At 41.1% G+C, this 143879-nt stretch overlaps 5 protein-coding genes across 26 annotated transcripts in view; 3 read left to right on the plus strand and 2 right to left on the minus strand.

The window, feature by feature from the left end:
- The first annotated feature begins 13672 nt into the window (after window positions 1-13672).
- Window positions 13673-22587, plus strand: LOC115593266 (alpha-synuclein-like). Its single transcript, XM_030436762.1, has 6 exons — window positions 13673-14049; window positions 14413-14573; window positions 14751-14780; window positions 16758-16900; window positions 21220-21291; window positions 21820-22587. Exons 2-6 carry the CDS (start codon window positions 14453-14455, stop codon window positions 21835-21837), a joined length of 384 nt encoding a protein of 127 aa, XP_030292622.1. The 5' UTR covers window positions 13673-14049; window positions 14413-14452; the 3' UTR covers window positions 21838-22587.
- A 3604-nt stretch (window positions 22588-26191) lies between these two features.
- On the minus strand, window positions 26192-36155 carry nop14 (NOP14 nucleolar protein homolog (yeast)). The gene is made up of 19 exons (XM_030436691.1): window positions 35967-36155; window positions 35233-35415; window positions 33872-34006; window positions 33625-33766; window positions 33263-33411; window positions 32937-33074; window positions 32735-32857; window positions 32512-32643; window positions 32097-32424; window positions 31839-31969; window positions 31101-31186; window positions 30857-30992; window positions 30519-30620; window positions 30012-30165; window positions 29532-29691; window positions 27147-27294; window positions 26942-27060; window positions 26689-26844; window positions 26192-26597 (listed from the first exon to the last, which is right to left on the minus strand). Exons 2-19 carry the CDS (start codon window positions 35413-35415, stop codon window positions 26501-26503), a joined length of 2619 nt encoding a protein of 872 aa, XP_030292551.1. The 5' UTR covers window positions 35967-36155; the 3' UTR covers window positions 26192-26500.
- A 1108-nt stretch (window positions 36156-37263) lies between these two features.
- On the minus strand, window positions 37264-66316 carry add1 (adducin 1 (alpha)). 15 transcript variants are annotated; one of them, XM_030436701.1, is made up of 19 exons: window positions 66156-66312; window positions 56710-56918; window positions 55442-55604; window positions 55011-55162; window positions 54150-54230; window positions 53873-54022; window positions 53639-53782; window positions 53434-53532; window positions 52926-53099; window positions 52298-52648; window positions 49102-49197; window positions 48927-49016; window positions 48535-48552; window positions 47318-47404; window positions 45281-45437; window positions 43292-43381; window positions 41690-41705; window positions 40201-40254; window positions 39381-39509 (listed from the first exon to the last, which is right to left on the minus strand). In XM_030436701.1, the coding sequence occupies exons 2-18, from the start codon at window positions 56902-56904 to the stop codon at window positions 40203-40205; spliced, it is 2115 nt and encodes a 704-aa protein (XP_030292561.1). In that variant the 5' UTR covers window positions 56905-56918; window positions 66156-66312; the 3' UTR covers window positions 39381-39509; window positions 40201-40202. The 15 variants fall into 15 exon arrangements, with proteins under 15 accessions (XP_030292557.1, XP_030292567.1, XP_030292560.1 ...); XM_030436705.1 differs by lacking the exon at window positions 40201-40254 and adding an exon at window positions 42384-42417 and having other exon boundaries at window positions 39410-39509; XM_030436702.1 differs by lacking the exon at window positions 40201-40254 and having other exon boundaries at window positions 39349-39509.
- A 5098-nt stretch (window positions 66317-71414) lies between these two features.
- On the plus strand, window positions 71415-119256 carry sema4d (sema domain, immunoglobulin domain (Ig), transmembrane domain (TM) and short cytoplasmic domain, (semaphorin) 4D). 7 transcript variants are annotated; one of them, XM_030436682.1, is made up of 21 exons: window positions 71415-71709; window positions 82893-83009; window positions 91228-91286; window positions 104175-104308; window positions 106885-107030; window positions 107148-107210; window positions 107329-107427; window positions 107542-107635; window positions 107793-107909; window positions 108026-108177; window positions 109332-109507; window positions 109614-109770; window positions 109898-110120; window positions 110444-110556; window positions 110993-111165; window positions 111361-111407; window positions 112726-113100; window positions 114828-115076; window positions 116916-117128; window positions 117245-117432; window positions 118439-119256. In XM_030436682.1, the coding sequence occupies exons 4-20, from the start codon at window positions 104212-104214 to the stop codon at window positions 117430-117432; spliced, it is 2682 nt and encodes an 893-aa protein (XP_030292542.1). In that variant the 5' UTR covers window positions 71415-71709; window positions 82893-83009; window positions 91228-91286; window positions 104175-104211; the 3' UTR covers window positions 118439-119256. The 7 variants fall into 7 exon arrangements, with proteins under 7 accessions (XP_030292542.1, XP_030292539.1, XP_030292538.1 ...); XM_030436680.1 differs by lacking the exon at window positions 71415-71709 and adding an exon at window positions 78412-78866; XM_030436679.1 differs by lacking the exon at window positions 91228-91286.
- Window positions 119257-124626: 5370 nt separating this feature from the next.
- The window catches only part of shc3 (SHC (Src homology 2 domain containing) transforming protein 3), a 20701-nt gene continuing 1448 nt past the window's right edge, over window positions 124627-143879 (plus strand). The window contains exons 1-15 of one of the 2 annotated variants that reach the window (XM_030436687.1): window positions 124627-124777; window positions 125066-125113; window positions 126258-126431; window positions 127599-129000; window positions 132887-132957; window positions 135565-135628; window positions 136687-136806; window positions 138038-138091; window positions 138694-138745; window positions 138836-138965; window positions 139423-139573; window positions 139747-139840; window positions 139944-140135; window positions 141238-141563; window positions 141656-143879. The exon at window positions 141656-143879 is cut by the window's right edge and continues 1448 nt beyond it. In XM_030436687.1, the coding sequence (XP_030292547.1) occupies window positions 128353-129000; window positions 132887-132957; window positions 135565-135628; window positions 136687-136806; window positions 138038-138091; window positions 138694-138745; window positions 138836-138965; window positions 139423-139573; window positions 139747-139840; window positions 139944-140135; window positions 141238-141563; window positions 141656-141784 (2031 nt within the window). In that variant the 5' untranslated portion in view covers window positions 124627-124777; window positions 125066-125113; window positions 126258-126431; window positions 127599-128352 and the 3' untranslated portion in view covers window positions 141785-143879. Of the gene's footprint in view, window positions 124778-125065; window positions 125114-126257; window positions 126432-126626; window positions 129001-132886; window positions 132958-135564; window positions 135629-136686; window positions 136807-138037; window positions 138092-138693; window positions 138746-138835; window positions 138966-139422; window positions 139574-139746; window positions 139841-139943; window positions 140136-141237; window positions 141564-141655 lie in introns of those variants that run through there. The other variant, XM_030436686.1, reaches the window with a different exon arrangement.

The raw sequence follows: 143879 nt of genomic DNA on the forward strand, positions 1-143879 counted from the left end.
AAGCATGTTGTTATGAAACAGTGACTGATGCTGTAGAGCAGCAGGCCAAAGTGAAAATGCCTCCTTCGCTGCCAGAAACTTGTATTGGAAACCACAAATCCGTGGCACAGAACCATGCAGGCCTTCCTCTAGCGCTGCACAGATCCAGTTCCACAGGAAAATGTGTGTATGTGTGCGTTTTCGTACGAGTGTGTGCGTGTGCGTGCTGATGGGTTTAAAAAGGTTTCATTTGGTTTCAATCTTAACTGTAGGCGAGTGTCTTGTCGATTTCACGGACAGAACTCAAAAGGAAGATTAACGACCTGCAACAGGTTAATGAACACCTGATGAATGTTGTGTAAAAGTTTGTGAGTGAGCGCTTGGCAGACAAACAAAACTCCAGGTGAAGGTAATTCAACTGGTCAACCCGAGAGAAAGTTGGACTCGTTCCCCCTCTTGCATACCTAAAGTAGATGAAATCCTCACATTTCACATTTCAAGATGTTTTCGAGGACTCATCCCCGGAACAGTAACTTGAACTTTTCTATCTCCTTTTTCTATCTGTTCTTTTTTTCTCCTGGTGTTCTCTCATCTCTAGTGGAAATGTTTTGAAGAAGACATACTTAACTAATTACGAGCCTTTCGAGGTTGTCCTCTTGATCCACGTTGCCGAGCTCCGCGCACCAAACAACTGCGCCGCGTTCCCAGCTGTATATACTGTACAGTCAACCATCCATCAAGCGGGGTCCCCTTTTACTCTGAAACGCCACGACTTCCCTTTGAACCTATCACTGCGGACGCAGAAAAGAAAAACATATTTGATAGTCTCAGTGTGCGAGGGAATTATCGTCATGACTCAAGACCGTCTGCTGTGTCCTATCAGACATGCAGACGGCTAATACACGTGGATTATTAGTCACCGAGCGTCCAGATTGTGCCGGAGCCTCTTGAGCTGCAGCACAGACTGTTATTTAGTGGAGGACTTTGTTTACCAGAGGCTTTAAGTCAGGCAAAGTTGTTATTTTCTTTTTAAATTTAAGCAAGTCAATGGACTAAAGGTGGTGTTTTGTTTTGTGACACTGAACCGATTGTTATTCTGAAGGGTTATTTGAGTGGTAATCATGTAATGTAGCCTAAATACTGTGGCTCTTTCTTTTTATCTTTAAAGCCTATAAAATTAAATCACAACAGATTTGGGGAACTTGATCGATATTATTCCTAAAATCTTTCAACACTTTTTTCTCTTGGAGCAGCGGAATAAGCTGTAAACTTAACACTGACAGGGCTAACATGTTAGCGAACACATCCAGCAGACACTGAGCACTATTAGCTTTTATTTGAAGCTGTGTATCCATCCACCTCGCTCTGATTTTGGTCTCAACCAACCCTTAAGGGAAATATTTGGTTGTTTAGCTGTTGCTTGCCACACTATCTTCACCAGCTAGTCGCTAAATTTGTCTTCCAGTTGTTTAGTGCTCAGCACGTAGCATGTAGAGCGCGGTTGGGAGGCTAAACCCAAAAGTTAGCATCTCCTGATTCCCTCAACAAAAAGCCGGTGGGATTTTTCCTTACATGCCTGTTCAAACTGTCATGGCAATCACGTCCATCACTTTGGCAAAAACCAAAGTGATGGACATCTGACTGACACTGTCATTCATGCTCCTAGCAAAACTAAAGATAGTAATTAGTGCAGCTTTAACGCAGAGGTGATATCTCCTCTGTGAGCGAGAGACTGGTATCACAAACCAGAAGGTATTTCATGCTTTCATGCTCAGAGTGAAACATCAGATTAAGATTAAGCTCGACTGTGAGTTCGTGCTATCGCCTCGATCTGACCTTCACTTCTGTTTTTCCAGGTGGGTATTCTGGTGAGTCACCCAGAGGTTTTGCAGGTTCTTCTAGTTTTGTGTTTGGATTTGAACAGATGCACTAAATTGCCACCAGCATGTACCGTACACCTGATACGACCTCTGGAGGAGTCTTATCTGATGCGCAATGTCAGTTGTTGATTAGGAAGAACTATACGTACTGAAGCTTTATCAAAAACCACAATCACCACCTCCCTGCTGATCAAGGAGTGCAAAGATGTTTTTAGTAATGGGCACGATACTGTGAATGCTTTCACTAAATGTAGTGTTACGTAAGAGCCATCATTTGGGGAAATTGGGTAATGCTCTCAATGGCAAAGAAGCACGTGTGAGATGATAATTATACAGGCAGTTTGCTTATTTGATTGTTTCTGCTCAGGTAACAGAATTCTGTAAATCTTGCTGACACCACGTCATGGCTCTCTGTAAAAAGGGTTAAAATCTCCACCTCTGTTTAACCATAAGATCCTGTTTGTTTTTCGAGCTGTCTGAATTCATGGAATAGCTTCTTTTCTCCTCACTGTGAGTCAGTTGCTCCTCTTTTCTCTTTACCAAATCTCTGATTCATATCATCGCATCTTATAAAATGGGCTAAACAAATCAATTATATTCTTAAGTTAGACGCCTTGCCACGTACAGCGGACTCAGTGACCGCACCACCTTGCACAGACTGCCAGCAATCTCGTGTTGATTGTGGACAACAATCTGTTGTGTCGGGTCGATATCACAGCTGCACAATTCCCTCATATCTCCCAAGATCTTTTAAAGAAATACCACACTTTAATCACACTACCTCCGGCTCGCATATCTGTATTTTCCCCCCTAAATAAACAAATAAACAAGTGATGTGAAGTGAACATGATTATTTCGTCCCCCTTGACTCTGAAATTTGAGATATGCTGCCCTTTCAATGTTTTGGGGGGATTTTCCTTCTTTGTCTTTTCAATACATTTTTCAAATGACTGATGTAAGCTCCATATACACAGGAATTCTGCAGTCAAAATGTGATGTTGCAGTTTGTCATCATTCACTCTGAACTGTCCGTTAAAATGACCAAATGTCAGTGCAAGACAAACAATAATCCCAGGCGTCTGACAGATCCCTGTTAAACACACGTGCGCTCCTCAGATATGTGACTGTGTCTGCCGTTTTAGCATCTTGTGGTGCCATCTAGTGACGGCTTCTCTGTGCAGGTAGGCTCAGGTCCTCCCATGTTGCTATGAAAGTGTAATGCATCGTGGTGTAAATGTCAGACTTTTGTGAGACAGAACTCAGTTTCCAGCTCAACAGGAAAAAGTGGGTCACAGCCATAAAAACACAGGCGTCCTGCACCTACAGTATCCAGAGCCAGAGAAGTCCGCACGGCTGTGAGAACATCCAGGTGGGAAACATCAGGGCTATTCCTGGGAATTGTTACAATAAAACAACTGGTAAAGCAATACCATCTGGATCAACAAATAACTGCACGAGATTTTCACTTGTGAAACCACAATGTGAGATGGCAGAGGAAAAACACAGGTTGGAAGGAAGTATTGCGTAAGGTGAGGGTTGATCTGTGAGATATCACCCCACCAGGGTAATTAACTTAGTCATCGTCACTGGGTTCACTCCCTGAAAACGTTCAGATAATGAGGGAAAGTTGTCAAGCCAACTAATTGTATCCTGTGTGATTCACTCCAGATATGTGAGGAAAGTATAGTCGGCGTCAGTGAACATCCAGTCATGGCAGTTTTATCGTTATGGATCAAGATCGGTAAAATAGCTCAAAGAGAGGCAAAGTGCTGCCCCTTCCTGTGTGCCCAGTTGACTACAGGGTGCTTTGCTCAGGTGTAAAGCCAGTGTCTTGTTGTTTGAAGGTCAATGGTTTGATTCCCCTGGTCTGCATGTCAAGGTGTCCTTGGGTAAGATACTGAACTCCAAACTGCTGTGCTGGCAGCCAACTCCATCAGCAGATGCTGATGCCAAAGCAACTTAATAATTCTTTCACATTCAGACATTGACGCATGTATAGTGCCAACTGCTCATCAGGAGCAATTTGGGCTTCAGTATCTTGCTCAAGGACACTTCGACATGCAACTAGGGGCAGCCAGGATTCGAACCTCACACCTTCCGCTGGACTAACGTGGGACCTTATTTCAGACAAAATAGGTATCATAGTGAATGGCAAAAGATAAGGGAGGCTGTAGGTCAGGAGTTAGAGCAGGTTGTTGGATCGAATCCCAGTTCCCGCCTCGCTGCGTGTGAAAATGTGTGTATGTATCAAGCCAAGTGAAAAAATCAATTTTTCCATGTGGCGAGCCAAGTGAAAAAATGTCTTTTGTTTCACCAAAGAATAAACATGTTTTCACTCGGCTCAACAAATGTAAAACATTTTTTTAACTTGGTACGATACATGAAAAAGAAAACAGTTTCAACCAAGAATAAATGTGTTCACTCAGCTGCACACATGAAAATATTTTTTTTTCCACTCAGCTCAATACATATACACACTTTGACATGTCGGTAAGGGGAGATGGGATTTGAGCCAGCAACCCTTCAATTACTAGACAACCAACTCTACCTCCTGAGCCACAGCTGCCCTTAGCTCCTGCCATTCACAGTGATACATATTTTGTCTGAAATAGATAGATAGATAGATAGATAGATAGATAGATAGATAGATAGATAGATAGATAGATAGATAGATAGAATTACTTTAATGATCCCAGACTGGGAAATTATTTATAAATAAATATAAATATAAATAAGGTCCCATGTTAGTCCAGCAGAAGTTGTGTGACTTCACCTCTCTGTATGCTGCGATTTACAGTTTAATTTGGTTGTATGAGTCAGCTACCAAGACAATATTTCCTAGTTCCTATTGGTGTATTGCTAATTTGAAGGAAAGGAGAAATTAATTACACTTTTTTTTTTTAAATACTGGATGGAGGCTACAGTGCTGGAAAACAGATGTATGTGAGTATGGGGTTATACGGTAATTCTAAAAAAATGTTTAATGTTTGAAACAAAGTGACAAAATATGTTTTCACTTGGGTCAACAAATGAAAAAAGAATTTTTTTAACTCAGCTTTATATGTAAAAATATTTTTTTCGAAATATGCGAAAAAAAGTTTGACCAATGAAATTTTTTTTCACTCTGTTCGATACATGAGAAAGAAAAAAAGTTTCAACCTTGAAAAAAAATGTTTTCATTCGACTCGATTCACCCATGGCAACATTTTTTTCACTTGGCTTAACAAATAGAAAACGCAATTTTTTCCCTGGGCTCAATTCATGGAAAAGTACAGTTTTTTCTGGTCTCGATACATGAAAATAAAAGTTTCACCGATGAAAAAAAGGTTTTAACTTGGATCAACAAATGTAAAACAACATTTTTTTCCCTTGGCTCGATTCATGAAGAAATATTTTTTTTACTGGTAATGATCCATGAAAAAAAAAAGTTCACCCATGAAAACATTTTTTAACTCGGTTGAATACATGAAAAAGAAAAAAGTTTCAACCTTAAAAAACGTTTTCACTCGGCTCGATACACGAAAAAATACTTTTTTTACTGGTCTTGAAACATGAATAAAAAAGCTTCACCCATAAAAACATTTTTTTCACTCCACTCAACAAATGTAAAACGACATTTTTCAGCTCGATACATAAAAACAATAATTCTAATTCGGCTTGACACATGAAAAAGAACATTTTAAAACTTGAGCATCAAATGTGCATCAGAAAAAATATTCTTCCTCGCCCTCAGCGGTTCTGTAGTGAAAGGGTGTTATGGTTAGATGGTTAATTCAAAGTGTAAAAATATTTGTTGTGTAAAGCAAAAAAAACGTACTTAAATGCAAAAGAGGGCTTCAAAAACGTGGCAGAATTTGTCAAAACCTGAAATCATCGCTCATCCCTTACATGATTATCGCAATTACACTCTGTGGCTTGTATTAAGTCACCTTTGATCTAAACAAACAGACAAAAAGCACAGAGGAAATCCAGATGATCACCTTTTCACCTCTTGCTGCTGCACCCACTTTCAAATTGGAACATCTACCAACGCCCAACGAGTGACTAACTAACCAGTCATCTCTCCTCCGTGGTCTGCCAAGTGTCTTATGATTCAAACCGTGGACAATGTCCAGACAAGTGCAGTGAGAGTGAGCCTCTGTGAGCAAGAAAACCCTACATGTTGTTGAGCTGAAAAGCCTAAAATGTTTCACGTTAAACCTGCCAACAGAATCTAAATTGTACAGGAAAATGCACATTTAGTCATGTGTGTTTATGTTTTCAAAGTTAAATCTGATGATACGACTGAAATTTCGATGTTATGTTTGATTTTGACCCCAAAGCTCCAAATGTGAGGCTGCAGAAAATATTTCCCGAGCAGCTGTTGATGTTTTTCTCTCTTGGCAGTCACAAATCCTTGAGATTTCATCATTAAAAAAAAAACAAAAAAAACCTCTAAGCATCTGAAGAATTCACCACCCTGATGATCTGAGTGTTCATCCTTCCACAGAGCTTGTGGACTCAGAGAAAAACCAGAGCGATACAGGAATCGATTTTCTAGACGTCCTGAGGAAACTAGACGTGTTTTATGTTTACTCTCAAGCCTCCATTCACGTCTCTGAAAGCGTCATGAGTGTCACTTCTCAGGCAAATTTGAATGCAGCGACATCTCTCTGTATCTGATTGATCGATGGCTTTTCATCTCTCTCTGTTTTTTTCCCTCCTGTCCAGGTCAACAGGTTCATACTAGCCATAGCACACATCCCACACTGGGTGGCACTGCACCACAGTGAAATGAATTCAAATCATCTTTTCAGCAAGATGCATTAAATGATTATGGTAGTCTGGTGCTGAAATTGCGTCATTATTGTATCGGCATCTCATATTCAGCCAGTGCCTTTTTTAAATTTAGATCTCCGTTAAGTCCATGTTTACAAGGCCAGACTGAAAAATGAATAATCATAGTTTCCCTGTGAAGTCCTATATTATCAATTCATCAGCACTGATCTTTACATCTGTTTTAAAACACCCACACACACGCAGCCACATGCCTGGAAAAAGGAAAGAGGAGAGAAGATAGATAGAGTCGCACCAATTACCGGGTGACCACTGGTGACAGCAGGGCAGAGCTGCACGGTCACACCAAGGTATCGACGTGGCTTTATCTGTGTGAGCCTCTTCATACGTCGCTGGTTCCTCCTCCTACGACCCGACAGCACTGTGTTCAGTTATCACAGATGAAGGAGAAGATTTGGAAAAAAAAAACCTGAGTCTGTGTTAAAGATTTATAAAGTACACTGAGGCATTTCTTTAATGCAACTCCTATCAAATCAGTCTGCCTCAGTGATGATTCATGAGGGTGGTGATGGTGTGGAAAATGACAAAGAGAGGAACAAAATGAATAAATTAGTAATTTTCTGCTGTTTCTAATCATTAATGTCTTTTGATTGAAGCCGAGGAACAACAAATACACTTTAAATTGATTTTTTTCAAGTGTGCTGGTTGTGACGAGAACAAACAGTGTGTTATTTTGAATTGCTCATTATTGATTGACATCACTGATGAAAGAAACCGCATCTACATGCGCACACATCTCTCTCTCTCATCATGTACCGCTTTCATCCGTCTTCCACCACTGTTTAATGATTCCAGTGAAACAAACAATCATTTTTCATCATCAAAATGATGTATGGCGTAAGAGCACGTTGGAGAGAATTAGCCGACCCTAATGATCTGCAGTCGAGTCCAGCTGACAGTGAGCTATTGCTACACTGGCACCGCTGCCTTTTCTGACCTAGAAGTGGAAAAACAAAACGGCATCTGTGAAGAAATTCCAATGATTAATGCAAAATGGAAAAAACAATATGTACAAATATGTACAATATGTACAACTGCTATCAGAAAATATTTGCATTCCTTATTTTCCACATAAAGTATCGATCAGTGAAAGAGAAAAACTCACTCATACTAAGTCATTACTCTGAGTGAGAACCAGATTTTTTTTTTTATAGGTGTGTAGTTCCATGACAGCAAATATGCATGAAGAGAATCCAAAGCTAAAATTTGGCTGCCTGGTTGAATAGTTTAGATCAATGACACCAAGTCCAAGGAGAGACTGTGTGGTTGGTTGATTAAATCAAAAATAAACAGAACATACAATTTGATTTTTAAAAATGGTGCATACATATTGAGTAAGTGCGGAATGCATTGTACGAAGCGTATGTGAAAAATAGATTGCGAGCAGAAAAAGAAGCAAAGAGAAATGGTTAGCTAAATGGTTAAAATGGTAAGATAGCCAGCTAGGCTAAATGTAATGGATATATTGTTGTAATCATTAGCTAAAGGGAAAATGTATCATTAAAATCCTTAAGTAAAAGTAGGCTAATGAATAACTGTTTAAAATTGTAAGCTGAGTAAGCTAATGGCTGCATGGTTAGGCCTACTAGTTTGCTAAAAGTATAGGCTAACAGATTAATGGTTAAAAATGTGTTAGCTAAAAAGCTAACTTTTATTTAATTTGGTGATCATTTTGGCTGTGTTACAGCTTGTGGCATGAATTTTTGCAAGAACTTTTCTTTTTTGTCAAGTTTTTGAAATCCAATGTCTTTTTACTCTTACATGTCTTTTATACAACTTCTAACTTGCTCAAACAGGAGTTTAACCCTTCAAATGCCAGTTTAATTATTTGAATTATTTAATTAAAAAAACATAAAAAAGAGTCTTGGATATGTCAAAGATTAGCAACAAAATAGATTTGATCGCATCAGTATTTTTAATGTAGTGTCAAATACTCCTTCTGGACACCTTTGTGACCCAAATTGCCTCATTGACTTCCATTAAAACCAACATTTTTATCTCACTGCCACTATGATCACTTTGTTAAATATGGCTCCATGTCTTTTGTTGTCTCGAGAAAAACACTCGAGAAAAACGAAATTATAGGGTTAGTCCAACTATGATCGGATTTGTAAGATGCATGTATACACCTTAGTCTGACTAAAATCGGACCGGATCGGATTTCTCATTGTCAGATTAAAACACCTAGATTATTCGATTGATATTCGCATTACTCATGCATGTATGTGTTCTATCAGATCGGATTGGGATTTTGCGTTCTGCGCAGGCTCGAGATTTTTTTTCCGGGGCTGTGAGCCAGAAGTAGAAGGACGATGGCAGCGGCGTCTTCCCTCCGAAATAACCGCAAGCAAGAGAGCCATTGTGCATCTAGTTTGTGTAATTATCATGAAATAAAATGGCAAAAACAGGCTATTGCATAAATGGTTACAATTGTTAGCTAAGTAGTCTCATCAACAAATGGTTAAAAATGTTTACTAAAGTTAAAGGATAAGTTACAATTGTTAAAATCAATTAACATGCTCATTGTAAAAAAGTGTAAATAAAGAGTTTAAATCCTTACCAAGCAATGGATTGATGGTCGAATGGTTCAAATAAATACAAACAGTTGAAGCGTCAGTGTCACCAATGTGTGTGTGTGTGTGTGTGTGTGTGTGTGAGTATCATGTGTGATTTATGGCCATTTAAGATCTATATCCTACAACATTCACTACAATGCTGTAGCAGAACTCTATATCGACCTTAAAGACGTTTGACCTTATTGAAGCCATTTCCCAAATGCTATTTGTCTGTATATTTGTCTCTTTCTGTCTCCTCTCTTTTCTCTTGTGGTCAAATTAAAGGATGGAGCCGAAGGAGTTTATTTCTAATCCTGCCTCAAAGACATGTGATCAATAGCAGCATAAACAAGAGTAAACCATCCGCCCAGTACGACCAGTAATGACGATGTAAACACAAAAAGCCAGCGTAAAATATATTGTGTGTGTGATCTGAACCCTCATCCAATACGAGGGAGGAATACATTGTTTTTACAGACGTTAATGTGAAGAAAATTGGATGTTGCGTTGCTGTTAGTGTGGAATCCATCAGGTCCTTTAATTGAGCTTGTGGGCTGCTGTGCCGCTGGTGCATCGCACTGAGCCTGGAGCTCAGCAGCACCGACAGTAATGAGCCTGGCTTGTCCCCTGTAGCTCGTGATAAATGACACGGGGCCATAATGGCTCTGCTTTCTAGCAAGTGATTGACAGCACGGTGAAGAAGCAGGACGGTGATACTGTGAGCCATTAAATACAAAACATGTGTCTTTATGGAAATCACAATTACTGTTTAAACAACACTGGTTTTCCTTCTCAGGCTCCTTCCCTCCATTTACAATTTTGACCCCTACCCTTAATTTCAAGTGCCCCTCAAATGTTTCAAGGAGTAGTGGTTGAACTCTCCCCCGATAAGATGGGACAACCCTTCAAGACCCTCATACGCCATCAATTGTCGTAGATGGTATGGAAACAACCAGAAAATGAGTCTGCAACAGTGTGTGATCATGTACACCAGTGACACACACTGTCTTCTTTCCTGAGCCACTTACACTCCAGCCACCAGATGATTGATGCATCATGTGGCCAATGAGATTTCAAATCCAGAAATATATAGTTTAGTATAGTTTTTAAAGCCCTATCCTTGGAAATTATGCAAGTTTATGTAGTTTCATGCATTTGTCTCTTGTGTTTTTGAGCATTTGATATGCGTAAAGTTACAACAAAGACAGCATTTCTGGATCAATCACAATAAAAATGACTTTATGCATTGTCTCACATAGATTACATACCTAGTCACTCGCCTTTCTATTACTTTTATATTCTCCTTGTCATTCCTTGATTGATTTCTCTGCCCAGCTTTGGATCCGATAGATAATGATGTCACTCGGTCAGTCAAGGCTCACCTGTTTGTCCAGCCGACTCCTTCCCAGGTTGCCATGAAGTATTTCTACGGATATTCATGGCAGATGAGGATTCACAGTCAGAAAACATAGCAACAGACTTTGGCAGGGAGAGGGGCTCTGAGTGGAGAGACAACATTACTAGAAACTTACAGGACGGTAGTGGAGAGAAGGTGTCGAGGCCATCTGGTTTCTCAGGAAGGAGATGCCAGCTCCGGCACTTGCTCCGTGGATAGCATTCAGAAAACCGTTATAGTTCTGTAACTTAAAGACTCGCCACTAAATTCTCATATCATTCTTGTCCTCACAGATAAAGGCAACATATTTTTTTTTTCATTCAGTTCTCAGCAGGTAGTATTTCGTTTTGATTTCATACTTGATTTCATTCATTTTCTGGCGTGTGTGATATATCACTTTGAGTTTGAGGCTTTACAGGAATTATGTTTGTTGCGACAGTGCAGCGCCTGGATATAATGACACTATAGCAAGCCGTAACCACTTAGCGTTAACCAGGAGAGTGGCTGCGAACAATTTCCTGTCACAATGCTACGGAGCAGTGCACCGTTGGCCTGACACGTTCCTGCAACATGTCCTGTTCGACCAGTTTTCTCTGTTGCATGCCGCACACCTCTCGCCCTCCACCTGTATCTGTTCTTCTTTCAACTACAATCCGTCCAAAAAAGGAAGAAATGCAAAAATCAGAGCCACTGTTGAATCGAAAATATGATGTTACGTATAAATCACACACTTACCAGAACATGGACGCTGTTATTTATTCTATAAAATGGATGTAAACTGCATGTTAGTTCTTTAATAGAGGCCATTATAGAGCCATTTAAAAAGGGAAGTCTAATGTTTCATGGTAGAGTTGCAAGAAGAGGATGAATGCTACTAATTTGTATATTGGTTGTTGTGCGTATATTAAACAAATGCTGAACATTAGACTGATTTGTTTTGAGAACAAATTGAAAAACACTGTACTGCATCATTGTTTGCATGTCCCCGATGCATTATGCAAAGCACTAAGTGAGGATGCGAGGATGTATATGTTTTGCGGTAAACATTTGCTATACAAACGAACTTGCGTCACCCATTTTCCGTCCACCATTGTTGATGTATTTAAATAACACTCTACTTTGTTTCTTTTCTTCCATTTACATACACAGTGGATGGTTAAAGCCGTGTTACACATCACTGACAACCAAATTAGCACAAATGTATGGACTCATGTTTCGTCCCATCAGAGAACGTATACAGAAGTATTCATAGCCGAGTTAGAGCACAAAGATAAAACTGATCTGTGTGTTTCTAGGTTGTGAAAAAGGTTACTTAAAGGAAAGGAACTTGTACTGGTGGTCTTGTTTGCCATATGGAGGCATCAGTGTTAAACAGAGACTGTTCCACAACAACCTTTAAAAGCTGAGTAATGCTCAATGTTAGATACCGATATGGACGGATGTCTCTGTTCATTTTGTCTGTATTTGTGCACGTTTTTAGAGAGTTTACGCATGTAAATGAAACTGAGCAGTGCCATCGGAAACCATTGGGGGCAGATCAGCGAGGTGAACATGCCAGAAGACAAAAGGACAAAAATCGATGAAAACAATAGATGAAGAGAATTCTCTGTCCACTTGTTGCGATGTATTTATTGGCCTCACAGTCCACCGACGTCTAACAACACTGCCTCCACTATTTCCTCCTTCTTTAAAGAGACCTATTATGTGTTTTCAGCTGTTTCCTTTTGTTCAGTGAGGTGTTTAGGTTGTTGTGCATGTCAAAGCCCAAAGTCTGATCAAAGGGGAGCTCCTCTCTCCCATGGAAAACAGCAACCCTGAACGCCTCTCGCCAGTAATCCTGCCTTTATTGACATGATTTAATGACGTCACACTGTGTCACCATGTCACTCATTTGTATTATTTAGGCCTATATTTATGGTAGAATTGAAGCTAACAGGAAGCTGAATGTTGTTGAGCCGTGCTGGCTCAGGCGTGTGTGAGCCGACCAATCAGAGCACACTCGGTTACCAGGAGGGTTGTCTTACATTTGGGCTGTATTAGTGGCCTGTCGGTGGTGTTCTCGTGCTTGTGTGTGTTTCAGAGGTGCTGTGGAGCTGTCACACAGCTGGTATCCTCTCCGCTCGTTGCCAGATTATTTCGTCAACCAGACGCGGTACATGGTCTCCTCACGCAAACTCGCTTTTCTAGAGCTTCTAGAGTTGTTTTCGCTGCAGTGATCTAATTCTGCTTTTCTTCGTCTCCGCCAGTTAATCGCTCAAGTCCTCTCAGACACTCTCTGGCCTCACCGCGACCCAGCCTCCAGCCCGCGTCACCCGGGGATCTTCGGTGTTACGCTTCAGCCCGCTCCAGCGTGAGTCACTTCACCTCCCCGGCGGAGCCACCAGTCCCCTCATCAGCCCTCCTCTACCGCCAGCTGCTCATCGTGCTCAATAAATACCTTTCTATGCTTTAAAGAGACAGGAGACGGACAGTATGAGGACAAACTGCAAGTCTTTTGAGCATTAAAGCATGTAAACCTAGCCTCTTGGCTCCGAGCTGCCCTCTGGTGGATGTCCTGCTTTCCATTTACGCAAACCTAAAAGAGGCATGGAAGCATGTGGGCTGTCATGTTTATATCACTTGAGATATCTAATTTTTGCATAAATGAACCCAACCTGGCAACCTAACATTGTTTTATAACTGATCTTTAAAGCACGCCTGGGTGATTTATCTGCAATGAATTTATTTTATTTTTATTTTTTTAATTACAACTGTCTTCAGAAAACGTGCCTTAGTATAAAAGATGTAATCAGAAAGTATAGTTTATCAGACGCTCATGTAAAAGTTCCAACGTGGCCTTTGGATTACTGGGTTTACTACGATCTTCACAGACCTGCTGGGCTGTAGTCAAACATCTGAGTCACATGTGGGCACAATGAACAGTCCCGTGGTGTTGCCTTGAATAATTACACTAATTGGCAGTTCGGGCCGCAGATGCATTCAAGCCGACGGGTTTTAAAGAGCGTGCTGCACCTACACGCTGTGGACAACCCACGTACAGAGAAGGAGCTACGTAATCTGTGCGCGTGTGAGCGTGCGTGTGTGCGTGTGTGTGTGTTGGAGACAGACAGACAGACAGACAGACAGCCAGCGGAGCATCTCCTCTCTCGCATCAGCATCACGCGCTCCGGTCTCCTCTTCTCCTTCTTCTTCTTCTCCTCCATCACCGAGGAGGCGCGTGTCCAACCTGTGGAGCGTCTGTCTGTCTCTCTCTCTCTCTGTCTGTGTCCGTCTGTCCTGTTTCGGAAGACACACCTCGTCTTTTTTGGAGAAGTTGTAGTTTGCGAGAACAGATAGAACCGGTTTCACTCCGCTGTCATCCCGGAAGACTCGCCACATTCTCGGTTTGAAGGAAGTTGAACAGGTGCGTAAAGCTTTCTCTCTCCACTCCTCTTTAAAACATAATCAATCTTTTATTTTTTCACGCTATCACCTGCTTCATTGTTGTATTCCCCGATCACATATCCACATCACAGGTCTGTTTCCTCTCTCTTTTTTTGATAAATTCGGATTCATAGTAAAATCCATTCATGCTTTTTCGGTCGGGCTGTAACCGATTCCTACAGGTGGGAATTTTTTTATTTTTTTCCAGCACGTATTCCAGACGCTGATATCTGGGAGACAAGTAGGGCGGTGGCATCAGGGTTGTCTGTGTGTGTCTGTGTGTGTACGTGTGTTTTAATATCGTGCCTTTTCTCATTGCGCCTGTTTTTTGACATCCGCACAGCTGCGTTGTGCGCGTAATTTGGGAGCCAATCAAGCCAGCCATGGAATCGATAATGAAGGGTTTCTCTAAAGCCAAGGAGGGGGTCGTGGCCGCGGCGGAGAAAACCAAGCAGGGAGTGACTGGAGCCGCTGAGATGACGAAAGATGGGGTTATGTTTGTCGGTGGGTGCTGGGAATTAATTTCACTGGTAACAATGTTGGTAGAAAAAAAAAAAAATGTGATAGATGTTATAATTGTTATTATTGTCGTTATTTTACGCACCGACAGGCACGTGAGCCTGAATGGAACAGAGCTCAGTGTGTGTCACTAATTGAGCTTCACCTGCTTTTTCCTTTCAGGTACCAAAACAAAGGATGGAGTCACAACAGGTAATTAAAGCTCAAAGGCACCTTTTCAGCTCCAAAAAGATCAACAGTGTGTACATTTTTAGACCTCCTAATAACGTCATAGGCTCTTTTTTTATATACAATCTGACATATGAGTATGTATAAAAAAAATAGGATCACTGGATCCTCAGGTGGTTTATAAGAGAGAGCAAGTATCATATTTCACCGCCTTACTCAACACAACCTGTCTAACTCCCCATGGGCCAGGCCGTGCTATTTGTCATACATAACAAGCCACAGGCCTGCAGGGACTTGGCTTTATTGTTGTAGAGGGAAGTCGGCGTGTTGGAAGCCGGGATTGTAAGAGAAATATATGATGGCAGAACACCTCATTAAAGAAACTAAATGATCGAGCAGGGGAGGATATCTTTTTCTCTCTGAGTTGATGTCCAACGGTGATGCGACTTCAGGCTCGACACTCGAGAAGACTAATGTGAAAGAGACGCGGCCATATCGTTGGTCGTGGCTCCAAAGCGACAGTTCATAGTACTGTGAGGGAGTTTCAAAGAGGGCTGTAGTCACCGTCTTAGAGACAAAGATAATTTGAGATGCAACTCTGACACCATCAAATTTCGGAAGACCATCTCACAATGTGACTTCTAGCTATATTGTTTACAGCTATAGTGGCACAGATTAATGGCGTTTGCTAATTATGTTTATTCTTGACTTACGCTGCAGCCAAGATTCAGTCAACCCGTCCTAATCAGAAAAACAACCAGATAGGTCAACTAAGAAAGCAGTTTATCACGACCCATTTTGAGTTATTGCTAGCCAGCGACCTCTAGTGGCTGTAGTCATTATTATGGCTGCAAAGGAGGAAGTCGGGTACTCAAGTAAGGTTTGAAACTGAAGTTACAGAATTAACTGAGAAGAAATTTTCACTCAGAATTTTATGTTTACAATATGAATGAGGTAATAATACAAACAATCATAAATATTTATTTTTTCCATAACTGAAACTGAACATGTCGTTCAGTGTGGTTTGCAATAAACGTATAATATTTCCTAAATCTCAGGCGACATTAGTTTCTATTAATAACTACATGAAACACTTGTGGATCCATGACTCCTTTAAGGTGTGTTAAACAAACAATTATTCACTTTGTTCGTTAATATATTGATTATTTTAATGATTCATAATGTCTATTTTGTCTATCAATGTAAAAAACAAACAAACAGGATAATCAGTGACGATCAGTGTTTGACATCCTCAGATGTCTTGTTTAGAGGAAAGAAAACCAGAAGCTGGAATTAGACCTTTTTTTCTTTTAACAAATCACTCAAACTGATAAATTTCTGTTAATTTAACAGATGATGACCGAACAATTAATAATTGCAACTCTAGTGGAGAGGAAGCCAAAACAAGACCTCCAAATGCAGTTAGCATTTAGCACCGAATGAATCTAACACGTAGTATTAGCTACATACCAAAGATGTCTGTATTGATCGATATGGAATTTAAAACTCTCTTACAGCATGCCTCACTAAAAACATTTAAACAAGTGTACATAAAAGGAAACTGAATTCATGTGATGCTAAATCACAAATTACACAACAATGCATTGCTCAGACAATAGAAGGCGGGATGAAACTCAGTGGAGGCTATGGAACGGCTTCAATAGAAAATACCTGCAGGCTGGTTCCAAGGTTTTCCAGTAAAACGAGTTACACTACAGGTGATGTTCCCATTTAAATAATAAGGGAGGGTAGTCCCGGGAGAAGAAACTCCTTTACCCAACAATGCAGACAGGAGCTGCAAGGAAAACTAACTAAAGGGCAGAACCACTCAAATAACACTTCCTCCCCAATCGCTGGAGAAGCTTTGAAATCCAGTATTGTGAGATCTGTGTCATGTTAATGCATCTTTCCACACGCTAATCCCAACAGGTAATGTGGCTCTGTAAAGACCTACACCCTCCTCAAATATCCACTTCCTCTCTTCTTCTTTTGTCCCTACAGTTGCAGGAAAAACTGTGTCTGGAGTGTCTCAAGTGAGCGGGGCTGTGGTCACCGGAGTCACTGCTGTGGCCCATAAAACTGTGGAGGGGGCAGGCAATATTGTCGCTGCCACCGGATTGGTTAAAAAGGATCAAGCCAAACAGGTAAGATACTTCTTATGTAAAGTTAAACTGAAACCCAAACCTGTTTGTCTTTTACTTAAGTCAAGCTCTAAAACCGGGATAAGTTTTCTTTTAGCACCCTCCACAGTAGTTTTCTTCAGTCGGGGTGAATATTTTCGTCTGACTGTAAATGTCAAGTCTTCTAATTTGATCATGCTCGATAATTTGGTACAATTTCTTTGTTAGGTATTTAAAAAAAGGTTCATATTATCACTTCAGTCAGCTAACCAGCTAGCAGGCTAAACTTGTTAGCCATTGCTTGTTAGATGTGAGGACTTCAGGTTACTTAAAGATGTAATATGTGACATTTCCACAATAAATGTCTGAAAATGCCTCGACCTCATATTTTGTTGGGTTATTAAAGAGAAAGTCTGTCATTTAAATGGTGTGTGCTATTCTGCCGCCTGCCGCTAGGCTATAACTTTTTGGGAAAAACTTAGGAATTTTGCACATGTAAATAGCTGCCTGTAGATTATTAGTCTAAAGAATTCACTATCTGTTCCTCACTGCAATCAGCAAATGGCGACTTTTAGCGACTACTGAAGCTAGCGCTAACTACTTTAATTGAGAAAACATTGGTAACACTGCTGAGGTTGGGTTAACGAGACAGCCTACTCTTTTGTTAAATATCAACAAAAAGATTTAGCAGGTGCCGAAATTATTTGGAATGAATATTGAAATCAAATGCTAAATGGTGTTAATGTTAGCAAGCAAGTGCCTCATCTCAGTGGCTCTCTCAGCTCAGCTAACAGAGAGCAACAATAGCGTATGTTAAGAAATGGAGTCCGCTAACATAAACGAGTGGCTTTCAGCACAACATAAAAGTTACACAGAGGCTGCGAGTTTAGACAGTTTCCAAAAGATGGTCTGCTCTAACTTAAAAATGTAAAATACGCACAATAACTTGAAGACCAGCATCTTATATTTCCTTCCAGAAAAAGAAAAATTCAAATTTCCGTGCTTTAATTTGTCTGAGGCTGCTCTGCTGAACGCTTCTCTGCAGACATTAAGTGATCTCATGTTAAACACACCTGTAGGAGCGATGGCAGCGCTGCACATCCCTCCATTTCATGACTGGCTGCCAGCTATAACTCTTCACCGTGTCAAAATGGCCTCCTGACCTTGAGTCATTTGTCATCACTTCTCATGTCTGCCGTGTGTCTTTTCTCTCTGAAATGAAAAGCCGTTACATATTGTTGGCTTTTCCAGCATCATCCATCAGCCAGTCTGGCCGTCGTTTGTGCAAACAAGGCGGAGGAGGTTGTGTTTCTTTTTTTTTTCCGTTTTATGTTTCACCTTGTTGTCCTTTTCTCAAGCGAGGATTTTAACAGCTGTCCACGTTAGATTTTGCAGATACAGTCAGGGCCGTGTTTGGAGGTCATGTCTTATGTGTCTTTTGAGGGGTTAAACAATGAAGAGAGACTTAGATTCTACATTTAAAAAAACGTAATGGTTACAGATTAGGATGTATTTTTAGACTTAGTTTTGTATATAGCCTCTAATTTATGGCTATATGTGGTTTGGGACTTTAATTCATGAATTTTGTTTATGTTCTTTTGGGTAAATGTATCTACATTTTAACCAACAGAAGCAAATAAACAAAAAATAAAGGATTAAAAAAAAAATAGGATATAAAACATTTAAATACAAAAAAATCTATGTAAACACATTCAACATCCTATGTGACTTTACAGTTTTCAACTGTATCCACTGTTATCTGATATAATCAGGATGAACTTTAAAGCTACTCTGTGGTGTTTGTTTTACCACTAGTGGTGCTATTGAGCAAAGTGGGTCCCTGTTTTACCTGTGATACACACTCCTGCCGATCATTTCACGATAACTCACTGACGATAAACACGTGTTGCCCAGCAATGAACAAACGCCATATTAAAGTAACATTATGTAGAAACTGGCATTCTGTGTGATTTGATGCCCCCGACAGTTTTCTGAGTGCAACACCACTTTTGTGAATACAAATCCCAATTTGTCAGAACTACAATTAAAACTCAATAAGTCATAGCAAAGACAGAGACACCATTCGCCCTATTAAAAGACACAGTATCATCAAATTTACTTTGAAGCTGTTATTTTAGAACAAGTTCCATAATTTTGTTTTAATTCACCAAAAAGAATGACATTCATCAAAGGTACAGTCTAAAAACTTGCATGGATTTAAAAATATCTTATCTTTTTATCTTGTTTGTTTACAAGAAAACTCCACATGGCAGATTTAATCCCCAACATTAATCGCTACAGTTCTTCTTGACACCATCTACTATCGGCACAGAAACTCATTCCTCAAACAAGACAAACTCTACAAGAACAGATGGCCCTCATGTTCACACTCGAAAAAACAATCCTATCACTGTTCTTCTTCCGTTGTCAACAAAGCAGTTACGCTTCCCCGTGATTTATATCTGGATTAATAAAGTGTAAGAATTGAATACAAATCTGAAGGGAAGACTAAATTCGCCTGTAATTACCCTCCTCACTCAGAGCATCACTGCGAGTACCAGGAAATGATAAGCCAATCAAATATTTCCCTGGGCAACGCTTTGTTGATTGTTTGTTGTGATGCTCCATCTCCCGTCCCCCTAATTAGCGCTGAAACACGGGGGAATCCATAACAAGGGCAGAGACACCGGGAGACAAGAGCGCACACACACACACACACACACACACACACACACACCTGTAGCTCTGCTTTAATTGGCTGCGATCACTGAAAAGTACCCTGTAAAAAAGAGAAGATAGAAAAAAAACAAGATGTAAGTTATTTTCTTTCTGACTGATACCTGAGCAGAAGGAAAATTCAGAACTGCTCAGCTTTCATCTCATTCTGTGCGTTTGATCACTCCATCGAAAAGATGCCTCCCCCCAAACATCCAATCGACTCCCTTCATCTTCGTTAGCGGTCGTGTTATCAAGGCTGCTAGAGAGCTAATCGCCGTATTCGGCCTCCGAGGGGATAAAACACTGATGGAGCTCCACCTGGAATGTGATCAGCGTCATTAAGAGGAGCCCTGACGAGCCAAACTGGCAGGCAGAGCAGACAAAACAGATGGACAGACAGACGCAGAGTGGACGGACTGACGGAGGGAATACACACATGAATATAATATATAAAATAACTCGCGGTATTCCCGGCGAGGGATTGACGCGCAGACAGCAGCCGATTGTTCTCATTTAAAACTGTCATTCCCAGGCGGCACGGCCATTAAACGTCATTAATATTGATTCGGCTTTTTAAAAAATTGATGCCAGGTTAAGAGAGAGCCCATCAAAGATCGTCTCCTGCGTCTGACACACACACGCAGACACTCGCCAGGATGCTGGTGGGATGCTGAGTCTGATTAATCTCCTCATCTGGCTGTTGAACCAATTCATCAGCTCGATGGTGACTCATATCAGGAGATGCACAAAAGGCAGGGAAAATGACAACGAGACAGAGGAGAGAGGCAACGTGGTAGGTAGACGAGGAAGGAAATAGAAAACTGGTCTCGACAAACACGTCTCATTGCTCAGATATTTGCAATAATAGAAGCTGCTGAATTTCACGTCCCTGGGAAGGGATCTCGGCGCAGACTGTTGGTGAGGTTACAGCTTTGAGAAAAAAGTGAACAAAGCTTCAACTTGTGGGCCAAAGTTAAGTCTGGCCAGAGTAAGAGGAGGTGTTTGTCGGCACACCGAAGTCCAAGTGTGTGTTTGTGCATGTGTGCGTACAGTGCGTCTGTCTGGCTCTGCCGGGTGAACAGATGGAGGCTTGATGGGTGGTGTTAAATGCAACAGCAGGAGGAGAAGGTGCGGTAACTGGTTTAAGGTTATGTCAGGCGCACACACACACACACATACACACACACACACACACACACACATAAGTCTGCACGCTGTGACCACTTCCCATTAAGGGAAGGTCAACTCAATGGCACGGCGCAATCAAGGCACAATTCAGCTGGACAGAGGAGACGTCAGCCCTCCCTTCTTCATTAGTGCTTCACGCCTTGTTTGGAAAGACAAAACGCATCCTTTGCAAGAACCTTTCAGGGTGACACGTGGGTGTTTCGGTACAGTGTCATCTGTCAGAGCCTTCCGAAAGAGTCACACATCACATCTACAAAAAGTGAAACCGTTTTCTGGGATGAAAAGGCTGTTTAAAGCTAAAGTATAGTAAACACAGGGTCAGAGAATGAACGCTTGCCTTCGGAAGATAACGGAGGGACGGATATTCTGACTCATCATAGCAGGAAAAGCACAGGTGGATCTATTACAACAAAATATGTTTGTCTTCTTCTTTCCAGGGTGACGACGCCTCACCAGTACAGAACATGCCAGAGTCCCCGATCGACACCGACCCTGCTGATGCCACAGAGGTGAGACTCCACTCAAATACAACACAAAATCTACAGTGAATGAGACCACTTGGTTAGGGTTGGGAAAACATCATGTTGTGGCTTAAAATACCAGTTTTGGTCGTCACAAACACCTGGAAAGAGTTCGCCATCAGCCATCAGCCCTCGTCAGAAATTTCCAGTAATTTCTAACTTACAAATGTTGAAACACAGACTTGAGCTGCGGTCACCCGTCCGGCAGCACTCTCACCTGTAACTCCACCTCCTAATGTGAAAGTTAGGTGATAAACGTGTAATGCAGAAGTGATATGGGGCAAATTCAGAGTATCTGTGGTTTGCAGAAACAGACTGCTAACACTGTATCCTGCTAACTGGGTTGGACATTGCTGTTGGTTAAGATCTGGTTAGGCTTTGGCTCAAAAACACTTGGTGCTGGTTCGGGAAAGATCATGCGTTGGGTTAAAACGATCACTCTTGGCTCGGGTGTTTCATTGAGACACAAACTGTAAACTCACCGCCTCTCTTCTTCTTGTCCCTCTTCTCTTTCAGGAGGACACCGACGACTAAAAAACGATTGAGAGCCTCGCAATCAAAGATCAACGACCGAAAACATTCCATGTCGCTCTGCCAAGTCCCGTTGTGCCTCGTTTATGGTCCTTCTACGGAGTCTGTGCCCGACGTCTGTGTGTGTGTGTGTGTGTGTTTGTGTTGTTATGTATGTGTGTGCAGCGGCATATGTGTAAATGTTTTGGAGAAAGAGAGATGTTGTTTCACTGTGTGTGTGTGTGTGTGTGGGTGTGTGTTTCAGTCCTGAAAGAGGCCTCAGGTGTGTGTCGTCTGTGACCAGCTGTCATTTACAGTGAGTCCCTATCACTGAGGATGCCACCTAGTCAATGTGTGTGTGTGTGTGTGTGTGTGTGTGTGTGTGTGTCTGTGTGTGTGTGTTTATGTGTACATTTTCTGTGTGGCTATGTCAATGACTCAAACCTGGAAATATACCACCATTTACCACTTCAAGCACCTAAGTGTCTCTATATAAATGGACAACTGACAGTGATCTGTTTGAAATGGAAGCATAATGATATTCTCTATTTTTGTGTGTATACCGTCACTGTTTTTTCGCGGTGGACTATGAAGTGCTGAGCTATTTGTGCATTCATATTGTATTTTTTAAGTTATCTCTGCTATAACGGATATATATATATCTCATACTGAATGGACTTTTGAAAAACCAAGAGCATGTAAAACCCACTCAGCTCGAACGCTGTGATAGGAATTTATTTGGAATTAAGTGTTGAATAAAATATGCAAAAAGTATGCAGATGTTTTGTTCATTTATCTGTGTGTTAACATTTGGGCTAACATAATCGATGATTTAAGGGTCCACAGTTCCCTTATTACTGCAGGGCGGCCTCCAACATGTTTGACAATATTTCAAAAGTTGTTAGAATTGTTACGTTTACAGTGAAATTTGCCAAAGTTTTACTGTGAATATGTCTGAAAACACACATTAACATGAATCAAACATATAATTAGCAAATATTAGTTATTTAAAACTAAAACAGTTTAAGGTGTAACTGATAAATGTGACTTTCTAGTGGTTGCCATTTTGTTGCACTTGCTTAAGCGTTGCTTAAGCTAGCTAGCAAACGTTAAAATTGCAAACACTAGCTAGCAAAAGCAAAAATGTCTCTGGCAAAAGTTCAGGTTGCTAACGCTAGCTATCAAATCTTTATGTTGTGACTCTAGCTGATGAAGTGTTGCTCACGCTAGCTAATGGTAATGTTGCCAAAGCTAACTAGCTAATGTGGGGCAATACTGGCCACATCATGTAAAAATCAGCTATTTTTACTTTTTTCACAAACTGCCAACCAAGAAGTTCACTGATGAAACCAACAATGTTGTACTATTGGTCCACAAACCTGGTTACAAGTCATTTTGCACCGTACAACTTACAGTGGATTGTTTTGTGTCTCTGATGAACCCTCCACCTCAAAACCAAGAGAGAATTTGACAGTGACGCTAACGTTAGGCTAATATTAGCGATGCTGGAGTCTGACTTACCACATGAAGACTGTTGATATAAAGCCGACGCCCTCACTGCCTTCCGCTATCTGCATACTGTCAACCAAAAACCTATTCACTAACATCACATGAAACAACAACAACACACAAGTTAGCAACCTACAAACTGATAGCAGCGCCAGCTAACCTCCCTGCTGGGAAAACCAGCTATGCTGCTCTATTCTGGTTAGTGCTGGTTTGGTGCTGGTTTAGCTGGTGGACCAGCATGATGAAGCTGCACAGTCTTGCTGGTGAAGTTGCTGATGAAGCTGGTCACCAGCATCCAAATCCCTGCAGCTGTTCCCTGCCCAGCTGTGCCTGAATCCTGTTCAATCAGCATCTTGATTTGCCAAACCTGTCAGGTGGACGGCTAATCTTATTGGATTTTAACAAATGTGTGCTCAAAATCTGAAAGAAGTAATTATTTTGTGTACATAAAAAAGAAAACCTTTATAAAATAGTTTACTTCAACTTGTGAGAGAAATGGGACAAAGTGCATTTATATGTTTGTATATTTTGTGCAGTATTCACAGTTTGTTTCAGGTACCCTCAAATGACCCCAAAATCTTACAGGTTTGAAGCTTGTGTCCAATAAACTTGGTGTATTGTAACAACCTCACTGACTCTGAGTCCTGTACTGGTCTTTCACAGCCAATTTCACTTCTCCTCATACTCTGCAATATGAAATAAGTTGTAGACACATCCCATGCTGATGCTGGTGACCAGCATCCCATCACCAGCACACCAGCACCAAAACACAACATATGCTGATCTATGCTGGTTTTTCCAGCAGGGCTGTTCGCGAATGCTACAAACTTTAACAAGTTGCTACCTTTCCTTTTTCAGGGATTTATCCATATTAACGGGGTTTACCTCCCCATGTGCAAAACAATCCCAATTTTTGGGACAGCAGAGGACAAAGTGTGTCCATGCACCAATAACATGTTGCTGTTCGAAAGAATTTAGTGATGATGAGATTTTATTTTTCATCAGAAAATATGTCTTGAGGAATTTGATTCAGAGGGAACAATAATCCTGCCTGTAACAGCACTGGTTAGCACAATAAAGCATGTCGGCCTTGACAACACGCTGTAAACATCTGTTCAGCTGCAGACTCTGTTATGTGTGCTGAGGAAGAGAGAGAAGACAGACACACACTTACACAAGACATCCTTGTAGCCAGGATCATCCAGCATGTGTCCTCTGGGACACTTCTGCTTCATTCATACCAAGACCAGCGAATGCGACAACAGTTTTACACGTCCATCTACATTTTTTACTTATCGAATGACGCTACTCGAGATGTTTGCACAAAAAAGAAAGCGCATTAAGAAATAAAATGGTTTTCAAGGGTTTAAAGCCTATTTGAAAAGTCTGTTCAGGGTGTAAACATGGCCTTGCTGAAGCTTGAATCACAGTTTACACAAAGATTACTACTCTACAACGGAGTGAGTCATCCACCACTTTCCCATTCCCTTTTCTCGGTAATGAATCCAGCAGAGGAGCCTTGGACTTCCTCGCTTGTTATTATCCGTACGCCTGTCAGCGGCCGCTTCCTGAACGACCTCTGCAGACTCGAGGGAGGCGATGACTCCTCGTTGTTGTTGTTGTTCTTCATCACGGCTCCGTGCAGAGACAGGTGCTGAGACAACAACAAGATGTTCATGTTTGGTATCTTTGCTTGTTTCCCGATTCATAGTTTTCCCCCTCATCGTAGAGCGTAAAGGCGATAAATAGAAGATAATTCTCATGTTAAATTAGATGTAATCAAGAACACTGAGACGGCTTCAGGACTTAAAGGTGCAACTTGTAGTTTTTTCAGAAGAGAAAGATCTTCGCTGACAAACTAAATGAATAAACGCTCTTTGTTTTCACGACCGAATGAACTGAGTAAACAAACTGACCTTAAAGGCCAACACAATTTCATACTGTTTTATATGTTCGTTATATGTTTAAATCTGACGGACCCTGCCACCTTTCCAGCTTCATACAGTGTTCTGGGGGACCTTATTGTCCTCTGACAACAGCTTGTTTTATTCAGTTTGGGAAAACGACAGATGAGATGGTTTTAAAAGAAAAATGCTTAGTCGACTGACAGCGAGGCAGCCGCCATGTTATCTCGTGTTGAAGCAGCTGTCTTTACATCACTTCAGGCTGCAGAGACCTTTAAATCCAAATACTATTTTAGCGCTGTTTGACGCCTTGGGGATCAGTGTCATACAATAAGATATCAACAGAATGTATTGGCAGGTTTCTGTTTCAGCAGCCGCAGTGAACCACAGGTCAACCAAACACCAACCAGCTCTTCCTGACAGACTAGTTGAACGTGACCGTGACACCCTGGAAGCTTTGAATGTTTCCCTGTCGTGCGAGTGGAGCCTCTGACCTGAAATCTTTTATCCATTAAAATATGATACCGATTCATCTCTGCCAGTGCGATCACGACACACTACATCACTCCAACTCTAAAGCCTCGTCTCAGTTCACTGTCGCCTGCCTGACTACACCCACTCGGCTGCATTCCCTTGAAAATATGTGAATCTACAACCATCAGTCTTTGTTTCAGGCAGGTTTGAACAAAATGTTGAAGCTGTCCCTCACTATCTTCTCTGCTATCTTTCAACAAGATGTGCGTCCGTGGTTTCATTCTCATTTACTGGCTTCACTCCCTCTAAAGACTCCCACTCAACAGTACATATGTCATATGTCATACATACATGTAAAATTACTGTTTAATTAAACCTTATGGATGTACATTGTTCCCTCTTTACGCAAGTCACGGTAAGAAGAACTCTGACTTTATGTTCCTGACTTGAAAAAACATGTATTCATGATAGAAAACAAGAGAACAGACAGATACTTTTTCATCTTTTTTATATTAAAGTAGGTAATAGTGATGGTTTACGGTGGAAAAAAAAAAAAAGAGAATTCACCGATGTGTTGACTGACACCTCCAACAACAGATCTTGCCGTCACATCAGACGCCTACATCAGAATATTTGACAACTTGCATGTTTGTTCTCTAAAAAACGTGTGTTGAATCAAGAAATTTGAATTTATCCTCGTGATAAAAAAAAAAAAGTCTACGTTTGCAGTTCCACAAATTTCAACCTCGCGCCGGTTGTTATCTGACGTGTCCATTTGACGAAGACGGAGATTGCGCATCTCACTTCCTCTTCCTCCTCTTCAGGGCTTTCCACTCTCCCTCCTGAGTGGCCAAACTGCCAAAGAGCTCCCTCACTTTCCTCTTTCTCTCGGCGTCTCTGAAACACATGACAAGGACAACATTAGTGGATTCTCCCACAAACCTCTTCTCTCTTCTTATTTTGGTTTGATACGGAATGTTATCCCCACCTGTTCATGACCTCGTTGAGCTTCTCTCTGGCCAGGAAGCGCGAGTCCTTCCTGATCTCCCTCAGAGCGCCCTTGAACTCCTTCTTGTACTTGTGCTGCAGTCGCTCCTTCTCTCTCTCCTCTCTGGTGCTGCCACGCTTCTTTCCATAGTCCAACCTGACAAATATCACACAAGGAAATTAGAGAATTTTTTAACAGATGCCGTACCCGCACATTGGCATGCTTCATGTCACGTTTTCAATCTTTTGCTTACACTTCAACGATCTTGGGCGTGAGCAGCTTCAGAGGAATGGGTTTCTTCTTGTCCAACACCAGCCGGCTGTGAGCCACAGGAGCGCTGCTGATGGCCTCCAGGATCTCACCGTGAAGCTCCTGCGACAAAACAAACACCGTGAAGGAGAAAAACGAAAAAAATACGAGAAAGACCTTGCTGTATTCCGATCCTCTTTGGCACCCACCTGTAATAGCTCAGGTAATGTTTGGGCTGGGAGATGTTTGGAAAGCAGCGTTCTGATTGGGTGGAAGATGCAGGCGAAGGACACGAGGTCTTTGTAGAGCAGGCAGCATCTCTTCACCAGGTCCAGGCAGGTAGACAGACACGACAACCTGCAGAGAGACACATACACATGGATGAAAATCTACAATTTAGGGCTAAACTATAATACTTTGAAGCTTTGAACCGTTACCATGGTAATCAACATCCTGATCAGCATTCAGAGCAAGGAGATGTTGTGTTGACTGCACGCAGAAAGAGGCAACAAACTGATGAAGAGAGCGAAAAAATGAGACTTTGACTTGAGACTTTAAAGACGCGGACGGTGGCTGAAGTCTCCCCTCCTGTCCTCGTCTCTCGTTTGACTAATAACGACAATATGAGCCCAGTATGGAGGTAAATAACAATCAAACATAAAACAGTTTGCTGAACACTACTTAAAGATGTGGATATGTAAATGTGGACGTGTGTATAGTCTGTATATAACCACTCAGATGACTTATCTCTACAGCCATGCCAGCAGCTTTGAGCTAAATGCACAAGTCAGCATACTCAAAATGACAATGTTAACATCCAGACAAGAGGCATGAATGGTTTTGTTGTCCATGTTCACCATCCTAGTGCCAATTAGCCGACTATGGTGACCAGACATCATGTCGAGTTTTGACTAAATACTAATCGTTGTAGACCGACGCGACAAAACAACCATCACACAAAAGGTAACAGCGAGGTTACACGAGTGCGTCTTGTTCTACTGTTCCTCACAATAACGCCATGAGGTCCGTTCGGTGTGCACTGCAGAGTAGGTTCACTTGTTTTCTGATTTTGATGACATCATGTGATTATGCCTCTTTCTGTCGTCCTTGTCTTTGTTCAGACCTCGGGGACTCGATCACGTTACGGGAAAAATAGAGGTCATCTTTATGTACGCAAATGCATGTTCTCTCTACACATTTGGACCTGCTTTGCATACACTCACTCTATCCTCGACCAATAAGCCGCATCATCCTGACAGTAATTACCAGAGCGACTGCACTCTTCACACACAGCTGCTGGTGTCCATGTGTCACTGTGAGGCCTGAAGGGGTGCAGAAATTAGAATACGACCAGGCGCCGGGGTATGATGAGCAGGAGTCAGCGCTGCTGTTCTTGGCGATGGAGGAGACGGGGCTGGATCCGACCTCCAGGCAAGGCGTTATAAAGATTATTTACTGATCGGGGTTACAGCGAGCGCCAGTCTAAGTCACGATGAATTATAATACTGTATAACAGCTGCTGCTTTAAATGAATACACTGCATAAATACATTTTGGTCACTTTGCCTCGATATTAGATACGTAAGCGATCAAGTGGAGTTAACTTCATTTTCTTTAACAAATATCGCCAAAAAAAATTCAATCAAATTCTCTCCAACATCACAGAGTCTGAGTCAGAGTCTTTCATGGTGTGTCGAGAATATCAATTTTAGTTGAGCGCAAATAGAAATGTATACTCTCACAAACTGTGCACAATCATGGTCCGTCGCAGCCTGTTTGCAAGCTTTGCTGCGTGCCCACACACCAGCTGCTGTGTGAAACCACGCTGGCGACGCATCAGAATCACACGAGTGGATGTATCAGCTCCGAGCCTCACAGTCCGCACAGGTAAACACGGTTGGATGTCTTATCTTTCATATCTATTACTAATTCATTATTAATTCACACATTCAGCTTTGTTCGTTTAAATAAAATGCTGTGAAGCAGCTGGTTAGAGGAGAGATCTCTATGAGTGCGTGTTTGTGTGGTTCCGGTTTGTCTTCAGTTTTGTTTTCGGCTGAAGAACAAATGAGCTCATCGTTTTTTTCTATATAAAAAGGTCATTAATCAGCCTCACTTCAGCTCGTCCCTTGTTGCTGTTTCATTTTTTTTTTTTGGATGGTCCCGTTCTGGTCCAAACCGAACATGAGAAGCTGTGAGGAGACAAATGGTTCTCTCACACTTCCTCTCTTCCTACTAAGGCCCTATAATTTTCACCGGGCAAGTGTTCACTGCTGATAATACATGTTATTGTTACAGACTCCGCTCTGAACATCCAATTAAGGCGTTTTTTAATCTGTTATCTGTTGTTTCTGTAAGTTCTTGGAGGGCAGCTGAATATACAGAGGAGTAAACACGGTCTGATGTGGAGGGTTTTGGCTTAAATTTTTAAGTGATATTGGAACAGAAAATTGCCAAGTAAAAGACAGTACAGCGACGCTCGTCAACAAAATCAAGGTGAAGGTCGAATTAAACTGCTAAATGCATTTTAAGATAGACCTGCAACACTGTGCAGATATCCTGAGTGCATATCCTGCTCCTCCTCTCCCCTCCTACCTGTGGTGATCTCTGTCGAGGTCATTTTGGAGGTCCAGGTGTTGGGTAGACGACAACGGAAGGCTTTTCTTGCTCCAGTTCTTGCAGGATTCAGAGTTCGACAACACCAGCAGATCGCTGCACTTCCCTGACGGCCTGAAGGGCGGCACCACGGTGTAACCTGCAACACAAAGTCAACACTTTTGGGTTTGAACAGCTCAAAGCAGAAGACACAAAAAAAAATTGACAACGAGATTGTTTCATTTAAGTATCAAAAAATATTTGATTATGTGAATGATTGTGTGGATGAAACACCAGACAATGGTGAAAAATCGAGCATTTTTCGAGGAGTATGTTCCACATTCAGGTATATTCCTAACCATTAAAACAAAACAGATTGCCAAACTTTACAGGAACCCTGCAAGGTCTATCTGCTTGGTTTCACCTTCCAAATGCTGCCACCGGTAACATGCGTGACGGACGTGTGAAATGTGTACGTACCTAGCGACGTCTTGTCCTGCACGGCCAGATGCAGCGTTCCAGCCAGGAAGTTGACGAGCTCGGGCAGAAAGCGCTTTGAAAAGGAGACGTACTCCACTGCCAGACAGCACAGCACCAAACCTGATGTCACGTCCTGTAATGATCTCACTGGACACTGAGGACGCACAAATCAGAGAGAAACACACAGGTATGATGAAATGTTGAACAGAACTGCCAAGTACAATGAATGTCTCAGCGGCAGCTTGGGGAAGAAAACAGCGGTGTAACTTCATACGGTTGTTTTGATCTGGAAACTTTGAGGGAATAACTGAAAATGTTTGAGGCGCACAGATGAAAAGCTTCTTCTTATCCAGCGAAAATGCACAAGAAAAAAAACAGGATGACTAATGAGAGGACGAGTGCTGGATTCAAACAGAATGAGAGATGGTGAAATCCCGATAGAGGGCATGAACAGTCAAAAACAGCTCCGGCACAGGCAATAACAAACACACTGACGACTGCGTGTACCTTTGTGAGAGCCTGGCTGATGTAAAGCAGCGCTGGAGTGGTAACAGGGTGTCTGAAGTCGGAGGTGGGGAACAGCAGGGCCGTCACCTTCAGGTAGATGAGCTGGAAACACAAAAACAAACATACTGTGGCTGTACGTCATAAACAGAAAATAGAAAGAACGTTCTTATTTAATATCAAAAGCAAAGGTATATTTTCCACTGGGAGGCATATCTCCCTGACAATTCAAAATCCTACCTGTTGTGCCTTTTTGCGCTGGGTTTTGCCTCTCTACCTTTTAAACCTAAACCTAAAACCTCTAAAGCCTCTTATCAACCCTGTGAATAATAATCCCATACCATGTCTAGTGATGGGAAAGCAACGTGCCCTTTGACCTCGAGCACCTCCTCCATGCTATGACCAGCGTCTCCGAGGATGGTCTGCAGGGCCTTACAGCCTGCTTCTGGAAACATCTGGCACATGGTGTACACCTCTCTGCAGGAGAGGAAAAAAAGACAAATCAGAGCAGGACGTTTAGTTTTGAGGGTTAGATATTTGAATCAGGAGGTGAAATTGAGAATTGAAGCCACTTATTCAACTCACGGTATGAGCTTATCTATGGTGGTGAGTTCAGGTGGACTCCTGGTGGCCACTTCTCCGATGTACTCCAACAGAAAACCGAACATTTTCTGAGACAAACAGAGAAAATATTCTGGGTTTTGCCCTTATTCTACAAAAAGACAATATTCCTAAGTAACCGTTTATATGGCTAATGAAAAACCATTTTCCACTGATATTTCTGTAAACTCAACAAGCACAGCATCCCACTTTCATTCGCCAACCACTTTCTTGAAAAGGTCAGCGTTGCAATGTTTGTGCATATTTAAAAAAGAAACCTGTTGATATCCAAGTCTTTCGCAATGTTTAAAAGTAGTTGTGTTTCTTCTTTGGACTAGAAATGTGTTATTTCCCTTTGGGCACGCGTCTCCACCCAGCCTTCCAAACCGTTGGCGAGACCGCGCATCGCAACCTACAGCATCAACACAAACTGAATATGCTGCAAACATGTCCAGAGAAAGCTCCTAAAACTCCATTATTATCTGTATATACCCAATGTTTTAATTAGAAAATGCTCGGTGTGGAAAAAGGCCTAAAGCACTCAGACATCTGTCAACACCAAGAACTTTAACTACATCAATAAATTTCACGTTTGGAAAAGCAGTGGAAAATAAATTTGACTGTCAACGTGGTCATTCAGTTCATACAGCACTGGACACAACTTATAACCGTCTACAGCGACAGAAGTATCACACTTATTTACACAAATAAACTTAGTTGTACCTGCAGTTTGAGCTTATTGCCCGCAGCCAAACTGGGATGGTTGCATTTCTGAGTCCTGGCGACGATGAGGCGCTGGTTGTCTGGAGTGTGGCCATGGAGCAAACCCTTCAGGTCGCCGTAGCTTTCTGGAGCTACGAGAGCAGGAAACAAGGAGGAAAAGTGAAACTGATTAAATTAAAGCAGCTTTCTTTTTTTAAAATCAGGCTCGGATACAGATTAAGGTCTGATTTCAATGATGTGTCATGAGTTTGTCGTTACCAGCGAACGTGTACGGGAGCTCAGCTTTAGCCGCCTCCTGCTGAGCCTTCAACTCCTCGATGCTGAGAGTCTTGGTCGGTTCGGCACTGGCACCTTCATCCTCCTGTTTACTCTCCTCATCCTCGCTTTCTTGCTCTGATTCCAGGTCCGAATGCCCGTCTTCCTCCTCCTCTTCTTCTTCTTCCTCTTCTTCCTCCTCTCCCTCCTCTTCTTCATCTCCATCCTCTGCCTCGGATTCCTCGTCCTCACCACTCTCTCCCTCCTCTTCGTCCTCACCCTCATCTTCCTCCTCACCCTCATCTGCCTCTCCAATGTTCCATTTTCCATCCTCGAAAGATAAAAGAAACCTGAGTAAAACACTCTGTTCCACTTATTAAAGTGAGACTATTCCAGGAATAAACTAGCTCTCTCGTACCTGATAAGACAGGGTCTTCTTGTCCTCCTTATCCAGGATGAAGCCATCATTGAGGTCATCAGCAGACATGTGGACCTGACTCTGTGTGCTGTCCCCGACTTCATCTCCCATCATCCTCCTCAGACGGTCAGCCTGAAGAAAGCACAGAGCATTTCAATGTGTGAAGACAAAAACTTCATATGATAATGGTAATGAGACTAACTGCCCTGCATTATGAGCATACCTCCAGTTTCTGCAGCTTCTCCTTCAGCTCCCGTGCGAGCTCCTCCGGGGTTTTCATCTTCTCCGACGGCTGAGCCTTCATCTCAAAGCCGAGCTCTCTGACCATCATGTCATACTCTTCCAGCTGGAACGCACAGAGAAACATCAGGCTCTGCCACAGATCGATGAAATCAGACCGTACTGACAGATCAGTGCGACCCTACCTTGGGTTTCTCCTCCGGCTTGTCATCACTTTCAGCTTTGGGCGTCTTCTTCACCATCAGAGCCTGGATGCTCTTCCATTCTTTATCCAGCTGCTCCGTCAGCTCCTGCGCCTCCTCTTTCTGCACCTGTCGCTCCCGCTGAAATATCAGGAAAAAATTGAGGTGGTTAATCATCTGGACCGCGAGTCTCATCATCCCTAGAATATAATTACAGTCAGCACGTAAAACAAAAACACACAAAGATAATATATACCTATAGATAATAAGGTCTGCGTTGAACCTAATCAATCAACAGGATCGTGTATTGATTTGCTCAACTTGCTTACCTTCTCCTGCTTGGACTTCTGGATGAGCTCTTCGATAAGCTCCTGTCTGGACTTGGCTCTGTGGCTTCCCTCTTCCTCCTGCTGATCCCCAGATGTCTTCTTCTTCAGGAGGCCCCCTCCTCCTCCAAAGTGGGAGGCGGTCAGCTCGGCTGGATGCAGAAAGATAACTCTATAATATATCTGCTCAGACTTCTCAAATCAAGCTGTGGGTTTTGAATGATAAATGCCCAAATAAAAAAGTTCATGGCTTTTTGCATTCTGAGAAATCTGATTATAATTTTTCTTGTGATCTTTTGTTTTTTTCTTGTAATTATGAATTACTGGAACATACTTATGCAGAAAGCCAATACTGAAACACTCACCTGACAAAAGACCTTTCTCTTCTGATTCATCGTCGCTATTCATGAGGTCATTGAATTTCTCCATCTCAGCCAGCGACTGACCATAATGAGTCAGCTCCTCGTCCTCGTTCAGGTTGTACAGATCCTTCTTATCGTGGACACGCTGAGAGATAAAGCAAAGGCTGGCTGAGAATTTTGTTTCGAATACTTTCATAAGGGCTTATTTCCTTATTTTCTTACAGATAAAACAAATGATTACATCACTGACCTGTCTCTCCATCGCATACCTCTGCAGGATTTTGTCTTCTGGTGCCATCTTGGCGTCATACTCGCCAATACGCCTGTCTATTAATTTGTTGGACTTGTTCTTCTGTTTGTATTCCTTCAGGAGGGTTTCTTTCCTCTACAGATTAAAAGATATAATAAAATGAGAAAAGCATTTGATTTCTGTCCACCTCCCCTCATGCAAACAAACACCAACACACACACACACACACACACACAAAGCTAAGCTATACAAAAACACTGATTCTTTATTAGAATCACCGCAGAATCAATCCGCAGAATTAGTCTGCGGATTCAACTTTTATCCTCGCTTCAACTTTAGCTCTGTTCTCTTCAGGCACTATCCTGCAGAAATCCCCTCTGTTACTGTGAGGCTTCACAGCACAGACAGTGTTAAATGAGCTGTTATCAAGGGCTGCCAGATACAGTGCTACTGCAAGATTGTTGATCTTTTACTTTACTTTAATTTCATCCGACAGAAAAGTCTTTTGTCTTTTATTAAATGTGTGCCTTCCTTTTCTTTATTTTTCACCAGGTTTGTCTCACGCGGACATTTTACACTTCTTGTTGCAGCTGTAGCTTCCTGAATGTTCGGTCAGTCCGGTCAAAGAACCGAAGGCCATGTTTTAAAACATCCTAAGGCTGTTAGTATCTTCTTACTGGGCAGGTTTTGGAGTTCGCTTGAAAAAAATGGGCATCTCAGTTTTGAGTTTAGGACTCCGACAATTTTGATCTGAAAGTAATTCAAAGCATTTTAGCTCTAAAATTCCACCAGTCAGCTGCCTGAAATGCACTGCACCACTTTAGCCTTTTGTCAAATTATAATGATGATGATTTTTCAAAAGTACCTTTGAAGATAATCATATAATCAAAAGATGAAGATTCGTTAGGTCAACTGTTAATTGGCACGGTGCAACATGCAGATGTAGTTTGATGCTGAAAACAGCTACAATCTATAGACAAATCAATAATTTACACTAGAAAATATTTGTAAGTGAAATCTATTACTCTAATTTATTGTGCAATAATGAATCTTTTTCACATTTACCAATACATCAACAAATCACGGTGTACATAGCATCTATATCTATTCATAAAACATGATTTCATCCATAGAAACAGGGTCAATATGTGACGGGCCAGCTTCACTTTTCTGTCTAGAGTGAGGTCAAACACAAATCTAGAGTTGTGAATTTGCTTTATAGCACTGAACACCAGCTAATGTTTGAAACATTAATCATGGTCCTTTTAACACTACCTTAGAGTAGAGCATAAGGTAGCATGCAAGTCCAGTGCAGTTAGTATGGTGAAGGTGAGGGTTAACAACACGAGATGCTCTCTTACCTTGTTTATGGCTTTGGATCGAGACACGCCAGGCAGACCCACATCGTGCTTACTTTTCCTCCCAAGAATATCAAATTTCTTCCTGTTGATTTTCACCTCAAAGGGGTTGTTTTTGATCTCAGTAGAGGTCTTGGCTTTGCGGACCTTGTCAGCAATGCTCCTCTTCTTAGGCACCTTCCCCATCTAGATAGATAGATAGTTAGATAACTTTATTAATCCCTGAGGGGAAATTAGGTCATCATAGCAGCGGTACAAGTACAAATAAATCAAAATGTAAGGGCAAATATAGAAATAATAAAGTACTATGCACAATATGCAAAATATAATCTGAAGCTGAGAAGTGGACTGATAAACCAACACTGAGATCACAGAAAGACTTGCAAATAAGGCTGGATTTAGCAGATCAATGTGCACTGAAGACCATCTCTGTTCTTGTGATTGGTTTGGGTTTGACATGCTTTAAAAGAAAACTGGTCTTGAATACTGCTCCTCCTCTCAGGTGGCTAACATCAGCTAACAGGTAGCATTTAGCGCCGTTTTAAGTCGACATTCACATATATCCATGACTCCAGTGTAAATATCAACGCCAATATATCAAATGTAATAAAAGCGACGATTGCGAGAGTAATTGAGCTACTTATAGCTATGAATGCAAGAAGAGAAGCTAGCTAGCTTCTCTATGAGCCGTCAACAGTTTGTAAACAAACTAAAATTAGCACAGAAGAAGAGTTTACCTTTCAGCCGCGTTTGGGTGTCGAGTTATTAAATCCAGACGGAAGAAAACATGTGACACTAACTCTCTGCCAACCCCAAATTTAACGAATTATACTTTAATATTTTTCTTTCCACGTTGTTTCCATGTCCAGCATGCGCAGAGGGGACAGACGGAGGTCAAAGTTCACAACTTCCGGTTTGAGGTTCCCCCCACAGCGCCTCTAGTGACCGGAAGAGAAGCGCACAACAACATGGCTGCTCACATAAAGGGGTCAGCCACATAGACATGTATATATGTCTATGGTCAGCCATACTTTCTTTATTACTGGAGCATTTTTAAACTTATTTGCTGCTAAAATCATTTAAAATCCCATTAAGTGTTACAACAACAGATTGTTTTAAAATCCAGAATAAGTATATGAATAAATATAAATATGAAATAGTTTTCAAACTGCACCATGTACTTATGTCTGTGATCATTTTCAATGTACCCTTTTTTGGGTAATTTGATGCTGAAATCAGGGAATATAAACATATATTGCTATAGAAGCAGATTTTTAAAATTCCATAAAAAAAACATGAATCAAAATGTTTTAAAATAACTTCACATATTGGTTTTATTTCCCAGTTTTTGCTCTTCACTCACTTGATGTCCTGCTTTTTTTTTTTTTTTTATCTGCGTGTCCACATGTAGTACATCCAGCCCAAAACGTCAGTTCTGTTTCTCTGCATCTCCGATCAGTCATTTATCTGCCTGATTCACAATCACTCACCGGTAGTTTTAAATAGTTATATCAGTCATTATTTGCCAGGTTGCGGTTCATGAGCGGTCATCCCTGGGTCTGTCTGTAGCTTTTGTGGTTTTATTTTAAGTCTCTGATTCTGTACTTCGCCTGGCTTTCAGACAAGTTACTTCAAACTGTATTTTGATGTTTGACTTAATACTGCGTGTGTGTGTTTTGCTCATGTCTTTATTTTTGAAAGCAACATGTACAAAGATACTCCGCAGATACTTCCATCATGAATTTCATGTTGAATTACTGCCGATTTTTTTCTATAAATTTCAGCATTATTTTTGTAAACCTTTCCCCAGATATTCCACATAAACCTGCATGTTATTTCACTGCTGCAATATCCAATATGGCACGTTTTTCCTCACTCGAATCGGCCGTCTAAGGACAGTGGATGACTTTCACCGTACAGATTGTAAAGCCCAATGAGGCAATGTGATTCACCTCATGTGCGATCTAGTTTTATATCATAGTTGAACGTCATTTGCAGCGAGGCCCTGTTAGAATGAATACCATCACACAATACTGACTTTCATGGTAGTGTTTTTATTCATGGCTGTGAAAGAGGCAGAACCATGAGAAAAGATAGGTGGAAGTTTTAAGTCGGTAGATGGTTTAATGATGAGAAAATTCAAATTGGAAGTAGATCAGACAGAATACAAATCAGTATAGCTGTGAGATTTAAAATAAAAATAAAAAAATCTCTGGTTGACTCAAATGATAACATGGTTACAAGGACTCTAGTACTGTTAACGGCACGCTAAGCTAAAATAAAATATAATTCAAATAAAAGCGGTAGTTAGTCATTTAAAGGACAGTACGCACTCTAAGCACTCTTCACATGCAGTCCTTCAGGAGTTAGACATTCTGTGCTTGTATGTGAAGATTTGGATACACCAGCATCTCAGATTAGTTTCCTGTAAGTGTTGCCTTTCCAATCGCCACGAGACTAAAACTGGATGCATAAACACGAGTTAGGAAGCAACGCGATGAGATGGCCTTGGTATTAATGCCCTGCAACCTTAAGCACAGCTCATTCGCAATCAGCAACATGAGAGAGAAAATAATAGAATTGCTTCTCCAGTGTACATTGTGTCTTTACTGCAACTGGAAACACACAAAGTATTCAGTGGCAAAGTCAGTCTGCTCAGAGTGGAGTTTCACACAGGAAAAGTCCAAGATCGGAAATATAATTGATCATGCAGCTTTCATAACAGTGACATTGTCATTTACAACGGTAACAACTGTATTTATGATAAGACTACCTAAAAAGCAGTGTGTGGTATTAGATCCCAGACAGTGGTTTATAAAAGAGGAGGTTCACAGTGCTCTCTCACCGCAAGCAATCATGGCTCAATCTACTTTGCAAGAAAAAGCGCAATAAAAAAAAATTATTGAGAACAAAATGAAATATGTAAACTCAGAAAATATAGAGCATTCCTGCCTGTTTCTGACTTTCAGACACAGAGAGAAAACCAGGGGCAAAATGCAAAAACAAAGCTCATATAATTAGAATAAATGAAAAACATGAACTGAGAAATCGTTCATACATGTTCCTTCATACTCATTTCATCATCAACCCATCAAGGCGATGCTCGCCGACACTTTCTGGGATGACTCGATAGCGTTCATCTGCAGATTAATCCAGTTTGAGTAATAATAAACCAAACGTCCACGTCATTTAAAGATCCAAAGCACTATACAACATACCTGTAAGTTAAGGCTGTGACAAATGAAGATTTTGAGGTTAAAAAAAAGGGGGGGAGAAAAGTCAACCAACACCCAGATGTCATTTAGCTTCTTCTGGATGATTTAAGCAAAATATGGTATTATGGAAACATTAACATGGACTTTGTTTGACTGCATTCTCCTGGCCTGCTAACATGTAATCACATCAGTGCAGCTTCAGAGGTAAATTTAGCACTACGCGAATTTATAATTCTCATTGTCAAAATTTACCACCAGCCGAATGAGAGGTTAGCTTCTCTTTCTGCATTCACTGTTATTAAAAGACACTTGGACATATTTTTTTTATACAATCCCAATACATTCTAGTGGTTACAACAGTTTAGTAATACTATTTTTGCTTTAAAAAATGAGGGCGATAAAACCCTAAAACCTCACATTGAGCGCATGGGCCTGTAGTAATAGACATGCATTAAAGGCCAGATGGAGTGAACAAGACAGAATGCATCACTCACTCACAACTAAAAGCCTCTAATAATTAAAAACCTTTATGCAATCAATCATTTTTACACTGTATACAAAATTGGCACACGCTAACGAGGAAAAATAGGTTAATAAGCCAGCGACAAATGATATCAAAACAACGAAAAAGCATAACTGTGTGTAACTGTGGCTTGCTCGAGGGGTGCAATGACAGCAGACAAAAAGCATTAATGAAAAGAGGCAGAGGCTAGCCAGGAGGACCGATCCAACATTCTCCAATCTAGGAATCTGTCTTTTTTTTGTTTTTCTTCAGGAAGGAAGGAGTACGGAACTTCTTTTTCTTTTTGGAGGGCGATTTGCTGGGAGACCCGTCACCCTCCTGGTCACCAGCGTCAGCGGCTTCCTCCCCCTCAGCTGCGTCTGCGTCCGCGGTGGCGGCGGCAGCAGCAGGGGCAGGGGCAGGGGCAGGGGCAGGGGCAGGGACGGTGTCTTCGGCAGGAAGTGCCGGGGCGTCGGAGGGGTCATCGGGCGTTAAATCGGGAAGGGTCTGTCTCAGGGTGGCCGCGTCGCTCTCATCCTTATAGGTTTGTTCTGGTAAGGACTCTGATGGGAGGAGAAGGGAGAGAGTTATTGATCATAGACGACAGACTGATGGATTCGCGCAGCTCAGCTTCCACACCAGGAGACACCAAATCGACCACTGGATAAGCTGCTAAATCAACACGACTTTCTATTTAAAAAAAGCATCCACTCACCGCTTGAGTTCACACAACTAGGCTTCTGTAGTTAATGTCATCTACAAGATCTATGTATTTAAAATCAGACCAATATATATACACACACACACACACACACACACACACACACACACACACACACACACACACACACACACACACACACACACACACACACACACACACACACACACACACACACACACACACACACACACACACGACAAAACAAAGATAAATAGTTAAAGAACAGTTTAACAGCATTGAAGCACAAAAGTCTTTCCAAAACATTCCCACTGAAAACAGAAGAGCACTTCACAAATACTTCTAAAATAATTCACCTGAGAAAAATCCAAAACCCAAACCAAGATGCACCGTCTTGCTCACATTATATAACAGAATAGCGTCTAGATAGGACTCCATTTGTTTACTTATTACATTTGAAAATGACAATAAGCAACTTATAATAACACTTTGCTCTCATTAATTTCTCCGACTTCTTTCTTTTGATCTTATTTTGACATGCCCACGCTGGTTCCCAGCACTTCTCATTTTACCTTCATTTCAACAGGGAAATCTTAATGAGTGCAGTTCCCTGGCTCATTTGCACCCTGTGTACAAACAAAGAAAAAAATGATGTCTGCAACACATAAACGGTATTGTAATGTTTTCAAAGATTCCAACAACATATCCGCATAAGTGAGGTTACATAACGCGTCAAATCAAATCAAAACCGGCAAAGCTCTCAAGGATAATATGTTAAAATTAGGCCTTGAATTATTAACGAGAGTTAGAAAGTGTGAGTGTAGTATTATATCTGATATCCATTGAATCTGGTTGTTGGGAGTACAGACACAAGCAAGAGATGTTTCCTCCGGTCTTAATAATGACAGTTTGTATGTTTCAAAATCACAATAAAGAGCCTATGTATCAACTTGCAGACACAGAATTATTATTAGTTGTTTAGATGTTGTTCTATAAATAAACCACTTTCAATACGTCTTTCAAATTTTGTTTATCTGCTCTAGCTAGCTAGGTAAACTACAAACATTAGCATAACTGGCTAATTTACACACCAGATACAGTAGTAACCAGTTCCATGGCTAAAGTTAACATATCATTAGCTAACTAAAGCTAAAGCATTTTGTGGCTCTGCTCTTTACTGGATCGGGGGTACCGCCTAAAAACCGTTAGCTGGGTTTGTCAAACGCATATTCTCAAAGTCATTCGCTCTCAAAGTCTGTCCTAAAAGTGACACATCATTTTTGAAATTATAAACACTTAAGTATTAATCTAGCTGTTGTGTTTGTCCAAGTGTGTTGGAGTAAACATATGAAGAGAGGTTATGTCGTAATGAAAGTCTCATTAGATATTCCTTATCGCACTCTTTTGTAATTCCAAGGCTAAGTGGCGCTGTAACACCTGGAGCTTGTTAGCCTTAGCACAATTTTTATTGAGAGGACCTTCTTGCAGATTTTCTATCATTTTAATTGGAGTCAACGTCAGATATCAAAATGTCAGAGACAGTTGCAAGCTGATAACAAGACGCTGCTTTTGAATGATTCTGCTGGCTACTTCATTTCATTCAGTTGGGCTTTTCTTTTAACTATCTGACGATGTCATCCTTAGAAAATACTCCCAGCAAAAAGAGCGAAGACAAGTGCTGGTGCTGGATCCAGAGGGTGGATCAGTCCTTAACAGCATCCAAACAACTAGCCTTCAAGCTCAAGTAGAAGCTCACACAGTGCAGTCAGGTGCAAAACCACAGCTTTGCTCATTTTTAATATTGCCCACATGCTATAGAGACTTGCAGGAAAAAATCCTTTGCCAAGGTCCGAGAAACCAGTCTTCATTTCACATCTTTCAAGTCTGTCAGAACAGAGATGAGGCCGAACACACAGACAGATAAAATGGAGACCAACACCACCACACAGCCAAGCGCTGGACCTCAACCATGTTTCAAGTTAAACCATCAGTGAGTCTCAGCAAAGCCCAACAGCAGCAAGTTTGGTTCAAAAGCCACACTCAAATAAAGAACTGATGTACCTGGTAAAGAACTCGTCTGTAAGACAAACAACATTCAACACATTTTCAAAACATTACCTGATTTTTTTTCATGAAACATATACAGTGTCATCAACATTGATAGAATGTGCACATGTGCAAGAGACGTTTGGTTATTCTGATAGTGGATCATTGGCAGGAAGAAAAGAGAGATTATCTAACAGAAAGGTTTGGTGGGTTGTGAGGTTTACTTCAGGAGCATCCTCCACTTGTTGTTCAGACCAGTTCACTGTCAGCTTGGTAAACAGATTTTAATGAATATTACAGATCGAAGGATCACACCTGAAATACATCATTTCTCAACTCCTTGAATTCAAACCATTTTCTGATTCCCCAAAATATATACTTAAATAATAAACTTCATAAAATGTGTCCGAACAAGTTAATTAATGATTTCTTGGTCATTCAATCTTACAGTGAATCATGGCAAAGAACAAGAGAGGGAGGAGCTCTCTGAAATAACCCCCATCAACTCCAAGAAAGAGATTCAGAGGAGTTCAGAGAACCGCGTGAAAGCCGGCAGAACAGTCTCAAGCCCCAGATAATGGGTTAGTTCAAACCAAGAACAGCTCTGCTAGTGAAGCCATGCAAAGAAAAAGGGTATATGAACAAACAAGGCATGGAGGGTGGAGGGTAATTAGGAGAGTGTCGAGGAGGTGGAACAGTACGTACTTACTATGGCAACAGGTACTCTTTTGTATTTCCATCTCCTGATTGTAATCGCAGCCACAAAGAAGAAAAAGCACAAGTAGAAACAAATGTCTATGCAGATCAAACCACAGGCACCGTGTTAAATTAAAAAGGAAATTAAAAAGTGAAATAGATAAGAACAAAAAACACCAGAGGAAAAATTTAAAAAGAATGGTGGGAACCATTCTTAGTAACCCCCAAAAAGATGAGAATGGAAGTGAAGGGGTAAAGGAGATACTGTACATAGAGACATATGTTATATAACAACATTTCATTCTTATTAGATTACACCTGCGATCAAAGCTACTCATCCCTTCCTCCCTTACACTGACTACAACTAATGACTACAATAAGAAATGATTGGAATAATGCCAAATTAAAGTAACTAAGATTACAACTTCCTGGTATTTTTAGGGTCAGGTCTGGTATCATCATGGATGATACTGTTCATATAGGTGTAATCCAATAGTAATAAAGACCAAGAGGGAGGAAAAATAAAAATAAGAGAAACAAAAATAGACTGAGATGTCTGTACTGGGGTCCATAACTCAATGCTAAAAATACGTTTTTATTCAAATATAGAATGTTTCCTGATATTACATCTGGATACTGTGTATTGAAGCCTATTCCCCATCTTTCACAGTAGAAATTAGGTGATCAAAACCTCTTGGCCTCTTATTACGGAAAACACAACACAGCACCTGTAGTAGTAGTAGTAGTATTAAAGACCACAACATGAACAGACCCCAAGACAGACAGGCAGGTGGACGGGCAGGAGCCTCCGCATTCCCTCTGTAGACCCTAGAAAAGCCCCCAAAACTCAGCCAGAGGACTGAAGAAACCCATGCTGAGCCAGGCGAGCCGGGTATGTCAAGTACTTCAGGCGCAACCTACCTTCGTCTGCTCTGACCGGGGTGCTGGGTGGTGTGGAGGTGGGTTTCTGGCCTTTGGGCTCCTCCTCAGGCTCTACTAGCTCCACTGTGTCTGAATGAAAAATCAGCAGAAATTAAATGATTAGAAAGGGTTTAACATAAGGAATATACATCAAGAAATCACTGATGCAATAATTGTTGGCTAGAATTTGGATTGATTTGTTTCAAAGAATCTGAATAGATCAACACCAACAACATCGCCAAACAAACAAGGAGGTAAACACAAAGAATCAAACTGGGGAAGAAGCCTAAATAAGGAGAACACTGCAAAAGCTTTCAAACAAATCCCACAAAAATCCACCTTAGAATATCCCAAACGAACCTAAACTATTATTAGTTTTATTGGAAACCAGTCAGAGGTACAATCGGGAGAGTGGACACCAACAGAGATATATCCAGGACAGGTTAGAAGGGAAAGAAGGAGGACACCATTATTCATGTCCACACATGGGATGTTCTGATTGGATGACTGAGCTTAAACACAGCTCCCTCAAACGTTAGCACAGCACTCCACTGCAAAAAGCACTTTCAGACTTGAGGAGCGAGAACCCTAAAAGCAAGAGGGTGGTTTTAGAGATGAGCTTGTTCTCACTCCTCACATCCTCTCTGCTCAGCTCCTCGCCCATTAAAACTGCAGAGAGATCATGTGATCTGCCACAACTCTGATGCCTTTGCACAAGACATCAGAGAGAAGGGATGAGGGGGGGAAAATAATCAAGCAAAAGGCTTTGAAGATTGTGGGTAGGGAGGTAAAACAATGGCAGTGGACTCCGAACCCCCAGAGAAAGGAGAGGACACAGCAGGCAGGGGTTCCCCACAATTCCCAAGGCAGCGGTATGGAGTGAGACGGGCCAAGGCTGAGCGGGGTGGGGAGGGAAGCGGAAGGCCGGATTTTAGGCAGGACTCCGCTTCATCTGGTGTACCTGGAGCCTGGTCTGCCTTTGCCACCTCCGTCACTAACGGCTCCTTGCTGAGGGCTCGCAGCACGGCGCAGTGGAACTCCTTGTGAGGGGAATCTGGAGCTGAAAGAATCTCCTGCACGGTAGAAAAAACCTCATCTACAATCGCCTCTGCAGCTTCAACGAGGCTCTGAAGTGGTTCAGGCCCGCCGCTCGAGGGGCCGACGGAAGGAGAGCCCTGCTCAGACGCCGGTGTGGCTGGTGTGGCAGCTGGAGCTGGGGCTCTCTCTAAGCTGGGAGAGTCAGCTGTAGACTGTAGAGGTGTGGAGACCGAGGCCTGACCCCTCAGTAGCGTTTCAGGCTCAGGACAGGGTACGCTGGAGGCTGATCCCTCCCTACCATCATCTCGTTCCTGCACTGTGGATTCATGTGTGTGTGAGTGCGTGTAGAGAGTCCATTAGGTTTTAGCATAATCCTGCCGGAAGGTCTTATTTTTCCTAGTTTTATAGAGGTGTATGTTTAAAACAGCTACACATTACTTAACTAAAACACAATTTTTATGTTATACAATATGAGCTCAAGTGATCTCGGCTCAATATTAACCTGCATCTCTGCCAACTGTGTAGACTTATCTAAGTGCAATTATCAAGTGTAATTTTCTGTCTCACAGGAGGTCAAGGAGGGGTGATTACAGAAGGAGAGAGCTGTGAATCACACAACATAGTTCCCTGTCCTATATGCAAAGCAATTTTACCCTGAGAAGGACTCAAACATTTCAAGTGATTAAACTGTCATTTGCAATGATTTAAATGCTGCCTACGCTCATCGTTATGTAGACGTATCATTATCAAATCTGAGTGGAAAATAATCACATCCAATGGCCAAGAGAAACTAAGCTTTATCTGGCAATTTGATCAAAGCAGGATTGTGGTAAAAAAGACAAAAATGAAATAGAATGCTGTTACAAAGAATTAAACAGTGTGTGTAAACTATGTTTTTTCTTTTCACATCATAATGAGGTTAACATCATCTTCTCTTCTCCGCTCCTTTACCTTCAGGCCCTTTCTGTTTCTGCTCCACCTCCTTGCGGTATTCCTCCAGCTCCTGGTCAGTGAGTTTGGTGAAGGGGTTGGGACCTTGCTTGCTGACGATGACCTTGGGCTGGTACTCCTTCTCGATAATGGCCTTGGATGCGGTCACTAGCTCCCCCTTCAGGACACACAGAAGGAAAGCAGAAAGAGACGAGACGTCTCAGTAAAAAAAAGGTAAAAAGGTTACACATTGAAGGATTTAATATATTGAAAAATAGCAGCGGTGTCAGAAAATGCAGAAAATGTTGTACTGTTTTAAAACTTGAAAACTCTCAGCTCAAAGGCATTCTACACACAATTATTATGCAGCATCAGCAGAAGTTCAGTCATAGATGAATTATTATATATATTAAGCACAAGTTGTAGCTAACAGGCCATTTCAGAATCCAGGAAGCAATCGTTTCAAGAGCTAAAAGCAACTTTTCCTGTCTTTTTTAAAATTCCATACAATATTGCTACATTCAGCCAAGCACTGACAGATGTGAGAAAGCCAACAGTATATCACCAGGTGCACAGGATGTAGTCAAGCTGAACGAAGAAAAAGCAGACTAACATAAACAGCAATAGTTCTCTCACTAGTTAAACTTCATTTTTGACGACACTTGCAGCAAACACCCTCATCACTGATCTAATCACCAGCCCTTCTTTACTGCCCACTTCAACTTGAAACAATAATGAAAATCCCTCCTACAGACAAACTCATGATATCAATCTTTCACCTTTAGGATCAATTAAAAACATAAATTTAACTGTGAAATGTCACAAGGAGACCCTGCGTGCTCCAGCTGAGTTTGGGCTGTTTTGGGGATTGATCACTACAATAGCCTGCAGCTGCATGGAAGAGATGTTGTATTGTTCCAAGCAAGTACTATTCTGCTATCAATCATCTGATCCACTTCATCAATACATATATGTCATTCCATACCAACTCACCGCGGGCCTCCCAGTTCATGTCATGGATTTTCTTGACAAGATTCATGTTGAAACTTCAATTAAATTCATTAGATCTTGTTAAATCTTATAGCTGTGCTCTGAATACTTAGTTATGAATTTTCAGTCAGTTGCGGAGTGTTTACAGTAATCAAATCGATATCAGGAAGTCATTCTTTACCTGAATAAAGACTTTCATTTTTTGGTTAATTTGATAGTAGATTTTCCCAAAGAAGGATTATTTTAATTTCCTTGAAACATCTGTTAAACAGTTGATGTCCATTATCATATATCTAAAAAAATTCAAAGATGTTAATGAAATTAGTTTTTCACTAATGGTAATTTTACATTCAGTGGTTTAACTTCATTGGTAGATAATTTCACTGTGTTGACTTCAAGGTTTGATACCTATTGAGCCTGTTTTTCAACTGGTTCTGGAATTTTGCAAGTTTACATGGAATGACCCATATATGATTATTGTTGCTGCACAACTTCCCATGAAGTCTGATTCCATGATGAACATGATCTGCCTGTCTGAACCTTAGTTGGTAAACCTCTGGTTTTTGGCAATTTTATTTCACTTCAACCTGGCGCATAGCTGGTAACTAGCTTTTGACAGTCAACTCCGTTGCATCAATAGGGACATTTTCTTCTGTGGCACTGAACACAACACATAACGCGAATTATTATGTTGCAACCTCAGCTTATCTGGACACTTTATAGCTGACTACATAAATTGATCTATCCTAAACAGCATTACATTTTCTGTGGCTGTGACACCATCCTGGTTGCACACTGGGAGAGACTCTTTTCCTACAACAAACCCAGTAGACTACATCACACACAAATTACTTTATCTACAGCTGTAATACCAGTCTCAGACATTACCACTGTATGACCACAACACCTTAAAGAAGGGGAAAAAAGTCTGAACATGCCCCAAACAGAGAAAAAACTGCCCCATTCTAGCATTATTTACTTATCAGGCCCAGACGTAATGCCTATCTGCAGGCTTAGAGGATGATGTGAAGTAAGGGTGAATATATTTGTGACTGGAGCTGTAAGTACCTTTCTAATTGATTTAGCAGGACTATAGGACCCCTCGGACACATCAAGGCCATCAATAGTGTCTGTACAGTCAGACAGAGGGGCGTCCTGCAATAGTAAACCCAGTGAGGGGGGGAAGGGCACAACCCAGCTCTTAAAACACCAGCACATTCAAATCAGCATGAATGTGTTCAATCATTCAGGAGAAAACCACCTCTCACGCACACAAAGGTGGAAAGAATACTACGATCTGTCACACAGGTGCGAATGCTATTATCTATGGAATCCTCAAGTGGACGTGAGGCTGCTTTTGTTAAAAACTTCTTTAAAAAAATATTGCCTCTGGATCAACAGATAATTATGGTAACCTGACCAAAACCATTTCAATAAGACTATATAAACTTAGATTTTTAAGCTATTGCCTTTCAGAAAGGAGGTTTGAAGTGGGGAAAGTCCCCTTAATACAGGTAAACTACAGATTTCATCTGTAGTCTTGCCCTTCTTTCTTTTTAAAATAAGTAGTTTAAGTAGTAAAAATCTGTGTGAGATCCTGGTAAAAGCAGGGTTAAATGTGATTTTGTATCTCTGATTAGTTACTTTCCACCTCTGCATGCGCACGCATGCGCGCACACACACAGACACACAAACATTGGAAACGCATGCAAAGAGAGATGGTTCCAGAAAGAGATGCTGTGAAACGCTTAGCAGTGATGCAACATATGGCCAGGATCATGCTTTGTAGAGACAAACTGTCCACACAGGTGGGTGCTATACAGTACGAGCTGAGTCTTGACAATAATCCTCTGGGATTATTACACCATGCTGGGTCAAGTTATAGGCACTCCTAAACTTGGTTAACTCAGCTCTGTTCTGCTCCTCATCATGTTCGGGTTGAACGTCCAGGAATTAGTAAGACTGAGCCAAGCAAAAGGAGGGAAAACCATGCAAACTGCAGCGCCAATTTTCCTTTTTTGCTTTGAGCGCATGCACAAGATGTCAAGTATATGAGACTAGAATATATTGGGGATTTTGTTAAACCTTGCAAGAGACCAAAATGACCAGCCTGCAAGTGCTGAGACATTTCAAATCCTCAACTCTGAACGACCAATAAGAGAAGGCCAAATAAATAAAAACCACAAAGAAATGAATAAAAAAAGAACAATGTATGAATATGGACACGACCGGAGCTGGCAGGTTTGGAGAGCAGAGTGAGGTTACCTCTCCCAAACACTACTCACCTGCCAGATTGACAATCTCTGTGGTTAAAGAATAATGTAACAGTTACAAAGTCACTCCACTGCTCTGGGACACAACATGGAGGACAAGTTTAACTCGCTGTTACCATTAGTAGTGAGGTAACTACTTCTGTCAGATGTCAGATCAGATTATAATTAAAAGGTGTTGTCCAGGACAACTTGAGGAACAATATTAACACTTTGCAGCATTTTGGCTTAAGGGGATGACTCCAGACCTGGACAGAATATATTATGATTTTATACATTTTTGAAAGTTTTTAAACTGAATAAAAGACCAAACTCTCAAGTGTTTCATCAGCATGAGACACATATTCATCTCCAGGTCAGGATAGCTGAGGCAGCGAGGTTTTTATGTGCCAAGTTCACAGACTGACCTGGTTAAAGGAACGTTCCACGGTACTGGCACACAGAACCTGAGATTGTGGCCCTGCTGTCTTTATGTCCTGTAGGTTCTGCTCCCGGATCTACAAACAACAACATTTCAAGTCATAAAAGAACAATGAACAGCAGATCAGTCTTTGTAGGCAGGAAAAGGAGAAAATACGATACCTTATTCCTCATTTCCAGGACATCTTTCGGGTTGGTGTTCATTGGGATGAACTGATTGGCTACAGCAGCCTGGCGGAGTCCCTCTTCCTTTGTCCACTGTAAACACCACATGAAGTGTTAAAAAAACAACTAACGCCAGATATGGTGAATGACAAAATAACCCAAGCACAAAAATAGATTTAGACAAATGCAGGCTTCACAATACAAGAGTCATGCTGAACTGAAAAGGACAAAGTCAGATGGCTGTAAAAAGGTTTGAATGTAGAAAGTGAACCAATGATGATGAGGCACAACTAAGAAAATATGTGCAAGATTAATTTTTATACTTTATATAAATTTGGTTGAGGGCTGTTCTTTATCATTACCTACATTATTTCTCTGATGCTTACTCATCGACCCATGATATTAGATTTTCCCGGTAATGTTGGATGCTATCACCTAACTAAGTCCAGTGTGTTTAGTTTGGAGGAGTTCCCCTTAAAGAAATGGTTTAAAGTGCAACACCATACTGTGATGCATTTCATTTGATTATTTTCTTCTTTATTTAGAACTTCCATGCATCCTGCTTCACATGAAACACTGAAAATCAACAAAACACAGAATGGAAGCTCTATGAAAGCTTTAATGCCTCCTACCCAGTGTTTACAGTTTCGCTCTCCTCCTCCATGTTTTCTTATCTCCCTTCTGCTGCGGCTGGCAAACCAGTTTAGAGGTGCATTACCACCACCAAATGTCACTATATCAATATTATGTCATTATCATGATATGAGACAATACATCATCTTAGATTTTGGATACTGTTATATTGTGTAAAGGCAGAAGTGATGTCTTTAACTGGTAAAGTGGTGCTTTAACACTGCTTTATGCCCCGAATACATTGCAGAGACTACAAGGCATAGCTCTCACTCTAGACATGGTTTTTCTAAAGCTCTACTGAGGGGCACATTTTTACCGTTGCAAGGTATATACTTTCATATAGACCAACATAGGCTAAAACCCTAGAAGCTCCCATACAAACCTGCATGAGGTTGGTGGAAGTTAACCAGAAACAGACGTTTAAAATGTGTGATTTCTAATGCCATCTGGCATTTTTAGGATAATTTTTGTGCTAAGGAGCTGCAAAATGTTTCATGAGCATATCGGAAGAGGAGTTCATGATTTTTTAAGCTGCTTAGAAGTAAAGCTTGTATGACTGTTTTGGGAGCTCACAGAGAGGAAACACTGTGTTTTATAATCCTTCACGTGGTTTACATCCTTTTTGGCTTAATACTTCAGAGGTGATCGGTGTTGGTGATGCTCAGTCAGAAACGGATGAAAAGACCTCATCCATGACGACAACTAAATGCTAACAGTGTAGCTGTACTACTGAAATCCATTTGTCATCATCATTGATGTACTAGAAGAATACAAAAGAGACAGAAGGAGCACACTGGATATCAACTGAAAACATCACAGAATGAGAAAAAAGGTGACGGGGTAAAGGAGGGAGGGAGAAGTGAGGGGTGGGGTGGTGGCAGGAGGTGAGGGGGTTTGAGGGATGGCTGGGTGGGTGACTGAGATGATGAGTCTGGCTTACGAAGCGAGAGTGGCAGTGAGGGGTGAGCTGGCATCACCAAAGTCATTTCCCAGGCTGATACACGACAACAAGGACGACAGAGATAAGAGAGAAACACAACCGAAGACACTCGCCCGACGTTGGGACAAAAAGAGTCACAACGCAACAAACTACGACAAGAGTGTATCTTTCCTGCAGAGGATGAAACTTTTATTGTCTTGTTAGCTGCCATTTTCCTATTTTAAAAAAGTAGCCCATTTACTTTTCACTGTGTTTTTTTATAAACCTGGTAATGCTCAGCATGATTGGAGGAAAAAAATACCCATTTCTTGCACCAAACTGAATGAGCAGCGGGTGAATATACAAATCAAATCTTCAGCTTTTCATGCAAAATATTCTATTTGACTGTTTTAAACTAGGCATGTAATCCGCAGTGGAAAGCGTAAGCTCATGACTTCATTCCTGCGTTTACTTTAAGCTTGGCTGGTTAGCTGCCAATCTAGGAGGGCTAGCTCGATGAGGAAGGGTTTTTTTCTGGATGGAAGTAGCTGGGTTGGGTTGGTTGAGTATGAGATGAACATGTAAACACGATATACTCACTGAGAAAGAGTCTCACAACACAACATTTCCTACTTTCCCAACAGGAGATAATTGATTTTAAAAGTCAGATCAAATTCCATTCCTCTTTTTTTCTGTTTTTTGTTTCCAAACAAATCCACTCATGCAGGCTCTGAGGTGTTCAAAACCACTTTAAGAATAAAGTGAAACGAAACTAGAGAACATAAAATAATAGAGGAAACAGAAACATAGAAGTTGCGTTTTTAGAAAAGTAATAATTAGAAAAGCAGGCAGCATAACTTTTTTGCCAAGGAAATGCGCTTTGCTGTATAAAAATAGTTAATTTTATAATATATCTGGCATTATTCTGGACTCAGAGACATGCCACCTCCCTCATTTATGCAGGCAATCTTATAAATAGGCTTTAAGAGCAGCCCTTAAAGCAAACTCAGCCTTAGATTTTCATTGCTATAGCCTCAAAGCTAGCTTACTTTATCTTAATTACTTATCATTTTTGAGCAACTAAGCTAACTTCAAGATGCAAAAACAAAACTAAGAGCCTGTACAACTGGGCGGTGAGCAATAGGTGTGGTCACCGTGTCTCGTCACATTCTCCTGCCCACTCGAGGACTCATGCCACACCCCTGCTGCTCGCTCCTCTGGGAAAAACATCAACAATGCATTTCACTACTACTCATGCAGTGGGGCATGCTGGGGGCAGCTGGCCCGGCATCGTGAAGCGTTAGGAGACCAGAAGGGGAAAAACAGCAGAAGAGGGTCAAGGAATAATCACAGCTGTGCTACAAGGTAATTAACAGAGCAGAGGTAGCTGCATTTGAAAGGTGGGTTAATAGGACATCTGAAATTACAGTGTAACAGTGCAGTACAAAAAAGCCTCAAAAATAGTTAGAAGCAAGACTCAGGTTTTAAGGCTTGAAGTTACATGAAAAAGATGATCTGGCCCTTTGTGCTATACTTTTACTCCTAACTGACCCCAGAGCCTCAGGATGCCGACCACCTACCCGTTTCCACCAACAAGGTAGCTGTAAAATCTATACTATGAACAATAAGGTAGGCACAGACCAAGCAGTTGGTTATACAGCTTGGCACGCAGACACCAGACGAGAGAGACTGCAGCAAGGGTTTGACGTGATCGTGTGTTATGTTCGTCCACACCTTAGGCTTCGACTTGGGGCTGCTGCCGTCGGGCCCGTCCTCACAGGGCTCGTCGGGCCGGCCGCTGGCATTGACCCAGCGGGTCTTGTCGCGCTGGCCGCGCTGGAAGCTGTGTTTCAGCGGGGAGCGAGCACCTGAGTCACTGTCCTCGCCGTATGAATAACCACCATGGGCGGAGGAAGCGCTCTCCACATCACTGTACTTTTTAGCTTTGTCTCGCAATGACGGGCAGCGGTAAGGGTAGCCCGTCCTGTAGCCCTGGGACACAGGAAGACAAGCAACAGGGGTTAGTGAATTAAAGTCAGAGTACAAGTATGATGTGACCGTGTTTTGAAAGAGGACACATCAAATACAAGGACTTTTCAGGCCCAATTCCCTCAATTTCAAGGACCCAAGACAGCATAATTTACCCTAATAACCTTTGGATGTGTTGAATGAATTCAGCAGTTTGAAATTATTCGTGTTGTTAGATCCATTGCGTACACTCCCCCTCCCCTGCAAAACTTCAACTTCATCATCTTTCCTTACAACTCACCAAGTTGTCAAGCATTCTCATGAGAGCCTCAAACTCCTGCTCCCCGACTTGCCACTTGGGGTGTGTAGAAGACCCGTCACCGGCTGGCTCCGGGACCCGTGGGCGTGCCTTGTATTTCCCCGGGTCCAGCATCACCAGATTATCTGGCCCTCCAGCGCTGGCCAGTGTTCGCACCTGAAAGAAATCGGGTTGTGGTGTGGGGGGAACATAGAGACAGACAAACAAACCAAAGACAGGATCCAGAATAGAGAAGGAAAATAAAATGTGGACATGAGGACATACACGAAAACAAAGACATCAACATGAAGGAGGATATAAATGTAGAGAGACAAGGGACAAAGACAATTGTTATGAAAAATGCAGACAGAACACATGGTGCCAAATATAACAACCCAAATGAAAATACACGGTTCTGTAGATCATAGCACAACAATAGCAAGCTGATCATCCTTAAGATTATTTGACATGACATTAATGTCCTCTGTACAAGGCTCCGTGTGTGTCCTACCTGGATCTCACAGGCAGTGACCAGATTGTGGATGTAATAGAAAGCTTCCTCCACTGTTTCGCCAACAGTCACCAAGCCATGATTTCTCAGGATAAGAACCTGCGACAGGGGAAAAGAAAAAACTTTACCACATAAAAAAGGCGCAATTCTCCCCTGTGCTTTTGACATGAATTTAGCGGGATATATTATGAAACTCAGCTGTTACCTTGCTGTTAGGCCCGAGGTTCCTCTGTATGAGAGTACATTCTTCCTCGTCCACCAGAATGCCGTGGTAGTCATGATAGGCCACCTCACCCAGAGACAGTGCCTCAGGTGAGATGGGCAACAGGCCGCATTTCATTGCTGACACCTGCAACCATACAAACAACATATGACATAAGAATATAAATGGGTCATTGTCTGTGTTTAGTACGATTACTAAGCATACAGTGTCCCTTACCGCAGCACCTGCAGCTGTGTGTATATGTACAATACACTTGACGTCGGGCCGTGAAGCATAGATGGCAGAGTGGAGGGTGAAGCCGGCCTGGTTGACCCCGAGATTAGTGCTGCCCCGGTCCACCATCTCCCCCTGAAGGTTTATCTTCACCTGGAGAGCAGGACATATATCAAGAAGTAAGTTCAATGACTTTTTTTTAGCACATTTTAATGGATAAGAAGTGAACTTATTGTTTTATTCAGTGAAAACAAAAGAAAAGACATGCAGGTCTTCTCACCAGACTGGAGGCAGTGACTTCACTGTACAGCAGCCCAAAAGGGACAATCAGGAAGCGTTCATCGTCTGAGTTCACCCTGACCTAGAAAACAAGAGAACAGTCACATTAGATTATAGTGTATGCACTATATATACACACACACTGTACAAAGATTATAGTTAGCTCCAACTAAATTGAAGCAATTCATAAACAGACAATAGTTGTCTTCGCTGAACATCCCAAGTTTGGCACTGTGATCTTCATTTAAGACAAAATTTAGACAACTGCGACCTCGGCAAAAACCTTGCTTGCTCTGAGTGATGTAAGGAGGAATAATGTTGCCATGGAGTCACCTGAAGGCTACAACTTGTAGCATTACCAGTTCTTGCTTGCGGTGCACCCACAGATTTAAAGACAACTATCACTTTATTAGTTTGGTACTGAAGGAAATTTAAGAAAGTGATAATTCGCAGTCAAGTTCTGGAGTTATACAGCGCGCCTTTCTACTCTGATTTGTAACCAAATTCATTGTTGATTATTCTGAGTGGAAGTCATAATAAATCTGAAATTATGTGTGACACAAATTGTGGCCATCGGGCACAGCTCTTCAATGGGCTGTGTGTCACAGCAAATGCTACTGTTCTGGGAAATGACAATGTTGGCGAGCGGACCAAATCAGCGGGTCGGACTAAAATTAATAACTTCCTGTTGTTTTGAAACCTGCAAGCTCCAGTCCCTCTCAGCTCATGCAGTACGTCACTCCAGCTCCGCTATCAAGGGTTATACTAAAAGACTAATTGTGAATCATATCCTCACTGAACTGCTGGATGACAAAATTCAGTCAACAAGGCCTCTGTATATCAACAATGAAGCCAATCTTACTGTGAGGTGGTTGTAGATGAGCTCCGACCAGCCAAACAGGTCAGCAAGTCGATAAAAGGCAGCCAGCTTGCAGCGAAGCAGCTTCTCGCCTTTGTCATAGGAAATGGAGTCTGAGCCACGCAGATCATTTACGGGAGTCACCATACCCAAACCTGACAGGAAGAGAGAGGGTCAGACAGGCAGACTGGGTTTACTTAAATGAAAGAAGCTGAGAAATAATAGTGAGAAGAACGAGACACTAAAAGGGCAGAAATGGAAACATCCAGTGCTCTGTATGGAGTAAAATAAGACCCATCCACTCCAACAAGACTCTTTGTCCAGAAATTAACTTTGACGTGCGGTGCATTACTCATTATGAGCACAGACATCGTAAAGTTGAGGTCAAAAAGTCACACACAAACACACACACACTCTTTCTCCTCTCTGCTTACTCATGTTGAGCGCCGCCATGCCTCCTTGTGGTGCCGCAGGATACATGGAGGGCATGCTGGTGGTCATGAAGTCTGCGATCTGCTGCAGAGCCAACAGGCTCGTGGGCGTCTTGCCCTTCTTCAGCTGATCCTGGATCATTGTTTCCAGCTCATCGCAGAATGCCTGCCGGTCATCAACGCAGACAGAAACACAAAAAATCAGAAAATTATAAGGGCCAAAAAAGAAAAACATTTGAAGACAGAATGACTGAAAAACAAAGCAGAATGGGGCACAAACAGGCAAAAGACTCAAAAAAAAGATTGACAGGTATATTATTGGAAATTTAATACACTGACACCATGTTTAAACACCTTGTTTGCAACTCTGTTAAAAATACTGACATGGTGTTCATCCTAAATCAAGTTTCAAACATTTGGGAGATGATTTCTAGATCTAAATCTGAACAGAAGAGACCCTCCACCTCACTAGGCTTAAGTTACTTTAAGTTCCATGAACATTAAGTATGCAGCCAAACATACACTCAGCTGCTGTACATCTAGCTAAAACTAGATATAACAGTTGAAGAATAATTGCAATAACTTATATTATTGCAGTGTTATGTTTATAGGCCCTTTAAAAGTTTAGAATATTCCAACGTTGGATTTGTTATGTGAAAAAAATAACTGTACATTATATAAAACCACAAAACCAAAACAGTAATTAAAACTGTGAAATACAGTTAGGGTCTGCACCCAAGTTTAACCATAGTATTGGTAATACAGGTGTCATATTGGCTGAATTGTTGGTGACATTCTCAGCAAACGTAACACAACAGGCAATATCAAGGTCAGCCAAAAAAGTTCAGGTTCATGTACATATATTGATAAGCCAATAATGTTATTATCACGACAGGCTTGGACACAGTAACCCGCTTGATGTCTCTCAGCAGTGATCTGAACTCAAAAACATCATATAAACACCATTCTGGGCCTTTTTTTCCCCCAGGACCTGAATACATCAGTGCTTTTCATACATACATACATACAATAGGCCTTTAAAACAGTGCTGCTCTCTGGCATTCAGCTGCTCACAGACACACTGTTGATCAGGAATAAGCTGGATCCATCATGTGATGTTGGAAAGGCTGCTGCCCTTTCACTATAAGAGCCTATTCACAATTTAAAATGCTGGTTATGGCAGCGTTCATCAACTGTGACCCCAGTATTCTGTCAGTTAATGTATGAACTGAATCTGAATGTGAATGATTTAATGCGTCTGTTCCACTGACCGGGCTCTGCAGTATCATAGAGACCCTCTTCCTCTGCTCCATCATGTTAAAGTCCTGCCGCAGGTCGGGCGCCATGTTTCTCTCCCTCTGGTACTCCGGACTGCTTTCATCCACCCGGTCAAAGTACCGCTCCTTGTGGGGGGCTGTGGTGGGAGGTGGAGCCGTCACCACCCCGGCACCTGAATCGCCGTTCATCCTTGGCTGGCGTCCTGTAGAAATGGATAACAGACATTGCTTGGTCAGACACCTGTTTCCTAATTTGTCGCTAGATCTGCATGTGGTATCAAAGTTAAAGTCTATGGCACAGAATTTGTCACAATCACACTTTTCAACCATCTGTGCAAAATTAAAAATGATTAAGTCTAAGACAATAAGATGCTGACAGAGAGAAACAGAGGTGTATGAAATAAGGAACTGAGCTTTGCAAGTCATTAGACCAGAAAGCCAATCACACAGGCCAAACTGTCTTCTACTTCCTGTTAAAATCATGTGACCACTCTTGGGCTTTCAAATGGGCCCAAATGGGCTTTCATTGATTTCCACAATGTGTTTCCTGGAAACACAACACCACTCTGCTGTCAAGGCTGGGCAAAGGAAAGTAAAGCAAAAACTGGAAAAAGAGCCAAAAGGTTTCTGAAATTCAGCCTGAAAAATAGTAGAACTAAAAGACTTAATCATCACGCAGGAATTTCTAATATATGTTATGGTTATTGTAACATTAGGGATCAAAAGTCAACATTTAGCTCAAATCTTTATCATTTATCTCCTTCAACTGACAACAACAGGGAGGATTTAGAGACATGAAGAGGAGAGTGACAGATTTCCTATAGATCCATGTCCATCCAGCTGGCTGGGTGTATATGAGGATAAATGGGCTCTGCCTGTCTGTCACAGTACAGACAGCTCGAGCCCTGACTCTGAAGGACACGGACACATTTTTGAGCAGAGGGAAATGTGTGTGTGCAAGCATGTACGGGTAATAGAAGGGGTGCTCTGGCAGAAAGTGATGCAGCCCATTAGTCCACATCAATACAAATGTTCAGCCAAAACTGCCATGACAACTGCAGACCAAACCCAAAGCATCCAGTATCACACTGAGCGCTGACAGAGGCTCTTTCTGTTTCTGTCTGCTTTGATCGCTTTTCTGAGTTTTTCCACGAAATCAAACCCAAACATTTGCACAAAAATCACAGGTCACCTGCTCCAATCAAGGCTTTTTGTGTGTTTTAATGCTGTCTGTCTGAATCTAGCCAAACAATATTTTGTCCATTAAATTGAAAGTAAATGTTCAAAACATGAAAAGGCAGAAAGGACTCTAACGTTGAGAAGAAAATAACAGTTTACATTTTTTAGGCTGACTGGGCAAACAGCAACAGATGGACATGTAGTAACACAACCTCATCAACATGTTCACGTTCTCACCCATTAGCACTCAGTGGTCATAATTTCAGTATTTCACGAGTGCTCAAAACTCAAGGGTCGGACCGGACCCATCTTTGAACTCTGCCTTGATTTTATAAAACAAGACATATTAACAGCATCCCGTCTAGATTTTGCAAAACGTATTAAAAGGGTTATCCTGGACTAAATTCTCAACAACATAATTTATTGAGATAAATGTTAAAATAAAATACTGTATGAAGTCTTACGCCTTCCTCGTGTGAAGAAACTCCAAACACGGTCCACAGATGAGGTAGTGGTAGCTGGGGTTAAGACCCATGGCTTTGCAGCAACATCTGCCCCCGATGTCTGAAAACCAATTCCTCTCACATTTTTCTCTTTTGTATCTCCTCTCTGCCGTTTTATATTAATCATAAACACAGCCTTCATTTGCAGATACCAAATAAAGAATATGGGAAAGAAAACGTCTCTGCAAACGTTCAACAAGGAAAACTCTGTTGCTCTGTCTGACTGGTGTGATTAGGACATCAGTTATTAACAGAAGAATAAGGACATCAGCAATTAGCCCTGCTGCCAAATACTCTCATTAGGGAGAAAGCGTGTGTCTCTGGCCTGTTATTAATGCAAATGCATCTCAATGCACTGCAGAAAAAAAAGCAGACTGGTTTGCGGCTAGCAAAGCAACAACGGTGGGATGCACATGGAAACCTGCCTTATAAACACATCAAAATAACTTGCGAACAAATACATGGGTTTATTCTGATCGAGACAAACAGGGCTGGTATGTCTAACATTTTAAAGAAAGGTACATGACAACGCTGAAGTCTCTGCATCCCCTCCAAGACTGGCCTGTGTCAGCCCGGTTAACAGGAAGATGGTCTTAATGTTTCTAGACTGCCGGTCTGACCTCATTCCCTCTGGTCTGCTGTGTTTGCTGCCTGTTGTTCATGTTGATGTTTACTGCGAGTGGCAATGAGGAACATCTAACATGTCGGCTGCTGACAACGGGACAACTGAAAAAAATGACCAGAGCTAAGAGGATTAAACATTGATGATATTCTTCAGGGTGACCTTTTTGGTTCAGAGAGGAGAATATACTTGTTTGGAAATCCACTGGAGAGGCAAAAAACCAAGTCAGCACTTTGACTAATGTATCCACTCTTGTTTAAGCTATTGACGTTTCACATAAAATCTAATTTATTCCAATGCAGTTGCAGTAGCCTAAAATAAAAAATTCTGCCGTGATTAGTATTATAATCAATCAACTGAAATGTTAAAATTTGGTCACTATTATTTTAAATAAACTATATGACCTGTGGTTTATGCACACCAGAGCACAGAGAAATAGTTCCAAAATAACCTGAATTAAGAACTTGATATTAATGCTAAACTCGCTCACAACGACCCTCATCTCTATGCACTGAAGCACTGCAGGGATTGTGTAACAGGATCCTTTGTGTGTGTCAAGGCTGCCGTCAGTTCAGACAGAGTCCAACACTGCAGTGCACGCTACCAAAAAAAAATCTGCCAACATCTGCAAATACAGGTCGAATGGACCATGAGTATTTGTTAAATCTGCAGGAAGGAGAAAAATAAAAGAGGAGCAGCAGGAGTGAGGAGGACGATATCGGAAGATATGCAGAGAGTGGTGGTGCAGCATTTTCTGCTCTCTGTCAGTATAATCACCTCAGTATTAGAGTAAACAAAGCAAGGAGAGGTTAAAAGGGAATACATTATGCTGTATAGTCCATTAAGAAATGTTAGCAATGGAGTCAAATTAGGCCACCAACATTTCAAGGAGCATTTGCTTGAGTAAACTCATTTCCTGCTGCACTTTGTCTTGCCACAAATGTTAACTGCATCACTCCAGCTGTGCAAAATCCAGCACAAACGCCTGAAGAGCATGTTTTTAAAAATACGCTCAAACAAATGTCAACATCTCAAAGTTGTTTATTTCTTGTGGATAATGTAGCAACAAAACTGGCCATAGATGCAGGAACTGTCTTCCATCTGTGCTGAATGTTGTCATCACACAACCACAGGCGCCCCCGCCTCACCAGAGCCCCTACATCTCCTCTTTCCTCAGATGTGTAGGTGCAGGGGGCTCGGCTAGCCTCCGCTCCTGTTGAGAGTGCAATCGCTATGGAAACCAAATACATTACCATGGAAACACGGGACAGCCTTTAAAGATTACTGTTACGCAAGAACAGCTGTAGGACAACATCGCGCTGCATGCCAGTCTGTGTCACAAGGCGCACACATTCAAACTAATGTGTTACACGTGTTACATTTGACTCCAAGCTCAACAAGTTCAGAGGTTTGTGTGCACTCCTAGAAATTAAAATAAACCGAATTTAAAAAAAGCACATTTGTTTTAACCGGAAAATGTTCATCTCTTCAACCTGAACCTTCTTTAGTCGAGACACAATCAGACTGAGCATTAAAGACATGCAGTAATGGTAAAAATCGAACATCTTGTGATGACCTGTGTCCCCAAGGGCAGGTTCACCCTGGTTTCCATAACCGCACCCATTCAATAATGTGCATCGGAAAGTACCCTGCCCTTATTGAGTGGAACCAGGGGTGTGTCTAAAGCTGCAACTCGTGCACCACCCTGCAGATGTTGGGGACTTTATAGCAGCACTGAGTGACAGTATCTGGTCATGCTTCTATAGACTGTAGCATGGCCTGATGACCTCTAAGAGTTCAGCAGGTCTGGAAAAAACAGACACAACACTGACGGTTAGGCGTACAGGAAAACCAGTCAGACAAACATACTTTGGGCCAGCCCAGGCTGGAGGCAAGTGTCAAGACTATCTCTTATGTTCTGTTTAACATCGTATGCACACCAAAAGCTGCTACTTCTGCCTCCATTTTATTGTGGATGTTGAAAACCTCTTGACTGTACGCATCCAAGGGGGTTCTTGTATCTAAGCAACAGGAACATGTTGTGATGATGAATCAAGCATCACATTCATACAGTTGGGTATATGCCACCTGCTTTTGAAGGAGATCTGAAAGATGCTGTGATTTGTCAGTGCAACAATCAAGGTTTTTTTACTTTGATAGTGCAGAAGTTAGCAAAGGAAACAGCAGCCTATGGATAAAAGCACTGGACCCCTTCTATACATGCTCACTGTTCTTAACTTGGTGGTCACAGACAGCTTTTTAAATGTCTTTATTTAGACCAAAAAGTGCATTTCCAAGAAACTACTGGCTTCGAATAAATCGCTTTCACTGAGCTGAATTTGTGGATCTTTTTTTATCCTATCTATTAGTACTAAATGATCATTTGTATTTTCATTGTCTTTGTCATATGAACATGTGTTATAAACACATTGCAAAAGATGATCAAATTTGACCTGGATCAGATGGAGCCCTGGATACATGGTCCAAGCATTTACATTCTTTGGAAAATCCAATGAAACCTCAGCTAGCTGTCAGCTACCCTCAGATTTAATGGTTTAAATTTGGCGATGACTATGAGGCAAGCTAGCACAATGCCTGAGGAAGGAGAGAAGAGCTAATGTGGGCACTTTTAATATTTGTTTCTTTACCATAGGCCAAACTACCGTCAAACTATACTGGCTATCTGAAATAAAAGGTAATGATGCAATAATCATACAAATCCAAAGCAACCCGAATTCATTTCCATATCCACTGACCCGATAAGATCAGCATAACAATCTGTGTACAAGGAGACAACAACTACAAGAGGATTACTAAATGAAATGGATCGAGCACAAACTACGAAAAAACAGTGTCAACATCAGACAAGCTTTGACATGGGAAATGGAAAAAGAGGCAGGCCAAAGAACACCTGGCAACAGCATCAACAAGCAGATTTCAAGAGACGCATCTGGTATCAGATAAAAGGAAAAGCTAATGAACAAGAACTCTAGATGTCCCTTGTCTGCAGCCTATACTCCAGGAGGGTTGTTAGGCATAAATTAGTATTTTGCAGTATGTATCATCAATCTGCTCTGACAGCAAACAGCCCCTCTTGGTCATGTGCTTGGACAACATACATCTGCACACTCGAAGGGGAAATGAACAGGATGCCGTTGCGTTAAACATAAGATTGAATTTCCTTGGGATGAATAATGCAAACTGATGTTTTGAACTTGACACCACTCAATGCAGATGTTTCCACTCTCCATGGAGGCTGAAAAAACATGGCAAAGCTATATGAAAAGGAGCACCCTGCTGCCCACTCTCCCACGGTGGCTGTGTTGTTCTGAACGTTAAATCACTGGGCGTACATTGTACATGTTTCAATTTTTAGCATAACGCTCTTTTGAGAGGCGGAAGCTTGCACTAAAGACTTATTTTCAGCATGACTAAGCTCTCTGAGAAAGGAAAGCACTCTGAAAAGGATCCATTAAGTTTGTTCCAAAAATATGCCAATCATACAATCGGCAGTGAAAAGATCGTTATGGTGTTTTTTAAAAATGGCCTCAAACTCTCTCTATGTAACTGTTGTGTGTCTACTTGTGTGTGTGTGTGTGTATATGTGTATGTATATAGCTGGTGATTCAAGCAGTTTTCAGACACTTGAGAGAAGCACTCAGATGTGGCTCTTTATATCTCTGAGCTGGATGCCAGTCATTACTGGAGACAAAGAATCCACTAGCAACTGCTCTTTAGTGTGTGTGTGTGTGTGTGTGTGTGTGTGTGTGTGTGACAGACCCCTAACTACTATGACTGGTAGGAATGCATTAGGTGACATTTTAGCACTGCCGAGTGTACCAGACAGTGATTGACACACAGAAGTCGTGCTATTCTTCACAACATGAGCTAACAGCGCACAAACTTAAATATAGTGTTGAAGAAAATGAGCAGGCAGCAGCAAATATGCAATTACTGACCTCACTGTTCAAACTACAACAATTAAGGAAGAAAAAAGGCAAAGCAATCAGCTCTGGTTATCATCTCACACAGCATGCAAAAATATGTTGGTTTTTTTATATCTTCAGATCCATTTTAACAATAATTAATCATAATATGACACTATATCGTCTTAAATGTTGGATAACATTATCTTTGATTAACCAATATGTCTCGTTTATGGCCTAAACTCATTATTAATGATTAAGGAGACCGAAAACATGCATCTAAAACTGATGTACATTTAGATAACATTACATTTATATTAGATTTCAAAATATATGGATAAATATCATCTGGAACAATATGGAATAAGAATGTCTGGATATTGTTTGGAGTGAGGATTATTAAAAAGGTAAGGAAATCATTGTTTGAATGACTAAATATCAGAAAATATATTATATCTATACATTTCATTTGAGACAAGACAAATAGCTCTGCAGACACCGCCTACAACATGCATTTTTGAAATGTTCTGTATGTTAACCTCACCATCTGTGAGACAACCAGCATGGGAAAGGTATTATCTGTTACTGACTACCAAGGCCAGACCAGACGCTGTGTTGTGCTAGCATGTGAGTACAGTGGCTGGGGGTTTATCTGGCCGTTGCATGTCATATGGGACCGAGTGGTGGAAGATTGCTCTCTGGAACAACACACCCCTCCCTGGACAGTTTCCCTATAGTCTCACACTCAGGCCTCTACTATCATGTGTGCATCTGTGTAGCATTCTGCCGGATAAATATTTGACCCGAAAACAGCCACATAGATTGACAAACTCTTTAGTGACCTCTGTGGTGTCAATGAAAGTTCAAGAATGGTGGTTTTCACATCTCTATCTTAAACAAAGCCCTGCTAAGTGACCACATATGGGGAGGAAGGAAGGACAGAGTGAAATAGAGAGAACGAACCAGAAATGAAGAACACATTTTCAGCTGCACTGCAGTCAAGGGTGTGGGCGTGGGGAGTGGGAGTAAAACAAACACTTTATATCTAGAGTGAGTGTGTATTTAGGTGTGTAGTAGTGTTCTGTGTGTGTGTGTGTGGAGGGTGGCAACATGGAGCCAGACTGACAGAGCTAAGCTCCCTCCCTCCATTGGGAATTTCACTCATTCTAACAGAATTACCAAATCCAGGGAGTTACCGTCCCTTAACACACACACACTCACAGACAATTTATCTTGGCAGTTTGGCTCTGCTAATCCTCATACTGTACGAGGGGGAAGGGACTTCACAGTGGACTTCGTAATGAACTCAGACACAGCAACGACTTAGTGGTCATGTTTTGGGCCTAAAAAACAAACTATCAGATTATTATCACATCTCAATCCTCTGCCAAGGAGGTTGTGTTTTCACCAGTGTCCATTTGTTGGTTAGATGGATAAGGAGTATTTAGGTGGCTGGTATCTATGAGTGAATACAATTTGATGCGGATAAAAGGGACTGTTGGGCCTTGGCGGAGGTACGTACTCTACTGAGTGCCATTCTATTTATGTCTTAAATGACTTTGCTAACCTTTCGGCCTATAAAAGTGAGAAAATACTTCTCATGGCCCAACTTGACTTTGCGAATGCTTATTTAGCCAAGAACATGAAGACAATCAATTTACAACCATATAAACTTTAGATAAGCAGCAAATTATCACATCTGACAAGTTTGAAGTCACATCTGTGTGGTAAATTACTTGCTGAATGACAATGAATTACAATATAATAATATCATCATGATTAGATCAGCAACTAAATGGCTGATTTCATTGCCAATTAGTCTATCAATTATTTTCTTTATCAAGCAAGCAGTTGTTTGGTCTATAAATATCAGAAAATGGTAGAAAATAGCGGAAAATGTTGATCAGTGTTTCCAAAAGCCCCAGATGACATCCCCAAATGTCAAATTTTGTAGGAGTCAAGAAAGCAGAAAATATTCACATTTAGGAAGCTAAAATCAGAGGATTTTCAATTTTTTTTCTTAAAAAGAAAAAACTCATCCCAAGCAATCGCTTATCAGAATAGTTGGTGATTGATTTAATAGTTGATCGATTAATTGTTGCTGCTCTAATCATGAAGCTTCTGTTTGGCATTTTTTGCATTTTTCCACTTCTAACATACAGTGTGTTTTATACTGAGTCGGCTCAAGTTTTACATCCATCTTTTGTTATAGTTTTTGGTTTCTATTATCCCTTTTGTTCATTGCATCTTACCTATAAGACGAGCTGCAATGAGTAGTCGAATAGCCGATCAAAGAAAATTCAACATCAACTATTTTGCTAACTAATCAATCGTTTTAGTCATCTTGCAAGCAAAAATGGCAAACATTTGCTGGTTCTTGCTTCTTACATGTGAGGATCAGATGCTTTTCTCTGTGATATATGAAAGTGAATAAAGGCATTTTGGATTTTGGACTATTGGTTGCATGAATGAAAGAACTGGACAGCCCTTTGGGTTCTGGGAAATTCTGAGATTCTGTAAAAAAAAAAAAAATTAAATACAAAAAAAAAACCCATTTGGATTAATGAAGACCTTTTTCTGGTGCAGTGTGGTATAAGGTTTCCTCCTGCACTGAGAAAAGGACAGGGTGAGAAGTAATGTGCTTTTGACAGAGAGACGTGAATTAGCACAGTTATTATCATGCAGGACATTGTGCCAGCTGATCAACAGGAAACTGCTCCATCAGTGGATGTAGCTCAATATCCTCTGCTTCACAACACGCCCCAGACTAGAAACACACCTACACAACAAGAAACGTCGACCCGAGCAGCATAAAGAGTCCATATGAAAAGAGCAACAGCAATCCTGTGAGATGCAAAATAACACAAGCACAGGCCTGCTCGGAGTGTATGCTAACCACACTGGAGGTAAAACCCACCCGGGGAAAGTGTGTGTGGCCGTGGGCTGTTATTGTTCAATACAGGCCACCGTTAAAGAGGACACGACTTAACTAATTCTCAATGAACCGTACAAAAATACTCGGTTTACAGTGTAAAACGTACACCGCCACCTCTCTGCAGACTCCAGCGTCCAACATATTAGCAGAACAGTGAGAGCTCGCCGCCACACTGAAACACAACGAGACTACAAACATTAACGGAAAACACACATGGGTCAACGGACAAATGCTCGCGCTGAAATGCAAAACGTATCGATTATTTCCGTACTTACCCTCTCTTTGATGAAGTGATGAGATATAAACAGTGCTCGGTGAAAGCGGGACGGCGGCTTTCACTATTTTTATCCCCGACCCTGATGATTTCAGAGTGGGTTTATCTCTCTGCGCTTGTCGTCCCTCCGTCGCTCCGCCCCTCCGCCATCATCTCACTTGGGTGCGGCAAAGTTGTTGATCCGTGGATCGCTATTGGCTGGTGAGAGGCACGTGACGGCACCGTGGGAATCTGATTGGTGGACGCGCTCTTTGCCCGCCCCGCAGGAAGGGGGCGTTCGGTCGAGACGTTCAGTTATGACTTTACTGCTAAAGCCATGGAGCTGATAGGAGTAGATCCTGGTAGTGGTGGAGGAAGTACTCAGATACTTTACTCAAGTAAAAGTACTAATACACTCTGTAAAAATACTCTGTTAAAAGTCCTACATTGATTTTTTTGTATTGTTTATTCTATTACATAAACACCTACGTAAAATAAATAGAGTACATTTTAGGAAAGAGGTAAAGTTACAGAGACAAACATACTTATTAGGTCATATTTATCACATATGCCAACACATTCCCTTAGTGCATGTCCTCACACATACAAATTAATAAACACATATATCTACACATGAAACACATGTATCACAAAAAATAACATGCAATGTTTAATTGTGTTTTCTTTGTGGCTTTAAATATGCAGGCTTTACCCATCATAAGGATGAGGTTATTTACATGTTTTCCTTCTGCTTCCCTTGAATCACCAAATACTACAGTTAGAGGAATATTAAGCTTCCACTTTTTAACTTCAATCCAGAATAATGCTACTTCTTAATTTATATCAAGCTGCTTGAGGCTGAGGGGATTGTGCAATTGTTTCTTGTTGTTGTTGTTTTTTTGTTTTTTTTTGATTTACCAAGGGGTTTAGTGCTATACTGTTAAATGCAATCTACTGTTGTGACTGACAAAGCTGGAACGGTTGAGTCTAGGAAACTTTTCCCTATGGGGTATCTCATTGTATTGTATCGTATAAAGTAAATATAATCAGGGAAATGTTTTGGAATAGTTTAAAGTAAAAGTCCAACTTTCCCCCTTGCCTCACTTTATTATTACTTATGCATGAAAATAAAAGCAGGACTGATTTTGTTTTTCACTATTCTCTAAGCAGACAACTGCATCAATATTTGGTTTCCTCCTGAATACAAAAATTACTAATACAAAATTACTAATTTCTTCATAAACAATATGGCCTGTTGTTAAAATACTGTTTTTATCTGTTGCTTTTTCAAGATTGAGCAGTGAGCCTTCGTATCTGTAGAAAAAAACAACCGTTGCTTATATCCGGATTAAAACGGTGATCTGACTGGACACCACTGGGTCACTGCTACTCTTGATCTGGACCTAGGGCGTCAGTCTCTAAAATCCTGGCTACAGCCCTGCCTGGACCTGTCTAGAAGTATTAGCTTTATCGTATTAATGCACTAATGTACTACTTATGTTGACAACGTGACACTTATTTTTGTAACTGTAATCATGTTGTGATTTCACTCCATAACTTAAAACACATTTCTTTGTCCATTGTGTGAAAAGTGACGCAAAATAATGAAAAACATATTGATGTGAACTGAGAGCATTTTACTCAGATGAACTGGATTTTATTCTATTATCGTTTTTAGATAATGCACACCCCTTTGAATTTATTTCAGCCACATCAACTGAGCAGTCAAAGGGTATTTATTTGTACTATTCTTGGGTATCTAAAAACACTGTTTCACAGTTGTGATGCAACAGAAGACCAAATGTTGACTTTGTGATGCAAGTCAGTAGGCTATTTTAAAACCACTCTGATGGCACTGAAGGGCATCACATCACTATGATAATGTCCTCAGTCGATTCGCAAACGTTGTACACTGCAATACACATGCAATTGTAAGAATTATGTGCTAATTTGTCGCCAGGGGGCGCAGCTCATTGATTGATAGAGATGTTAGGCGGGACTTCCGGTGAAAACAAACCCAAAGCCACTTCATGCACAATCTCTGAAATATAACACCTCCTTTTATAGTCCTTGGCAGAATAATATAGACATGTTGCAGGTAGAAACTGCGCAACAAGTAACACCTGTGGGGTCTGCACATGCGCAGGACGCAGGGTACTGGTTCTTCAAATATAGGCCAGAATGGCATGTTCAGTACTGTGCCACTAGATGGTGATACTGTGCCACACTGGTATTAGTCAACCTCCATTTATCTCCTGCAAAATAAAAATGAGAAAGAAATGAAATAACCAACCTGACAAGAGTGTACACACAGCACCATTATTGTAGGTTAATAATTAAGCTTAAATAAAAAAAGATCTATTAATGATCCGAGGAAAGTTGGATAGGAAACTTTCCTGATGGAGGGAAGAAGTACAAAGATCTTTTACTTAAGTAAAAGTACAAATACCACAGTGTAGAAAGACTCTGTTACAAGTAAATCCACGCATTCAAAATGTTATTTTAAGTAGTATTTAAGTATAGACATAACTGACATCTAAATATACTCACAATACCAAACAAATAGGCTAAGTATTCATCAAGGAGAACAACCCATTTCTGATGCATTTATAACATGTAAATCACATAAAAGTTGCAGCTGGTTAAAGGTGGAGCTGATTGTGACTAATACAGACTGACTTAATCTATAATACATATTTACTTGTTTATTGTTGTATTGATCTGAATCTGAGTGTGTATAAACATACAGGCTATTGAAAGTATTTTTAATGATCATCCATAACATTTGCTGTGCATCAAGATTCTTGAATTAAAAAGTAAAACAGAGAGTAAGCTTCTATTTTGAACCCCTCAGTTGAGTACTTTTGTATTGTGGCCCTGACCTCTGAGTCTCGTGGTGTCAATCCTGTCCCGTACCAGTCGACACACACACACCACGCACACTCCCCTCTTGACTGATCTCAGACCAGCGCCGGCCCCTTCCAGTGTTGTGAGTGATTGTGGTCTGCCTTGTAGCATGGATACACCAGCTAGGGACGCTAAATATATCCAACTGGTGTGTCTGAGGGGCTCAGGCATGAAGATCATATACTTACACTGGAAATCTACACCTAACTCTTTTACTTTCTCATCTATTGTGTGTGTGTGTGTGTGTGTGTGTGTGTGTGTCTGCCTCCCTGTCACATTTATATGCTGGCCGTTTATCTGGTAGTTTTATCTAAAGCAGTATTCAAATGAGCTTCACTGTCTGGTTTCTGTCTGTCAGTCTGTTCCTCTTCTTCTAACGGCCACAATTCAAGTGTTAAAATGTCATTATTTTGCTGAGTGACAGTAAATGAACCACCGATGAGTGTGCAGACAAACAAGAAAAGATTTATCGTTTGAAAATCAGATTAAGAACATAAAATATGTCTTTAAAAATGCAGATCTGCCTAAGTGGCAACAAATCATTTTAGTGCCAGTATGACGTTTGGGTTTCAGCACACATTCCTCTGTCACCTGTTTTCTCTTAGCAGCACATGTCACGGAGTGAGTGAAGATAAACCCAGCTGCTTTTCGTATTCATTTCAGGCAGCACTTACCGTCCCCTTTTAACTTCAGCCAGCCCTCAACTCTAAGCTCTCGAATCACCAGGGGCTGATATGAAAATAAACAATTTGTAGTATAGCCGATGATGCCTGGGAGTGTTAGCATATTTACGGATACAGCCTAATTCCTCCTTGTTGAAGCAAAAAGGACGTTATAGATTTACCGCAGCTCAACAGGTAAAACTCTTGACAATTATTATTCAGTCAACCCACAAAGCAGCCACAGAGGTAGACTGCGACGCCATTCTATCTACTACCCGCAGCAATCTGTCTTTACTCAAAGATGGTATTGTATTCGGCCCTGCAGTGCCATGGAAAGCCCCTCTCCCTCCTCCTCTGTCCTGCACAATGAGACAAGGGTCAGTCTGTCTTTCCTCCACTGTGTTTTTGATTCACTCCTCCTTTAGGAAAATGTTGTGCAAACTTTGACCTCCAACAGTGACCTTTTTAAACTCCCTGGCCCGACCTACAGAGCCCCCTCAGCCAACGGTTTAAGGTAACCAACTCTTCACCAGGGTCGTAGCTAGCTGCCACAGAGGACATGGAGGTCATGTTGTCGGTCATATTTTTGGAAATCTGTATGGTTTAATGATACTACAGGGAGTTTGATGCTGATTTGATAGTTGCTAAAAACTAAAATTACTTAAATGATGACATGAACATGATTAAATTGAATAAAAAGGATTTTGTTTTCTTCCCCAGATTAAATAGATAATATTCACCCGGCAGCCCCTTTCCCCTCAGGCCAGGAAAAATACAAGAATAATGTTATACTGCTCTCGTATAAACATGGAAAATATCACAAATTATAATTTCACTACTTCCTGATTGATCGGCAATTGGCCACTGTTTGATTACATCCAGTGTTTTTCACTTCAAGGCTTAAATAAATGTCAGGAGGATGTGCGTTGATATTTTTAAATCAAATTTATGCCTTTCCCTATTTTATTGTGTAAGAACAGTGATTTTATCTAGGAAGTATGTTAGCTGTTGTCTAATGGAAGCTAATGATCAATTATGTTGCTGTAACCTACCTTAAAAAGAGGAAAAGATGACGTTTTTCCACTCTTCATTGTATCTTCAGTGGCAAAAAAATAAAAATAAAATCAGAAAATGGTTAAATGATAACAGGATTTAACTTTTACAGGATTTTTGACCTGGATCAAAGCAGCATGATGTTTGAGTAAAATGGCCACCACGTGATTATGGTCTAAACCTGTAAAGAGTGATAGGGCGTGGACAGTGATTAAGGGAGAAAATAAAACTATAATTGAACATACATTTTAAAAAAAAAAGTTGCTGACTCTATTGTTTTTATACATCTCTGACAGTAGCTACTGTTAGCTTGTTAGCTAAATTAGCGATGCAGCTAGCCCAGCGTTTACACTAGATGCTGGGAGATTTTTATTAAGGTCCTGGTAATTGATTAATTATTTCAACTCTGTATTGATTAGTTATTTAATTAAAAGTTAAACGGCTCATTGACTTATCAAGGAAACCATCTACAAATGAATGCCTCTGTTGCAATTGGCTAATTGATTAATTGTCAACTGTCAAATTAATCCCCACAGATTTTCCAGGCCTGGGGCTAGCTGGTTAGCATGCTAACGTCAGTTGATATCTCAACTGAACAGGACGTATAAAGGTCTTTGACTAACTTAAGTAACAGTTCAGTTCAGTTTTGTATTCACATTCTGCTGATAACATCTGAATGTTTGAGTTTGAATGTTCTGAATTCGTAGCAGTTCTTCCACGACCACAGACTTCCTTACCACCACCTCCTCCTCCACCACCTCCCCCTCCACCCCGCTGCACCCTCCCCCTGACTGTTGATATCGCAGCCCGGAGAGGTTTGAATCCAGTCGGCCGCCATGCTGAGCTGAGAGAGACGGAGCGACACACTTAACTTTGTCACGCTTGCTGCCTCTGCTGCTGCACCCAGACTCATCTCCGTACGCACCGGGGACAAGGAGGAAACACTTCCCCAAGGTGAGTTGCATTACACACTTTCACTTCTTGGCGGGGTTAAACTACTTTTAAAAAGTAAAAAGCCGGGACGTTTTCTCTCGTTATATTCAGCCCGCTGGTCCGTATTCATGCGCGCTGTCGCGGACTTAAAGCTCAGCTGCACTTGTTGCACTGTAGCCGAAACCCCCAACTGAGCCAAAAAAGAGGAAAATAGTCAAAAACATCTCGTTATAAATCAACTTTTTTGGAGCTGTTTTTAGGTTTTGACGTCGTATTAAACGTATGATTGACTTCCCAGCGGTGTTTCAAAAAGCGAAAATGCGTGGAGAAATGCGTAAAGATGCTAGCAGAGGATTTGTCGCAGTCAACTGTCCTTGAAGCGCAAAATAACTGCTGAATATAATATTACGTGTCCAGCAGCCGAGCACGCATACACACACAAATCTTTTTAAAGATTAAACTCCCCTTGCACTTTCCAAAATGCCATTCTGGCACCCAGAGGTCATCCGGGGGTTTCTACCCCTTGGCATGCATAAATCAAGGGGTGCTCTCTTCTCTGCAGCAACAAAAGACTTGTTTTATTGGCAGCACAGGAACACATATCCAAACCGAGCACGGTTTATATGAAAAGTGGTTGAAGCATCCAGAAGAGAAATACCTGCAGAATTCGCAGTTCTGCTTCTCAAGATGTTTTTTGTTGTTGTTGTTGGTGGTAGTTCTTGTGCCCAGACAGGAGGAGGGCAGGCGGCCCTGTGCAGCTGGGGCTCATCAGTGGATGCTCATAAACCTTTCACCTGCTTGCATGTCTAGTCTTTAGCCGGTGTGGAGATGTGGTGCACTGGAGGGAGTAACAAGAAGTTATAGAGCTGCTCTCTGTCCTGCTATTTGCCCTCTGGCCTGGCTAACTGAAGTCCCGTGTCTCTGACTGACTGTCTTGGCTCTTCGCAGTATAATTCAAATTTACACATTCATCGCTGTGACCTTCCTCTTGGCCCACTTCAACCCTAACATCAAGTACAGAATTTGGAGCCACCAAAAGGGTAGAGAGAGGCCATCGCAAGTCCCAATTCTTCAGAGGATTTGCTTCAGATTAGAGCTGAAAGTATGAATTAGTTGATCAACAAAGAAATTAACCTGTGTATATTCTGAAGCAAACTTTCAAGCAAAAAACACCAGATGTTGGACGGTTCCAGCTTCTCAAATGTGAAGAGTTGCTGCTTTTCCTTGTCTTAACTGAATATTGTGGGCCTTTGGACTGTTGGTCAGCTGCGTTTCACTTATATTTCATTATAGTAAACTAAAGCTTGGCTGCAGCGAACAATTATTTTCATGAATCTCCCATCAGTCAATGGAGCATTTGGTCTATAAAAGGTTAGATAACAGAGAAATATGGCCATTATGATTTTGATAGTTTTGTCCAAACAACCTTTTTAAACCCAGATGTTTTTTTTTATCTGTGATAGAAGGCAGAGAAAGCAGAAAATATCCACATCTGAGAAGCTGGATTTTATGTATTTTTGCTATGAAAACAACTATAAACGTGCATTTTCTGTTGTTTTGACTGATATCGCGATTGTGAAATCCACCATTATTAGGAACTATAATTTTTCCATTAAAACTCAAAATCATGACGATGAGACATGTGTTGGTGTCTGCATTGATCACACATGTTCTCTTACATTGGAGAAAAAGATTTGTCGGCCAAAAGTCCCCACTGACGACTTGAGATGTTTTGTTTTGTCGAGCCCACGGTCAAGACCCATCATCTTAGAAGCTGAAACCATTGTTTGTGTAGCACTTCTTCAATTTGTGATGACCATGTTCCTTAAATGTTTCATTGATCAAATGGCTCATTTCATTCTCAAGAAAGTAATCTACAGCAATAGAGCTGAAACGTTTTAATGATGAGTTGTCAGCTATGACATCAACCGCCAACAATTTGGATAATCAATGAATCAGTTTGAGTAGTTTAAGGGAATGACAGTAAACTGAAAGTGTTTGGGTTGTGGACAAAGCAAGGCATTTGAGGACGGCCTCTTTTGTTTTCGGAAATACTGACATTTTTCACCATTGTCTTGCATTAGAAGACCAAACAACTAACTGATTAATCAAGAAAATAATGAGCCAATCAAACAACACTGAATAAAAAATATCGTTAGCTGCAGTTGTATACCGGATAAACATAGGAATTTGAGAAATTGCAGCATTCGTCTTTCCCACAGGCTCATAGGAAGTGCATGAATGAATGAATGAATGAATGAATGAATGAATGAAAGTCTGTGAAGAAACGCCCCCTGTGTTATTTAAAGGCTTGGTTTACATTGCACAGGCTCTGTGGAATTTTAGACCATGCCAGCTATTTAGTCTGTCCCTAAATACAGCTGTTGTGTTTTCTAAATCAGTTTTCCGCAGCTTCGTTAGTGACATTACCCTCCGTGCCTCCTCCCAGCATCTCACCAAAATGCATTAGCTGTGACATCCCTTCCCTCGCGGCCTCAATAAGTAATTCTTCTGCCTCATCGAGTTTGATTCCACAGGTCCTCTGCTGGGTCATATCAGGCATGAGGGCAGCCGCCCGGATCTTGTCAATATGATAGGCTGACTGGCGCTTCAGTGGCAACCCGGGCAAGCCAGAATCATGTCAGCCAGACCCCTCAGGGGGGGCCTGGAGAACTGGCCAGAACAGGATATTGCAGTGTGATCATTCACCGGCAGCAGACAAATCATTAAACCAGTGGCTGCTTGTTGCTGAGAGGCACAGGCATTTTTTTTCTGTCTGTCAGTCTGACTTTGCCTCTGGTTACTTGTGTGTGTGTGTGTGACTTATAAGGTTGTCGCTCGATCTTGTAGCTTTTTGAGTTGACATTGGAATGAAGGGTATAATGGTTCACTTTGTATGAACGTAGTTGGGAAGCAGTGCTAAATCTTTATTTATTAATCTCTTTCTCAGCTGTGATCAACATTACTTTTTTTTAAGAATTTGACATAAATTCATATTGTTCTGTTTGTGCATTTTACTTTCCCCTACCTGCTTTTTAATAAGGGATTTAGAGCTGCTATGATTAGTTGATCAAAAGAAAATTGATAATTTTAAGCAAAAATGTCCAACAATTGCTAGATTCAGCTTCCTAGATTAAATGGTTTTGCTGTTTTTCTATGTCATTAAAGATTGTAAATTAAGAGTCTTAGGGTTTTTTGGACTCTTGGTTGAACTAAACAAGCAATTCAAAGACGCCTCTTGTGCTCTTGGAGATTTTTTCGATAAGCCGAGTTTTGGGGCATTTTATGGATTAAATGATTAGTCTATTAAATATGAAAATAAACATTAGTTGCAGCCCTGGAAGAACTCTTAGCACACATGACGCTGTTCCCATTTTAGGAAAGCAAATTAGTCTATTTTTGACATGTTTATCTGTATTTGATTAGTTCAAATTTTAAGAGACGCACAGGGTTGTCTCTATGTTGCTCCTTTTCCCACATTCATTGGAAGCACAGGATTCACATGTGCTAAATGAAATTACGCAGAACGCTCTTGCTTGTTAATGACAACAACACACAAGCACGCAAGCCTGTTTGACAAGTCCCTTTTTATCGATAATCAATTTACAATGGATGGAAAATGCGGAATCTGGTGAGGCTGAAAGAGAGCTTTATTTGAAACTTGAACTTTGTGCAGAAATGGCACGTTTTGGATGACGGGGGTTATTTACTTGGATGCCTTGTTTAGGTTTCCGCACAAACCTTGGCTGGTTGTCAAATTCCTTTCTTGTAAAAAAAAAAAGTTGGAAATTGGTTCCTACTGGAGCGTATCCAGGTTTGCATATAGGAGCTGGCACGCTGCGTTTGTGTGTCACTCTTTAAATTCGAATGCAATGATTCGTCCACCTCAAAGGAGACCCCCCGCTTAAAGAGATGTCACGTTTCTTCACATGCCTACAGAGAGCGACTGTCAGGTAATTGAATGAACTCTTAATGGGTTAGAGGGCGACCATTCATGAGCCTTCAGAGGCTTTCTTCTCCTCCCCTCTGCTAGGTTCGGTCGTCAGTCAGCTCCTCTGGTAGAAAAGGGCTGAAATGCCTGCAAATGGTCCGAGCTGTATCACTCTGCCTCCTGCTGTGGAGGTCACTGTAAAAGGTGCTATGTCTTTGACACGTCCCATCCCTCATTGTTCTCTCTAGCTCATTAGCAATCTAATTATCAGGATGTTTCAGGCAGCTGAGTCAGCAAACAAGAATCTTACTTTAAAATCATACGTACTGCATTCTTAAAGACGAGCCCAAGACCTTTCATAGGAACGTATTGAACGTCATGGTTTGAGGAAACGATGTAGGCGAGTTTGATGTATGACCTGCAGCAGCCTCATTGTTGTGGTCCTGCAGGAGTTAAAGGGTAGAGGTCAGGGGCCAGTCTGTAGCGCTCTGATGTTGAGGTGTGCTGGGCTGGCTCTGTGGACCAGACATCTGGGGCAGCCCCCCACGTCCTTTTGAGACACAGACACAAACCTCCCCACCCTGCCACACCCAAGTACCACAACACCCCTCAGGCTGGAATAATTTCCTATTGGCAATGAAAGAAGCATCTGGCTCTGTATCAGCAGCAGACAGTAGCATGTGTGCAGGCACTTTATGTGTGCTTGTGTGTTACTGGCTATGCATAATGCAGTGCCGCATTCCAGAGATGGCTCAGCAAAATTGTCTCATGAGTGAACAGAGGTTGAGGTTGAGGATGAGTAAATAGCCTACTGGATGTTAAGCTTGGTTTCCAGTTTGTCGTTTGGTAGGTTGGGTAACAACAAAGGTGAAGAACAGTCCACACCCTGCATAGTTCAGTCTCTTTAATGTTTCTCATTGGCATAAAGTAGTTGTTTTCTTAGTGCCTATGGCAAAGAAGCCTTTTATTTGTTTGATGCCTTTTTTATTTGTTTGATGCCGGTAATTGTATTGCTTAGAACTGCACAGGAAATCCCAAGATGCTGCACCCATAGCCCTGAGTGATTTTTGCTGGGAGTGCAGGAAGCTTACTGATGCATCGCTGCAGAGCTATTGACAGCCTACTTGATGTTTTGAAAAGGTTCTCGGGCGTTGTGTGGCTGAGAGCAGGGAGCTGGAAGGGAATGGAGCGGGAAGCTAGCCTACATACAGTACATTCTGTTACTGCGGAGGATATCTCTGTGTGACACAGCTGAATGGAGAAGGTGCTCTCTGGCTTTGTGCAACTTTTATCTTTAACGAAGCGGCCCAAAGATGATATGCTCGGTATGATTTGTTTATAGGTGAAAGTTTTGCATAGAGACGACAGAAACTTTATTTGCCATCAGCAGATATTAATCAGATGTGTCTTATCAGCTTGTTGTCGCTCCCTTTGTTTTGTGTTTGCATAGGGAGAAACGGCCTCAACATCAATGAACCATTGCCTGAGGATGCAAACTGTCTTTATAGTTGGACTGTGTGTATGTGTTGCGAGTTTATTAGGCACGCAGGGCTCCTGGACAACAAAGTGAATGTAAACTCTCTATCTTTATCATCATCTGTAATTGTAAGCTAAAACTATTAGCATTCAAAGTCTGTTTACCTCTATATTTTATTCCACTGAAATACTTCAGTCCATTTATTTACTGTAAACTTGCTGTGTTGTCAGCTTAAACTGAAGTTCACAGTTTAACACTTCATGTTTAGTTGAACAGATACTCTATAACTATAACTCTATAACTTATGTTAGTTTTATTAGCTCCGTGAGCTCCTTAAGCCCAAAAAAACAGCTGCTATCAGCCAGCAAGCTCTCCTCCTGCCAATTTCAACATGGATTTGATGTTCACAATGCAGCATCAGAGAAAAAATAGGGGGCCTCCTTTGTCGACAGTTAGTTTAAGGTGTATTTTCTGATTTGAACTTGTCATATTTTCTGTAATAGTAATTATGGTAACAAGCTCAAGAAACCACGCTCCGTTTTAGCTGTGCTCTGTTCAGTTTGTCATTTGCTAAGCAATAGTTACATATACATATAAAACCCCCTTTCATTTGGAAAGTGTCCCAGGGGAAGATTTCTGTTTGACCTGAACACATTTATCGTCTCCAGGACGACGGGACGGTGTTGGTCTCTAACCCTGTAGGCAAAGCTAGATAGAACTAATGCAGTCTATTGCAACAGTCCTGCAATAAATCATGACTTTATGAAGATTAAAATGTTCCATTTCACTTGATACTCTTTAAGGGAAGTGCTGAAAGAGGATCTATTATTTATTCATTGATATAAATGGTTCAAATATATTATCTGAAACATCTCTCAGTCTGATGTATAACCACAAACTATAGCCCCAAAATAACCATTCAGTTATTAATACACCACTCAAAAACAGTTTAAACAAAAATGTAATCTTACAAATTTCTTTGAAGGTAGGATTTACTGCAGGACTCCTGTATTAGACTGTGTTGGTTTTAGGTAGGTGTTCCTAATGAACTTGCAACTGGGTGTCCATCACTGAGGGCTAAATACAGTGCTGAGAGAGGGCAGCAGCTGGACCTGCAGTCCCCTTTCACTCCTTAAAGGAGAGGGAAAAAAAAATGTCCCCACAACAATAGACACACTCCCACAGATGCACATACACACTACCCTAACCTCAACCCCCTCCCCCTCACCAGCCACCCCAAATTCCCCCTCCCCCTCCTCAGCAATTGTGTACATTGACGCTTTCCAAAGGCGCGATCTCCGCGCTGTCGCTCCCCACTGGCGAGCGGCGTTTGACTGCTGCGACAGGGGAAAGGCAACCCCAGCTGTTTTGTTAGACACTCAGATTGAGACAGTCTGCACACTGACATGCATTCAAGTAAAGCTAGCCTTTAGGGCAAGCACCATCTCTCCACCCTTTGCAGCTCCTCTGCTTTTTTTTCTTAGTGTTTATCGTGCAAGATAGAGAGAGACTGAAGGAGGGATAGAGAGAGAGAGGGGGAGAGAGAGAGAGAGAGAGAGAGAGAAGGAGCATGACAGGGGAGCAGAAGAGGGAGGAGGTGACAGACTAGTCGTGCTAGATGATCATATTCTATTTTTTTTTTCATCCGTCATGCAAAACGGTGGTGACTTCCCCGGTAATAACAGTTTGACTGAGCTGGGTTGGAAGAGCGTCTCTTTTCAGCGTTTCTCTCCCTCAACCTGCAGGATCTTCCCACTCACACAGATTATGGTAAGATCCACGTTGCAAACAGCTTGTGCGGAGTGTGTTGACTGCTGGCATCTGACAATGTCAACACCTATTTCCTCTGCAGCGGCAATCAGATATGTGTTCATGTTTACTGAGTGCAGTGGAGAGAAGTCTCCAGTATGGTGCATGCTATTTTTACCCAAATCTCATCTGGGAGGTAAATAATTCAGTGTTTTCATGATGCAGTGAGTGGGACTCTGCTGTGTCTGTATTTGAGGAAACACCCACACTTAGATTAGCTGCTTTTTGCTTCACGTTTGCTGCATGAGCAAAGATTTTAAATGTTTTAAAGAGGAGAAAAGAGAGTTTTTTAAAAAAAATTGTTTTATCTAATTGTTGACTGTATTGTTTTTGGCAAAGCCAGGAAGACATTGTATGGATTTAGTCAATTTGCCCCAACTCATTTTTGTCTCATCAGTTAGTGTTTGGAGTGCAGTGTGATGAGGCTCACGACTCCTGATTAATTGAATCAACAATCCAGCTTACGGAGAAGCAAATTTATTGTGGGCATATTGAATTTTTTGCTTAGATCTTGCAGTTTAAACACTTCCATGGTCCAATTTCTTTCATGGCAGCAATAGATCTGAACTGTTATTTTTACATATGTAACTGTGTCTTGAGACTGCTGTTATATAAAACTGCACTTGGCTGCAGAACAGACAGATCAGACTGTCTGCATCAACCAGACATCTGCAACTCCACATTTTCCTTTTTGCACAAAGCCACGCTGTCTTTGTCTTCTGTCAACATTAAGGACACAGCCATCTTGTTTTAATAAACTTTATTGGAATCACATCACCAAACAGGGATTCAGTGCTTGCATCTAGTGTGACCAGCCACGTCAAGGCTGGTCAATTCATTCATAAGATGCAAGCGTAAGGGTTGCAGGTTTTGGCTGTGGTGCTGAAGTACTTAACATCGGTCTTGATCTCAAGACTGGTCTCAACCACTTTCTGAAGCTCTAGGTCTTGGAATCAACAGCATTTGTATTCGGTCTTGTCTTCGTCTCAGACAAAGAGGACTCTGCAATATATTTCAAGCCCAGTCAAGACCACAACTGCAGGGATATCACCAGTCAACCAGAAAACCCAATGCTTGGTCTCGGTCTTAACTTGTTCCTGATAGACTCTGGTCTTGCTCACGACTCGGTCTTGTCCTGCCTTGGTCTTGATTTGACTTGGTCTCAGCCTGTCAAAGTCTTGGTCTCGATACACTCTGGTTTTGGCTCTGCAGAAACAAATACAAGATGAATACAATCACACAATGTCTGTGTAGCTTTAGATGTGGGAAAGGTTTATCTTGCCCTGGCTGGCTGTCGTAAGGTCCTCAAATCTTTTGAGAGGGGAGGGAGTTGCATGGCTCTTCTAGCTTGGCCATTTTCCTTGACTATCCTAGACATTGCTCTCCCTAACTGGGCATTTAAACAATCAGAAAACAATGCTTGGTTTGCTTGTGTTTGAGCGTTGGCCCTCAGGTAGATGAAAGCAGGCTTGCATGTCTGTTGAAGTGCTATCGCTCCACTTCAAAGAGCACAGTTATTCAGGCCCTGGGTAGGTCTACATTTCTGCCGTGCACTGGTAGAAAACCCCCATCTGTTGTCTTTCACATGACCTCTTTTAAACCCCCAGCTGCAGATTTCTTGAAGCACAGTTCGACTGCTCTTTATTGCTTGCTGCATTGGGTATTGCGTTGAAGGCCACCATCCAGGCACTGTATGATTGTTTGCGTGAGAAGGCAGGAGTTTAATTTAGGGTTTTGGGGAAGGAAAATACTACATACATCATCACTACAGCATGCATGAGGCATTTTTCATATGAAGCTCTCAGACTTGGGTGGATTCCCACATCGTGCAAAAGCACAGACTAGACAGATGAATTTATGGTGCTTCTTGTGTCTTTGTACATTTTCGAATTTGGCAGATCCATTCAAATCTCTCCGATTCATAAACATTTCTTTGCTGGTAACTGCTTGAGTTTTTCCTGTTTTTTGAGAATATTTCCCATAAACACAGCAGCTGATAGACGAGAGGAAATGGAACTAAATTGATTACTGCAGATTACATGGGCGTATACAGCTAAAGTGTGCTGACAGACAGACACATGAGGTGCTATTAGACGGGGAAAAAGAAAGCGACAGACTCACAGGTATAAAATGTACCTGAGCATCAGTTCTAATCAGTCAGGGGTGATGTCATGTGAAAAAGTTGAAAAGAAATGGTGAAAATGAGGCACGTCAGCCTGCTGAGCCAACGTCCCCACACAGACGGACTGCCGCTGGCTGGCTCTGAGGCAGCTGTCTGTCTGTCTGGGTTTGGGGCTGATACGATTGGGTGGGGTTGAGACCCTACCTCCACTGCTCTGTCTCCCTGATAGCAATAAAAGCATTAGGTCTTCTTTGGTTAATCAGTCTTTTTTTTAGATAAAACATATGATTTTAAAAGCTTTCCCTTTCTGCTTTGGATCTGCTATGTATACTTTGTGAAATGGTATCTAACATTTATCTGCTTATAGAACCTAAATCCCACTCTGGCAGGTCACAATCTGTCTAACGACCGCGTGTTAACGCATAACCCGGTATAATCTATGGACCTAATGTGCCGCTATCGTAATCGTTTAAAGGCAGATGAGTGGAAGAGCTAATGCCAGGTTTAGAGGTTGCTCATCAGGCAGCAGGACACGGGATGTGCCACATCTCATCGCCTCATTAAAATTTCAAAATCAGAATGCTGGCAGGGAACATCTGCTGATTTATGTGCATCCCCAAATATGCATAATTAGCAGAGGTGTGTGTTTGTACAAATTTGTCACACCCTGTTGATAATTAGGAATATTTATGATCTTTTATATGCAAATATGATGCTGGACAATAACCAGCCGCTCTCATCCAGAATTGTCATCATTGTGTCTTAGTCACACAATGCAATCTTCATCTGTGATTGGATTTGTACTGTCTGCCTGCTACCCAGAGGATTCCTCTATTTATGCTGGCTGGCTGGCTGGCTGGCTGGCTGGTTGGCTGCCGTGGTAACTATGGTGACAGTATCCCCCAGAAAGTTGGGAGAGAGCAGGGCTTTGCTAGGCTAATTGTGAGCAAGTGAAGCATGTCTGCAAAGTTAGCTGTGTAGTCTAAGCCTGGCGATGGCCTGCTCAGTGCATTTCTTTGTCCACAGTGATTGACATGACTCGGTAGCCATCACAATAGAAGTGATCTTCTCTGACCAGTAGTATTTGTTTCCTATAATGGAGCACTGAACCATACATGTTGTACAAAAGTATCAGACATTATTAATAATAAGAAAAGCTTTTTTGGGACTAGATCCTCATTTCAAATGCATATTATTTTTTGCATAAATTACCAGTATTTATCAGCATACTTTCCATATTTCTTTGTAGGAATGTTTGTTTGGAAGTGGACTGTATTATTTAGACCTGGATACAACGTCTCCGTTTAACCTTTTTCTTCCAATTTTGCTTGTTGGCCACTTGCAGTAATGCAGTGAGAAATTCCTCTCGGCCTCGAAACCGTTATCTCCATAGAGCATCGGCATAAAAGAGACGTCTTTAAAACTGTTGACAGGATGCCTTGAACTGCAATCAAGGTCAGTTATGACTCTTTTTGTTGTATGAGTATGCTACCATGACATTTTTTTGAAGGCAAAGGTGGGAATGCCTCCAAGACTTTCCTCAAGCAAGCTAATCCGTCATTTAGATTAATAAAATGAACATCTTCGGATTTTAGACGAACTGTTGGTCAAATAAAACATGCCCTTTGAATACATCACCTCAGGCTATGACAGACATTTCTCATTATTTTCCGACATTTTAAAGCCCCCAATTAATTGATGATACAAATGGCTGTCAGCTGTTGCCTCATGTTACAATGAAGGCCTTTACCATATGTTTTTATTATTAATGGTTACTAGAGGTGGATATGGCAGTGTAACTCACGATACGGTATGACTTGAAGTACGTTGCCCTTCATGTTGCCGTTTCTCTCTCTCTCTTGTAGTTTGGTACTTTGACATTCACCCCTGGGCCTCTCCCTCAACCATTTCCAACTGTGTGAAGACGAGTGAAAAGAAGTTTTAATGAATCAGTATTCGCTAGCCGACGCCATGACCGACAAGTAAGTGGATTATCTTTTTTTTTTCAAAAGTGTGTTTGTGTGTGTTTGTGTAAAGAGCCCACTGTACTCTGGCCTTTTGTTTAGTATGAAGTAAGAAGATGATGTTGTCTCTTGTGATTACACTTCTCTTGCTCTGCACAAGATTGTCTCCTGGAAGTGTTTGTGTGAGTGTGTTTCAGTACAGGACTGGAGGAGGGTCGGGGGGCTCTGATGGCACAGAGAGAAGTGTGTTGTGTTAGGGGGGTGGGGTATAAAGACAGTCTGTTTTGCCCCTGAAGACGTGTGTCATTTGCATCAAGGCTGATTTGCATTCTCGCTCACTGTGCTGGTATGTTGCCGCTGCTGTTGGTTGGGCTTTATTTCCCTGACAAAACACAGTCATTTAAAGGGTTTTGAGCCTTTGCCATACTACCATCTGTATTCTGCCCCTTTTTCTTTTCTGTTCCTCCTTCTTTATCATTTCCCTTCCCCCTTTTCATTTTGGACCCGTTCTCCATGCTCCCTATCTCTTTTCTCTTTTTGTCTCTTTTGTCAACTTTGCCTTTGTCTCCCAGTCCGGTGTGCGTTGGATTTTATCTATAGACGATGGAGAATTTGGGTGCAGTAAGCAAAATAATCTGCTGTCAGCGTTCATAATAAGCGGAATAAGTGGTACAGGCCAGTCAGCTGAAAGGGATAGGCGCAAAACAGGGTGAAGGCCAAACAAGGCCGGGCCTATTATGTGCTTGAGTTACAGAAAATTAAAGGGGCAGTTAAAAAAAAGTTCAGAAGAAACAGGTTGTTTTCAGACAGATGAATAGTTCTGGATGGATTCTTTAGTAGGCACAGGTTTCCAAGGTAGTGTTGGTAGATGAAATGAGGTTGAGCTGATTCAGCATAACTAATGCACCTGTTGAATCTTTTGAGAGGGAGAGAGAGAAAAAGGGAGGTCTGAGTCATTTAGTGTTTCTATGAAACAGTCCTCAAGGCAGCTCCTCTGGATAGCACAAGTACACTATAATGTCAGCATAAAATATATTGTGCATCTAATTGGTTAGTAGAGCTGAATAATGCTATATTTACCCAGAGGAGAATTTCTCTTGCAAATTAGAAGGTTGCACCACTTCTTCTGCAGAGCCCGACATGGAAGTTTTTAAGTGTTTTTGGAATCAAAATAAAAGGGAAAACAAGAAAAAGATGGCCTTGGAAGCCTTTTATTTTGAAAAACAAGCTGCAGCAGTATTTTTTAACAATAAGGCTCTGCTGGTCTGAGTGAAAGCAAAGTCAAGTGAAGGTTGGGGAGTTTCTAAGTAAGTGATGATGTTGTTGACAAGCTGTCCCGTCGGATGAAAGGTATCCGAGCAACCAGAAAAGGGGCGAAAAAGGGGGGAGGGCGGTAAGTTTATTGTGCGCTGGATGCTAGTCCATGTTGTAGGATGATTGTTCGTTGTCGGGGAAGAATGATAAATGTTACGCCGAAAGGAAGTGAGGGGAGAAGTTGGAGGACGTGCCCCCCGACAGTGATGGTGAACAAAGCATCCCTCGACATGGGACTACTTAAGATTCACACAAAGGCAGAAGAAGACGGCCACTTAATTTCTTTCTTACATGCACACACACTCACAAACTCCCCCCCTTTTTTTTCTCTAGCTCGCACATGAGCAAACATTTACACATAGCGGGATATCAGTGGACATTCCTCCAGATACGTGCATTCCCAGACACACGCTAGCCCGCAGACATATCGTTTACTGACATTTTCCAACAAATTGTGCACTAAAGGATCTTATGCAATCTCGACATTTGTACAGTATATGAGCTTTGCATCTGTTTTCCATGCCATCGATGTCACAGCTGATTATCCATCAGTAAATGTGCTCCTGCCTCCTCAAAAATGAACATGTTTCCACTGCAGGAGTTTGAAGTTCAGCCTCCTTTTCTAGCGGGATGCTCTGGGATGAGGAAAGTTTCTAAAGCCAGATTTGTGTCGTAGTGCTTGTAGACTGGGATTCTTTCTGTTGAAATTCAAGCCCGCATAATCCTCTTCAACATACTGCTTTGTGTGTGTGTGTGTGTGTGTGTGTGTGTGTGTGTGTGTGTGTGTGTGTGTGTGTGTCCGTGTGTGTGTGTGCGTGCGCATGTTTTGGTGCAAAAGTACAGAGTCCATGCGCGCTCCAATGAGGATTTGAATGAGCAGGAATTTCACCTACTTGTTCTGTTGTTTTTCTTTCAGAATGATTAGCACCAGGGTTCACTATATTGCATCATATTTTGAAAGTAGGACAGGAAGACAAAGCCCCCAAATGAGCAGAGCGATTGTAGTCATTTAGATTTGACACTTGCCAAGTATAACATAAGAATAACATATTATTTTGCCTTAAACACATGTCTGAAATCTCATCTCTGAATTGTCCCTCCAGTCTGTGGGGAAAAACACAAAAGCGAGAGATGTAAGAATACATTTTTCCAGCAGCCCTCAAACCATACGTTCATGTTTCAATGGTTCCATCCTCCTCCTACTCATTTCTCCTCGTTCTTCTTTGTCCTCGCTCTTCAACCGCTGTATGAATTTGTACGCTCGAATATCCTCTCTCATAGCAAACCCTATTTTCCCTCTCTTCCTCTGTCCCTCTCGTTTTTCTTCCCTCCCCCACCTGTGGTGGTGCATGCTGACAGCTCTGTCAGAGACTTGGGATGTTTATAGATGGACAGTAAGGGTGGCTGCAGTGTGTGTGTGTGTGTGTGTGTGTGTGTGTGTGTGTGTGTGTGTGTGTGTGTGTGTGTGTGTGTGTGTGTGTGTGTGTGTGTGTGTGTGTGTGTGTGTGTGTGTGTGTGTGTGTGTGTGTGTGTGTGTGTGTGTGTGTGTGTGTGTGTGTGTGTGTGTGTGTGTGTGTGTGTGTGTGTGTGGTAGGGTTTGGTTGGGGGCTTTTAATGGAATGACCACACTGTCATAGAGATGAGAGGCCTTTCCCAGCCTACTGTGTATCTGTTTGCTTTGTGTATCTGTATCAGTCAGTCCCACATGTGTGTGTATTCATGTCAGCCTCAGGGGAGGAAGGATCCAACCAAAAGCTGATTTAAGAGTGTCTCTAACTGTCACTTACACAAAACTGCAGCGTGTAGTTAGAAACCTGCTGAACGCCCAAATGTTTGGTCGGAAGTTCAAAAGACATTTGAAGTCTGGAGGCAGATATGTTTAACAGACTTTCTTCTGCAATCTGTTTATAAGTAAGTGATTGCATTTTCATAACTTTGAACCAAGCACCTGAACACAAATGTATTATTTATTTTTTTTTATGGTCTAAACCAAGATGATGAAAGCCAAACATTGACAATGGCTGGAACACTGTGGTGAAACTTATTTGTTAGTTTGGGGGAAAATAAAGATCTAACAAATCTGATCTAAGCTGATGTCTGCTGTAAGACACACAGGGTACTGAGAAAGATGGAGAAATGGAGTTGTGGAGGTCATGAGATACTGACGGAAGCTCGAGTTGGGTTCTTTTGTCAGCCCGGGGGAAAATCAGGTGTCACAGTGGAGTGAATTCAATAGCCCATCCTGTCAGTATGTTTACTATAGGCTGGATTTCTGAAGTAGGGCCTATTAATAAATTTGTTCTGGCTTGAAGAGTCTTCAAAAGGCCAGCTTTGCCCAGTCGTCATTCACGTCCACTCATCAATTAAAAAAAACCCAGACCCGTGACACTTCACTTCCTCTCTGTGCCCTTTCCAGACCACGGTGTCACCAAGGGCGGGGTTTGGGGCACCGCTGGGCCCAACACCCACTCAGGACAATTCTGAATTGAGACATTGGAAGGCGCAATGTCATTGCTGTCATTGGGATTCGTGGGTGTATGGTTTAAAACTCTGTATCAGCTGTCATGGGGTTTTGTGGGAGCCGAGGGAAGCCAAGTCAAAGTGCTTCCTAAGGATGTCGAGGGGGATGCACCCTTTGACCTTCGGCTCATCAATCTTACGCAACTGTCATCTTCTCCCAACAGTCCATTGATTCTGTCAGAGAGCGAGACGCAGGGACTCGTTGCATCGTGTATTTTTGCTTGCTTCCATACGTGCTTGTTTTCTTTGTGTATTTCTGTGTCTGAGTGAAGAAGTGCCCAGAGAGTGAGAATGTCTGAAGGAAAGACAAAGAACACAGGGTGATACATTGTGCATATTGAAGCTTTGCACTGTCTTAAGATAGCTGTACACTGCAACTATCAAGCCTGGCTCTTGACCTTGATCAGCAGGAATAACAACCATGAAACTGATCTAGAGTAATGTGCTATTATTCAGAGCCAGGGTTTGGAAAATGCTCAAAGCAACGAAATGTAGCCTCTTGGAGTGAGATGGTTGATTGTTGAGTATCATCCCCTGTCTGTCAAATACTGATGCCTTGGTTTGGCTCATCGGGCTGGACGCCAATCTAAAGCATCAATATTAGATGGACTGGTGACGAGACTCAGCAATCAACCAACTCTCCAGGAAGTTACACATTGTGGCTTTCATTTTATGTTGTTTGTTTTTTTTTTTTCAAGATTATCGACATGGTGCCAAATAATCTGATAATTTTTGGTGTGGACATTAGAAAGAATAAAATATATATGATCAAAACATCCACTGATGGCTCGACTGATATATTGGTCAGCCGAGATTTGGATATTGGCCTATCACAGATATCGAATCACTGCATCATAATGTCCAATATGAGCTGATATAAATTAGGTAATTAACAAGGAATAAGATGTCCTGACATGGATAAATATTCTCCACGACAGTCAGCACATTACAGGATACTGTGGTCACAGTTTATTAACATGACACCCGAGGACAGACGGTTAACATACAGTTCATGTTCATGCTCATCTGAAGCTTTTTTTTGTCAGGATATGATCCATTGTAAGTGACCTGCATACAGTTGTAGTCTGGTGTGTATCATTTCTGCTTAACATAATCTGATTATTCTTTATACAGTAGCAGGGGGCGTGCATTACAGTAGCTTACCCCACCAAGCAAATGCTAATGAATCTGCATATTTGGGTTGATTTGGGTGACCTGAATTCAGTTGTCTGGAAGATTTGTCTCCTTGCTGAGACAGAACAATCTGTTGCTTTGCCATCCATTCTGACAGCTTTTGTCTGTTATCTTGGGATTCAACAGACTTTTTGTTTCTTTTATTTGTTTAAAGATAAATCAAATGTTTTTCAGGAAGAAGAGATAATTGGTCATTGATTCTCTGTTAAAAAATGCTAGTAGAAAACACAAGCAGATCCACAGTCAAGCCAAAGTAAATATGTAAGTCCATGTTCTCCACTCAGACAGAGCTGGATTGTAGTGGACTGTGGGAATAAAGCTGGTGAGCTTGTGCAGGGAGAATGTATTCAGCTTTGTTGTAAAGGTTTTCATTTTGCTCAGGGAAGCAGTCTAAGGGAACAGACTGGAAAGTGTCGTGAATGGAGGCCCAACCATCTGTCACGACTGCAATAAGAAGATTTCTACTTTCTCTCCCTGTGACTTTATGAAATCTTGTTTTCAAGCACCGAAAAGAAAAGCAAAAGAATTTTTCCAGCCGACTGTTCTGTTACTGCTGGTGCAGATTATTCCCTCAAGTCTTTGTTCTTGTTTTGATTCATTAGTGATGCACGACTCCGGTGCTGACTCCGTTAAAAAAAAGGGAAAAAAAAAAGAAAAAAGATTGAGGCCCTGAAGAAAACTATTTTCTCAACCATCTTCTTTTTGAGATAGGTGTGGTCTGACAGTGAGACAGCAATTGATAAAATATATCCATTTTTGTTGTTTTTAATTGATAGATTTTTTTGTCTTTACTATTTGTTAGTGCTGGTGGTTTGAAGTGGGAGGGTCAAGTTAAAAAAAAAAAATCACCTTAACACCAATCAGGATTTACGCAGCTATTTTTGAATCATAATCTGATGGGGATGCTTGCTTATGTATGTAGCACCATCGGTCTAATGTAAACAAACCACACCCAACATAATAACAGCTTTTGCTTCACATAGTGTTGATAATTTTATGTACATTTTTAGAATTCAACTTAAATTCGTACATATTGCACATTTAGTCGGTTATAAAACTAGTCGGCAACTAATTTCTCTTTAAAGTGAAACTCTTGTGAAAGTGAAAATGAGCTTGACCCGAAAACGAAAATACGGTAAATCTTAAAAGTGCTTTTTTCGTCGTAATTATGCTTTTACATGAAGGTTTGACTCTCATACATTCACAAAAAAAGCCTAGGTTGCATTTTGGTGAGAGCTTCACTTGAATCGATCAGTCATTGCAGTTCTAGACAACACTGTGTTGAAATAAATATACAACTATTATTTGGCAGATTTCATCCACATTGAAAGGGTAAAATGAAACAAAAAATGTTTTCAAAAAATAAGTCAACATTTATTTGTAAACCGCTAAAACAGGGTTAAATGATCGATCATTCTGTCCAAGCGTTCAGGCTCCCTCAGACCTCTAAAATGTGTCAACATTAGTCTCCATGCCTTTATTAAACACTCTCTTCCTTACGTAATCCTGAATCTCAAGCTTCTCCATATGAAGGATCTCTCCCTTCATCTCAAATGAAGGCACAGACTTCTGTAATTGCAACTTTACTAGAGATGTTTTAAGCCAGGATAGTTGTAAGGCTCTGTTCAGGTCAGACGGTCAGTTTGTCAGATTTGGTGACCCCCTGATATTCCTGATCAAGATTAAAGTTTTCACTCATCCATTGAAATATCTCACCGTGTACTACAGGGATCAATTGGCACAACATTTGGTGCAGACGTTCATGGTTCCCAGACACTAAAGACTCTGATGATCTGCCGGCTTTGCCTCTCATGACACCATTGGATTATAATTTAGGGGTTTTGGGTTAAATGTCTCGACAGCTAATTGGTGCACACATTCATGTTTCCCCCAGGATGAATAGTAATGACTGTGATGATATAATCCTGGTGCAATCAACCAACCAAAGATGGCTTCCTAAAATGTCAGTTTACTATCATAGAGGAGTAAAGAAACTACCAAAATATTCAGATTTAAGAAGCAGGTATATTACATTTTGGAGACAAAGCTGTTAAAACCATTAAAGCTCATGTAAAAAAAAAAGTGCAAAACTAAGTGTGACGTTAACTGTATTTTAGCCAATGCGCAATGCAACACCTCTCTCAAATTGATCACAGAGCTCCTTCGTGCAACTATTTTGTTCGCACATGCACCAAAAAAATCTGTGAGACTAAACCTTCTCATTCAGTTCACTGGTGTGCCTGAAATTTTGCTGATTTATTCCTATACAGTTCAAGTTAAAACATGTATTTGCACCTGCTAATTTAAAAATCACCAACGTAAGTACTTTTGTGTTTGCATAAATTATGTGCAACCAATGTGAAAAAAGCTTAGTCAGGAGCACCGGATCATCTTATAAATTGTGCAACCTTTTTTGAGAATGAAGTTGTGCAGATTTGAGGCTTGGCCTTAGCTGACCTCTCTTGGGATTAGCCCACATAGAGCAGTTATAAATCAACAGTGTTGACGGGGGGGCTGGTTGCTTTCACTTTATTTACATCTGGTTGATCCGCAGCGTTACATTTGTCTTCTTGTGTGTCAGACGGATCACAGCCGACAGCCAGACCTCTGTAGTAGATAAAGAAGAGGAAATGAATATAGCAGTCACGGACGTCAGGTTCCTCTCATGGTATTCACACAATATAATGTTTATCATTTGGCTGCTCACCATTCATTTGTCCTTGGTTATAAAAAGTTAACACAGACATCATATGATATCACTGGCTTAGCGGTCAGAGGATATTTAAGTCACTGTGTAATTGTTTTGTCCTTCTCAGAATGTTTTTCTACCTCACTTCTGTGTATATATCTGTGTGTGTGTGTGTGTGTGTGTTTAAATAGGTGTTATTTGTCTGTTACTTTACGTAAATGTCATTTAACAGTATTGTATTGTGCAACATGTGTTTATTGATTCATCATCATAATCTTCTGACCATGGTCTAGACAACTAACCACAAGTGCATCCTCACCATGCACACAGAAAGTGCCTCTTCCCTCATGCAGGCACACACACAGACACACACAGATACACACACACACACACACACACACACACACACACACACACACACACACACACACACACACACACACACACACACACACACACACACACACACAGACTCCATAACTGTCTTGTCTGATCTTTCTGTCTTCTCCCCCTCCCTAGCTTGAGGATTTTATAATTCTCTCCGGAGGAAGAGCGTCGCATCTTTTAAGGAGCCACAGGTCAGAAACTCTACTCCTCTCCCTCCCTCCCCCCTTTTTGTTGCTGTGCAGGCCGTCACTGAGCTGCGCACGGGCCCGCATGCTTCAACATGAATGCCGCATGCTTCTCCAACCAACCCTTTGTTACCACCTCAGGGCTTTACTCCTGTTTTTACCCCCCTGCATGTCCACACCTGGGCAATCCAGCTTTGATTTCTTCTCGCTTGGCTTTGGTGCAACTTTTGAGTTTTTTGCAATGACACTTTCCTTATTGACCCAATCATTTCACTTAATTTTTTTGTTTTCCTTTCACCTTTAAGTTATGATTCTCTTGTTTTGTATCTGCTTGGGAACAAACTGATGGCCTATTTTGTTTTGCTTACATCGAACGATGTTTAAAGTGACCTACATGGTGTTTGCATATGCAGCTGCTTGCTTCCAGTGGTCTTTTTGGACAGCCAGCTTTGCACATTTACTCTTCAATTTGCTGAACCCCTCCTCCAAACACTGATGGTCCAATTGTAGCTTAGCAACTGTAACAAGGCACGGCAGGCCTGTCACTCTCTGAATTTTTTCCAAATGCTGAAGCTGTGTAAATAAGGCTCTAAACTCAACAGTTTGGAGGGTGAATTCTTTTTTATTGCCTTTTCAGCAGAGTTTTAAGTACTGGATAGAACAGTGTTTGTCTACATCAGCCTACTACCTACAGTGGTAACATAATGTTCTCTAATAATAACACAGTAAGCAGTGGGAACATAAAGATCATGTTGCAAAATGCATAGAGCGAGGCCTAATTAGCTTAATTGCAAGATGGGGTGTATTTAAGAACATTTTCTTTCATTTCTATAATGATGCATGGATTTGGATGATAAAGGTCATATTTAGGTGGCTGGTATCTGAGCTCTTGGCTGAGGTATGCACTGTACTGATTGACATTCGAGTTGTAAACTGAATAAGTGCCATACAGGACTAACTGAGGGAGGAGGCTTAACGAAGGGTCGACTAATGCTGACATCTGTTTCCCAGGGAGCAGTACTTGCTGCCCGTGCACTACTTTACTTACTTCTATGATGGATTTATATTTTTAAGTTATTTTGCGTATTCAGCTGCTTGATCTAATCTTCTTAAATGCCTTCAGTTACTTTCATTACCACGATGATGAAAGTGTGCCCTTAATGTGCCCTTCGGGTCACGAGAAAACCATTTGTGCTAAGAGTTTAAAGTTTGGGGCTTGGCTTTGTGTTGTTTATCCCCGCTGTGCTGTGAGGGAAACGGTGAAATTAGCGTTTTATCTCCTGGTATGCCAAGTTCAGGAGGACACACTGTTAGTGTTGTGGTAGCCTGTGGGTGATGGGGTGAGTTTTCACACAGCACTCCAAAGGAGGTTTTTGTCTCTGTGGGCCAAAATTACCACCATGAAATCGGTGCCTGCTGAAAACTGCCCTGAGAGAAAAGCAGAAGAGAAAAGAGTGCTTCCCAAAGGCAGAAAGGAGACTAGAAAATATAGCAGCCCCTTCAAATGTCCCCAGACTGGTGGGAAAGCCTGGTAACTGTAATTTGAAGAATAGTTTGTTTTTTATTTATTATTATTATTATTATTATTATTATTATTATTATTATTATTGTTATTGTTATTGTTGTTGTTATTCACCAATGCCCCAAAACATCTGTAAAATGTGTGTAGTGAGACTAAGGGTAATCATATTTAGATCTTTGTGTTCCACTTCAGTCGATTGACAACCCAGACCTTGAGAATCATTCCACTCTGGGAGCTGAAGTCACCTGCCCTTGGATATTGCCATTTAAAAAGCCACCACCAATGTGACTACCATTCACTGACTCGAGACCGCAAGGCCTTCAGCTGGGGACCACAAGGCCTTTAGCTGGGCTTTCGCAGCTTCCCAAAATAGTCCCACATTATACGCCCCAAGGCCTGGCTGGCATCACAGTAGCCTCAAGGAAATTACATCAAGTGAGAGGTGTATGACTCTACTGTGACCCCAGGAAGTGAAGTTTTTCACAGGATCTTTGATGCCACATTTGAAGAGAAGCGTCACCTGTACATTCTCCTTACAGCAGCTCAGCTTAGTTTGTGAAAATTAGATTTTCTTCTTCCCGGAAATGGCTCTTTTTTTTGAGAAATGTATGTAATGATTATTTACTGTTATCAGTGCATTATACCTGTTGTCGGTATAAGAAAAGTGTGTTTCTTAATTGGCTTCAGGAAACTTCATACATTGCTGTCTGAAAACGACAAACGGTCAATTTTAGGATGTGCAAAATGCCAAAGTTTCTTTTACAAATGATACTCAAAAATCCCTTTTATTGTTATTTTTGCCATTGCAGATGTCAATAGTAAAACTCCTCCACTTATTCTCCCCTTTTAATTAAAAGAAAAAGTGCATGGTGATTATGTTTTCATGTTAGACTACAGAGGCACATTCGGTAGACGGGGAACACCACACATCAGTCCTTGTTCCTCTAGTTAGCTTGCTGCACTTGCCTGTATGTTTTATAGGGAAGTTTTTCAGATCCCTCAGAGCCATGTGACTCAGAAAAGGGCGTGTTGTTTTTAAAAAGCTTGCCATCGGCAGACTAAATATACCCTTTACTGGACCTGACCCCTCATTTGCCTTTGCTGTGGCCACTTTAGGTCGACATGCTAGCTCAGCAGGGGCCCGACAACTAGTAATTATATAGGAGGGTTTCCATTTAACATCCCCTGTATAGTGTTGGCTTCACACAAGCTCTTTTCCTCAATTTAGACATTTTGGTTGTCATTGATGGTTTACCTACATTTAATTTTCAGTTTTCAAAAGCCTGTTACACACCAGAAATGAGCATCATGTGCTCCTTGTCATCACACAACCTTAAATGTGAATGCATCAGCTCATGCTGTTAATCCTTAATCTGGCTTTTTAAAAGTTGAAGTTTTCCTGCCATCTGTCATCGCTGAGCTCCAGTGGATAATGTACGATGACTACTGCCTCATCTGTTGCAGTTTTTTTTGGATGATTTTCTCCACATATGAGCACTAGTCAGCTGTGCAGTTGAGGTCCCACAGCTGTTCACTGGCTTTCAGATGATTGTATGTCAGCATGACAGGGTGGCTTTGCACTTCACAAGTGAAGGCTGATATCTATCTTCCGTAAATTCCACACAGTGTGGATACAGACCAGACCTGCAGGTTGAACATTTTTGTGTTGATTTATCCAGATAATTTCAACAAGCGACTCATTGTACTTGACGCAGTCACCAGTTTCTGTTTACAGGTTTTTGGGAAGTACCGGTAAATGAAGCTTTTGGTGTCTTTACAGGGAACTGATAAATTGCCTCAAGTGATATCACTTGACTCAGCATTGGGTTGGGCTGAAGGCTAAATGTTTGGGAATGAAAAAAAAACAGTGGATGGGTAGTTCGGAAGAAATCAGGTTACCAGACTGCTACATTAGCCACTGCTTGCATAAAACATCAGAAATAACAGAACTGTTGCTCACAGCCTGACTACTGTCCTAAGCAAAAACCAACTGTAAGAATCACAATTGATCTAGAAACCCTGATCTCAGTGTAAAACATTGATTGTTATAATAAATCAGCAGGTTTTACGTACCGATCTAGTTGAAAAAAACGCCTGTCTTGAACAGTCTCAAATCCCAAAGGTAAGAGGAAACTTAATGCAACCTTCAATTTTGCGAGAAAATTCACGCACGGGGCAGGCTTTATATGACGCCAATCTATATGCACATGGTGTCATTTTCTACAGTTGTTACACTCCCATCTCCAAAATTTAAAAGTTCTCTATTGACAGATTAATGGTGCCAATGAAGAAGTTCATCAGCTGTTTCATGTCTGACAAAAGTCATTTCAAAACCAAGTAGAAAGAATTTAGTTTAGATTTTGGATTCTGATTGCTATTAAAAGCATTGTTGTATCATTCTTTATGCATTGCTCAATCGGTGTAATCAGAGTACTCTTTTGAGATGTCGACCATGAGTCTCTAGCCTTGTTTATCAGATGGAAGTGTAATACTCAGCTGGAGTTGTCATACTAGTTGCTTCTCTCATGCTGGGAGACTGTAAAGCCTTGGTTGTCTGCACTTGAAATGTCAAAAACAGTTCATCAGCCTGTGGGGAAACGCAACCCAAAACTCTGATGCTGCAGGCAGTATTTAAAGATGTGCTCTTGGTCCCTGTCTGCTCTTATAAGAGGAATTTGATGCCCACAGTTGGCATCATCATGTACACATGTGAGTGTGCTCGGGTCTCTGCCACATCTATAGCCAAACTCCATTAATCTGCAAATGACATTGGAGCAGACATCTGTCCCCATCAGTGTGTCATCTTCTGTGGTCCCAGTATTTTGTTTCAAGTGACTGCTCCCTTGCTCGCTAACTTTGTCAAACGGGCCGGCTCCAAATAACCCACAATACCCCTGGAGACCATAAGAGCAAACTGTAGGGCTATTGGAGAAATAAGCACCATTTGCTAGAGGTATTTCTGTTTTACCTACATATTATCTACAGATTTTTTTCTCAGTCGATCAATCATACGGTCAGTCAAATATCTAATCAAAACATAATGCCCCTCACAAGTTCCCTAAACTCAGTGTGATGTTTTAAAATATCTTGTTTTGTTTGAGAGCAACAGTGCAAACTCAATCATGTGGTTTCATCCAGTCCTCCATTAAATTATGCAGCAATGTCCTCCAACAGTAATGCGATCATTACATCAAAAGCAGATATGATGTCAGGCTATATGATTGGTTTATTAGAAAACCTTCAGCAAAGCACCCTAATTGGCATAAACTGCCAGCGCTGTGTTATCACCATTCCCACAGCTGGGTGGGTACCATACAGATGGTCCAGAGGATTAAGTCAGCAGTCATACTACTGAGAAAATGCAGTTTGTGCTCTCAGTTCCCAGTTCATTAGGTAGTCTACACGTAACCTTAACTAATGCAATTTAATCCTATCTGTCCTTTATTTCATTAAGGTCATAATGCTCAGCTTTTGTTGAAATCACTAAGATTCTGTATGGTCGTTTTAGAGGATGAACATTGTGGCGCTCCTCCAAAATGATAAAGATGAACCAACACCTGTTTAAAAACTCTGTCAACAGAAACTGAACCTTCATGTAGGTAGGTTTGATATGATTAGAGTGAGTTAAGTGTACCTAGACTTTATAAAATGTTTTCTTCATATGAAAACAGAATATGTAGGTAAGGGTCAAGATTTTGGTATCGAAAGCGTTCTTCTTTCTGTCACAGTAGTTTGTTGTTTGTCTGAATAGCTTTGGCCAGTCACATTTGATTTGGCTGTATACAGGTAAACAGTCTGTGGATAAAGCCAAACAGAACACAGTTAGCTATTGTGTGAACTGGCTACTTGTGAAACAACCTAGATGTAGATGTCAACTCTCAAGTTGCTGACACACCAGGCCAACAGGCGGCTGATGTCAGGGCGGACAGTCGGCATCCATTGCCCTAGTTTTTGAAGTGTGTTCCACATTCTAGCTCTTGACAGCAGCTTCTAGGGCAATTGAGCAAGTAGAATCGGCAGTGGTGAGAGAAATCACTCAGATTGGAAGCTCAGCTGAGCGAACCAGTGCGTGACAAAAAAAATTGAAACAATAGAATTGACTTTGCCCATTTAGTGTGGTCTGCACTTCTTTTTCGGCAGTGACATTTGCCAGCTTTTTTCAGACATATTCGCGATTAGAGGTGGCTATATTAGTCTGGAGTCTTCCAGTTTTTCCTTTTTGAATGGTGATTACATACTAGAGCCACCTCGTGGTAAGGAGAAGTATTTCCTCTCACGCAGGTTCAGAATGTGCAAGCTAGCTGGCCACTGGCTGTAGTGTCTGCGGTTGTTCAAGTGCAGCTTTTGTGATGAGACACAGGCGATGTGAGGGGACACAACCATCTGGGTTCATCCCCACTAGGTCTTTGACTTCAGTTTAGAGTGTCTGGGCCCCTAAAAATAGACTTGCACAAGGAAGAAGTCTTGGTCTGAATCTATTATACTTGTCTACTGGCTATAGAGGAAGCCCTCAATCGTTGACAGTGCCGCCAGAGGCTGAATCACAGATCTGTGTATCTAATAAACTGACAACTGAGTTATGTTTTGTCATTGCTCCTAGGGATGTGTTTGCCTATAATGAGCTGATAAATTGTGACACCCGATGTAAAAGAATGACTCATATAAACAACACTGTGCAAAAGAAAAGACAGACAGAGGGAAGAGGGCATACGTGATGGTTACACATTGGTCTTCTGTCTAAAAAGCAGCTGTAGTCTTTAAAGGAAAATAGAGTATAGACTTTACATTTAGATGTGAAGCAGCAAATGGACAACGGCAGAAATAATTTTCAGAGAGAGGAACAACTTGGAGCAAAGTTAATGTGCAGTACAGCATGGAAATGCACTGAACTGCCAGAGGAGACATTCTTTCCATTAAATGAGCAACTTAAAGCACATTTCCCATTACAGTGTGTGTTTGTGCGTGGCTAGGCTCATTGGTATTATAGCAACAGACTGAGCAGGAAAAGAAATGAGAAGCAGCCTCTTGGCGAGCGGCAGCAAAAGGAAGAAGAGCATCTCTGTGCATTGATGCTGATGATGAGTGAGTACATGGAAAAGAGAGCCAATGAGGGCACAGAAGTGAGGGGTTGGAGTTGTTGGCAGGCACTGAATGTCCAACTCCCTCACATCAGCCTCCATCACACTCTGTATCCTCACATACTCTCTGCTCACAGGATGTGAAGCTTCTTTTCTCTCTGCATTGGAGCTGAAGTGGCCACCATGTGGTCCTACGTGATGAGTCATCCCGACATTTCATCAGGGAATGAAATGTTCTTTTAGTCAGATGCAGTTGGTCAATACGACTTCAGTCCATCTGAATGTAAATCAAATGACATTTATTTGATTGAATCCAGGCAGTTGAAGCAGTTGGTTTCCAGGAATAAAAAATTCAGGGTCATCAGGCAGAACCGTTGAACCAGGCTCAACTTTCGCAGCAGTTCGACGGCACCTGTAAGGTGTTTCTTCAGCCAAACAATATACAAGCGTACATCCCTGGTGGATTTCTTTGCAATGTGAGCATTGTATTTCTACTGTTTACCTTGCACTGGGTGTGCCAAAAGAAAATATGCTTGGCGCTGCCAAGTTGTACGGCTGTTATAACACAGGGCTGTTCTTCGTAGCTGTTGTTGCCCTGATGTGTAGTTTCATTTTTGAGAATACGTACACAGTATGCAGCAGCACTTACTGTACATACGCTTGTAGCATCCATAGGTATAGTATAAAACCTCAATGCAGATATATAAGTGAAGTTTTAAAATCAAGGTACCTACAGGAGGGGTGCAATGCAAAATTGTCTAACGCTCGATTCTCAAAACTGTATTGGATACACGTAGACAGTAGACGAGTTCACCGATTAGTAGTTGAGATGTTTTCTGTGTCAACACGCATCAACTTTCTCTAGTATATGCTGGGGATTGTCAAATATCGACAACATAAAATTCCACCTCGGATACCATTTCTTTGTCAAATTCATGAATTCCAATATCCGCTCATTCAGTCGAGGTCAGTGTCCTCACATAAAAATTATGTTTCTCCTTCTTGTTTCATCTTGGTGGATTTTTTGGCTAATGCCTAATGGATCGAATTTGTTTCTTCACTACAGTCATTGCTGGTTGAAATCTGCATCATGTAGTCTGACATTTCATGTTGCCTCTAAATTTGGCTTTACATTTTATTTCCACCCTCCAGAGGGAAGTGGTTTGTCTTTCGGTTTTCAATGCTATGGAACTATCTTGCACACCTGTTGGCCTTTTAATCAAAGATTGTTTCCTGTGAAAATGCCACTCTGTATCTGTTATCATTTTGTCCTTTCCTTTTGAGTAAAAAGAGGAAACAAACTTCCTTTTTCTGCATTAGAACTGTTCAAATAAGGAAGAGTGTAGTTAAATTAAGCTTCACCAGTCATTGTGGTCATGCCTAATTAGCTAACAGCGTGTGCCAAAGGGATAAATGGCAATCACAAAGTACATAGCTGCAGCTAAACCGCGTTTTAAAGTGATTTATTATGATTACCAAAAAATAGTTGTTTTAAGATAGGCCGGGCTCCAGTTTCCCCCTCTCTGTCCTCCTCAGTGGGCAGCCTGCCAATATGTGTGCCCAGTTAACATCACAGTGCTGGGAACCCCAAGGCCCCAAGCAGGTGTCAACCTCCCTGCCCAGCCAAAGGAGCTGAGAGGGGAACACAAAGGGCTCAAAGAGACCTGCCAGCATGGTAACCATCTTAAATATCCCAGGCCAGTGTGGCCACTCCTCTAAATCTCTCGGCAGCAGAGGGTAGCTGCCAGTGTGCCTCTTTCTGCTACTGTAACAACGACTCAAAGGGGTTCAAAGCTGTTTTTAAGCTTTGCCCTTAACGGGGTTCAGAGAGGAAAGATTAATGGAGGGCATCAGGAGTGAACAGATAGAGGGATGAGTCTAGTTTGAAGCTTTTATTTATGCATAGAGGGTTTTTCAAAGGCCAAAAACGTAGATAAATTTTGTCCATCAGAGGTTTTAAAGTATTTTTATCTCATTCTTTCACACTGTGCACACGTCACTCTCTTCCTCTCTCTCTGCTGCCATCATCAGTTAGTTTATGGAGCATCTTTTGCAGGATGCTCCCAGATCCAGATCTCATGGGCCTGTGTGATCTTTGAAACACTGGCTTGGCTCAGGGTTAAGCTGTACTGGCATTTAAATTGGCACGACTGTAAAAGAACTGAAAGAGAGGGAGAAGTGATGCTTTCTCTCCCTCCTTCTCACTCCCCCCTCTCGCTCTGTTCATTGTTGAACACTCTGCAGTGATGATGTGGATGTGATGGGGGTGGAGTGGAGTGGAGTAGAGGCTACCCTCATCTTCAGTTAACAATAGGTCCTTGTGTATTTGACCCCCTCTCTAGCAGAGTGGAGTCCATGGCTCGGGCTGAAACCGGGATGGAATTCCATCTTTGCCAGATTTAGTCGGTGGAAACCCTCCTAGAAACCCCCCCAATGATCCCAGTATTAGGCGTCATTCCTCTGGGACCATTCGTTCGGGTTTACAACCACATCAATAAACAATTATCATTCTCTCCCTTTTTCTCTAGCTGTGGTGGTCCTCATTGATCCTCCATACGTGCTGTGCCACATGATCTGTCTTCCCCTTGGCTGGGTAACTGATGACTAACCTATATTTGAGTGGACTGAGCCACAATGGTGCTACTAGGTCATTAAAACATGGTTAACAATGATTTATTTGTCCCATGACTTAACAGCTGTTCTGTAATTTTTGTTAAACTATCTAAAATGAGGATAAATTACCTTCAAAAATAGCAGTGACACTTCACATTTTCCTTGTAAAGGCCTATTCAAACAGGATTAATATTAACACAGGAATTAATGTGGTTTAGAAATTACCTCCTTATGTTTGTGTTTCATGTGGCTTATTTGCACAGGATAATTAAGGTCTGTATTTTACTGTATTTACTGACATCTCCTGGATTTGATATCAAGGCCCCAGCAAAGCTTCTGTTCTTCCACATTAATGATGTAGTTTAAAGTTGATTTGCTTACTTTGAGTAGTACAAATTTGTTGCTCTCTAGATAGAATAAGCGGTGTTTGGAAGGTGTTAAAACACCTATTATAAGTAAGCCAATGAAAGACTTTAATATGTCAAAAAAAGTTGGAAAAATGCCTCTCCCAGAGCCAATATTGAAATTTTCTAATTTCTTTTGTCCAACCAACCGTCCAAAACCAAAGATTCCTCGCCTACCATCATAAAACACAAAGAAAAGCAGTACATCGTGGAACCAGCTTGTGTTTGACATTTTGCTTTTAAAGTTTAAAATTTCATACGTTTCAACCTGCAAAATCCTTATACTGAGACCTGGTGAAACTGCTTCTGAACCCCTGTGAAAGAAAACTTGCTATCTTAATCTCCGTCTTACACGACATCCGATACCCTCTTATCCCCATCCTGGCATGACAAACCCCGCCCATTTTGCGGAGGTGTGCTGCGGGTGCTTCAGCTTCTTTAGAGGGCGTTTTGGAGAATAACCAGAAAAACCTGCTTTGTGCCAGATCGCCTTACCTTCCACCCTGACCCACCTGCCTTCTGCATACAGCAACAACTCCCATCAGCAATGCAGAGTAATCTTCAGTAGAGTAAAAGCCAGCTTCATCTGTGTTAACAAGAGGAAAAGTCAGGATGCAGAGCTGACACGTCAAACACTGCTCCTTTCACCTGATTGGATCGAGAAAGAGGAAGCACTTGAGCCTTACAATTGAATTATGTCCATTAATCACTTTCATTTCACAGATGATAATATTGACCAAGTAACAGAAGGTAATCAATCTTCCATCCATGTCTGAATAGATTTGGCTGACAGTCATGAAAATTGAAAATTTACCTTTATTACTTAGCATGTGCCCTGCATTGCAGTAAATTTGGCAAACATTGCATGTATTACAAGCAGGATTGAGAACAGATTTAGAGATTTATTTTGATATTTTACTTAAGCTTTAAAGCATGAGCTTTTTTTTACTCCCCCGCAGCTTTTCCGCTGACCTAAAACAGGCGACCAGTTCAACCAGAAGATGCTATCAGTTTAGAGAAAATAGAGCACTGAGAGCACAAAAATATCCTTACTTATAGTAATTGAGTCTCATTTATTTGATGCATAAAAATATACCAAATAAAGTACCAGAAGTGGAAAGTAACAAAGTACAAAAAGATTAGACTTTTCAGGTCTCTGCACATTATGTGAGTATATATTTTTCTGGAAACTTTTTGCTTTTACTCGCTACATTTTACCACAAATATCTGTTCTTTTACTTACTTACTTACCAACCAAAAATGTCTATATTTGACATCCTGGGAATGAGACTCAACAATCAGCGATCTTTCTGATGTGTTTACGAACTGCTCAGACAAAACCTAATAACTCTACCTTTAAGTTTAATAGTCTTTGAATTATATAAATATGCAGAGAGTTTCAGGTAACTTTGCACAGAAATGGTCGGTAGAAATGTCCTTCAGAAAAATACTTTTATACTTTTAAGTTCATTTCAGAGCATTTACTTTAACTGTTTCTTGAGTAAAGAAATTGAATCAGTACTGTTACTCTACCAGTCTTTTAAGTGTCTGTACTTCTACTTGAGTAAAGAATGTGTGTACATCTGTAAAATGCACATAGACATACAAAAAATTCATTGATTTTACCAGTTTACAGAATTTGTAGTGACGTGCACTTTTTTCACCTGAGTGCCAAAGAAACAATATGCATTACATATGACATGGTTTAATTGAATATGTTGACATCATCTGGGCTCAATAAGTTAAACTCTAAGCAGCCCAATGGAGTCCTTATCAAGCACATCCCATGAGAGAGCTGTTAAAGGGCAGGCCGATCACAATGCTCGAATTGGCGAGTGGAAAACAACACGCGCATCTGATAAGAGCCAATAGCTGCCAGAAGCGCTTCCATCATCATGGCCATTGCCGTCATCATCATCATCATGGGCAAACGGACACACCCATGTGTGGAGTGATATGTTTTCAGTAAAAGAGGGATTTTCTTAAGCCTGAGGTGTTCAGCTGTTACACAACACACACACAAGCAATAAATTAAAGTGTCATACTGTGGTCATGAGACACTTTAACGTCACTAATGGAGGTGAAACATGCAGTTTGTTATGAGTGTCAGCTGTGTGTGTGTGTGTGTGTGTGTGTGTGTGTGTGTGTGTGTGTGTGTGTGTGTGGCTCTTGTGCTTATTACAAACAAGAACGGGTGAATGATGTTAGTGCAGGGCTGCATCATGTGCTGCAGCCCCTCCATCTCTCCACATCCGTCTGTTTACCTTCTTTGATGTTTAACCTCATATCTGAAATGGTTCCTTGTCAATAGAGAGCCTTTGGAAGATATGATGACATGGAAGAAGGAAATTTGCAACTGAGAGTTGTTTTTGAACACCAGCGAGAGTTTACTTCCTTTGTTTTCACTGTGTGGTTAACAATATGTCTTCTGATTCATGAACAAAGACTCAACAGACGTGGGATTTTTAGTTCCTGATTTAAAGGTTACTTTTACAGAACCCTACTGACTAATGAGTCCAATATTTGCCAAAAAATAGGTAATGCAATTTATTTTTTTTAGTAAGACTGGACATTTAGATATGTCTACACTGGGTTTTCTGATATTTCACAACAGTATTCCTTAGTGTGATAAAGGGCTGCAACTAGCTTTTTTTAACAATTTTTTTTATCAATTGATCAGCAGCTTATTTTCTCTAGTAATCGATTATTTTATCTTTTAATTTAGTTTAACATCTAGTCCATCAAATGTCAGGAATTTGTCAGTGAAAAGTCAAAAAGAAAAAAAAAATGTGTTGCTTGTCATTATGACTAAAGTACTTAAATGATGAAGTCAATGAAATAGTCATTACAGACTGAGGACACTACATTTTAATTGAAAATATAAACTTTGTAAGCTGTTTTGACTTTTTTCCTTCATATTGATGTAATAACATTTCTTAACAAAACAGAATAGATACTTGTATTTTACATGGGAGACCATGAATTTCACCCATGTGTGTTTTTAGTAAGAGCTGTGGTATATTATTTCTGTCCAGAATGAGGCTTCTTTCATCGATTTCATTCAAATGCCTGTGACGTGCTGCTCTAACCTCTTAAGCGATACAAAAGAGGATGAGTCAGTCCTGCCAGCTCTCAGTATGAGGGAAGTGGATTTGATGCCTGTCCCCTATTGCCGTCTGTGCTGCATGATAAAATCAGCCTCCGAGGACCTTGCTCAATTCTACATCCGCGTAAATATTCTTTTTTTATAGTGTATTGTTTTACTCCTGTCTTGCAGAGGAAACTTCACTGTTCCGAAGTTATCAGAGTCTAACATGGGATTTGGCGTGCTGGGAGTTTTTCTGGGGCTGCTCCTGGAGGTCTCCACCCACGGACCCCACGCTGTGCCTCGGACCTCCTGGAGAAACCAAGGTAAGGCTGAATTTATCATGTTTACATTTGATATGTGATTAATTGGTGCCAGGAAATTGTTGCCGATTTGATAACTAATCATTCCTTTGTTAAAGTAATCTTCTGTTATATACAAATACTAAACACGTGATGATGATTCAGCCAGAAAAAATTCACCCAAACTAAATAAAATTTAGTTATGGAAACTTTTCACTGTTATCTTTTATAAACCATTTAGGTTTTCTTTTTTTGGGAAAGGAATTTTTTAGTTAGTTAGTCAGTTAGTTAGTTAGTTAGTTAGTTAGTTAGTTAGTTTAATTAACCATACATTTAACATTTATTATTGATGGTTATATCAAGCGTTGCCATACTAAACAAATAATACACAAGACATGCATTATGTCTTTGGTAACTTTTAGATTGATTCTGTTTTTCTGCTTCTTGAATCTATTTCCAAATGTATGGACTCAGTTAGCTCAGCAACTAACTGGTCTACTTGTAAAGTGTTTGTGTTTACACCACTAACACAGGAACTTTGGACAGCTGATTTAAAGAGGTTTTAGGCCATAGTCAGCTGGTTAGCTTTCTAACTTCAGTAGATATATTTTCAATACAATACATAGACGTCTTTCATAAAATGTCAAAACCCTTATCTCTTCACATTCTGTTGAAATGTTTTGAGCTTTACGTATTGCACCTTAACTGGAAGATAGATGTAAATAGACATGCAGATAAATACAAGGGCTTCAAAAATGAACACGTATCCTAAAACTCGAATGTTTGAACAGAATTTTAAGCATTATACCTGTAAATAAAGAAACTATGAATAGCAACGTACTATAGTTGTTAATAAAGGTTTTTGTTAGCATTTTCCCTTCAGCATTTCACTTCTTAATGCTTTTTACAGTTATTCACATCCTCAAAAATCTGCACCTTTTTTGGTGAATTCACTTCTGAATGTCCTCTGCTGATTTAAATCGAAACTTTGCTTGAGCCATGAACACACACAGTCGAAAGGCACTTGATTTGGGAAGTCATGCTTCTTGGTATGAGTTGGTTTTAAAGAACTTACTCTTCTGGTCAAGAGTTCAGTTGCTCCACGAGTCTTGCATCAGAAACTAAGCCATCATGCTATATAGTTAGATTTAACACACTCAAACTTCACAACAGGTAGTTCAGAAGACACCTTTCTTTCATGTATCTGGTGGAACATCTTTCTCACCACAGGCAGTAATTCAGTGTGCATACTGCCATTTACATATATAGCTCAAGAAACCCAGTTGCACTGTGAGAACCAGCGCTGCTCACCCTTTAACACAGTCAACTTTCTGCACTGGCTGCAGCACAGTCACTGGTTCAGTCAATCAGTGAGGGTGTTTGCTTTCATCATTGTGGTGTTTATGTCCAGGCACCTGCAACCCGAACCCAAGTGCACCTGGCACAACCAAAGCCAGCCAGACATGAACTCTACACTAGGTTCGCCATCAATCACAGTACAAGAACATAACGAGAGATAAACTCGACACAATACTAACGCACCCCCACTTTTTTTGGCCTTGTGGGGGCAGCAGAAATTAGCTGTAAACACAATACTGACATATTATCAGCTTATAAAGTTGTTGGGATGAAGTTAGAGAAAAATGGTGCCTCTTGACATATTTAGTAGACACTGAACAACATTAGTTGTTAGTTATTTGATTTGTTTTATAAATAACAGCTTCAAAATCATTTTGATGGTACATTGTCTGGTAAAAGGGTAAATGGTGTCACAGCCACTCCGTCCCCTCACTTGTTTCTGCAGTATGTAACTTCAGTGAAAGGGTAAGTCAGTGCGTTTACATGACACTCAAGAAAACCGAATTACTGTGTTAGTCTGACTATGATGGGATTTCTAAGATGCATGTATACACCTTAGTCTGACTAAAATCGGACTGGATCGGATTTGTCATAGTCGAATTAAAGCACCCAGATTATTCGATTGATAGTCGCATTACTCCTGCATGTATACGTTCCAGCGGATCGGATCTGATTTTTCCCTGGGGCCGTGAGCCGGAAGTAGACAAGTAGACGGACGGCGGCGCCGGCGTCTTTCCTCCGAAATCACCGCAACAAAGAGCGCCATTGTGCCCCTAGTTTGTGTAATTATCATGTACACCATATACGAAATGTACAAGATGTAGCTTCGTCTCGCTCTTCGTACGCCATCTTTCTTGAATGCCGAGGCAGCTGGTGACGTAACGAGGTCAGCCGGAGGTGTCTCTGTTGCACTAGTTGAAATGGGTACAGCGTCACCTAGCGTACCGGGGTATGACGTGCTCCGGCCAATAATCTGATTTTCTCACCGGCATGTATACTCGGATAATTGCAGTTGTCTGATTGAGTCGCATAGTCGAACTATGTCTGTAATCTGACTAAACTGTGCATGTAAACGCACTGTGTTACTAGAAGGAACCCATTTCACATTACATTCATGTGATCCATTGTCAGTATAAGAAATGTTGATTATTGCAGCTTTGAATTAAACTCTCACTACTGTTCAGTACACATGTTGATAAGTTAAACTTACAGTTAATGGGATCCAATTGTTTTGTGCTCAGATTTAGATCTGATGGAGTTTTCGGAACCTGACATCTTCAACTACACCACGCTGTTGTTGAGTGAGAAGAAGGATGCACTGTATGTGGGAGCCAGGGAGGCCATCTTTGAACTGAGCAGGAAGAATGTGACAGTCAAAAACAACAAGGTAAGAAAATATGGATACGATTTGTGACAACTGCAGAAAAAGATGCAATGAAAATACCATAAAAATGTGTTGCATTTCAATCATGATTCACTTTTTTTTTTTTTTTACCATTTAAAGGTTCAGTGGAAGGTTGCAGAAAACCCCATGACGATGTGCACGTTAAAAGGAAAATCAAAAGAGGTTAGTTAGCTAATATAATACAGTATGCTAATGTTTTATTTGTCTCCTTATATGGTGTTAGACTTTCTGTTTCAGTCTACAGTAAAAGAAAATCACTCCATCAAATTTTGCTTTCCAGAAAGACTGTTTAAACTACATTCGAGTGCTGCAAGTCGTTGACGATGAGCGGCTGTATGTCTGCGGCACACATGCCTTTCAACCTCAGTGCAACTACTTGGTAGGTTTATGCTCAACTGATCCTTAATTTAACATCACCCTGCACAAATGAAACTTGCTTGGGCTCGCCAATCATCACGGCAAACTGAAATGTAATCTTGACCTCGTCTTTCAGAACCTTGCAGACTTCTCGTTGGGAGGTCAACCTGAGGACGGCAGAGGAAAGTGCTCCTTTGACCCCTCGCAAAGCTTTACTACTGTCATGGTTGGTGAGTGGAGGCCAGTTTAATGTCATTACACAAAGAGCTCTTTTGGTTGTCAGCCCTGTGGTAAAATGCTTAATAATCCCCAATAATCTCAGATTTTTTGGGAAGCAAGCGCTGGACAATAAATTGCTTTATATTTTTATTCCCCTCTCTCTATCAGATGGAGAGCTGTACTCAGGGACGGCTTATAACTTCTTAGGCAGTGAACCGATTATTTCCAGATACTCTCCATCCCAGTCCCTGCTGAGGACAGAGTACTCCACGTCATGGCTCAATGGTGAGTTAAAACATCATGTCACATGTGATCTAGCATTAATGTAAAGATTGTCAAATTGTCAGGAGATGATTTTGCAGATCTCGTCTCTTAGTCTGCCTTTTCTTTTTTTCTTGCAGAGCCCAGTTTCGTCTTTGCTGACGTGATCAGAGAAGGAACAAACAGAGTAGACGGTGAGGACGATAAAATCTACTACTTCTTCACTGAGGTGTCAGTGGAGTACGAATTCTTTGGCAAGCTGCTCATCCCCAGGGTGGCGCGCGTCTGTAAGGTCAGTACACGTCACGTACCATCTGCACATACCAGCAGCATCCCCCTTTAGCCCTTATGTTCCTGTTGTCTGTGAGTGCATGCCTTTCTCAGTGTTAATCCCTCCTTCCATTTACTTGCATCCATTTCCTTGTTCTAACCTGAGCCTCATATCAAGGTACAAATCAACTAGTTTGTCAGTTATGATGCAACACTGAAACATTTGTCAGATGAAGAACTTGTGTCCTGTCCCGAGGTTTAGTAATGAAACGCTTCTCAAAACATAACCGAGGCTTTTTTTATAATGCTTCAACCAGAACAGGAAGCGAAGTGACATTTAAAGTAAAGCCTTTGATTCGTTACATAATTAACATTAAAATGGATTAAAAGGATTTCTTTAGTCTCACTTAAATTGCATAACAAGCAAAGCACCTAGTCTGCCTTTTTATATCAGTAGTGTACCAAAACAATGTGCACAAACATCTGCTTCTGTGAAAAAGTCCCTACACTGTACAGTATTGATTTTTCATTAGATAATATTTATCATAATTACAATTAATTATTACACTGCCACCTGTAAAGTACAAGAGAAAGATTTCGCCACACTATTTTCTCCATGTAAAATGTCCCAGTTAAAGATCTTTAAATTGTTTTAGTGAGCAGCTGTTGAGAAATATGCAAGTCTGTTCCAAAGTTTAGATTTTTCCATCCCACCACAAGCAAGACTGTTGTGAACTCCTAGAAACATATAAATAGCTCTGTAATAACCTGAGATTCTATTTTATACGTGCCTGGCAAAGCGAGAACACCTCTGCAGCACTACAGTAGTTTATTATAATGCTGTTTTGTCACATATTTGAACTTTATTAAAAAAGCTTGCATAAATTGCAGTTATTCCCTCAGGCTGCATACACTCCCGGCAGCCTTCACCAATAAGGTAGCGCCTCCTGTATGTAGCATGAGAAGCGAAACTCAGGGCAGTAAGAGTCTGTTAAACACGTGTGGCACCAAAAGCTTATTGCGTTGAGGCGATGGAAATGGAAGTTGGTTTAGATGAGTGTATGAACTATTTTTGTCACCAACTGTCTTATCCGGACTGTTGAGACAGGACAGTAAGACTGATAAGAAAATCAACCTGAGCCTCTGCCTCTCCTCATACCACCACCATCTCTACAGGGTGACCTCGGTGGGCAGCGCACTCTGCAGAAGAAGTGGACGTCCTTCCTGAAAGCCAAGCTGGTCTGCTCCATGCCCGAGCTCAACTTTGTCTTCAATGTAGTTCATGATGTCTTCATTCTGAAGGGGACTGACTGGAGGGACACGGTCATCTACGGGGTCTTCACCTCCCAGTGGTCAGTGTTTGGAGATTTGGAGTAAAAGTGGAATATTGTCATATAATACAGGTCTTTAAATTGACTTCTCTTCCCTCCCAACTCCTTCATCATCATCCTCTCCCAGGGGAAATGTGGGTTTGTCAGCAGTATGTGCCTACAACATGACTGCTGTAGAAGAGGTGTTCTCCAAGGGGAAGTACATGCAGAAGGCCACAGTGGAGCAGTCCCACACCAAATGGGTCCGATACAACGGCATCACTCCTTCTCCACGTCCTGGAGCAGTAAGTACCTTTAACAAAGCTCGAATCATCAAGACTAGGCTCAGGAAATAATAATATGTTTGTTATACTGCACATACAGTGGATGTGAACATATTCAATAATACTTCTTGTATTTTTCCTCCACCAGTGTATCAACAACCAGATGCGAAAGCAGAACATCAGCAGCTCTCTCCACCTGCCAGACAAAACCCTTCAGTTTGTCAAGGACCACCCCCTGCTGGAGGATCCCGTCCTGCCCATCGGCAACGGGCCTCGCCTCATCACCAAAGACGTTAACTACACTCAAATTGTTGTTGAGAGGGTCAGAGCGCTCGATAAGAACATTTATGACGTCATCTTCACTGGAACAGGTACGAACTTCAGAGAGCAGTTGAAACCGTTATTAATAATGATGTTTTTATCAAGTTCATAGCTCCTGATGCTAACCTAAAGCTTAATTTCAGAGCTAATCCAGTGGGCCAGTCTAATATTTATAGTATTTTGTCTGGTATTATTGATATATATAATTCAATAGCTCTGCGTTGCACCAAAACTATTCTAATATGTTTTTGATTTGATTTTAAGAAATTATGAAAGTTGACAATATGTAAAATGAAATATCACATCTTCGTTTTAAAAAGTTTAATATCTGGCTTCTACTTTGACTAAATGGTTGATATGTTCTTACACATAGATAAAGGAGTCCTGCACAAGTCCGTGGTGTTTGAAGGAGATGTGCACATTGTGGAGGAGATTCAGCTCCTTAAGAACTCGGAGTCCATCAAGAACCTGCTGTTGTCCTCTGAGGTAAGTGACTGTCGCAGTTATTAACTGTATAAAGAGACAACTGCAGCACAAAATTAAGAAAATGTCACAAAGTCAGGCAGTGATTCGATGTGGTGTTATACTACACTCAGTTGCTGGTTTAAACAGCTGTGTGAAGTGTTGTGTGCGTGTTTGTACGTTTTTCTGAAGTGCTGTGAAAAGCTCACCAAAGGAAGTTGCCAGGAAGATGGCGCACGCAGCAAAACCACAACTTCTCTAAGTCAGTAGAGGCTGCATGTTCAGCTTCAGTGTGTTGTGTTTGCGTTTGTCAGCAGTCACACACTGAATTATGATTATGATATGATTCAGACTTTTGTGGTTGAAGGTTCATTTTTGTGACTTTTAAATCTGGTAAAATTCCAAAGTGATCGACAAGTTGTATTTTTATTTGAAAGTTTGTCTTACTTTGTGCTTCCAGACTCGATCCCTGTACGCTGGGTCAGACTCGGGTGTTGTCCAGTCACCCACAGCCTTCTGTGGCAGGTATCTGTCCTGTGGTGACTGTGTCTTGGCTCGAGACCCGTACTGCGCCTGGGACCCTCACACTGCAGCCTGTGTTAATATCTTTGATGTCCCCAGTCAGCGGCACAGGTAACTTACCATCACGCTGTTCAATCGCTCTCACTCTAACCTTTATTCTACATACCGGTACTCCGGTCATGCATTATGACACTGATTAGCAAAAGCAAAAGCAAAATCTAGAGACCTTCTTACTGATAGTCCATCCAGTCTGACTGGCTTATTTTAAATCCTCATGAAAACAAGTCTTTGTTGTTTTTTTTTCAGGAGGCTGATCCAGAGCCTGAATGGTGACGCAGACAGGTGTCCTTCAGGTAGGGTGAAACATGCTCACACACACAGCCTCTTTATGACTGTCTAACGGCTGCAGCCCACGATTATTTACATTATCAATTAATCTGTCAGTTGTTTTCACGATCGGTCATTGAGTTTACAAAATGTGAAAAAAGAACAGCCAACCAACAGTCCAAAACCCATAACAAAAAACTTCTTTTACTGTCATGAATGACAAAGAATATCAGCAAATCCTCATATTTAAGAAGCTGAAACCAACAAATGTTTGCTGAAAAGTGATTAATCAATTATCATCAAAATAGCTGCCATCAGGTCAATAGATTAATTGACTATTTGTTGCTGCACTACTGGAAATTATTTTTTTTGTTCACCTGTAATAAATCATCCCAACATTGTAACAGAAATTGTGAGTTGAGCAGGATGATACATTGAGAAGCTACACTGTAATAAGGAAGGGCAAGTCGAGCAGAAATCCTATTTCATTGACACAGGGAACCCTTCGATGTTTATTGCAGTTTTTGATGATCTGTACTGAAGCATATAGCAACACAGGCTTTTACTGACCTCGTGTGGAAGAGACTGTGCTACACACGTTTTATTGCAGCCTAGTAATAATAATGTGATTCTATCAAGGCCTGTTAATTAATTATTTATTTATGTATAATGGTGCTGGTGCTAAAAACAAGGCAAAAACATTGGAAAACATACTTTTTTGAACAAACTATCCAAATATTTATATATATATATAGAAAATCATATCCCTATAATGTCAGAAATATCATTCTGATTATCATAATATAACTAAAGTCTGTGTTTTTGTAATCATGGCTGCATTTTACATCTTTTGTCAGTATGGCCCAGTAATAGATGTACAGCTGGGTGATTATTATATTTTTGATCAAATTCTCGTATATCAATATTGCAACAATATTGTAGGACCATGAATATTGGTAGTTTCTAGCGTTCTTTTTCGGGCAGATGAATGCTAGCTGTGTGCTCAGGAGCGATACAACGCTGCACGTGGGTCATGAGGCACTTTGAAAAAAGATTGTGGGTGCTGCGCCCTTTCTCTTCCTCAGTGGTAACAATTACAAAAAGATGCTGACACTCATAAACAAACGCTATCTGGACACAGTCCCTAAGTGGTTATTATAAGTAGAAGAAAAACAGTCTGTAAAATCAAGCAAACACTTACGCCATATCATGATATAACGACATCCAAAATGACAATATGCCCAGCTCTCCTTCAATATAAGCCATGTTGTGTGATTGTCCTAAACTGTAGAACCGACTCATCCTGCTCAAAAGTCATGTCTTTCTCTCTGTTTTGCCTCTCAGTGTCAGGCCGCTCTCTGAAGGACTACCAGAGTGTGACCGTGAAACCAGGGAGCTCTGCTGAGCTGCCATGCCTGGTTCACTCCAACCTCGCCCAGGTGATGTGGAAATCCAACGGCTCGGTCCTCACCGAGGCCTCGCGCTTCCACCTCATCGGAGAAAGTGGTCTCCTGATTTACAGCGTGGCTCCGGAGGATCAAGGTCACTACGAGTGCTGGTCCGTGGAATGGGCCCCTGCTGCTGGGAAGAACTTCACCCGCCTGCTGGCTGCTTACATCCTGACTCTGGATCTCCCGCCCAGACCCCCGCAGCAGGCAGGACACGTGACCACCACCACCCTCGGCAGCCAGGACACATCTAGCACACACGCAGTTGAAGGTAATGGTAAGACAGACGGAGCCCCACTAACTCCGGCCCTGGCCCCTCCCAGCTTCACAGCCATAGTCCAACTCACCTCCCCACCCCAGACTGACTCATCACTAACCCCGCCACCCAGCAGCACAGTCAAGCTCCAGCCAAAGCAGCATCTTCCCTCCACCTCCAAAGCCACCCACACGGAAAGCCAGGACCCAGCGGCTGAGTATTTACAGCACAACAACAGCATCGCCCTCCTCTTCCTCTTCCTACTGTTTTTCCTCCTCTTTCTGGCCGCGCTGGCGTACAACTGCTACATGCAGTATCTCCCGGCGCCCTGCCTGAGGCTGCGAGCTGCTCTGGTTGGCAGTCACAAGAGCGCCAATCAGCCTGAGTACCGGGCCTGTGAGGCAGGTCTGATGGAAGCATCTGCAACCGATAAAATAAACATGACCGAGCAACCCACGCAGAACGGAAGCCAAACCACCCAGAACCTGCGGGCGCTCCGTGACACCGGGTATGAGACCGAGCCGGAGTGCGGCAACGGTCAGATCCCGTCTCACAGCTTTGGAGACGACAGCCCTTCTAAGGAGAAACCCTTCGACGTGGACTGCGACTCTCAGTCCATCCAGTTTGCTGATGCAGATGAACCTTGCTGCTAGCCAGAAGCTTCTGTTCTTGAGCATTAAGACTGTTTTTTGTTTTTTGTTTTTTTTTAGGGGATCACGCTCTTGCTGCATCTTCCTTACAAGTCGAAGTATTTTCCCGTACGGCATCACATGAAGTTTTAACTATTATGAGGCTTAAGTCAGGCGCCTCACTGGCCTGTTGAGATCTGACTCCTGTCTGATTTAGGACTTGTGATAAAGCAAAAACTGTATTCATGGAAGCTGCACCCTCCAGCAAGAAAAGCTATGTCTTAAATTCCAAATTGGAAACATAGTTTACCAAATTGGTAAGTTACCATGATGTTTTCCAAATTGGAGTCATGTTTTTGTACAGACTGGAAGATAAATACTCTCCTGAAGCTTTTTTCCTTTCTTTTTTCTTTTTTTCCTCTCTCACGAAGAAACATGTAGGCTATTGCTGGACTTGGGTAAAAGCTTCAACGTTATTCAGTAATTTCTCAGGGAAGCTTTGCCCTGTGCATCATAGCCTGGCTCTGTTGTACAGTGTTGCCATCTGCGGGTCCTGGTATGTGGGCCCGTTAATCTCACCTAGTGTTTGAAGGTCGGAAAAAAAAAAAGTGGACAAGACACAACTTGTGTGTTAGAAAAATGCTGGATCGATTCAAACCACCGTCTTGTGAAGCGCTGTCACAAATTTGTCTGTGTTTTATGTTTTTTTGCTCCCTGTGAAGTCGACATTCCTTCACAGTCCTGTGTATTAACCTCTACTAGTCTGTTAATAACTTAAATGTGTTCAGTACGACATGATGCTTGATACCAATCATCACTTGAGCCCTGGAAACAATCTGAAAGTTTTTTGTTTTTTTTAGTAATTATTTTTAATGAAACCTTCGGTTTTAGAGAATTATTATTTAAAATGAGTCACATCTGTGGTATTATCATTTTGTCTACGGTGAAAGTAGTTTTGATCTTCTTAATTTTATTTATTGCAGCTGATTTTTAATTTTTTTTTTTAGATCCAATCTCGCAATCATTAGTCTCCCTGCTGCATGTCGACCCCCTGCGTTAGACTTTCATGTTTTCCTCAATACTCTCTCTTTCTCATCACTGCCTCCCTCACAGCTTCCTCTCCTGTCGACACTTCATCTTCCCCGTCCTCTTCTGGAAGTAGCACTCCCTCTGCCTTCCCTTCCTCCTCCTCTTCCTCTTCCTCTTCTTCCTCCTCTTCTTTCACCTCCTCCTCCACTTCCACCAAGCCCCACAATGTGGAGAACCAGGAGGCAGAGGTTAGACTGCTGCCTCCTCTCCTGAAGGACCAGGCCTGGGGGGTTCACGCCCAGGAGGCCTTCCTGCTCTTCTGCCTGGCCTTGGGTGAGTGGTGCCTGTGACCTTGAATCAGCTCACGCCCCTCTGAACCAAACCTTTCCTCTTGCTTGGCTTGGAAATCTAATTCCTCTTTTCTTTTTCTTTTTTTTTTTTTTTTAACCCTCCTCATTCTCCCTTGTGTCCTGCATGTTACTGTTCCCTAAACATGAACTAACCAGGAGTGTGTGCGTGTTCTTCTGGATTTGTTCAAAACAAGCCTGCCCTTTTGCTTTAAGGTGTCTGGCTTGTTGAGAACTGCTCATCTCCATCTTTAGGTGTCTCGTAAGATACTTGCAGAATGAAGGAGTGAATGTTTAAAAAGAAAAGCTGTCAACCTCTCGGTGATCTTTCATAGCTCTCAAATCTGTGTCAATGAAAGGTACAGTTCTGTGTATATTATTGTGTAACAGCAGTCCGATGTGAAACGTGTAAAAATGTAGAAGTGGATCCTTTTTTTTCATCCAGGGTGTTGAGAATCTCTCTTTAGAACAGATTATAGTATGCTCAAATGTCTTACGTCTCAACACTTTATCTGGATCTTTTTTGTGCCTGTAAACAAATGTAAATATATTTGTATATAATTGGAAAAAGACCTTTTGAAAGATGTACATAAATCTAGGGGACGTTTGGGGACTACTGCTCTTGGTAGGGAGGCTAAATAAATCTTGCTCAAATGTTTTCAACACTGGTTTGTTTTCTACGTTTTTTTACTTTTTTATTTTTGAACAGCGGTCGACTCATGAGTGAGGCTAACTGGCAAATGGTGCTACAGAAAAACTACTGTATGTGATGAGAGATCAGGATGCTGTTGATGTATTGAAAATATGTTAATCTTTGGAGTGACAAAAAAGGCTTCAAATTTGTCCAGCTTCATTGCTGACTCCCAACTGTTTAAAGTGCACTCAAACCACAGGATTGGGTAGTAAGTGTTTACATGTAGTCAAAATTACTTTTATTAGACTTTAAAAAATAAGTAACTAATCAACCCCGGATTACATTTGGAGAAAAAAAAAAAATGTATTAAGATTGAAGTTATGTTGTAAGAATTCCTTTAAAAACATATTTTTTCTTCTTTCTTTTCTTTTTACTGCAGCTTTTTTGGCACAGAACCCAACGGTACTCCTAGATTTGTTGCCATTACTGTTTTTGACTTGATTTGATTCAACAAAATACAGTGTTTAAAAAAAGTACCTCAAAGTCAAACTTGAGTAAAAGTAAAGCTCTCACGGTAAGATATTACTTGTGTCAACAATGTCACTAGTTCTCATATCACACTGAGCGTACGATACTCAGTATTTTAATGATTATCAGAATCATTGTTTTATCTGTCAGTAAGATAAAGTGATTTTAAAATGTGTCACATGGGGTTTTGACAAAGCCTGCAATCTAAAAAATATGGAGTTAAGTTATGGAGTAAAAGTACAACATTTGCCCCAAATTTTTGTGGAGTGGAAGAATAAAGTTGCAGAAAATGGAAATATTCAAGTACAAGTGCTTAAAAGTACTGAAGTAAATTAACGTGCATGCAAATTGCGTTTTATTTGAGGTGTTTTAAAGAGAAAAAAACTCCCATTTTTTGTGCATGTGTTTAACATACGGTGCAATATTTTCAGTGTTCCAAAAAAGTAAAGTAATCCAAAAGTATTCAGATTACTTTACATATATTTGTAATCAAATGGATTACATTAACCATTGTGAAAACTGCTGTGTAATTTGTATTCAGTAAATAACTGCACTTCAAAGTGAACTACCAAAAGGCAAGTGTTCCCATTTCATGTCCGGTACGTCTGTGTGGCGTCTCCGTGTGTCGACCGTCCGAGGTCAAACCTGAATTCTGTTCCTCAGGTCCCAGTGATGTCCACATTCACTGGCTAATAAACGGGCACACTCTGGACACCCCCATAATGGAGTACCGCCGGCCGCTGGGTCAGAGTGAGGTACTAGTGAGCAGCTGGCTCAGAGACGGGCCGCTAATCAAGGACGCCCGTTACCACTGTGTCGCTGAGGCCAGCACGGGAAACGACATGTCTGAGGTGGACGTCCGCCTCACTATCGGAGGTACTAGGACCGGGTGTTGTTGGGCCGCTCAGGGAGTGACTCTGCCATCACTTTATTAGTCCAGAGATTAGCGTTGGTGATGCTTTCTATCCATAAAAGCTGTTGTTATTTGACAGATGAGGAGAGCATTCCAGCCAGGGATTTGAGCCAATGGAGAGGTGCGCTCACAGAGCATGAGCAGCTGCTCAAAAGATGGCAGAAGGCCTGGGTAGGTCGGTGTTCTTGCATGCGAGTGTCTTTTCTCCATGTAAAGTTGCTGTGCACTGCAGTGGCCAGGCTGGACTCACTGCATGTTTGGCTGTAGGTGAGTGGATTGAACTCTCACTGCTGGTTTTGAGGTTTTTCTTCTGAGGAGCTGTAGAGAGGTGCAAAGTCCTGATTTATTGGGTCAATGGGAAACAATCGGGGACAGAAAGCTGAAGCTAGCTGATTGATATTCCAAGAAGAAGTTGTAGTTTAATCCAAATATATAATTCCTGTTTATTTAACTAACTTACCATCTCGCATCCAGCTTTTGTTGTTAACTTATTTTAGCCCTCACATTTAACTTCATTACATTTAGCTTAATTTTTCGGCTAACCACAATCAGCTGATGGTGTTTCAGATACCAAAACCCTTTAAAACAGAACCATGCACAAACGGCAGCTGCTGAGCCAAATGTGTCCGTCTGATCATGTTGTGAATAAAGCACATCACCTATTCACTGGTTATATCCGCTGCCAAGCACAAAATATACTTGATATTTATTTGATAAGATGAAAAACTGACTTTTAATAGTTATAAGCAGACCCAGACTAATCCACCTGTGGTCTAAATTGGAATAAAAGTTGCATAAAAGTTATGAGATTAGGACGTTTCTTTCTTAAGCTTGAATGCATATTTATAACTTGCATGTGCAATCTCAATCTACCAAGTGATTAAAGGTGCAATACGCACAACTTTGTCACCTTTAATTTAAACCCACAACAAGTAGGGGGCAGCATATCACCCCTAAAGTAAATGCTAACTGCTGCTAGCTCAACTGTTTTTATACATCTACGACTGTAGCTACTGTTAGCGCAGTTAGCCGTGCAGCTTGCAGAGAGTGTTGGTGTTTACGCCACTATGTGTGTTTTGAACTAGAATTCGTTCATATTGCACCTTTTTAACTGGCTCAACCTCAGCCTGATGGTAAGACTGAATCACCATTTTGTAGTTTTATAATTAGTTTTTCAGTTTTATCATAGTAGTTTAATCTCTATTTGCCTTTGCACTTCCCTGAACGTCCGTCTCTACTTGCACAGTACAACTCTACCTTTCCCCCCCTGCAGGAAAGCTGTGACGGCCACTGAGCTCTGTGAGGATGTCATGAGCTTCATTGTGTGCGACTGAGTCTGGTTGTGAACGTGGTCCTCAGCCCGAGTGGAGCGCATCTCTGGCACTGAAAAACTGAATCATAGACAGATGGGATACAATGCGGCGGCGTGGAGTTCGATGGACCATGCAGCTGAGAATTCACAACACCTGCCTTCCGCAGGGGCTCACCTGGTTGTGACGACGGTGTTGGGACTCCTTCCAGAACTGGCGAGGAGATGAAGCTTGTTTCTACTTTTAACCGATGAGAGTGAACGTCCTGAGAGCAGTGCTTGTATGGAACAATAAAACCGATGGTGTATGAGGAGCACTGTTTAGTTTTTGTAAGGGATGAAGGATCTGTGGCAGCTCAGGCCTGTTTATAGTTTGGTTTATTTGCACCCTTCCAAAGCCTCAGTGCGGTCCCTCAGAGCTATCTAGCAGTTTTGACATTTTCACTTGAGATTACAGTGTCTTTAATGTTCATTTTCTTTTCCTTCTAGAAAGTCAAATCCCACGTTTTTTCAATGGGAGTACATTACTCTGGGAAGTAGGGTTCCTCCCACAGTATACCTCTCAGGCCTGACATTAAGCAAGATCTAATCACCGAAAGTGAGATTTAAATTAAAAAAGCCCAGCATTCAAAATGCCAAAGATGGCTTGGGTTAGATCGCCTATCATTTCTGTTCACATCGAAACCCTGTGACTACTATTTGCCTTTGTAGCAGAAATAAAAGGAGCTTGTTTTATCTTGTTTTTCCTGCAATGTTGTGAATTAAACATGTCTGTCACTTTTGATGTCGGGTGATTGACCCACATATAAGCAGGTTCTCACTGCTGCAGAAATCGAACCGCAGCGCCTCGGTGACATGTCGGCCTTTTTTCCACAGGAACACTTTCTACCAGCTGAATTATTAACCGACCTCCACCGCGCAATTCTCCTCAGAAGCAAGTTCTGACATTTTTCAGGGGAAACATCAATATTCCTAGACTGAATGCTTTTTTCCCCCCCTAAGGATGTAGATCAAATGTTGAGAATGCTTACACCTCACAGGGTTTAGACAGATGGGCATTTGATGACAACCAGGGGCGGTTCTAGGTGGGGGCCAACAGGGGCCAGTGCCCCCGTAACTCTGAGTCTGGACCCCCCTGTTTTCCCCCCGACAGGGAGTCTGCATCAATAATACAATGACAGATTTCTTGCAGTGATGTGGTTTTGAAGGGATCTGCAGAAATAAAGTGTCTCAGCAGTTTACTACCCAATCAAAATTGCTGAAATTGTAAACACTGCTTTGTCTGAATGAGGGATTTATCCTTTTTTCCGGGTTGTATGTGCCCCCTAACAAAAAAGCCGGCCCCAACCTGGCCCCCTATTAAAACTGGTCTAGAACCGCCACTGATGACAACATATCTAGGAGAAAAGAATTCAGACATTTAATGTTCAGCAACTGAAGAAAATCAACTTTCCATTGAAATGCCTTTATATGTTTCATCATGGCACATCTACCACAACTAGAGCGATGGCACCCTCTTGTGACCATGTAAGGGATCACAAGTGAAAAAAAGAAAAACATAACAGTTTGCCACAGCAACAAAGTGACCGCATCATCCAGAAAATGAGCTCAATTTGCTGATTTGGGCATGAAGTCACAAGACTGGGATGTGTGTGTGTTGAACTCAAACTCATGCAAACACTTGTTAAATATTGGTTAGTAACTGATTGAATTCAGGCACATTGGGTGTATTCTTGTTTCACAACGGCAGATGCAGTGAAGACAAATCTTTATATTAATCGAACATACAGCTGATGACACTTGGATTGTGTCGGTGATTCAGTAGAGTAGGACGTGAGGCTCTGAAAGGACAATGTGTACAGATGACTCCATTGCCTCATTCAGGAACATGGTCACAACTTCTTCATTTTGGCACAGTGAGGTTAGAAGTTCAGATGAGCCGTGCATTTTGCAATTCTTAAGGGCAAGTGAGCATCCTGATGTCGAAGTGTTTGAACAGATCCCAATAAGAGTTAATACTACAGACTGTACCTGCATCATGTGTGGATCAGTGGATCTGTCTTTGGAACTGCTGCCCTCCACACACCTTCAAACATCAAATGCAACTGTGGAACATATGCAGCCATTTCCTGAGGCAGAACAAAGTGTCTGGTCTGATGATATCACGAATTAATAGATGAGTAATTAAAATATACTTCTTAGTTATTGGTGATGGCGGGTCAGTGCTTCCATTCTTCTGGAGATTAATACTTTTCTATGCACACAAAGGCTCATTTCTCTCCATTTTTTTTTTTTTACCTGTGTAATAATCATGCTGTTTAATAAGTATCTTGAAATTCCATACTTGCCAGGTGGATGGTTTGTCTTGGGAAAGAATAAGTGCTCAATAGCTCAATTTTTTTTTAGTTCAATCACTGCCACTGGGCTACTTTAAATCATGCTTTTCTTCAAGATGTGGACTCATGGTTCTGCCACGAGTTCGAGTCCAGCGTGGGGCGGTTAGCAGCAATCACCCAGCCGTCACCATTAAGTCTTTTCTCTTGTAAAACCGAAAGATTTATGTTTGAAATTACTTCTGATGAAACATAAATGTGATCTTGGTGTCGCTTGTCGGAGTAAATTTCCTAATGAGACGTTTACTGGTGTAATTGTGTTGCTTCGGGCCATTAACGGCTCATTACTGCCCTCTGCTGTCTGCAGGAGGGGAGCACCAACCGACCGCACGTGACTGACTGTTAGGTGAATTTCCTCTCAAGCTAACTGCAACAACTTCAACAAACGTCGCCCAACGACACTTAACAGAGATGTTTACCAGAAGTGTTTTAAAAAAAAAAAAATTACTTTTCAGTTTTGCAAAAGAAAAAGAACAAAAACAACTGTAAATATCAAACAGGCACACTGTTAGCTAACTAGCTTCCATTTTTGCCTTAGGCATATTAGCTAGGCTAGTAACAGCTATTTCTTCACCTGTATTCATAATCGTCCTCGTTTTACCAGTCCAAATAGTTTATTTGGTTATGAGACATATTTTCACATAAACTCCAGTTTTTCAGAAGATGTTTACAACAACATTAACGTTTTTAAACTGACCACAGGTCATGTTGTTTTTCCCTCCAGGCATAAAATCACAGGTGAGTGACCATGTTAACAATGGTCTCCTTTCACTATTTCATGTCATGTTAATCTCATGTGTTACAGACTTTTCTGTTCCTCTTTTCCTCTCTTCAGAACCTTTTATTTTAATGAAAAGGAGAAAATAGTGTGAAAGTAGTTGGTGTGAAAGTACAGAAGTAGAACCTCCAAGCAGGACTGATGATATGATTTCTAAATAACAATACAGAAATAGACAATATTAATGTTATTAATATAAATATATTATTAAAAGTGTTTATTGGCACCAAACAGCCACGTAAGTTAACTGCACATTAGCTTTATTTATTAAGCAAGGAAACAATGAGAGGATGTGTGTATCTGTGTGTGTTGCATGTCAGCCACTGAACTCAGCACTCACCAGAGACTCCGGTTCGCTTTCTTCTTTCACCTTCTCCTCTGCAATGTTACGTTTATGAAGAAATAGTACATTTTCCCTCCAGCTCCAGTCTGTAGTCACCAATACAGCACAGGAACACCCGACAATGACTGTTAGCTCTGTGGATCGCTGCTACAGCGAGGTTTGTATCCGCTTCTTATTTCCAAAAGTTAAAAAGTAAACACTTAGCAGCTGTGTCAATATCACACTTTTTGGTTAGTTTTGATAGAGACCCCTAGATGTCTAGATTCTTTTGTTCAAAACATGTTTGACATGAACTGACAGCTTGTCAGAAAATTAAAATGCACTTATCCTATAATAATTAGAGTAGAAAATGCAAAAAAGTTACAACTGTATGAAACTGTAGAATTTAAATGATATGATTTAGGAGAGCTAATTCAAAATGGCAATTTCTTATTTGTGTTATTAAGTTTCAATCATTAGCATTTAGCCAGCGGGTTTACATAAATGGCTTGGATGGCGTATACAGAATAAGGTCACTGTGTGTCATGGGCTACACGCACACACACACACATACACTCATGCATATTCTGCACGATCCTCTTGTGCCTCCGCTGCTTCTGCCGCCTTTTTAATGAACCATTCACAGAAAGCTCAAATGATGCCTCAGACATGATCATGAAAATGAGCTCTCAAGGCTGCGGATATTATTGTCCACACAGGAAGTTCTTACATCACTCCGCTCTCTTCAAGTAGGCTATCAATATTGTTCCCCTCCTCGCCATTCATTGGATTGTGTTTCATTGAGCTTTTAAGAAACATGATGCACGATTGTATAAACACGGGCAATAATGCTATTGAAATGTGGTCACACACCGACTAATATTAGGTCATGAATGTAGGACAGGAAAATTACACTGAATAGAAATTCCATTCAGTGTGGATGTAATGGTGTTGTGTAACCTTTATTTATATTTTCATCCAATCTAGAGATCTGTCTGGTCCACATGACGTAAATGATTTATGTAGGTCAACTATTTGTTGCCATCATTCCATAACTTAGCAATAATTGTAGTAACCCAGAGTGAAGGAAGCAGATGGTTGTGTGACATCGCGTCATTGTTGCAGCAATAGAGAAAATGAGTGGCAGCTTACAGGAGCAGCAGACATACAGTATTTTGCCCCCATGTTTTATTTCAACAAAACTGAGTGTAGGCTTATTGGACTTTTTACCTCATAACAAACTAGTCACTTTAAATGTGTCCGCCAGTAAACATTTGCAGTTTTGCATTCTTCAATCGTATCTTAATAAAACGTTGGATTTCCACCTCTACTATTGGCATGACTCGAATACTAGAATGCTAGGCGAGATTGCAACTAAATACCTGTAACGTGAAGACCCCGGGGCCTGAGCTGTAGGTTGTGTTTAGTACTAATTAGAACATTTTAGCAGGATGCAGTATGCAAATGAACTGTGTAGGGCTAGACCCAAACCTTGTGAAGGCAGGTATGTATTCACCATAACCTGTGCCAAGAGATGGTTGTTTTTGTTTTTCATGGCAGCAAACCCAAATCAAATGAAGACCTTTGTCCAGCGCTAAAAGCCTCGTCAAGCATTAAGTCAGTAGCTTCATCTCCGGAGCTTTTGGTGACGTTCGTCCATAATGCAATTTTCAAAAATGATGGCAAAAAAAAAAAGTGGTCACATTTTACCAGTTGCCTGTGTCTGCCCTTTCTGTAACGTTGGTTATTTTGCTTCTAGCTCATCTGAAAATAACTCTTGCTTTTTTGAATGTTTTTGGTAACCTGGCAACAGTAGTCAAGTGGAGAAGTGTCTGCTGCTTTCCTTGCCAATGGATGCTCTTTTCCTCTATCTCTTATTTCTCATTCGCTCTTAATGTATGTCTGAAAAATTTGATAAAAATTGATACTAAATCATATGTTTACTTACAAAAGCACATATGTATCTATTAAGTGCTATGAACTTTGGGTGATGGCTAACCCTATATTTTTTTTTATCAAATTGGTGAAAGACGCATTTATGTTTAAGTTGTCAGCACACTCTGATTTTGAAAGAGAACACCAAGAGAGTGCAGACAGGTCAGACTCCTATTAATGTTTGTGCCATCTTATTTATTATTGATGAGACGCTCTGTGAACTGTCCACAGATGGACTTCATCATACAGGAAGCTCCACGCTGGGGCCTGTGCACCCTGCTGCACCACCAACTCCTACTGAGGGCTGACTGGGTCTCTTCACAGCACCAGTCAATAAGCAGGAGATGCCCACAGTGACAAACCATCATTCTTTCCTTATTTCAGTTGATAATCCAGATATTCCCGCCATTTCTTTTCAACTCAGTCGCCTTATGGTTCCCTCCACAGAGGTAGAAAAACAGTGGGTGGGCCTTCAGTGCCTCAGGATGTCAGCTTCATTGGACACCTGTACACACAACATGACAATGGGTGAGTAGAACCTTTTCGCACCTCTGTTCCCATGGATACAGTCCTTCGAAAAACATTTTATGTGAATATAACGATGCTATTATTTAGATATTTAAAAATGAAATATTGATGATACGCATTAGATATTATCATCTAAAGTAATTCATTGCTCCTAAATTATTTCTTATTTTCTTCTTTTCATTTCATTGTTTTAATGCACCTTAGTGCTGGTCGCCACCCGCCATTAAACGTGAAAAACAAACAACAACACGCAGCAACTAGCTAGCTAGCTACTACCACAGCTTGTGTCTGCTACTGCCTCACAATCAGATCAAAGGAGATGACAGACGAGAGCAAGACACTCTACGGTACGAGTAGATACTGCGATAATATCATTATCATGAAATCTTTTAGCCACAATAATCATTTCATACAAATCTGATAGCCCTACTCTGCACCCTTGATATATATTTTGAATTACTGTTTGTATTTACAAGACAGTAAACTGGATTTTATGTCCTGCCTTTTTCTATTCGATGGGTGATTCTTAACTTATTCTTAACACAAAACAAACGTTACACCATGTCCTAACTGCATGTAACATGAGCGAGCATCAGCAATATATCCCGCTTGACCTTCACAGTTTCCTTTTGCAGATTCTTAACTGGCCACAAGTGATGTGCAATGGAGTGTGTTGATTTGAGGTTGGTGCCCGGTTTCTATCTCCATTCCTGTCGCTCGTATTTAATGCACTAATGCTGCCATTATTCAAATACAACTGCCTGTTTTATGTTTATTTCATATTGGTAATATAATGTAATGTAATATTAGCTAAAAGCATGATGTCAACTTCAAATAAAAAGGCTAGATTGCATTTTAAATGAAAAGATTAGAAATATGTCAGGGTTATAATGCCCTGAAAATTATGAAACGGTGTAATTAGAATCTCTAATTTCAATTTTGGTACAGTTGATACCAAAATGACTTAAATTTGATTATTTCATTTTAATATTAACATCCCTGAGCTTCCATACAGCACTGACTCAGCTTGCTCTCATCCTGGCTTTTCATGCAGTCATGCAGTATTTCTGGTTTTAGAATGCTTAACATCAGATTATGGCTCATATTTTAGTTAAGATGATGCAGAACTGCAAGACAAGAGCATAAAAATGGAAGATATTGATGGTTTTAAAATGTTTTGTACGATAGCAAACATTTAACCCAGCAGCAAATACACATTCAACAAAGTTTCAGTCGGTCTACTAGCAAGGTTAGGCTAATATGAGATACAAGCACATGTCAACAGTCAGCTGTACGCTAGCAGGAAAAACAAAGGATAAAAAGATATATACATTAATGATCACTGTCTGAAGGAGTACCAAAATTGCAAAGGGTAATATAATTTAAAAGGGTGACATTTAGGTCAATATAATGTATGATTAAATTCCCAGCACAAATACGAAATATTAACAGGATTTCTCTCTAATGGTAAAATCAATAAGATGCTAATTATGCATTCGTAAAAGACAAATGTTGTCCTAATATATAAATAACCACATCTGCGAACCTGAATTCATTTGTTGTTCTAGTGTATTTGTACTATCTGCACTCATACATATTATCAGTAAATTACTAATTAAATGTGTAGGTGGTAACTGTTCACATGAATGTAGAAAAAAAAGCAGATAATGGTGACAATCAAAATCTGGGGGGGTGGGGGGGGGGAACATTTTTAATTCTCATTTCTTGCCTGGATGTTTTTCTTATTTCTTGATTTGCTAACAGAACATTATCTTCATAAATTATGCAAACATTTCATATCCGATGATGTTCGTATGATTTTCAAAGGGCAGCCGAGAGAAAACAAAATGTACACCTGCGTCTAGAATGGTCTCTTCCACTATTCTGCAAGCCTCCCCTGAATGAGTCATCCTGCTGGCTCCTCATTGGATAAGACCATGCCATCCCAAGGGATTGCCTTGCAGAGGCAGAAAGGCCTTGCTTCCATTCACAGAAACATTGGTATGCCAGCCTGCTATTTCATTCACATAAAAGACTAAATATTGCATGCGTTTTTTTGTCCTCCGCTCTTATTCTCCTTTGTCTCTTTGCCACCTCTTTTGATTTGCGAGGGGCTGCCTTTTCTTCCCTGCTTTTGTGTTTGCCTTTTTTTTCTCTGAGGAGAGGAGGCAGACGTGCTGTCTTTTTTTTTTTTTTTTTTTTTCTATATTTGCCAGGCAGGAAAGAGAGATGTTGGGAGGGACTGCAGTGCGAAATCTGCAGCAGAGTGAGAGCGGAAGCTGCTTATGAATGAGTGTCAGTCTTTCGGCTTTGCTAGATGCTCCTGTGGACATTTTACATGAATGGTGTCTGGCTGTGTGCTTTCTGCTACCGGGGAGACAAAGATGCTTCATTGCTGCTGATTTTTAGGAGACTCATGGGCTTTTTTTCCCCCTCTGTTATCCTTTTGGTCGTTTCATTGACTCATCTGCCTGAGAAACGTGCCATTCATGTTGTGTTTGTTTGAGAATCATTCATGTTGCTCAACCTGGACTGATTGCTGGAGATTTTAGACATGCTGTTATAGATTATATCTGCTTCCTTTCTTTGAACTTAATGTTTTATTCCTTAGTTGCAGAATGATGATGGAGAATTAGTGCTGCACATTGGATAAATGTTCTCAAAATAATTTTATGGAAGGAATAGCTTTATTAATGTCTGATTATAAATATGTTTGCGCCGAAATTAGTGAATTAACCATTCAGGTTTTTGAAAGTACATAACTGAGAATCAGGAGGGATGTCTGCCCATATTCTGCAGCTGTTATAAATTAACACTGACAATATATTAATGATGTTGCATATTCTTGCGTACTGTATCGTTGCTTTCAATGATTTATAGATGTGTCTTTTACATCCTTTTTAAAAAATGACATCTTTAGGCAACATTTAGATTTGTATTCTTTTTATTTTGGCAGGGACTCTGATTGTATCTGTCAAACTAGAGTTTTCATTACATATTTCATTTATTATCATTTCTATGGTTAGCTTATTGTGTGTGTCCACTGGTACCATCCATTTTGTAAGATATGAATTGTGTTTAACATGAATTCAAGCAAATTATTGCCAATAATTATGTTACTAAGCTAAGTAATCAAGCCTTCTCTCTTTTTCATTTCCCTTTTCTCAGAAAAACAAATAAGACGGAAAGAATTACAGGGACTAAATATCAGACTGGGGAATTTAAAAATTGATTGGTTCTAGTGTGCTGTAAGTGGGAGGTTTTTTTTTCTCCCTCCGACAGGAAGTGATTTGCAGTGTTCAGCAAGCCTTTTGTTGAGAAGGTTTTCTCAGATCAGTGAGTCATGCTTTAGCTCTGAGCCGGCAGGCAGGCAGGCAGCAGTCAGTAGAGAGTATTTGCTCTTCCTTCGCAGTATCCGTGATCATCGACAACATAGACCTTTCTCTGTTCTCTCACTTTTTGGATTTTTGAAGCTAGAAATCATCAGCAGCAGTAGCAGCATCACCGCTAGAAACCAAACAAGCTGCACCACAACACTGGCAGCCTTTGAGAGACCTTTTCTCTCCATCCTCTTCTTCATCTGCCTCAATGCTGCGTTTCCATGGATTGTGTCTGTATATTTCTCTCTGACGGATTGGATTGCAGCTCTGGATTTCATTGAGAGCAGATTGGACTTTGGCGACAGCAGCAGCAGCAGCAGCAGCAGCAGCTCCACACAACCACCACTGTAACCTCAATAGAGAAAATTACAGTCAGGTGGCCTGTGATTGCTAAAAGGCGTTTGCTGCCTGTACCGCTGCTGCTATGTTACAGGAGAGGGTAATCAGCACGGCTCAGCCACGTCTGCCAGCACACTTGTGAAAGAGGCAGGCTGTGCGTGTCGGTTGGTGGAGAGAGGGGAGAGAGCAAGAGAGAGAAGGGTATGCTTCACCGTACCAAATACAACCGCTTCAGGAATGAGTCAGTAACATCCGTCGATGAGCTTCTCCACGGCCTGTCCATGAACCCCAAGGTCTCGGCCACCCCCCAGTCTGCAGCCGAGACATCTTACACACCCCCGACTGAGGTTCAATCCTCCTCCGCCACAACTGCTTCCAGCACCCCCACCAGCCACGGCTCTGACCACCTGGAAGATGGAGGCACCACCCTCTGTACCCTCATCAACAAGGTGTCCAGCCTGAAATTCAGCAACTCGGGCAGCTTGTTGGGCATCAAGGGTCTGCCCTCGGCCGTCAAGGACCTGGCTGTGTCTAAGCTGCAGGTGGGTGGGGGATCGGGCTCCGGCAGCTCCAGTGGCCCGAGCCCTGGTGCAGCGACAGCAGCAGCGGCAGCAGCAGCAGCCTCTGGTGTGGGCGGCTCTCTGTGCAGCTCGGCCTCCCATTCAACCCCCTGCTCGCAGCTGGAGCCAGCCGTCAGCATGAGCAAGAAGAGCAGGCTGGACGAGCTCCAGCCCGGCAGAGTGGACTGGAATCCAGGTGGAGGAGGTGGTGGACTGGTGAGCAAACCCTCCAGAGGATGGCTACACTCGAGCGAGAAGATCTCAGGTCCAGGAGTGACATACATTGTGAAGGTTGGTCTTTTTTTCTGTTTTTTTTTTCTCCCTCTTCCTCTTCACACCATTCTCTCTTTTCTTTCAATGACTCAAGCTTGTGGAGGGGGGTGGGGGTACAGGAGAGATGATATAGTTTCAATGGCACATCACAACATGCCCTTGAGTGGGTGTATGTAGGTTGGCTATAGCAGAAGGCTGAGTGAAGGAGCAGCGACCAGAAAAAAGACATTGAATAATTCAGGAAATGGAGAAGGTCAACAGTGAGGAAAAGTACAGTGATAGGGAAAACAAAAACAACATTAATCAGTGCTGTGAACCATTCAATCAATACGGTATTTTTGTCTGTCTTGTGTATGTGCTGCCGCAGCGTTTTGCTTTTGTAACCATGGTGATGTGTTATTTCTGTACATTGTGCATCCCTATGAGCTGTATGGCTGTTTTAGCTCAGAGATAATGAAATGGTGGAGCAAGAAAAAAATAACCATACACGTAGCGCATATGTCTCATCATATCTCACCTTAATCAACTGTCGCCCCAAACATCAGAAATCATTTAAAGGAGCACAAGTTGGCTCACAACTACGAGAGCTGTGAATGTCATCATACCGGCAATGAGTCACTAGCATGAGGAGTGATGATGCTGAGCCCTGGCTCGACAAGGTATCAAGTGAATGGAAAAAAATGGAACAAACCATTTTCCCTGAAACCTCACAGTAAAGTGTGCAGTTGCCTGAACATATAAACAAGAAGCTTCATTTATTTTTCAAGCATACGTGCACAAGTATAATTTTCCAAATTAAGTTACGCTGTACGATTGCCATCATATGACACCTACTCTAACTTGTCTGAACAAAGCCTGTAGTGTCTGTGACCAGCGTGGCATTCCATTAACTGCATTAAGGACGGGGAGCGCTTGTTTGTCCAGTCAATGCTGCTGAAAGCATCCTCACTGTGAGAGGGGGAATGGGTCCGGTCTGTGCTCCCCTCCACCCACCCCCACCCCCCGCTTTTCCTGTGGTTTGAGTCCTGTGTGTATTGAGTTCAACGTGGTGTTATGCTCACAGCACTTTTAATTAACATCATGCGGTCACTCCTCGCCCATCATGCACCATTACTCTAAAGGGACATTGATTGACAGTGACACTGTTTACACTCACACTTTTAGCCCATGGTAGCTATGTGTTTGCACAGTCAGTCTAGATTTTGTCCTAGAAAGAGGAGCAAAAAAAAAAAAAAACCAGAAGACATGAGGGGAACCGCAGATTTGAACGATAATTATCTTTGTTCGTCACTAAGAGCCACCCATTTAACAGGCATGTGATCATGTGATCACATGACTGTTTGTGATGTTCCTAATTATTTAATTATAGAGATCACCCCCTTTTTGCATTGATTATTGCATTTATGTTGTGTTATTAGCTGCTCGCAATGCAGATAAATAACCAGTTTTACACAGTAAAGGGTGTTTACAGTTCTCGGGGAGTACGACTGCATATGTGTAAAAGTAGTTTTAAAGCTTTTTTATTGGCTCCAGAGGAAGATTGATAAAATGCCCTCAGTGATGTCACTCTGTGGCTTAATTGCATTTTGGGTAAGTTAGGCTAAAATTGCACACCTATAACAATCTTGGACTCATGATGGACAGTTGGAATGCAAATGATCAAAATCAGTACAGCAGAACCAGAGATATCACCCTGTTTATTCCAACATGGCGTCTACATCAACCCCAATGCAACGTAGCCACTGAGCCGATTACATGCGGCTTCCTCCCGAACCAGAGAAGGCTTGTTACCACTTATACCATATAAGCAGTAGTACTCCCCAAGACCTGCAGACACACTTGCATGTTTAAAGTTGGTGCAGTTACCCTTGAAGTACAATTTGAGGTACTTTACTTTAGTATTTCCATTTTCTGCTACTTCATCTACGTTATCTGATCACTTTACTTTATAGTTATAGCAGATTCAGATTAGTCAGTGTTGGCTGTTACTTGTGACGCGTAACCAATCAGACAGTGTTACGCAAGACACTGAGGCCCTTTCCACACGCACACAGGTATTTCTCAAAACAAAGCCTTTTCTGTGCATTTTAGTAAACAAAATGTTGAAATTTATGAGCATATCCAAACCCCAGTTCACACGAGCTATAGCCAGTTTTGTGAGTGCATGTTCGCCACGATCACTTAGAAATTCTGCGGCTCACTGAGATCATTTGTGGCTTCCCATTGATTTTCATAATTAATGTGATGTTTAGTTATGACTGTATGAACGATGCACTTGTTTATTGTTCAGCTGTCAGAGAAATGTCTTCATAATGTGCTCAGAATAGTTTTCTACCAATTTTAGAAGTGCTGGATTTATTTTTGGACCTGCTGAAGGGTGCACTTCAAACACACGGTTCTAAAAATAGGTAACATTAAAAAACGTGCAAACGTCACGTTGACAAAATGTTATTTGTTTGCTGGTACTTGCAAAAACACTCACCGGAGAGAAGGGGTCTCATAATGTGAAAGTTATGATTCTAATAACTCTGCGAGAGGGAGTGGAAATAGAAACGTTAGTGTGTCTGGATGTCTGCTTTGTTTACAGCCAGATTATGAATGTGATTGTAATAACGATAGGAACTCGTCAGCACAAAATGTTCCCGGTCTGTGCAATATTAATCAGGAGAGGTGTTGTAATGTGAGTAGGTGGCTGCTGCTGCTGCTGAGGATGGTTTTATGGGATAGGATGACTACAGTCACCTTATGAGGCACACTGTAGTAACAGTTTTTCAGATCAATCTAAAAATCATTGACATTATTTTTTATTCTAACTTTGTGTTGGGCGTACTCTGTTGGATGTTTCCATTTTCAACTGGAAAGTAAAAAAAACATGATACCAAACGTAGAACAGGTGTATGTCTGCTTGCAACTCTTATTTACAGGTGCACGTAAATTTGTGGTCCCAGTGTTGACCCTGTCCATTTCCATACACTACAATGTAGTGTTAATTTATGAGGATATGTACAACCGATGCACAACGCAGCTAGAAAGGGCGTGCAAAGTTTATCTTTGCCTTTCTTTCGCAGCTAAATGGTAGATGTTTAAGTTCCTTTTTAAGTGTTTCTTGTAAAAATGCATTGAATTTGTCAATGAGGCCTAATAATTGCAGCAGTGAATATGTATATCCGTCCTCATAAAGCATTTGCAAAGCCATTCGTTTTTTAAAGGTATTTACAGTGTTTTTATTTACCGCCCTTTTCTTATCGCAAGTGTCTTTGTAGATCAGTGGATTAGCCTGAAACTAGTGACAGGAAAGTGAGTCGTGCGCCATAGCACTACCAGTGGTCAAAAAATCCGCCAGATATCTTTTAAATCTGAGATATTTTTGTTGCTCACAGGAAATCTTCTGAAATGACTGAGAATCAACATCTGTTACTATGGCAACTGGAGTCCTGGCACCTACCTGCTTTAAGGCAGGTTAGGTTGATCTTAACCTCTGGTGCCAAGTTAAGTCATTGCAAAGAATTTTAGGCAACTTATTTGAATTTAAAGTTCAATAAATTATACTGTATTATATATTTAAGAATTTTAGTAAAGTTAGAACTGATGTGTAACTGAAGCTTACAGAGATAATTTTAGACTGATATGTAGAGCCACCCTCCAGAAGATCCACTTCACCGGTTGCTCTCATTTGAAACAACCAGCAATCTTAGCAAGATTATAAAACGGAAAAATGACAATGTTTTTACATTTAATGAGAATTTAGCTTTACGGAGGACAGACAACTAATCTAAACTGTATTATTTCAAGCACATGGGGGTGGTTGTGTTCCCTATACATCCCCGGAACATCTGAATGTAACTTTTGACATCCTATTGAATGTGCTGCTTTTAACATGCTATTTTATGTTTTTGATTTGCAGTATCTGGGCTGTATAGAAGTCCTTCGATCGATGAGATCACTGGACTTCAACACAAGATCACAGATTACGAGGTATGTCCACACCTGGTTTTCTGACTTTTTAGGATTCACTGAGATTTCCTATCAAACAAATCCCAGCAAATCAGTTATCCTGCTTTGTTGTTTATACCGAAAAAAACAACACACGCACAAGACTGATGATTATTTGTTGACAATAAATACTCAGTTGTTCATTGACAAAAATAGCCATGTTTGGAGTTTGAAGTAGAAAAGCAATAGTACTCTCAAGCATTTCAGCCGCTACCTGCTGAAACGTGAAAACAACTGTCCCTATAACCACGTATAATTTACACCAACATCTGTATCTATTTTAGTTTACAGTCATTTTTTCACTTTCTGCAGCATAAAAACACATTTTAAGCTCATTTAGATGAAGTAATAGAACTTGTGTCTGAACTTCAATATGACAACCTTTCGGTGCTCCTAACCTTCTCTGTCATCACTCATTTAACATGTCAGTATAGTTTTCTGACCCAAAAAAACAACCAATTTCACTATGTCAAATATGTCATCTTTACAAATTTACAAATTTACAAATGACTAGTGGTCCCCAGGTAATACTAGTCTTGTGCGAATAGCGCTGTAGAGACTGACTATGTTGAATTTGTTGTGAACTGTATTATCAGTTCCGATGTTTTAGTGTTTGTGAATTAAAAATAAAGCTTCTGAATTTTTATCTTTGCCCAAATGCCTACACATGACTCCCTTTAGTATTGAATACATTTAGTTTTGTGTATTTTTGTAGACAGCCACTGCTCGCTGTCATGCCTCATCAGATGTAAACGTATAACTACAAGTTCTCAGAATCCATACGATTCTATCTGCAATCCCACTCCCGTGACTTCGATGATCATATGTATTTGGAATACGTTTCCTGTCATCGCAATTTGTTTGCATGGAGTCTTCTGTGAGTCCATGTGTATCTTTGAAATCATTGACCAATGTGCAGTGAGGCAAAGGCCAACAGTGAATCGGTTTGTGTCATGTCCACTTTTATGCTTGACTTCCTGAAGTCAGTCCAGACTAACGTTAGCTTGCAAGGCCACACAGCAGTGGGCTCTCTCGCTGTGTGTATGTGTGTGTGTGTGTGTGTGTGTGTGTGTGTGTGTGTTTCTGTTTCCCTCTAATAAAGAGAAATAGACAAACAGAGAGATAAAGCTATGTCTCATGTTGCTGCTATTATTAGATTTCTCCTTTTCTAAAAGAACCTACTGCTGTGTGTGAATTATCCAGGTAGAAAGGGTACAGAAATCAACGTCTCTGTTTCTGTCATGAAACCAATATTCTCCTTCATCTCAGAGGGGAATTTGACTTTTACTGCATCAAAGCAGTATCTATCTTTAGCCGCCATTCAATTCAAACATTGTTGTCTTTTACATGAATGTGACAGCACGGTGATGGCCGCTGCAGATGAAACGGTTCACTTCACATCTTAAAGACAGTTTTAGATTTCACTCTGTGATGTGTAGCGCTGCACAACAAGATACAGTTGCGTGGTTTCAGGAGGTGCAGTGCATTTACAATATTCCCTATGGCACAATATAAAACACTCTACACTGCATATTGAATCTTGACTCAGGTCTCCTGTGGCCAAGGTGATTTTATTTTATGCGTAACTGCCTGTAGAGTTCAGAGAGACTATAAATACAATCTTTTTCTTTACTTACTTTACTTTTTTCCCCTACATTTATTTATTGTAATTAACACAGAATTAAGACAATAATGATATTAAATAAAGTAAACACATAAATGAAATAAGACAACATAACAAGGCAGTTGGACATCTCAAGTCTAAACTTCTACTTCCTGTACATTTTATTTCCCAACCCTTAGATAAGGCTTTGCAAATGTGAGCGAATGTGTAAAAATAGAGGGAAAAACCACTAAAAGGGGAAAACATACCAGCTCATGTGCCCTAAAATAAACTTCCCCTACATAAAAGACTACAGCTATGAGTCTTCACAACCGAAATAGTTTAGATGTGAGAGAAAAGGGGCTCAAAAGTCTTGAAAATACACCTGCAGTTTTGCTCGTCTAGAGCAGTGTATTTATAGTTTATGTCTTTTTCATTTGATTCCACTAGTTTCAGTATATGGTTATATTTCTTATTATGATATTGTGGTTACTTGTTGGGCTAAAGACGGTAGATGGTAGATTTTATTTATTCATTCATTTCATGTCAATACATTTTTTTTTGTTTTTTTCACACACCAAGTTTTAGTTTTGATTTAGTGATCCCCTTGAAATTATCGCTTTAAGTGAAATATTATTTATTATTTTTGTCAATGAGAGTATGTTAGCATGATGACATTAGCATTTAGCTGAGGGTACAGCTGGGCCTTTCTACCAAATATACAAAGATTAATCAATAAGGTGTCTAACTATAAAATTAATTAGCAACTCTTTTGATAATCGAATAATTTGTTTGAGTAATGAATAAAAATTCTCTGATTTCAGCCTCTTAAAAGTTAATATAGTCTGTCAACAAAATATTCATTTTGTTTTCTTGGCATGAATCTTAACTGTAAATACAGTCTAACTCCATGTCGAAATAACTGTGATTCTGTGGGTGTCTGTGGTCACCATCTTGGCTTCATTCTCGTTTCGCCCTCCCTCCAGGGAAGCCATCAGCCTGGTGTGTGAGGCTGTTCCAGGGACCAAAGGAGCTCTGCGGAAGAGAAAGGTACATGGATGGACAGAGAGAGAAGAGGGAGGACAGAGAGAGAAGAGGGAGGGAGGGAGGGAGATGGAGTGATCACGGAAGGACTGAGAGAGCTGAGAAATGCAATGCTGGTGAAAAATACAGTAGAGAGAATAAGAGGAAACAGCATTAGATATTCATTTACCCTTCCACGTTCTATATATAGAATCGCCTCTGTAAGTTCTTCTTCTCTTTTCCTTCCTTCATGTAAAAAGAGAGGGAAAACGGAGACAGATAGAGGGAGGAGGAAACGAGAGAGAGAGATTGTACTTAGAGAAGAGAGGGGCTGAGGAGAGAGAAGAGAGATGAAGAGGTATGGCACTGTATGTGCGTGGGCGTAGCTCCAGCCCACGATGCATTGCACACCGCGCACAGTGCTTAGTGACTCATGTAGTGCACAATATCTGTGATCAGGAGGCTGAGCTTGTGTGTGTGTGTGTGTGTGTGTGTGTGTGTTTGTGTGTGTGTGTGTGTGTGCGTGCCCATGTCTTCCATGTGTGCGTGCATGTACATGGTGTGTCCACAATGTGTGAGGAGCCTGTCTGAATGTGGGGTGTGAAATGAAGCATTACTCTGCACTCAAGAGCTTGTTTAAATGTCAGGGAAGAGTATATAACAAAAAAATAGTGCAGACCAGTTTCTCTCTCAGAATAGATGTAAGATATAAGATTATGTTATTTTGACTGTGTGACAAACAGGCTACGATGACACCATCAATACCAGGGATTATTATTATTATTATTATTATTATTGTTGTTGTTGTTGTTGTTGTTATTATAAAATGAAATTTGGGATGTGGGCTATCTTTTGGAGGTATATTTAGTGACTTCTATGCGGAGACTTACTAGATATGAGGCTACAGCTAGCACCTGGCTTACTTGGCGTAGCATAAAGACTGGATACAGGGCTCCTGACTCTGTCCAAAGGTACCGTTAGCCCAGTGTATCTAAAGCTCAATAACTGTGCATAACTAAAATCATAGACTTTGTTGCTCTAATTTGTTTGTTTGTGTCTCTATGTCCCTTTTCTGATCCTTTCAGCCACCATCCAAAGCTCTGTCCAGTATCCTGGGGAAGAGCAACCTGCAGTTTGCTGGCATGTCCATCAACCTAAATATCTCCACCAGTAGCCTCAACCTGATGACCCCTGACGGCAAACAGGTCAGTGTGCAACCTTTTATAAACAGTTATAGGATGCTGTGAGCCACGTAAGCACGTCGAAGAAATATATTCTATCAGAGGATCTGCATAAACCTCCTTTATTCTGGGTCAGAAAAAAACCCAAATACCGAAAAGGTTTCACCAAAGAAGGCCATGAGATATGATTGAAGGCTCAGTGAATCGCTAAGTAAGTGGACCTTACATTTACTACACATACAATATGTGTCCCTAAGATCAAGAATGCATCTTCAACTTTCATTTTAAAAGATAAAAACTGATCAGTTGACATTTTTTTCTAAATTTGGTTTTCAGCAATAAAGGGAATAGCAGAGGAAAGAAAGAGCATTTGACCCTCCAGATGTTTCTAGAATTACCAAAGGAGGTTGGCAACTTGGGACATTGCTATATTTAGCCAGTGATATGGCTAATAAAATAGTTTTCTTTGTGGGAGCGGTGGTCAGTGGTTTCACCTGTATCACTGTGTCCTTCTCGATACTGCCAGCAGATGGTGCCAAATTAAAAAAATACTTGGAATCCACTCACATAACTCAATCAAGACAGACCAATAATTCTCCCAGTGAGAAAGCACCACATCTGGGAACTTACTTTTTTCACCTTTGCTGGCTCTTTCTAACCAGTAACCAGTAACCAGGAAGTAAACATGCAACCTCTCACTGTAGCTGCCTATTAGATGTGTTTTCAACCAGGCAGTGATGGTTAGCTGACTAAATACTATACTTTTGCTGGATGACAGCCTGTAAAATAAACTTCTAAACTGAAAATTAATTATATATAAGAAGAAAATTGGTCAAAAACATCAAAGTGAAGCACACTGTTAACCACAGCTTTGAAAAACGTTTTTTTGTTTAACATTTCTGCACATTGTAAACAAACACACAAAGCGGTATTGGTAGGTTGGCGTATTGAACTTTGAAATGATGAGTATGGCTGATCGTTTCCCCTTGTTTCCATTTTTTATGCAAAGCGGATAGTACCTTTTTGTTCCAGCTCCATACTTAACAGGCAGTCATTGATATTATTTTTTTCCTTTAAGGGCCGCTGAGATGAATACTTCCAATATGGCTGTCTCACATTGTGTTCGATACCAGATGGTTTTTTGTTGTCATATAAGCAGTTCAAGGCAAAGAAATTAACCAAATTCTGATTGTTTCTGTGTGTATAAAGAGGCATTCACTAACTTCCAATTACTGTCTGATTTTGCTCTTGACAGATCATAGCCAACCATCACATGCAGTCCATCTCCTTTGCATCAGGTGGTGACCCTGTAAGTAACGCGAGGGCCTGTGTCTTGTGATCAAATTAAACCTGAAGTGTTTCATGACAAAAAGATTTGATTCACAATTTTACAATTACATTTTGGATGGAATCATTATTAGCTCATGGTAGATACTATTATTTAGAACACCTTTCAATGCAGTACATTTATTTACAGTACAAAGAATGTGTCAACAAATCTAACTTACACCCTTTTGCCTTTTAAGAAATGTTATCTTAAACCTCCCAATCACTGGTTGTAAATATTTTGATAACTGTATGTTATTACCATTCAGCTATTTTATTTGTACTATTTTACATGATTATTATAATCTATCTATTTGATAATTTGGCATAATTGCACAGTTTTAGGGGTTGTATGTATATGAATGTTACAATAACATGATATATATATTTTTTGTATTTTTATGAAAACCTGTTAAAAAAAAGTGTTATCACTCTTTTAACAAGGCATCAACCAAATTATAATGATTTTCAAATTTGTATTACATCATTAATTAGTTTGTGACTTAATCAGACAAAATAAAGGTTGTCAAATATTTTATACCGTAGTTGGAAATTCTTACAACAGTTGTAATGTGTCTTTTTCAGGAAACGACAGATTATGTTGCCTATGTAGCAAAGGACCCTGTGAACAGAAGAGGTGGGTGTTAATTGCTTTGCTACTTAATAAAGTATCTGATATCTCACGTACAACATGCGTGTTAGAATTTGTTTCTCTGACCCTCGTCAGCGTGTCACATCCTGGAGTGCTCTGACGGTCTGGCCCAGGACGTCATCAGCACCATCGGCCAGGCTTTTGACCTTCGCTTCCAGCAGTACCTGCAGTGTCCCTCCAGCAAGCTGTCCTCCACACATGACAGGTGAGGTGTTCACATAACACTCACAAAAGGGCATATTCACCAGGGATGAGTGAGTAAGCAGGGCTTAAACTGAAAATTGTTATTATCCTTTAAACCTGAAATTGATATGGGTTGATTAGAAGTTGATAACCTTTTTCCATAACAGCCTCAAATTCATATTTAAATTCATTGTTGCTTGTAAACACCAGAGCCTATTAATCCCGTCCCATAAAACTGTTTAACCTAAATCCCTAAATGATTTCAATCAGGTTTAAGAAATATTGTCCATCCACACTACAGGATAGGTTTGGCAGATAATCTGTTTAGACCAGCCACAAATTGACAATAGCCGGATTCCACAGTTGTCAGTAGAAATAAATATGATTCAAAATCTGCCCAACCATCATGTAGTGTGTCACAACACAAGCACACTCACAGACAGCACTGAGTTCACCCTCAAAATGTGTTTTTCCATCAGGGTATTAAACATGGATGAGTTACCATGGACAGAGGAGGAGGAGGAGTCAGCAGAACATCCCTACTATAACAACATTCCTGGTAAGATGCCACCTCCTGGAGGCTTCATTGACGCCCGGCTGACTAATCAGAATGCAGTGGATGGATGCCAGGTACGTGTACCACTCAGTTAATGAGGATGAATCTCATCAATTTGAACAATTTATTTGAACTTTTGTTCTCATGTGGACATAATCAGAGTAGCACAATTAACGGAGTCCTTTTTTTAAAAATATCAACCCTCAGATGTGTCCTAACTGATCACTGTGTGTCTGTATGTCACCAGATGGGCCCAGGTTCGGTTGATCAGACGTATTACCAGGGGCGGCACTGTGGAGAAAACTGGGGAGATGAAAGAAAGCCCATATTTATACAACAAGGTAAGAAAATCCATATTTCAACCAATAAGACATGTTCAATTTAGCAGAATTTAATGAATTCAACACTGTGGCTCTGATTGCCTTTGTGAATGTCTTCCTGTAGGATCATTTGATATCAGCAGTCTGCCTGAGAGCAAAGGTCAGGCATCAAAAACAGGAGAGATGCCCGCGTATGTGAACACCCAGCAGATCGACGCCCAGGTGCTCGCGGCGCTCCAGGCAGAGGCAGAAAATGTGACAAAGGGTATGGCAGCAGCAGCCAAAGAGAGCCCGCAGAAGGACCTGTTTGACATGAGTAAGTGTCGGCGTGCAGGTAGTTTCAGTCTCTGGTCACGTGACTTGAACAATGGATTTCGTCAAGACTCACCTGTTGCAGTCTCTGAGCAGCATCTTTGCCCTGCATTCATGATAAATTGTAAGATGACTTTCTAATTACAGATCTTAATTATAGGGGTTTCCTTGCTTTTGTTTCTCTATGACTTCAGTGTGGCGTTATAATAACACCTCATCAGAGTGAAGACAATAGGACAACAGTGTTAATGTCAGCGTACAGCTTCATTCCTTACTCTTTTCAGCAGTAGCCTTGCTATTATCATACATGAGAGATCAGTTACATAAGGATGTGCGTAACTATGTATGAAGAATCCATGACACAAATTACATGTGAGCAGTGAACTATGCTGTTCAGAAGTGAACTGTTCCTGTTCTGTACTTCCTGTAGTTTTGCATTTTACTCCCTCCAGCACTTGCTTGATGGAAACTTAGATTTTAATCAGAGTATTGCACGACACAATGTGGAAAAATTCAGTCAATGAAAGTTGTTTATAAGTAATTATTGCAGTACTATACAAACTCTACAGTATAATTAGTCATTATATTGTGATAAAATTCTTATTGGCTTGTGCTAGTCAGTAATAAAACTTATGATTTGCAAAAGATCCCCAACATTATAATATGTGTGTTTGTACACAGTCCTGCTCATTTCTGTGTGGTGTCTTTTTTTCCCTCCATCCAGGTCCTCTCACGATCCAAATAGATGCCTGTCAGGTTAATTGGTAACTCTAAATTGTCTGTACACTGTAAAATCTGAGTTTACTTTTTTAGTAAACTAATCATTTTAAGTTGTTCAAACTTCTTTAGCTTGTACGACTTAAATTACATAGTATACTTTACTTGGTTACTCAATTCTATGGATATTAGTGTACATTGTATATTGGTTGTCCAATACATGCAAGTGTGAAAACATATTTTTTACAGGAAGATTCCTGAATAATAAAATTTTCTGAAGCTGATTCATGGATTAGTATAGTTGAGCTGTACCTGCAGGAGTTAAGTCAAGTTAAAGGTATCCTTCCACTCTTAATTTTTCACTTTGGCACTGCCCTCATCCATACCAGAGCCCTTCGAGGACGCCATTCAGTCGCAGTCCCATCCGTCGTCCCAGGGGCAGCCCCTGTCCCAGACTTCTGCTCTGCACAAGGCGGCGTCCGTGGACAACTCGAGCCCTCTTCTTGTGCGCTCACTGGCCTTCCGGGCACAGGAGGAGCTGGAGGGACAGGCGTGGTACCACGGCAAAATGAGCCGCCGTGACGCTGAAAAACTGCTGAAAGATGACGGGGACTTCCTGGTTCGTAAGAGCACTACCAACCCAGGGTCCTATGTACTGACGGGCATGCACAATGGACTTGCCAAACACCTGCTGTTGGTGGACCCTGAAGGCACGGTAAGAAGAAGAAATGTCTGTGGGAGATACTGTAGATAGTTATGACTTATTTGTCCATAACAGACATTTAACATTTCTTTCTCTTTTCAAAGGTACGGACAAAAGATCACATATTTGACAGCATTAGCCATTTAATTGGCCATCACCGTGACAACAATCTGCCGATTGTGTCCGCTGGGAGTGAACTGTGTCTCCTACAGCCCGTTGGAAGGAAACAGTGATGCTTGCAATGCCTGATGGGAAATAGGAAGCTCCGGACAGTCTCTCCTACCATCCTGAAACTTGAAGATGAAACACGACGAGAAGATGCTCAAAGGCTCGAGGCGCTGACGGTGTATTTGGGAAACTGTCCTGTGGTTACTTTTGTGGAGGCACTGAAAGACGCAAGATTTGTTTAAGATGAAAAAAAAAATATTTATAGAACTGTTATTATTTTGTTGTGATGACTGAAATGCTATATTTTTGAGAAGACATAGGTGCATTTGGACATAATATCTTGATTTGGTGTTTTAAAAGATAAAAAAAAAAGAGACAATTGTTCTTGTAGTTTAGATGAAGTGCAAATCAAACCTCAGAGAGGTGTTAACAAGAGTATTTTAGAATAAAAAAACCTGAAATTTTAGTTTTGTCTGTCAAGCACAACCGCATTTCTACAGGAAACCGTTGGCTGAGAGGTCGAGGAAACAAAAAAACAGTTTGGACAAAAAATGCTGTTTGTAACGAATTACTTTAGATAAATGTCCTTTAATCTCACCAATAGCGTGACAGCTCACTCAATTAGTCACTATATGAAATCTGCTTTTATTGGGGATTAGAACCGAATGTGTTTTTGCTTTGCAGTAGTCACAAAGTGTCGAGGTGCAAACAGACATCCTTCATAGTGCTGTCAATGGCTTTAAAGATCAACCTTTTTTATGAAGTATTTTCTCGTGTCACTGCAGTCGCATGACTTAAAATCAACCGTTCTTGTGGACATTGTTCGTAGACCTTGATACCCCTTTATTTGAAAGAGGTGCTTGTGTATGCTGACACTGTAAAATATTTATGCTTTTCAACCAGTGATTATTTCTGAATTGGTTTGGATTCTTCTTTTAGGTGTGTAGTCAATGATTAGTTTCGGGGGGGGGGGGGCTTGCGTCATGCAACGGATATTCTCACACTCTTGATTGACATTTTCGCCTTTTTTTCTTCTTTTTTTTCCCGTAAAAGTTACCGTCATCATTGGAATCATCACAAACGAATAGCACAATCGGAGAGTTAGATCTGTGTCAGTTGTACCACGGCGAATTATTGATGTGTTGAGACGTAGTTTACACACTTTACTTGCGAATTAGACGAAATGTTGAGCACTCAGTCACTGCAGAATGTTTGATGTTAGATCACATTCACTTATTCACGTGTGTGGATATCTGATGGCGAGACTGCTTTATTGCCACTAGATGTCATCACAGATATGCTTGTTTACCCCTGTCAGTCACACTCACTTCAACTTCTCTTGTGTTATCACTTGTAAGTAGCAAAAGGATGCCGGCTGTGTTTTTGCTTTACAGGGGGAAAATGCAACTCTACAGGTCGGGGGTTAATTTGCATTTTGCAGTCCACGGTACACAATCGCTCCTCAGAACAGTTTGCTGTCTTTAGGTTTAAACGGACTGTTTTTGTAGAGCGGGAATCAAAATTAAGAAAAAAAAACCACACAAAAAAAAGGCTTCTAGAAAATAGCTCACAGCAGTTACTGCAACAGAAAAAATGCTCTCATCCTTACTATTGTCAGTACTCTGATGGAAACCAAATGAATGGGGCATTGTATTTGATATGCACTGGACCACTTCAATTGAACCAAAATCAGCATGTGTTCAATGAGTTTGACAAGACAGATGCAATGTAATATAACGTGCCTGTATTTTGCTGCAAGAGGGAGTGTACAGTACATGCATCTCACAACAACACATATTTTAGCAAAGAAGAGCAGAATCGGGATCTTCAGATAATTATCCAGCACCAGATTATTTTTGGTTTCAGGCTTCCTTGACTCCTTGTGTCCCTTCTGAAAGGAAGATATTTGGGATTTTTGTGAGGACAAAAGGGGCACAAAGAATCATTTAAAGGTTTTCCCTTTTTTTTTTTTTTTTGACAGTTTCTTGCCATTAACCTTTCTTAATCCAGCTCTTTGTGACATAATTTCATCAAATCTATACGGAAGCCCTGAGAGGCAAATTAGAAGAACACTTTGTGGTGATGAATTTTCTGACGAAAAAGTCTGATCTAAATTGAATTTTCTCTCCCATGTTTATGACTTAAGAACAAGTGAAATAA

Source organism: Sparus aurata, chromosome 12 (genome assembly GCF_900880675.1).
Source record: "Sparus aurata chromosome 12, fSpaAur1.1, whole genome shotgun sequence".
Classification (NCBI taxonomy): Eukaryota; Metazoa; Chordata; class Actinopteri; order Spariformes; family Sparidae; genus Sparus; species Sparus aurata.

Coding starts and splice junctions, on each gene's coding strand:
- LOC115593266 (XM_030436762.1), top strand. CDS start 14,453: ATGGAATCGATAATGAAGGGTTTCTCTAAAGCCAAGGAGGGGGTCGTG. Junction 14,574..14,750: donor AGATGGGGTTATGTTTGTCG/GTGGGTGCTGGG, acceptor TTTTCCTTTCAG/GTACCAAAACAAAGGATGGA. Junction 16,901..21,219: donor AAAAGGATCAAGCCAAACAG/GTAAGATACTTC, acceptor TCTTCTTTCCAG/GGTGACGACGCCTCACCAGT.
- nop14 (XM_030436691.1), bottom strand. CDS start 35,415: ATGGGGAAGGTGCCTAAGAAGAGGAGCATTGCTGACAAGGTCCGCAAA. Junction 33,075..33,262: donor AGAAGTCCAAGCAGGAGAAG/GTAAGCAAGTTG, acceptor CTGATATTTCAG/CGGGAGCGACAGGTGCAGAA. Junction 31,187..31,838: donor GCAATAAGCTCAAACTGCAG/GTACAACTAAGT, acceptor TGTTTGTCTCAG/AAAATGTTCGGTTTTCTGTT.
- add1 (XM_030436707.1), bottom strand. CDS start 56,904: ATGAACGGCGATTCAGGTGCCGGGGTGGTGACGGCTCCACCTCCCACC. Junction 53,100..53,433: donor TCACTGCCTGTGAGATCCAG/GTAGGACACACA, acceptor GATTTCTTTCAG/GTGCGAACACTGGCCAGCGC. Junction 49,198..52,297: donor GCTGTATAACCAACTGCTTG/GTCTGTGCCTAC, acceptor TGGTGTTTACAG/TGGACAAAGGAAGAGGGACT.
- sema4d (XM_030436679.1), top strand. CDS start 82,972: ATGAATCAGTATTCGCTAGCCGACGCCATGACCGACAA. Junction 107,211..107,328: donor TAAAAGGAAAATCAAAAGAG/GTTAGTTAGCTA, acceptor TTTGCTTTCCAG/AAAGACTGTTTAAACTACAT. Junction 109,508..109,613: donor GGGGTCTTCACCTCCCAGTG/GTCAGTGTTTGG, acceptor ATCCTCTCCCAG/GGGAAATGTGGGTTTGTCAG.